The 140,170-nt window shown below is 45.6% G+C and overlaps 1 protein-coding gene across 1 annotated transcript; it reads left to right on the forward strand.

Annotated features, from left to right (window-relative positions):
• Positions 1 to 60,959: 60,959 nt before the first annotated feature.
• On the forward strand, positions 60,960 to 120,264 carry STEAP3 (STEAP3 metalloreductase). The gene is given in 6 exon segments (XM_064287285.1): positions 60,960 to 62,058; positions 91,121 to 91,620; positions 93,431 to 93,958; positions 103,502 to 103,666; positions 112,568 to 112,816; positions 112,818 to 120,264. Coding segments are annotated over 5 exon segments (1,542 nt in total). The 5' UTR covers positions 60,960 to 62,058; positions 91,121 to 91,128; the 3' UTR covers positions 112,926 to 120,264.
• Positions 120,265 to 140,170: the final 19,906 nt, after the last annotated feature.

Below are 140,170 nucleotides of genomic sequence, written 5' to 3' on the forward strand. Positions count from 1 at the left end.
CTCAGGCACCCACGAAGACAATGCTCAGCAAGGCTTTTGTTTTCAAAAACAAGCTTGGATCATAATATAGTTTGGGCTAGATTTTTGCAGAAGGAAACTTGGAAGGTTGAAACCTAGGGAAGGAAGAGGGTTTTAGGGTCTTCTTCAGGACCTAGAAAGTGAAATTTAGAGACTTGGGGATCTCTATATGGCAGGAGAAAGATGTGGCAGTCTGCTTCCATAGTGATTTACAGCCTCGGAAACCCTACGGGGTTGCTACGAATCGGAATCTCAACAGCAGTGGACTTGTTTTTTTTTTTTAGATGGCAGGAGGAGTTGCTGGGTGGTACAAATATTTAACATGCTCAGCTGCTAACCAAGAGGTTGGAGGTACAAGTTCACCCAGACACACCTGTGAAGGAAGGCCTGGTCACCTGCTTCCGAAAAATCAGCCACTGAAAACACTGTGGAGCACAGTTCTACTCTGACTCACATGGGGTTGCCTTGAGTTGTTGGGATTAATCAGTCAACAGCAACTGGAACTGGAAGATGGCAAAAATCTATAGCTCCAATCTAACAGTGGTAATAAATGGTATCAATTGTAATCAGGACTTCAAATATCATAGTATTAGGTGTCAATACACGGCATAAATAGAACACAAACCGTAACTAACAATGCAGAAACACAAGAAAAGACACTTGACAAGTAGGAGCTCCTAAAAATGAAACATTTATGTTCACTGAAAGACTTCACCAAAAGAATAAAAAGACAACCTACAGGCCGGGAAAAAAAATTGGCTATGACATATCCAACAAAGTTCTCATCTCTAAAATCTACAAAATACTTCAACACTTCAACAACAAAAATACAAATAATCTGATTAAAAAATGGGCAAAGCTGGAAGTCCTACCTAGAGCAATAAGGCAAGAAAAAGAAATAAAGGGTATCCAGATTGGTAAAGAAGAAGTTATATGGTCCCTATTTGCAGATGATATGATTCTATACATAGAAAACCCAAAAGGCTACACAAGACAACTACTGGAACGAATAGAAAAATTCAGCAGAGTAGCAGGATACAAGATAAACATAAAAAAAAATTAGTTGGATCCCTGTACACCAATAAAGAGAATGATGAAAAGGAAATCAGGAAAACAATACCATTTAATATAGTCCCTTAAAAAATAAAATACTTAAGAATAAGAAACCAAAATAGATCTACATACATGGAAAAACACCACACTCATGGATATGTAGACTCAGCATTGCAAAAATGACAATTCTACCCAAAGCAATTTACAAATACAAAGCAATCCTGATCCAAAAACCAACAACATTCTTTAAAGAGATGGAAAAAACTAGTCGTTAACCTTATATGGAAAAGTAAAGCACTATTGAAGAAGAAGAATAAAGTAGAAGGACTCGCACTACCTGACATCAGAACCTATTATACAGCTACAGTAGTCAAAACAGCCTGGTACTTACACGACAGATACATTGACCAATGGAACAGAATTGGGAACCGAGATGTAAATCCATCCACCTACTGTCACCTGATCTCCAACAAGGGCTCAAAATCCATCAAATGAGGAAAAGACAGTCTTTTTAACAAATGGTGCTGGCAAAGCTGGATGTCCCTCTGCAAAAAAATGAAACAGGACCCATACTTCACGACATATACAGAAACTAACTCAAAATGGATCAAAGACCTAACTATAAAGGCTAAAACCATAAAGTTCATAGAAGAAAAAAATAGAATCAATGCTAGAGGCCCTAATACATGGCATTAACAGGATACAAACCATAGCCAATAACACACAAACTCCAGAAGATAAGCTAGATAACTGGGATCTTCTAAAAATTAAATACTTGTGCTCGTCAGAAGACTTCACCAAAAGAATAAAAACAGAACATACAGGCTGGGAAAAAAATTTTGGCTATTACAAATCAGACAAAGATCTAATCTCTAAAATCTACAAAAAATCCAATAACTCTACAACAAAAAGACAAATAGTCCAATTAAAAAACGGGCAAAGGAAATGAACAGACACTTCACCAAAGAAGACATTCAAGTGGCTAACAGACACATGTGGAAATGTTCAGGATCACTAGCCATTACAGAAATGCAAATTAAATCACAATGAGATACCATCTAACCTGGCATTACTGGCAGGAATCAAAAAAACAGGAAATAACAAATGCTGGGGAGGCTTCGGAGAGATCAGAAGGTTTATGTACTGCTGGTGGGAATGCAAAATGGTGTAACGACCAGCCTGAGCAAAGAAGAACTAGATGGTGCCTGGCTGCCACCGTCGACTGCTCTGACAGGGATCACAACGGAGAGTCCTGGACAGGGTGGGAGAGAAATGTAGAATAAAATTCAAACTTACGAATAAAAGATCAGGCTTACTGGCCTGACAGAGACTGGAGGAACCCCTGAGGCTACGGCCCCTGGACACTCAGAACTAACTCAGAACCGAAACCACTCTCGAAGCTCACTTTTCAGGAAAAGATTAAACCGGCCTATAAAACAAGCAATAACACACATGAGGAACGTGCTTCTTAGCTCAATCAAATATGAGAATAAATGGGCAACTCCTGCCCAAAAGCAAGACAAGAAGGTAGGAAGGGACAGGAACTGGACAAATGGACGCAGGTAACCTGGGGTGGAAAGGGGGAGAGTGCTGTCACATTGTGGGGATCGCAACCAACTTCACAAATCAATATATGTATAAATTTTTCAATGAGTAACTTGAGCTGTAAACTGTCACCTAAAGCACAATAAAATAAAACAAAATAAAAAATCATAGTATTGTCATTGTTAGCTGCCCTCAAGTTGGCTCCCGAATCATGCCAACTGCACGCACAATGGCACCTTGACTGTTGTAATCCACGGGATTCTCACTGGCTGATTTTTCAGAAGTAGATTGCCATGCCTTTCTTCCTAGTCTGTCTAAGTCTGGAAGCCCCGCTGACACCTGTCCACATCACAGCAGCACACGGACCTCCGCTGACGCATGAGCTTCATTGACATATGGGTCTCTCCACAGAAGGGCGAGAATTCTCCCAGTGAACCACCACTGCCCCCATAGTATTGTTAGTTGTTTGCATTTCCGCATCCCCTCCCACTTTCTCCCCACCTCATTAAATCCTCCAAGCCTGTAAAACGGTGTCTAGCCCAGAGCAGGGGTTCATAAATATTGCATGGAGAAGGGGTGGATGGATGGAAGGAAGGAAGGAATGAACAAACGAATGAACGAACAGTGGATGGATGGACGGATGGATGGACCGATGGACTGACAGATGGAGCTACTGAACACGTGAAGAAATACTTGTCCCGGAGTGATCTGTTCAGGCAACTGCTGTTTCCTGTTGGCTGAGCAACGAACATGCCACAGGGCCAATCATCTATAAATGCACGGGAGCATGTGGACAGAGGAAGGCCCCTGCTGTCCTTCCTTCACCCTGACAGCCATCACCCAGGGGCTCACAGAAGCCCTCAAGCCCAATTCCGCCATTAGGAAGGAAAAGCCCTCACAAAACACTTTGCATTCAGAAAACTAACATTTATAACACAGCCAGAGAACTATGGAACTACTTCCCCAGCCAGGCACTGAACAATAGTGTGATAAATATCAGGGACGCTCCCTACTTCCCCCACATTGCAAATACTCCTACAAGGAACAAGTCTTCTCATTCTCAGGTGTGGCTTTTGACAGTGCACACTGATACAACTGCTACTGGAGACCAATTTGGCGACATCTAGGCCCCCTGGGTGGCGCAAATAGTTAGGTGCTTGTCTTAGTTATCTAGTGCTTGCTATAACAGAAATGCTACAAGCGGGTGGCTTTAACAAACAGAAACTTATTTTTCACAGTTTAGGAGGCTAGAAGTCTGACTTCAGGGTGCAGGCTCTAGGGGAAGGCTTTCTCTCTCTGTTAACTCCAGAGGAAGGTCCTTGTCTCTTCTGAGCTTCTGCTCCCTGGTGATATTCACGTGGCTTGGCACCTCTCTTCCCCTGTCTCAGCTCACTTGCTCGCTTGTTTAATCTCTTTTATATCTGGAAAGAGATTGATTCAAACTATGCCATAAACCCACCTCATTAACATAACAGACACAACCCATTCACAAATGGGATTATAACTACAGGCAGAGGTTAGGATTTACAATACATATTTTGGGGGGACACAATTCAACTCTTAACAGTGCTCAACTAACTGAAAGTTTGGCAGTTCAAACCCACTTGGAAGAACCTCAGAAGAAAAACCTGGTGATCTCCTTCTGAAAGGTCACAGTCGTGAAAACCCTACGAAGCACAGTTCTACTCTGACATACATGGGGTCGCCATGAGGCGAAATCAACTCCAGGGCAACTGGTTTCCTTTTTTTGGATCAATTTCCTAAATGTACATACCATTTGATCCAGACATTCTCCTCCTAGGAATTTATCCTGCAAATACAATCACATATGCGTACAAAGAACCAGGAACACCATCTGTAAAAGTGCAGCATAGAATCCATCTAAGTCTCCATCAGAAGGAAATAGGCTAAATAAATAAGAAATATTCTGCAGCATCATAGAGAATGAGAGCTCTACGTGTTCTGATAAGAAACAATCTCCAGGATATATTGTTAAGAGGAACAAAGCAAGGTGCAGATCATTATACAACTTTTGCTGCCGTTCATGATGGTCTTCCATAGCACAGGCCAGCTCTGGAAAGATCCATAAGAACAAGCTCCCAGAGTTGCCTTTGAGGGAAGGGATATGAGGACCAGGAGACAGGAGTGAACTACTTCTCATTTTGCATGTTTTGAATTTTGTACCATGTGCATGTATTACTTGTGCTAAATCAAATAAGTTTAATTCTATTAATTTAAAAAATAGTATCCCCACCCGGCCAGCCAGGTGCCATGGTACTTGGCATTCGGCCAGTGGAGAATCAGAAGGGCTTATATCATAGTTTGCTTCTCCTTGTATTCGTGCAACCTTGTTAGAGTGAACATAAGTATGATCTGTCTTATAAGGCTGATTCTCCTCTTTCAGGCATATGAGAAAAATTCAGTAAGCCTCTACTCCGTTCTAATGCCAGGGCTGACTTCACAGACCGCTGGACAGACAGCTGTGCAACAACAGACAGCCTGACACAGGGACGGGGCCGGACCTGCTCTTGGCAATTGAGGCAACTGTGGCAAGCGTGCGAATGAAAGGTCAGGTGAGAATTTTTAATTATCAGACCACTTGGGCTCCTTGCTGGAACATGGTCTTGGTGAGAGGGCTGATTCTGTCGGGGGGAGCTGGCCTTTTCCTTACTGATTTCCCTGCAAAAAAGAAAATATGTAGGCAGAGTTAGCAAACACACAACAAAGAACAATGCTGGGCTAGCCTCAGGAGAACAGCTAGGGACATGACCCAATCCTGCAAGTCTGGCTGAGGAGACAGCCATGAGCCCCATGAACCCAGTTGTCTCCCACCTACATGTCCCAGATCAGAGTTTCTGTGGATGTTTAGGGCTCACATTTTCCTGGCCTGTCCACACTACAACTTGCTCCCAGCCATCACGAGGGCTCACATGGCCCAACCTCCATCTCTCTGGATCCCTGGTATGGACATAGCACAGCTCCCTTCTCCTCAGCCCCCGAAACATGCTAATGACAAGGCTGTATTCAAGACAGACACTCACCAAAGTCTGGGAGCAACAGAGTTTGGTTGGCATATGCAGCTGGCAACAACTTCTAGTGGAATGTTCCAGATCATATTTTCTAAAAAGAAGCTACTAGATGCCACCCTATTTCTATCCTTCCTTCTTCCTGGCTCTCAGCACTGGGTCCCTCACTCCTCTCTCCCAGGTTGCCTGAAATTCAAAGTTCTTATTACAGGCAGTCACTGGTTACCAACAAGATCAGTTCCTAAGTGCGTGTCTTAATTTAGGCTCTCTAGAGAAGCAAAACTAGTAAAGGGTATACAAATATACAGGGAGAGAGATTTAAATCAAGGAAATGACTCACGTGGTTGTAGAGGCTGGAATGTCCAAGTCCATGGGTCAGGGTAGAGGTTTCTCCTGATTCATGTAGCCGCAGGGCCTGGCAAACCCAAGATTGGCAGGTCAGAGAGCAGGGCTGTTGCTCACAGGCTTCAAAGGTCTATGCATCCCAAGATCGGCAGGCAAGACCGCAGGTAATCTGCTAGTTTAAGTCCCAAGGACCAGAGGTCAGACAAACAGGAGCCAGCTGCAGGATCTAGCATGAGGAAAAAGCCCCCAAGCCTTGGCAGAATGTCTGCTTATAGTCATTGCAGGCTACACGTCCAAGGAAACACCTTTTCAACTGATTGGCTACTCACAGCAGATTCCGTCTTGGGGGTGATCACGTATCAAATCTCAACAGGGAAGTGATCACATTATACGACTGCCAAACCATGGAGAATCATGGCCCAGCCAAGTTGACACACAGTCCTAACCATCACAGCCCACCCCTTTGTCAACTTGGCACCTGTACACGTCTCCTTAAATCATACACAGTCTCTGAAAAAAGACAATTTTAAAGTCATACTTGCACCTAACATGATACAATAAACACATATACAACCAAAAATGCACTAGCCCTGTTTATATCTTATATTTTATAAGTGAAGAAAATGAAAATATTTGATGCACACATACAAAGCAGAAGAACTCGTAACAATTACAGTCTTTGTTTCTGTAACCGGTCATGTGGCTGTAACTGGTATTTAGAACTACTTCCCCCCCCCGCCCCATTCTGTATTCCCTTTGGCCTCAGCAAGCACCTCAGCTGGTCATGGTTCTTTGCCTGGTGGGGTGACCTAAAACTTCATTCCCAAAGTGTCTGGGCCATTAGTAGTCATGTCAGAATTGAGTTACTGTAGTTTTTCCATTGACTTTAATCACAGGGCATGGTAGTACTAACGGACACCCTAAGGGATCTCCTGCATTCCAGGCATACTCTTCTTTACCTCCATTATGTAATATCAATCCAATTTCCTCTGGGTAATCAGGATCAATCACACCAGCCAGTATGGTAACTCCCTTCTTTGCCTGTTGATCCAGAGGCATAAGGAGCCCAAAGTGGCCAGGTGGCATTCTTAGCTGGAATCAGTGATGTGTCTCCAGGTGGGAACATTCTTCCCTTTGGAACTAAGACTTCTAGACCTGCAGAGCATAAGGTCATCAGAACAGGAAACAAAAATCCCATGGGTGGGTCACTAGGGGTAATAATGAGTATCGTCACTCCCATTTCCACCCCTTGATTCCTGGACCCATGAATTCTGGCTATGGGAGAAACAGCACCATATATTGGATGCTGGTTTAGAGCCTATACAGCCTCCTGGAGAACATTTCTCCAAACCTGTGAGGTATTGTCACCTAGCCTGTACCGTATTTGTGTCTTTAGAATGCCATTCCATCATTCTATCAAGCTAGCTGCTTCAGGATGATGGGGAACATGGTAAAGCCGGTGAATCCCATGAGTGTGGGCCCACTGCCACACTTCACTTGTTGTGAAGTGGTCCCTTGATTTGAGATAATGCTGTGTGGGCTACCATGATGGCAGATAAGGCACTCTGCAAGTCCATGGATGGTAGTTTTGGCAGAAGCATTGCATGCAGGGAAGGCAAATCCATATCCAGAGTAAATGTCTATTCCAGTAAGAACAAAACACCGTCCTTTCCGTGATGGAAGTGGTTCAATGTAATCAACTTGCCATCAAGTTGCTGGCTGATCACCTTGAGGGATGGTGCCTTTTTGGAGACTCAGTGTTGGTTTCTGCTGCTGGCAGATTGGGCACTCAGCAGTCGCTGTAGCCAAGTTGGCCTTGGTAAGCAGAAGTCCATGTTGCTGGACACATGCATAACCTCCATCCCTGCCACCATTGCCACTTTGTTCACGAGCCCATTGAGCAATGATGGGAGTAGCTGGGGAAAGAGGATGAGTGGTTTCCAAAGAACATGTCATCCAATCCACTTAAATGTTAAAATCCTACTCTGCTGAGGTCACCCTTTGGTGAGCATTCACATGAGACACAAATATCTTCACTTCTTCGGCCCATTCAGAGAGGTCTATCCACATACTTCCCTCATAAATCCTTGTCTCCAATTTTCCAACCATGCTCCTTCCATGTCCCTGACCGTCCAGCCAAACCATTGGCCACAGCCTGTGAATCAGTATATCTCCGCACATCTGGCCATTTCTCCTTCCGAGCAAAGTGAACAACCAGGTGCACTGCTCAAAGTTCTGCCCATTGGGAGAATTTCCCTTCACCACCGCCCTTCAGGAAGCGCCCAGAAAGGGACTGTGGTGCTGCCGCTGTTTACTTTGGAGTAGTGCCTGCATATCACAGAGAACCATCGGTGAACCAGGAACGAGTGTTCTCTTTCCTAGTCAACTGATCTTAAGGAACTCCCCATGAAGCCATAGGTGCAGACAGGGAGAGGAAATGTAATGAGACATAAGTGGAGACCATGGGCATTTGGGCCACTTCCTCATGTAACTTATTTGTGACTTCAGGTCCTGCTCAGGCCCGATCTCATATATACCACTTCCATTTAATGACAGAGTTCTCCTGTGCACATCAAACTTTATGACTCTGTGGGTCAGACAACGCCCAGTTCATGATGGGCAGCTCAGGCTGCGTGGTGACTTGGTGTTCTGTGCTTAAGCGTTCAGTCTGTATTAAGGCCCAGTAACAAGCCAAAAGCTGTTCCTCAAAAGGAGAATAATTATGTGCAGAGGACAGCGGGGCTTTGCTCCAGAATCCTAAGGGTCTGCACTATAATTCACCAAGAGGGGCCTGCCAAAGCCTCCAAACAGCATGTCTATCTGCTGCTGACACTTCAAGCACTATTGGATCAGCCGGATCATATGGCCCAAGTGGCAGAGTGGCTTGCACAGCAGCCTGAACCTGTTGCAGAGCCTTCTCTTGTTCTGGGCCCCACTCAAAACTAGCAGCTTTTCAAGTCACTTGATATACAGGCTAGAGTAGCACACCCAAATGAGGAATATGTTCCCTCCAAAATCCAAAGAGGCCAACTAGGCATTGTGCCTCCTTTTTAGTTGTGGGAGCAGCCAGATGCAATAACTTGTCCTTCACTTTAGAAGGAATATCTCAATATGCCCCACATCACTGAACCCCCTAGAAATTTCACTGAGGTGGAAGATGCCTGAATTTCTCTGGGATTAATTTCCCACCCTCTAGCACACAAATGTTTTACCAATAAGTCCAGAGTCATTGGCACTTCTTCCTGACAAGGATCAATCAGCATAATGTCATCAATGTAATGGGCCAGTGTGACATCTTGTGGAAGGGAAAGGCGGTCAAGTTTCCTTCAGACTAAATTATGACATAGGGCTGGACAGTTGATGTAGCTCTAAGGTAGGCAAATGAAGGTGTATTGCTGGCCTTGCCAGCTAAAGACAAACTGCTTCTGAGGGTCCTTCAAAACAGGTATGGAGAAAAAGGCATCAGCCAGATCAGTAGCTGCATACCAGGTACCAGGAGGTGTATTAATTTGCTCAAGCAATAAAACTACATCTGGAACAGCAGCTGCAATTGGAGTCACTGCTTCATTAAGTTTTCAATAATCTACTGTCATTCTCCAAGATCCATCTGTTTTTTGCACAGGCCAAATAGGTAAGTTGAATGGGGATGTGGTGGGAATCAACACCCCTGCATCCTTCAAATCCTTGATGGTGGCAGTACTCTCTGCAATCCCTCCAGGAATACGGTATTGCTTTTGGTTTACTATCTTCCTAAGTAGAGGCAATGCTAATGATTTCCACCTGGCTTTTCCTACCATAATAGCCCTTACTCCAATTGTCAGGGATCCAATATGGGCGTTCTGCCAGTTGCTGAGTATATCTATTCCAATGATGTATTCTGGAGCTGAAGAAATCACTACAGGATGGGTTTGGGGACCCAATGGACCTAGTGTGAGACGGACATCAGCCAAGACTCCATTAATAACCTGACCTCCATATGCCTCCACTCTGACTGGTGGGCCACAGTGACATTTTGGGTCTTCCTGAATTAGTGTTAGTTCAGAGCCAGTATCCAGTAATCCCCCAAAAGTCTGATTATTTCCTTTTCCGCAATGTGCAGTCACTCTCATAAAAGGCCATAGATTCCTTAGGGCAAGGCTGGGAGAGAGATTAACAGTATAAATTTTTGGCAGTGTAATTGGAGTCCTTCCTCAAGGGGACCCGTCCTCCCCCTTCAATTAAAGAGTTGTGGGTCTTTAAACTAGCTCAAGTCTGGGAATTGATTGAAGGACGGTGACTCTTTATTCTGGCGATTTGAGTTAGACTGCTGTTCACCTGACCTAGAATTCATCCATTTGTACAGATCAAGTAAATATTTGGTAGATTTCCTATCTATTTCAGTCCTAGGTACACCACAACTAAGTAGCCAATGCCATAAGTCCATACAAGTCAGGTTATTCTGATTACTACTTTAACTCCACTGTCCATTATGGTAACCACGCCTGCCTTGTCTTTGTCAGTTTAGGGCTGCCAGTTGGCCCCTACTATCACAGGGTCCAATCAGCCCCATCATAGTTAGGTGTTTTAATTCAATTAGGGCAATTCCCATTGTCAATTTTGATTTACATAAAACAGCAACCACAGCAGTCTTCAAGGATGCTGGGGCTTCCTTCACAAGTTTGTTCCTCACGGTTGTGGTAAAGTGTGGGTCCCCTGGGCACTCCATGTGTGGGTCTATGGGCCTAATCTGATAAATCCACTCTAGTATGCCAATTTCCCTAAGCCTTTTGATACCTTCTTCTACAGTAACCAAGGTAGGTCTGGTATTTCAACTTGATTTAGTGTAGGCCACTGCATAATTCATGCTTCAGCAACACAACCAAATAAACTATTAGATCCTTTCCTAACTTCTTGAGCTGAAACATTGAATGAAGAATCTGTGCTAAGTGGACCCATATCAATAAACTCAGACTGATCCATCTTTATGTTCCTTGCACCATTATCCCACACCCTTAATAGCCATTCCCACACATAGTCCCCAGGTTTCTGTTTGTACATATTAGAAAAGTCAAGCAGTTCTTTTGGAGTGTAACGTACCTCCTCCTGGGTCACATTTTGTAATTCACCTTTTGAGGCTTGCCGGGACTAAACTCTAGTTATAGGTCTGTTGCTGTTGTTGTTTGGTGCCGTCAAATCAGTTACAACTCATACCAACCCTACGCACAACAGAATGAAACACTGCCCAGTCCTGCTCCATCCTCACAATCATTGTTATACTTGAGTCCATTGTTGCAGCCACTGTGTCAATCCATCATGCTGAGGGTCTTCCTCTTTTTCAATGATCCTCTACTTTACCAAGCATGGTGTCCTTCTCCAGGGACTGATCCCTCCTGATAACATGTCCAAAGTAAGTGAGACGCACCATCCTTACTTCTGAGGAGCATTCTGATTTGTACTTCTTCCAAGATAGATTTGTGCCTTCTTTTGGCAGTCCATGGTCTATTTAATATTCTTCACCAACACCACAATTCAAAGGCATCAATTTTTCAGTCTTGCTTATTCATTGTCCAGCTTTCAAATGTGTATGAAGCGATTGAAAACACCATGGCTTGGGTTAGGTGCACCTTAGTCCTCAAGGTGGCATCTTTGCTTTTCAACACTTTAAAGAGGTCTTCTGCAGCTGATTTGCCCAGTGCAAGGCATCTTTTGATTTCTTGACTGTTGCTTCCATGGGTATTGATTGTGGATCCAAGTAAAATGAAATCCTTGACAACCTCAATCTTTTCTCCATTTATCATGACGTGGCTTATTGGTCCAGCTGTGAGGATTTTTGTTTTCTTTATGTTGAGGTGTAATTCATACTGAAGGCTATGGTCTTTAATCCTCATCAGTAAGTACTTCAAGTCCTCTTCACTTTAAGCAAGCAAGGTTATGTCATCTGCATAATGCAGGTTGCTAATGACTCTTCCTCCAATCCTGATGCCCTATTCTTCTCCATAGAGTCCAGCTTCTTGGATTATTTGCTCAGCATACAGATTGAATAGGTATGGTGAAAGGATACAACTCTGATGCACACCTTTCCTGATTTTAAACCATGCAGTATCCCCTTTTTCTGTTCAAACAACTGCCTCTTCATCCATGTACAGATTTCTCATGAGCACAATTAATTGTTCTGGAATTCCCATTCTCACAACGTTACCCATAATTTGTTATACCCAGACAGTCAAATGTCTTAGCATAGTCAAAATAGCGCAGGTAAACATTTTTCTGGTATTCTCTGCTTTCAGCCAGGATCCATCTGACATTAGTAATGATATCTCCGGCTCCATGTCCTCTTCTAAATCTTGCTTGAATTTCTGGCAGCAGCTTTTGAATGATCTTCAGCAGAATTTTGCTTGCATGTGATATTAATGATATTGTATGATAATTTCTGCATTTAGTTGGATCACCTTTTTTTGGATTTGGCATAAATATGGATCTCTTCCAGTTGGTTGGCCAGGGAGCTGCCTTCCAATTTTCTTGGCATAGACAAGTGAGCACTTCCAGTGCTGCACCCATTTGTTAAAACATCTCAGTTGGTATTCCGCCAATTCCTGGAGCCTTGTTTTTTGCCGATACCTTCAGGGCAGGTTAGACTTCTTCCTTCAGTACCATTGGTTCATGATCATATGTTACCTTCTGAAATGGTTGAACACTAACCAATTCTTTTTGGTATAGTGACTCTGTGTATTCCTTCCATCTTCTTTTGATGCTTCTTGCATTGTTTAATATTTTCCCTGTAGAGTACTTCAATATTGCAACTCAAGGATTGAATTTTTTCTTGAGTTCGTTCAGCTTAAGAAATGCTGAGCATGTTCTTCCCTTTTGGTTTTCTACCTCCAGGTCTTTGCACATGTCATTATAATACTTTGTCTTTTCGAGCCACCCTTTGAAATCTTCCGTTCAGCTCTTTTACTTCATCGTTTTTTCCTTTTGCTTTAGCTACTCAACATTCAAGAGAAATTTTCAGAGTCTCTTCTGACATCCATTTAGGTCTTTTCTTTCTCTCCCCTGTTTTTAATGACCTCTTGCTTTCTTAATATATGATGTCTTTGATGTCATTTCACAATTCGTCTGGTCTTCGGTCATTAGTGTTCAATGAATCAAATCTATTCTTGAGATGGTCTCTAAATTCAGGTGGGATATACTCAAGGTCTTACTTCTAGGTCTAGAAGCCACAATTGGTAGTGGGGTTTTGAGGACATTCAGCATTGTCTTGTAGAGCATCTGCCTCAGGAGATGCCCCAGGCAATGACTCAGACAAGTGCTCTTTAGAGGCAGCTGAGCTAATCTCAGATGGGAGTGGAGGGGCTAATGGTTTTACTGGGCAGAGTAGTTTAGCAGACAAACGTGGAGTAATCTCTTCAGATGGGAGTGGCAGGGCTGGTTCTGTTGTTGGGAGTGATCCAATGGAATGTCTCCAACTTCCTGATTATCTGCCCATACGTCCCCATCACAAGTTTCAGGATCCCATTTCTTCCCAACCAGTGCCCTCACTTTAACTTCAGACACCTCTCAAGGCTGGCAGTTGAGTTATGTAATTCAGCTACTCTTACAGAAAGACTCTGAGTTCGGTTTTTGGCAATATCAGCTCTGTTACTACAAGAAATAAAGCTTTCCTTCAAAGCACCAGTGGAAATCTTGATGTCATTTATTTGGCACTTGAGCTTTTACTCTGAAGCCCTGCGCCCATCTCTTTCTTTCACTAGGTTGTCTTGAGAAAGTAGGACCAACCAACTAGCTTCCTTATACTTCTCATTCTGACAAAATTGTAGAAAGGTATCACACATGCAAACACCCAGGGTCTTACCTTTCACCAATACCAGATCTATTGGTGGTGATATTTTTCATATTTGTATTGCCACCTCATGCCATGGATTTGCAGTGCCTTCCTTACTACTGGAAGCGGAGTCATCAACATCTTTAAGAACAACCAGACTTGAGAGCCAGTTTATAAAACTCATTCTCACAATTTTGTTTCCCTAGAACCACTCTCTCTATCAAATGTCTTGGGGATTCTCTGGAGAAGCAAAACCAGTAAAGCATATAAATAAATATATACATAGAGAGAGAGATTTACATCAACAAAATGGCTCACACAGTTGTAGAGACTAGAATGTCCCAAGTTCATTGGTCAGGATAGAGACTTCTCCTGATTCATGTAGCTACAGGGGCTGCCAAACCCAAGATTGACAGGTCAGAGCGCAGGGCTCTTGCTCACAGGCTTCAAAGATTGATTAACCCCAAGATTGGCAGGCAAGACCACAGGTAAGCTGTTAGCTTACGTCTCAAGAACCAGCTGTCAGACAAAGGAGCCAGCTGTAGGATCCAGCATGAGCAAAAAGCCCCCAAGGATTGCCAGAATATCTGCTTATATTCGATGTAAGCCACACACCCAAGAAAATTCCCTTTCAGCTGATTGCCTACTCACAGCAGATCCCATTATGGAGTGATCTCAACAGGGAAGTGGTCACAACTGCCAAACCACGGAGAATCATGGCCCAGTCAAGCTGACACACAATCTTAATTGTCACAGTGTGTCTGTAAGTCGAATTTGTAGGTAAGTCGGAACAGGTGCATAGAGTTCTTATTTAGCCTTACTTAAAGGCTCAGAATCCTTTTCAATGATGTAAAATCTGCATGTGCAGCAAGCGAAGGTGATGGTGATAAAGAATTTGTTGCTGAGTAGGGGTAGATTGAATTGTTTCAAAGTGAAGGCAAATTTACAAAGCATTAAAGTTGTCTGTCCAAGTCAGAGGTTCCTAACCCGAGGACTTACTGTATTTTAAAATGCAGGACAATTTGTCCTCTGTGGATCCAGTCCCTCTGCCCCCAGATGTGAGGTGAGGGATTACAGGGGAGTTTTCCTTTAATGACTGAATGAGTCCATAAAGATGTTTTTCCAAAGAAGTGGTCCTCTCTCTCTCCCTCTTTGAGAGGGATTCTACCTTCCTCCCAGCCAAAATGGCTGTGTTTTAAGAATAATCTTTCACTTCTCATTAAAGAAACATCTGCATGTACCAATATGAAAGCCATGGACTCATCCACTAAGTGGTGCAGAGTGTCAAGGAGTGCAGCATGAGCAAGGTCTGAAGGCCGGGCTGCTGCTTACACTTGTGTAAGCCGTGGCTGAGGCCAGGCCTCGGCATCACTGTATTCTGGATGCTGACACCCTAGAGTTAGGGACATCCCAGCAAGGAGGGGCTAACAGGCAGTATGAAGACCTTTCCTCCTCAGCAACAAGGCTCCACATCTGCACGGTTTCCATGGCGTCCCCAGAGCTCCACCACTCCTGCCTATCCTATTCCCCACCCTGACCCTCTCCTTCCACACACCTCCTCCTTCCCCCCTCCCCACAGCCCCCCCAACCAACTCCCATGCCCTGCTGCCACCCCCACTCAGCCTCTGGTGGCTCTGGGCTGTAGCTACGCAAAGGCTAAGAATGGGAAAGGAGAGGGAAGCTTTAGTCAGAGTCCTCTAGAGAAACACAGCCAATGAGATATATGTATATGTAAAGAGAGAGATTTACTTCAAAGGATTGGCTCACATGATTAAGGGGGTTGGCACATCCAAAACCCTTAGGCCAGGTAGCAGGCTGGAGACTTCTGCAGGCCTGCATCCCAAAATCCATAGGTTAGGCAATCTACAAGTGTACAAAGTGCAGTGAGACAGGGAGCAAGTCTGGAGGCAGAATGCACCCTAAGGAAACTCCCCTTCTAACTAATTGATTGATTACATTATGGAAAGTGATTGCATTGCATTGCATTAGATTATATTTGGAATAGCTGCTAGTATAGTGTTTGGCCAAACCACTGGGAATCATAGCCTAGCCAAGCTGACACATAAAATTAACCATCACAGAAGTCAAGTTCAAGTTGGAACAATCCCAGAATGTTCAGGCTGGAAAAGCCCATGAAGGTTGTCTGTCACAGCCCTCTCAGCGCTCAAGTAAGGAACCTAGAACAGAGAGAGTGATGAAATCAGAGCTAATCCGACCTTGTAGGGAATCCTGGGTTGCTACGGGAAGAAGAGCAGATCCTCTGACCCTGGCCACACTCTCAGGGTACATGCTCAGAGGGTGGTGTGGCTGGGGTACCCTTCCATCTAAGTCTCCATGGGCTCCGGTTTACAGATCCCCATAGGGTACAACCTACCCATACAGTAATCTCGAGGCATAGCACGCAGACTCTGCAACAGTAAGGGTAAATGTTGTCTCATTAACACGTGCTTTCAGCTATAGATGTTATTGTTGTTGTTAGTTGCATCGAGTTGGCCCCCCACTCATGGCAACCCCAACAACAATGGAACAAAACATTGCCTGGTCCTGCGTCAACCCCATGATCAGTTGGGGAGTGAACTGTTGTGGTCCACAGGGTTTTCATTGACTGATTTTTGGAAGTAGATCACCAGGCCTTTCTTTCTAGTCCATCCTAGCCTGGAAGCTTGGCTGAAACCTGTTCAGAAGCCTCTGCTGACAGATGGGTGGTGGCTGCATGTGAGGTGCATTTGCCAGGAATCAAATCCAGGTCTCCCGCATGAAAGGCGAGACTTCTACCACGGAACCATCACTGCCTCTCAATTGTAGGTGCATTATATGTATTTGATTATGTGTATACTGGGTCAGGTTGGGCAACCAAGTGAAAAAGATTGAAAGCCATTGCCTTGCACCCATTTGACAAACAAACCACCCAACAAAAACTTTCAAATATGAATAGTTGCTAGTTGAAAAGAAAAACCATGAGCTGGAAGAAGCTCCCAGGTTCTTCCCAGGTTACATCTACCCACTAGAGCCCAGGGTGACCAGTACAGCTGAGCAGGTCCCGTGTCAGACAGAGGAAGGCCCAGGGTCTTCTGATCCCTCACTCCTGTGTACTGTTCTGCTGGCTCCTGTAGGATTTACACCCAGGAATTGAGACTTCTGCCTCAAGAAAGAATTGGAGAAGGCTCAGACAGCCTTTTTGGGTTGACTGGAGCATGTGGCCCTGTCTTCAGAATACCTGGCAGGTGGGAGGCCCTAGAAGTGAGAGGGCAGAGCCAAGGAGTAGGTCAGGGATGGCTTTCTGGACCTGGGCCTCAAGTAGGGACAATGTCTTGGGGTCACTGCCTCAAACATACTCCTTAGGAATTAATGCTGTCTGTGTGGGGCAGGCAGCTTGTTTTTCTCCTCTCTTTTTTTCCAGAGGACAGACAAGCCATGCCCATCTCAGGCCCAGCTCTCTGCTCCATACCACAGCCTTGAGTACCTGAGAGGATGCTCCTCTCCAAAGTGCATTTCAGAAGACTATGGTTAATTTTTCAGCAGCCACTCGCCTCCTTAATGGTCCTGGAAAGGGGACTGAGCCTCCATTCTGCCTAAGTGCTCAGCTGCCCCCACCTGTGCCCTGCTCGGGCAAGAAGCCCAGTGCTGCCGCCAAGCCTGGCTTACCACGCTGCCATCAGCTTCTACTTTCCCTCTGCCAAGGATGCTGCTCCATGGTGGGGGTGGGCATCTTATTTCACCCGTAACTGGACCTGGCCACTGTGTGACAATCCTGGAAAGTTTTGTTTCATTTCACTTGGCAATCCAAATTCCCAAATCAGTGTTGCCTAGGATCACTGTGCCCAAGGTCAACAGGAGGAGACTGGCCACTGGACCTGGAGACCCTGCAGTGCCACCGAGATTCTCCTGCCCCGGCCAGCTCTGGTCATTCCTTCTGTTGCCATGATACTGACCTCAGTGGGCACTATTCTGTCAGACTCTGCCTGGCCAGTCCCTGAGCCAGAGGCTAGGCTGGGGTGTGTGGGTCTCTGAGCCCCCTGGTCTGTGACCCGCAAAATTGTGTGCTCTCAGTTTTTAAACTTAAATCATTAGAACACAAGCTCTGACCATCATCCACCCAGAAATGTATTCCCTCCCAGAGTCCCTCTGCTCACCCACCCCCAAATCAAAACAATAAACACATTGCCATCGAATCAATTCCAACTTACCCCATGTGACACAGGCTAGAGCTACACTCCATAGGATTTTCTTGGCTGTGATCTTTACAGAAACAGATTAGCAGACCTTTCTTTTGCAGCACAGCTGGGTAAGTTTGAACAGCCAAACATTAGTTTAGTAATTGAGCACAAACTGTGTCACCTATTTCTGAGCATTTCCCAGAAAACTCTCCCCAAGGGCTCCCAGCTGAGCCCCCCTCCAGCCTCCTGGCCTGGCTACCACACTGATGCCAATGACCACATGAGATGGTCTGTCTGTGTGGGTACAGCTCTCTCCACTGGGGACCACTAGTGCCCCTACTTGCACTGGAGAGGGAATGGGGTCCCGGATTCCCCGCAGCACAACCAGACCCAAGCTGGTCAACAGAATCACTCTCAAAGCTTGGAGTGAAAAAAGCTTAGCACATTTAGCACACTTTTTGCTCTCGTAGACCTCAGCCTGAACTTAAACGCTATAATCAAAAACAAATCTTCGTACAATGAATTGCTTTTATATGGCCTTTCTAGCCATGGTCTTGTAACTCCCAAAAAAATGATTGGATGGGACTATGCAAATATGGTGTTTGTGGCCCACCAAAAGGAGATTGGATAACCTGTTAATCCAAATTAGATGCATGGAACCCTTGCTGGGGGACGTTGTTGTTGTCGTTTTTAGGTGCTATCAAGTCATAGTAACGGTATGTTAACAGAACAAAGCACTGTCTGGTCCTGCGCCATGCTCACGATCATTGTTATACTTGAGCCCATTGTTGCAGCCACTGTGTCAGTCCATCTCATTGAGGGTCTTCCTCTTTTTCACCAACTCTCTACTTTTTTTCTACTTTACCACCCCCACGTGTCTGTCAGTTTCTCGTACTGTGGGGGCTTGTGTGTTGCTGTGATGCTGAAAGCTATGCCACTGGTATTCAAATACCAGCAGGGTCACCCATGGAGGACAGGTTACAGCTGAGCTTCCAGACTAAGACAGACTAGGAAGAAGGACCCAGCAGTCTACTTCTGAAAAGCATTAGCCAGTGAAAACCTTATGAATAGCAGAAGAACATTGTCTGATATAGTGCTGGAAGATGAGTCCCCCAGGTTGGAAGGCACTCAAAAGATGACTAGGGAAGAGCTGCCTCCTCAAAGTAGAGTAAACCTTAATGACATGGATGGAGTAAAGCTTTTGGGACCTTCGTTTGCTGATGTGGCACGACTCAAAATGAGAAGAAACAGCTACAAACATCCATTAACAATTGGAACCTGGAATGTACAAAGTATGAATCTAGGAAAATTGGAAATCGTCAAAAATGAAATGGAATGCATAAACATCAATATCCTAGGCACTAGTGAGCTGAAAGGGACTGGTACTGGCCATTTTGAATTGGACAATCATATAGTCTATCATGCTGGGAATGACAACTCGAAGAGGAATAGTGTTGCATTCATCGTCAAAAAGAACGTTTCAAGATCTATCCTGAAGCACAACGCTGTCAGTGATAGGATAATATCCATACGCCTACAAGGAAGACAGACCAATTCATATGGCTATTATTCAAATTTATGCACAAACCGCTAGGGCCAAAGATGAAGAAACAGAAGATTTTTATCAGCTGCTGCAGTGTGAAATTGATCAAACATGCAATCAAGATGCATAGATAATTACTGGCTTTTGGAATGCAAAAGTTGGAAACAAAGAAGAAGGACCAGTAGTTGGAAAATATGGCCTTGGTGATAGAAACAATGCCGGAGATCGAATGATAGAATTTTGCAAGACCAATGACTTCTTCATTGCAAATACCTTCTTTCACCAACGTAAACGGCGACTATACACATGGACCTCGCCAGATGGAACACACAGAAATCAAATTGACTACGTCTGTGGAAAGAGATGATGGAAAAGCTCAATATCATCAGTCAGAACAAGGCCAGGGGCTGACTGTGGAACAGACCATCAATTACTCTACGCAAGTTCAAGTTGAAACTGAAGAAAATCAGAGCAAGTCCACGAGAGCCAAAATATGACCTTGAGTATATCCCACTTGAATTTAGAGACCATCTCAAGAATAGATTTGACGCATTGAACACTAGTGACCGACGACCAGACGAGTTGTGGAATGACATCAAAGACATCATCCATGAAGAAAGCAAGAGGTCCCTGAAAAGACAGGAAAGAAAGAAAAGACCTAAATGGATGTCAGAGGAGACTCTGAAACTTCCTCTTGAGCGTCGAGCAGCTAAAGCAAAAGGAAGAATTGATGAAGTAAAAGAACTGAAGATTTCAAAGGGTGGCTTGAGAAGACAAAGTAAAGTATTATAATGACATGTGCAAAGAGCTGGAGATGGAACACCAAAAGGAAAGAACACGCTCGGTGTTTCTCAAGATGAAAGAACTGAAGAAAAAATTTAAGCCTCGAGTTGTGATAGTGAAGGATTCCATGGGGAAAATATTAAACGATGCAGGAAGCATCAAAAGAAGATGGAAGGAACACACAGAGTCATTATATCAAAAAGAATTAGTTGATATTCAACCATTTCAAGAGATGGCATATGGCATATGATCAGTAACCGATGGTACTGAAGGAAGAAGTCCAAGCTGCTCTGAAGGCGTAGGTAAAAAACAAGGCTCCAGGAATTGATGGAATATCAATTGAGATGTTTCAACAAACAGATGCAGCACTGGAGATGCTCACTCGTCTATGCCAAGAAACATGAAAGACAGCGTCCTGGCCAACTGACTGGAAGAGATCCATATTTATGCCTATTTCCAAGAAAGGTGATCCAACTGAATTTGGAAATTATAGAACAATATCATTAATATGACACGCAAGCAAAATTTTGATGAAGATCATTCGAAAACGGCTGTAGCAGTATATCGACAGGGAACTGCCAGAAATTCAGGCAGGTTTCAGAAGAGGACATGGAACTGGGGATGTCATTGCTGATGTCAGATGGATCCTGGCTGAAAGCAGAGAATACCAGAAGGATGTTTACCTGTGTTTTACTGACTATGCAAAGGCATTCAACTGTGTGGATCATAACAAACTATGGATAACACCCCGCAGAATGGGAATTCCAGAACACCTAATTGAGCTCATGAGGAACCTTTACGTAGATCAAGAGGCAGTTGTTCAGACAGAACAAGGGGATACTGATTGGTTTAAAGTCAGGAAAGGTGTGCGTCAGGGTTGTATTCTTTCACCATAGCTATTTAATCTGCATGCTGAACAAATAATCCGAGAAGCTGGACTATATGAAGAAGAACAGGGCATCAGGATTGGAGGAAGACTCATTAACAACCTGCATTACGCAGGTGACACAACCTTGCTTGCTGAAAATGAAGAGGACTTGAAGCACTTCCTAATGAAGATCAAAGACCACAGCCTTCAGTATGGATTACACCTCAACATAAAAAAAAAAAAAAAAATTTTTTTTTTTTTTAGAAAACAAAAATCCTCACAACTGCACCAATGAGCAACATCATGATAAATGGAGAAAAGATTGAAGTTGTCAAGGATTTCATTCTACTTGGATCCACAGTCAACAGCCACGGAAGCAGCAGTCAAGAAATCAAAAGACGCATTGCATTGGGCAAATCTGCTGCAAAGGACCTCTTCAAAGTGTTGAAGAGCAAAGATGTCACCCTGAAGACTAAGGTGCGCCTGACCCAAGCCGTGGTATTTTCAATCACATCATATGCATGTGAAAGCTGGACAATGAATAAGGAAGACTGAAGAACAGTTGATGCCTTTGAATTGTGGTGTTGGTGAAGAATATTGAATATACTGTGGCCTGCCAAAAGAACGAACAAATCTGTCTTGGAAGAAGTGAGGCCTTAGAGGCAAGGATGGCAAGACCGGGTCTTATATATTTTGGACATGTTTTCAGGAGGGATCAGTCCCTGGAGAAGGACATCATGCTTGGCAGAGTACAGGGTCAGCGGAAAAGAGGAAGACCCTCAACGAGGTGGATTGACACAGTGGCTGCAACAATGAGCTCAAGCTAACAACGATTGTAAGGATGGCGCAGGACCGGGCAGTGTTTCGTTCTGTTGTGCATAGGGTTGCTATGAGTCGGAATTGACTTGACGGCACCTAACAACAACTACTTTATCAAGCATGATACCTTTTTCCAGTGACGGATCCCTCCTGATAACATGTCCAAAGTAAATGAGACAAAATCTTGTCATTCTCACTTCTAAGGAGTGTTCTGGCTGTACTTATTCCAAGGCAGATTTGTTTGTTCTGGCAGTGCATGGTATATTCAATGTTCTTTGCCAACACCGTAATTCAAATGCATCAATTCTTCTCCGGTCTTCCTTACTCATCATCTAGTTTTCACATGCACATATGACAATTTAAAAGACCGTAGCTGGGATCAGGCACACCTTAATCCTCAAAGTGTCACCTTTGCTTGCAAGGGTGGGATTATGCAAATAAGGTATATGGAACCCTTGTAGGGGATTGGTCAGTTTTGCCATTCCAGGAAGCTTAAAGGAGCCAATCTCAGAGGTTGCAGGGGACCTTACTACCATCAAGAAGAAGAGCTGGGAATAGAGGACATCCTTTGGACCCAGGGTCTCTGTGCTGAGATCCTCCTTGACCCAGGAGATGGAGAGAGCTGTAACACTGGATATGTTGCAAGACTGCGAGAAGCAGTGGCAAGCAAGGCTGAGAAACAGCTGTGGTAGAAGCAGGAGGCCAGCATAAGGTAGCATGGTTGGCTTTCCAGCCCATGGAACATGGTAGCTGCAGTGTGCTTGCCAACACTCAAAGCAAGAGAGCTGAGCACCGTCGTGCAGGAGGCTTCCTGGCAGAGTAGGGTATTTCCAGGCACTTCTCAGCTGAGCTAAAGAGCTTTGTAACACTTGCCCAAGTGGGGGCGATGTTGAGAGTGAGGGTCCAGCAGCAGCAACTAAAAAGAAGCTGCCCTGAGCAAAGAACTCTATCCTGAGTCATTCCTGTTACTTCCAAATTAATCTTGATCCTGAAATGTAACCCGTTACTTCCCTAATAAACCCCATAATTGTGAGTATTGTATGTGAGTTCTGTGTGGCCACTACAATGAATTATTGCACCCACCAGAGAAGTAGAGAGTGGTGTGGGAGGAACAGCTGGTGTGAAAATTGGTAAAAAGTTTGGAAGGTGAAGGTATATCTGACCTCCGCCTCATAGAAATCAGCTTTGGGCTGATGTTGATCTTGATTCTCCTTCACCCTTGTGAAGTTAGATGAGGAGGTCTGATGCCATGCCATTTTTATAAAATTAATAAGAAAATATATGGATATATAATTTTCCTTAATGCAAAAAGGGAGAATCCCTCCCAGTTTTTTTTTCTTATAGCATTTACTTTAGGAACCTTGCGATTGTAAATTTTTTCTTTGCCTCTTTTGAGAAATCCTCCCAAAAGGTTAAATAAGTTGTCTGTTTGACAACCCAGGAATGTTTCCTCAAGGACTTGGGAATCATTTCTTTAAAATGTAAGGAAGATAGCCCCCACCCAGTTGCTGTGAGAGGATAAGAGCCTAACTGAGGCAGGCTCCAAGCTATAAAACTATCTTGAGCCATAAATACAGGAGATGCTTATTTTTCCCTTAGATAAAGGCCAATTAAACACTGGCGGCAACCCCATAACCAGGTGAATTTAGGATAAACGATGTGTGACGAATGGTGTTGTCAAGTCCTCTTATTTGAGGACTGGTTTTACCTTGAGGACATGTATGAAACGGTTTGCTTCTGCTTGGCTAGTAAAGGGTGAGATCTCATCTGTCTTTGCAATCTCTTCAGCAGACTACTTGTGATGCATCACTTTCTGGTTTAATGCTTATTCAGTAAAAAAAACTGTTTTCATTCCCTTCTATCTTTGTGGAGAGGTTGTCAGTGTTAGGAGTTTTGTTTTTAGTTATTTTTCCCCAACAACCCTGACTCAATTTGTGCCTGTCTCCATGTGATGCCCTGGGACTGGAGGATGGAGTAGGGGATTAGGGTGGAAGGTAGGAGGGTCCATCTCAACCTCCACCAGCAAGAATATTTTGCAACCTCCATACTTGAGCATTCAGGCCAACTCTCCTCACACACAAAGAGGACATCCTTCCCCACGCCTAGGGCTTACCTTATGTCCCACCCCAAGACTACCTTCTTTCAGAGATGACTAGCTATGATACTATCTATTCCCTGCAGCAGAACCACACCCTCAGCTACCCGTAGAGTGTGGTCAGGCCTGGACAAGGCAGACTTAAAAAAAGGGCAACAATGACCTCCAGTAGCTGAAATAGACTTTAAGTACGTTAATGATGGGCTTTTGTGCATTAGTTCCTGTCATGGATTGAAATGAATTGTGTCCCCCCAAAAATATGCGTATCAATTTGGCTTGGCTGTGATTCCCAGTATTATGTGATTGTCCACCATTTTGTCATCTGATGTGATTTTCCTATGTGTTGTAAATCCTACCTCTGTGATGTTAATGAGGTGGGATAGGCAACAGTTATGTCGATGAGGCAGGACTCAATCTACAAGGTTGGATTGTGTCTTGAGCCAGTCTCTTTTGAGATATAAAAGAGAGAAGCCAGTGAGGGGGTGGGGGGGGCGGGGGGGGAGGACCTCATACCACCAGGAAAGCAGCGACGGGATCAGAGCGCGTCATTTGGATCTGGGGTTTCTGCACAAGGAAGCTCCTAGTCCAGGGCAAGACTGATGACAAGGACCTTCCCTCAGAACTGACAGAGAGAGAGGTTTCCCCTGGAACTGATGCCCTGAATTTGGACTTCTTGCCTACTGACTGTGAGAGAATAAACTTTTGTTTGTTAAAGCCATACACTTGTGGTATTTCTGTTACAGCAGCACTAGATGACTAAGACAATTCCTTCATTCAACAAGCATTTACTAAGCACCTACCAAGAGCCAGGCATCAGGTCCCTGAATGGAGAGGTGCCCCAGAACTACCATGTTAGATGTGCCTGGGCCCACTGCAGAGGTAGGAGGCTGTTAAAGAAGCTCTGGAGGCTTGAAGGATTCTGTCCCCCAATGTACACACACATACCTGGCTCTGGAGGCTTGAAGGACTCTGTCCCCCAATGTACACACACATATTTAAAAGACAGCATGGCATTGTAGGCAGCCGCCACAGTGAAGGGGCGTGTAGTCAGGGTCAGGAAGCCCTGGATTGAATTCCAGTTCTGCCACCTCCAGCTGGATGACAGGGAAATTCACCTCACCTCTGCAAGTCTCACTTCCCTTTTCTATCGAATGAGGACATTATCCTGAATCGGATGGTTTGTGCAAAGCCTACAGATGTGCCTGAAATCTTTCTAGAATCTTCCTCTCTGGTGTCATGATGCCTTCATGCATAGAGAGAGCTACCCACAGAGGTGCTCCATAGATACTTGTCTCCTGCTGAAGGCCCTTGAGAAGAGGGCTGTGTGGAGGTAAGGCAGTGGGCCTCTTGGCTAAAGTCCTCAGAGGCCTGATGGCAACAACAGAAGTAAAAAGGGGGCACCCCATACCCAGCCAGCTGCCATCCCAGGGCACCAGCCTAAGGCCGGCTTCATTTGCATGCTGTTTGCATCAATCTGCATAAGCACTGTATTCTGAGTGTATCTGGTAACCAACTATTTCTTTCAGGCAGCTCTGAGTTTCAGGAAAAGGCACAAGCAGAGAAGTGACCTCTTGGGCTTGGCATTAAGAGGGTGTCCAATGCCCCCTCCCACCCCTGCTTCAAGAGTTACTGTCCACAACCTTTGGCTGCTACCACCAGAACTCTGTTAACTGGGTCTTAGCACCTTCAATCCTCTCCCAATCATCAGCAGCCCTGATTCAACCAGATTAGAATCTTGAATGTGGAAGGACCTAGCCCACGGGCTTTCAACCTGATCCCAGCCACTAAACCAGGTAAAAACAGCCCTGCTCTGTACTCTCGCACTAAAGGCATCCTCACGAAACCCTTCAGGCTCCTCAGGCATCAGCAGGGGACCCTCAGGCTTCTCAGAACATTTAGAATCCCCCTCATTCTACACCTGGAGAAACTGACATCCAGGGAAGGGAAGGTCTTAGCCAAGGTCACAGTGAGTTGCAGCATTGCTGGAACCAGGACCCAGAGAAGGCCAGAGGCTGCAGGTGAGCTGGGCCACACAGAGCAGCTTCTGGAAACAGTCACCAGATGGACTTGGAGCAGAAAGAAGGAAAAGAGGCCTCCAGGGAAATGCAGCTGAGGGAAGAGAGGGACTTGCAGCAATGGACAGAGTCTACCGTGGTCCTTAGTATTCTCCTTCCACTCCTACGCTTCTGGAATCTAGGGACTTGAGTATGGGGGGAAGACTAGAGCTAAAGGAGTATGCGTGGGAAGAATTGGAGAAATTAACATCCATTCAAGACCCACATTGTACCATCTGCACTTTGTTTACTCTTCCTGGTATCATTATCCCCATTTTACAGATAAGAAAATTCAGACTTAGGATTCAAACCTAGCTCCTGTAATTTTAAAATCTTTATTCTTTTTCTCCAGATGTCAAAGTTAGTAGTTGGGGCATAGGTCCATAGACATCTCCCTTCCTGAACTTTGCAGGGAAGAACTATGGCCTTTTACCTGCAGGAAATGGACAAATTTCTAGAAACACACTACCTACACAAACTAACACAAACTGAAGTTGAAAATTTGAACAGATGCATAACAAGAGAAGAGATTGAAAAGGCAACAACAACAACAAAAATCCCAACAAAAAAAATACCCTGGCCCAGGTGGCTTCACTGGATAATTCTACCAAACATTCAAAGAAGGGCTTACCCCAGTACTACTCAAACTACCTCAGAACATAGAAATGGAAGGGATACTTCTGAATTCATTCTATGAAGCCAGCATAACCCTGATATGAAAACCAGGCAAAGACACCACCAAAAAAGGAAATTATAGACCAATATCTCTCATGAATGTAGATGCAAAAATTCTCAACAAAATTCTAGCCAATAGAATCCAGCATCATATCACAAAAAATAATACACCACAGCCAAGTGGGATTCATACCAGGTGTGCAAGGATGGTTCAACATCAGAAAATCTATCAATGTAATCCACCACATAAATAAAAGAATCACATGATCATCTCAATCGACACAGAAAAGGCATTTGACAAAGTCCAACACCTATTCCTGATAAAAACTCCTAATGAAATAGGCAGAGAAGGGAAATCCCTCAACATAATAAAGGGTATCTACACAAAACCAACAGCCAACATCATTTTTAATGGAAAGAGGCTGAAATCATTCCCCTTGAGAACAGAAAAAAGACAAGGATACTCTTTATCACCACTCCTACTTAACATTGTGTTGGAAGTCCTAGCTAGAGCATTATGGCAAGAAAAAGAAATAAAGGGCATCCATAATGGTAAGAAAGAAATAAAACTGTCCCTATTTGTGGAAGATATGATACTATACACAGAAAACCCAAGAGACTCCACAAGAAAACTGCTGGAACTAATAGAAAGATTCAGCAGAGGAGCACGATACAAGGTAAACACACAAAAGTCAGTTGGATTCCTATACACCAATAAAGAGAACTACAAAAAGGAAATCAGCTCTTAAAAGAGTAAAATACTTAGGAATAAATCTAACCAGGGATGTAAAAGGTCTATACAAAGAAAACTACTAAACACTACTGCAAAAAACCAAGAGACCCACATAAATGGAAAAACATACCATGATCATGGATAGGTAGAATCAACATTGTGAAATGTGACTTCTATCCAAAGCAATCTACAAATACAACACATTCCTGATCCAAATACCGATAGCATTCTTTAAAGAGATGAAAAAACTAATCATTAACTTTATATTGTTGTAGGGGAAAAAACATCAAAAAATTTAGTAAGGCAAAAAGAAAGTTTTATTCAGCATATATTCGAAAAGGCAGAAGTGGGAAGTGGACAAGCATGTTGTTAGAGCCATGTCTGCCCAAGTCCAATGAAATATTACAGAATAAGCAAGAACGGGAAAACAGACAGCCATGGTGCCACAGCCATGGTGCCACAGCCATGTCTGCCCAAGTCCAAGGAAACTACAGAACACGCAAGAATGGGAAAACAGACAAGCATGCTGTCACAGCCATGTCTGCCCGAGTCCAAGGAAATTACAGAGTCATCAGTACATATTAACATTACAAATGGGCAAAACCATTGAAAGTTTCACCTTCTCATAGAAACTGTGATCCTATGTTTCGCATCCTCTTTCTTAATGATCATTGGTACAGGTTTCAGTAATGACAGGAAGGTCTTCATTGGTCCAACAAATTTTCTATTCACTAAATGCTAATAAAAAAAGATAAGACTGGAAAGTCTTTTGTGTCTGGCTTAAGCGAAAGGTTCCCTAAAAGATATTTTCTAAGACTATCCTATTATATCTCAGGGTCCAGTTGATGTGTCCTTGTGAGTCCTTGTGAGCCCAGCTCCAGCTGGGTCACATTCTGTATGCTCAAGGACAGGGAATAAAGACTCCAATCCTCAGAACCTGTCATACAGCTTTGGTAGTCAAAACAGCCTGGTACAGGTACAAAGACAGATATATTGACCAATGGAACAGAATTGAGAACCCAGATGTAAATCCACCCATCTACGGTCACCTGATCTTTGACAAAGGGCCAAAGTTCATCAGATGGGAAAAAGATAATCTTTTTAACAAATGGTACTGGCAAAACTGGATGTCCATCTGCAAAAATATGAAATAGGACCCATATCTCGCTATATACAAGAACAAATTCAAAATCGATCAAAAACCTAAATATAAAACCAAAAACTATTAAGGTCATAGAAGAAAATATAGGGTCAATGCTAGAAGCCCTAATACATGGCATTAACAGGATACAAACCATAACTAACAATACACAAACATCAGAAGAGAAGCTAGATAATGGGGGTCTTCTAAAAGTTAAACAATTACGCTCATCAAAAGACTTCACCAAAAGAGTAAAAAGAGAACCTACAGACTGGGAAAAATTTTTTTGGCTATGACAAATTACACCAAGGCCTAATCTCTAAAAACTACAGGAAAATCCAACACCTCTACAACAAAGGATGAATAACCAATTAAAAAATGGGCAAAGGATATGAACAGACACTTCACCAAAGAAGACACTCAAGGGGCTAACAGACAGGTGAGGAAATGCGATCACCAGCCAGTAGAAAAATGCGAATCAAAACCACAAGGAGATGCCATCTCACCCTGGTATTACTGGCACGAATCAATACAATAGAAAATAATAAACGATGGAGAGGATTCAGGGACGAGACAGAGCCCCCACAGTGCTGTAATATTTACCTCGTTTCCTCCCCTACTGTGTTGTACTGAAAAATCATTTTCTTTGCTGGGCTTCCCCTACCCCACCCAGCTTTGCTTTTGAATCCTGCTTTTGCCTGAAGCTTATACGTAAACCCCATTGCGCCTGCGTAGCATATTTAAGAATGTTGCTGATGTAACTTGTATGAACTCCGTACTTGTAAACCCCTTTAGAAGTAAGTTGCCTGCCCACCCTTGGCAAGCAGTCTTAGCAGCAGCAGCTTTGACTGACTCCTTTCCTTGTACAATGAGATAAAGGTGCCTTTCCTATTCTCTCACCTCGGTCTCTCATTTATTTATTGGCCAATACAAGTCATGCCTAACACAAACCTGGGGTTTTCACCCTGCAACAGGGAGATTGGAACTCTTATGCACTGCTGGTGGGAATGCAAAATAATACAACCATTTTGGAAAATGATACGGTGCTTCCTTAAAAAGCAAGAAATAGAAATACCATATGATCCAACAATCCCACTCATAGGAATATATCCTAGAGAAAAAGGAGTCGCCACACAAATAGACGTATGCACACCCATGTTCACTGCAGCATTGTTCACAATAGCAAAAAGGTGGAAACAACCTAGGTGCCCATCAACAGACGAATGGATAAACAAACCGTGGTACATACACACAATGGAATACTATGCAACAATGAAGAACAATGATGAATCTGTGAAGCATCTCACAACATGGATGAATCTGGAGGGCATTATAAGTGAAATAAGTCCATCACAAAAGGTCAAATATTGTGTGAAAACCATGGCTATTGTTGCAGGGTAAAAAAACATCATAAAGGTTAATAATGCAAAAAGAAAGTTTTGTTCAGCATATGTTCAAAGAGGCAAAAGTAGGAAAGCAGACAAGCATGCTGCCAGAGCTAATGTTTTCCTGAATCCAAGCAAATTACAGAATAAGCGAGAAGGGGAAGGCGGACAAGCATGCTGCCACAGCGATGTCTGCCCAAGTCCAAAGAACATTACAGAGTCATCAGTACATATTAACGTTACAAAACGGGCAAAGCCATTGAAAGCTTCACCTTCTCACAGATTGGCTAGAAACTGTGATCCTACATTTTGAATTGCCTTTCTTAACTGTCATTGGTACAGGTTTCAGTAACAACAGTCAGGAGGGTCTTCATTGGTCCGACAAATTTTCCATTCACTAAATGCTAATAGAAAAAGATAACAGTGGAAACTCTTTTGTGTTCTTTTATTAGCTTGTATGGAAGGTTCCTAAAAGATGTTTTCTAAGATTGTCCTAGCTATTGCCTTTATATCTCAGGGCTCAGTTGATGTGTCCTTGTGAGTCTTTGTGGGTCCTTGTGAGTCCAGCTCCAGCTGGGTCACATTCTAGGACAAGGAATAACTGCTCCAATATTGTCTACTAAATATTTCCTCCTTTTGATCAATCAGAGATTGGAGATAACACATTAATGATCAATACCTGGACTTAGTCGAGCTCCTAGATGGTGACCGTGGCAGATTCTTTAAACTCACAGTGCTGGTTTCCTACTGGATACCATCTGGTTCTTCACCAGGATCATAAGTAAGAGCGATGGCCTCATCAATCGTATTGCCAAAATGATCAAACTCAGTGTACATCAACATTTTAGCCTGAGGCCTTCTTTTGCCCTTTAGGTGTGTAAGACAATAGAAAATAAGTTTTATTATGTCTGATACTATCAGGATGCAGACTAAGAATATTACTATTCCTTGCAATAGTGATCTAGCCCATGTACTTATTCCTGACAGTAACCAACCCAATAAATCTGGTGTTTGTAAGAGTGTTACAGTGTGTAACCAAGTAGCTTGCTGTCCAATTCTATGTATATCCTGTTCTTCTCCTGTGTTATTTACCCAAATGCAACAAGAGGTATTTGCTACAGCACAGACTACACTTTCCTGGGAAAATAAAAAATCTAACCCTATTCTGTTCTCATATCAGCTTGGTCTATAAGATCAGAGATCGCTGTTTTGTATCCACCCCTTTTAGCAACTTCTTTTGCTATTTGTCCCATAGTGATTGATAAATTTCTCAAAGACTTCTCCACTTCGACTGTACAATAAGTGGGAATTAAATCTACCAACAATACCCTAAGTGTTGGACCAATGAGGTTTCTTCTGACCTCAGTTTACAGTGGGTAACAAATTAACATTACCTTTCCAGTATTTACTAGCATCATTATTATGAATATATGAAGGGAATGCTAAAGGTCCCAAAGTGTATTGCCATGCATTCCTCAGGAATCTAAACAAGTGTTTGCCCAGGTAACTTCAGTGTCAGTTGAAAAGGGATCATCTGAATTAGTTTAGTTGGATCTACCACACAAAAACATATATCCCTAAAGAGCGCTCAAAGTTGTCTAGAGAAAACAGAAAGTATAGAAAAATTTACTTCTGACAAACAAGTTTCTGTTAGAGAACTCATGATTAGCAAGATAATACGGATGAACGTCTCCTGTTGGAGGTCTCCAGTTAATCTCTTTAAAAAACACTAAGTGTTCTCCCTGAGGGCAAGCTGCACCTCCTTGGTTTACGTATTACCAGTCATGGGTCACTTCCTCAGAAGCAGAAGTGGAACCTAAGACAGAATGGAGTCTGAGGCATGAGGTCATCTCTTCTTAGAACCTGGTTTAAGATACAAATTGTCTGTATAGCAAGAGGGTGAGAGTTGGATTACAAACATTAGACAGGTATTTCATACAACATTGTCTTGAAGATTGATTAAACTATTTACTGATTTATCCTAAATATAAATTTCAGTCCGATCTTTGGAGTCAGTTTAAAATGGACTGAATTCTTCAAAAAAAAAAAAAAAGTACAACACCAGAGCAAAATGGTCTTACTAGTCTATCTGGGCTGTTGTTTTGTTACCGATACCCAATTGACTCAAAGGGTCTTTGTCTTCCCCCGAGTCAGAATACACAAGGGAGACAGAGTTGGACAGAGTTGGTTGTAACTTTGGCAAGTTTATTTTACTTGTGACAAGTAAAAGACTGACGGGCCAGAGTCAGGGAGGTCACATTTCTTATAGTTTAAAAAAGAAAAAATTTAGGGTAGGATAATTGTGTCATCTTTATTCATGGGTTTTCTGGGAAAAGGCATGGTCTTCTAGGAAGGGGTGTAGTTTATTACAATGAAGTGCACACCGGTATTTCTTTCAAGATGGAGTCGCTTTGTCTTGTTCAGCATAGGCACTGCCATGGTCACTTTTGCACATGCCCAGTTGAGGTCCTTTTGTCAAGCTCGTAGTTCCATTCCCTGTGAGGGACTTTTGCTCACCCCTGTCTCTAGTGGAGGGTCATATAGCGGTCATCTCCTTCTTCACGGCGCATGCTCAGCGCCTGGTTGCTCAAGAAAAACAGACTTCCGGTTAAGTGAGCTATAAGCCCTGATTAATACTGCTAATGATAGGTTCTTTTCCAGGGTGTGATGTTCTGCTGTTTGCTGGAGGTTCATGATGTTCCTTCACGAAAATCCCTGCCTTTCCACCCTGGTCTCAGTTTGACTCAAAATTAGCTTTAGGAACCAGTTTTTTGCCTTTTCCAAAACTCAAGATTCAAAAGGACATCCAAAGGCAATGGCCTGGGTGGGTGGCCCCAACTTCCATGAAAGCCAGAAACCTGGATTCCAGGAGAATTACAACTCTTTCACCCTTTCCTCCTTTGGATCATGATCTTGCTACAGAATCTTCCATCAAAAATGCTCAATAAATGGTAACTGGGCATCATCTGGTTTTTAAGATCCCGGGCATCATACAGCAAACTAGGAAGTAGAATAGAAACACTAATATTAGGCCAATTGTCTCAAATAACCAATGAAACCACTCTAAGGTCTTCGAGCCAAGGGAACAAATCTCATGAAGTGTTTGTTTTATGAATAAGCAGCATCAGTAACTGCTTTTCACGGGCCTCGGCAGCAACTACACTCAGCAAAACCTCGCTTGTGTATTAATATAAACACAGCAACATTTATCTATTAAGGCACAAACTGTTCCAGTAGGAAATCCAATGCTTTCTATTCTGTAAAATCATAGCTCAAATTTCAGATACTTCTCTGGTTATGATGTTTACAGCTTTGCTAAGTTTACCAACAGGAACTTCTAGTTCAAGGTTTACAATATCTAAACCCATTAGTTAGATAATTTAGGAGAAAGGAAAATGGTTTCTCATATCCAGAAAGTAGGAGCTTAAAACATCAGCAATATTCCCACACAAAAACCCATAGTTTCCTTTAGTTCCCTCAGTCTTACGTAGCCAATTTCTGTTCCACGTGATTCTGGATCAGCCTCAGTCTGTGAACCCATCAGCTTCTGCATAGCAGTCCTGGAAATCTTGACTGAGTCTAGTCACAGTCTTTTCTACAAGTCTGATATAGTCCATCTTTTTGTTGAGATATTTTGGTCAAATGTTTTCAGAAAACCAGCAAAGTAAAAAGTTATTTGCACATGACCAAACTTAAGATGGCCATGATTAACCTATAAAAATACTCTTAATCGTGAAAGACCTGATAGAAATTAATTACAAGCATAATATAAAGGTCAAATAAAATCAGTTAAAAGAAACTTTAGGTAAAAATATTTCTAAGTATAACAATTAACCATATTTTTTTAAAATAATTTTTATTGTGCTTTAAGTGAAAGTTTACAAATCAAGTCAGCCTGTCACATATAAACTTATATACACCTTACTCCATACTCCCACTTACACTCCCCCTAATGAGTCAGCCCGCTCCCTTCTTCCAGTCTCTCCTTTCGTGACCGTTTTGCCAGTTTCTAACCCTCTCTACCCTCCTATCTCCCCTCCAGACAGGAGTTGCCAACACAGTCTCAAGTATCCACCAGATACAAGTAGCTCACTCTTCTTCAGCATCTCTCTCCAGCCCATTGTCCAGTCCCTTCCACATCTGATGAGTTGTCTTTGGGAATGGATCCTGTCCTGGGCCAACAGAAGGTTTGGGGACCATGACTGCCGGGATTCTCCTAGTCTCAGTCAGGCCATTAAGTCTGGTCTTTTTATGAGAATTTGGGGTCTGCATCCCACTGTTCTCCTGCTCCCTCAGGGGTTCTCTGTTGTGCTCCCTATCGGGGCAGTCATCGGTTGTGGCCGGGCACCATCTAGTTCTTCTGGTCTCAGGATGATGTAAGTCTCTGGTTCATGTGGCCCTTTCTGTCTCTTGGGCTCATAGTTATCGTGTGACCTCGGTGTTCTTCATTCTCCTTTGATCCAGATGAGTTGAGACCAATTGATGCATCTCAGATGGCCGCTTAACCATACTTTTAAAGAACTTCAAATATAATACATAATAATCCTGAGACATAATACCATATAGTCAGGATATACTTAAAATATACCAAGATTATCAAATCTCTAAATACCTGAAATGGTAACTAAAAAAAAAAAAATAGGTAAATGATGTGAATTGCCCGGTCAAACCATTGGCTCTGATGATGCTAGATACAAAAAAATTAAATTGTGACCAAGTTAACAATAAAGAAATACTAATAAAATTATGACATAATATTATGCATTTGCTGTCTGATATCAGGCAAAAACACAAGAGGAAATGTTAACATATATATTTTAACCCAACAAGAATCAGGCACTTCTCTTGATTTTAACAACACGTTCCATATAACTTATAGCATGTTAAATAAACCTTTTTAGCACTTTTCCTTTAAAAAAATTTTGTGGCTTTCCAAGAAGTTTCAAACTTGTCAGTTTATCATAAGTTACCGTGAAACAACATTTATTTAACCAAAGATCTTTCAAGTAAAAACCTGTTTTTTTTTTTTTTTCTAAAGCCATGCGTTCTGGTTTCCGACTCAGGAATCTTATTCTAATGAGAGGCCAAACCTTTGTCTTCAAGGCAGATTGCACAAAGAATAGATTAATTCTTCAACTCAGTAATCAAAGAAAATTTTGTTATTTTAAGTGCGAAAAACCCAGCTCTTTGTTTTATATGCTATTTAACATTAAAGCTTCTAAAACTCTCATAAATGAAACCATTAAATTTCAGACTGATAAAACTTTTGACCATTATCAAATAAATTTCTGTTAATAAACCTCTTAAATGTTGTCTTTGTCACATATCTCTTATAGTGCATCCCTTTAAAATGGCAAAAATGAACACACTCATTAACAGATTTAATACCCAGTGCCGTCGAGTCAATTCCGACTCATAACAACCCTATAGGACAGAGTAGAACTGCCCCATAGAGTTTCCAAAGATTTTATATATATATATATATTTTTTTTTTCTCTTGTGGTATAAAAAGCAAAACTCTATAAATTTAAATTATGATGAATATCTACTAACTCAAATTAATATCAGTAAGTTACCTAAAGGGTCTTGAGAAATTATGTTAAGCCTGCACACCATAAAACATAACTGTAATTGAAATAAAGTTTGTCTAAATATTCTAAATTTTCATTCAACTTTTACTATTTCTTATATTTTTCCTATCTAATCTGATTTAGGAAATAATATTGGAGTCATTCTTCCCTGTCCTTGAGCATAGAGAACATGACCCAGCTGAAGCTGGGCTCACAAGGACTCACAAGGACACATCCACTGGTCCTGGAGATAAAGACAATAGATAGGATAATCTTGGGAAATATCTTGTAGGGAAGCTTTCACATAAAACAGAATACAAAAGACTTTCCACTCTAATTTTTTTCTATTAACATTTAATGAAGAGAAATTTGTTGAACCGATGAAGACCCTCCTGTTACTGAAACCTGTACCAGTGATTGTTGAGAGGGACAATTTAAAATGTAGGATCATAGTTTCTAGCCAATCTGTGAGAAGATGAAGTTTTCAATGGTTTTCCCTGTTTTGTAATGTTAATATATACTGATGACTAATATCTTTTGGTAGACATGGCTCTAGCAGAGTGGTTGTCCATTTTCCCATTCTTGTTTATTCTATAATATTCTCTGGACTGGGGCAGACGTGACTGGGGCAGACGTGGCTGTAGCAGCATGCTTGTCCGATTCCCACTTTTGCCTTTTGGAATATATGCCAAATAAAACTTTCTTTTTGCTTTACTGAACTTTGTGGTATTTTTACCCTACAGCAAATTTTAGCTCTTAAAGATTTTATCAACTGGCTTTGGAAATGACAAAGTCTCTCCTGAACCAACAAATTCATTGGTATTGATATAACCTTAAGTTTCTGGCTAGGGTTGGAAACATTTTTCCAGGCCATTTCAGGTGTGTCTTATTGTGATTTTTTATTTTTTGGCTTCTTAAAAGTTCCCCTACAATAAAGAGAACTTGTTTACAGTTCTTTTACATTGGGATCCACCCAATTTCTGAGAACCATTGCAAAGCAGCAATTTCTCTTATCTTCTTTTTGTCTTAAAAGGGTCTCTACCCAGTTGGAAAGGGCCTTTCAAAATCTTCCCTAGAGCTATATGATGGTTAAGAGGGAGGGGAGGGTGGGGATCAAAAAACACTAACTAGGCAATAGATAAGTGGTAACTTTGGTGAAGGGTAGGACAGTACACAATACTGGGGAAGCCAGCACAGCTTGATGAAGGCAAGGTCATGGAAGCTCCACAGACACACCCAATCTCCCTGAGGGACCAAATCACTGGGCTGAGGGCTGTGGGGACCATGCTCTCAGGCAACATTTAGCTCAATTGGCATAACGTAGTTTACAGAGGAAATGTACTACATTCTACTTCGGCAAGTAGTGTCTGGGGTCTCAAAAAGCCTGTGAGGGGCCATCTAAGATACTCCGCTGGTCTTACCCCTTCGGGAACAAGGGAGAAAGAAGAAAACCAAAGACATGAGGGAAAGATTAGTCCAAAAGACTAATGGACCACAACTACCACAGCCTCTATCATACTGAGTCCAGAACAACTAGATGATATCTGGCTACCACCACTGATTGCTCGGACAGGGACCACAATAGAGGGTCCCGGGCAGAGCTGCAGAAAAATGTAGAACAAAATTCTAACTCGCAAAAAAAAAAAAAAGAAAGAAAGAAAAAAATCAGACTTACTGGTCTGACAGAGACTGAAGAAACCCTGAGAATATGGTCCCTGGACACCCTCTTAGCTCAGTAATGAAGTCACTTCTGAGGCTGACCCTTTAGCCAAGGATTAGACAGGCCCATAAAACAAAATAAGGCTAAATGAGCATACCAGCTCAGGGGCAAGGATGAAAAGGCAGGAGGGGACAGAAAAGCTGGTAAAGGGAAACCCATGTTGGAGAAGGGGAGAGTGTTGACATTGTCATGGAATTGGCAACTAATGTCACAAAACAATATGTGTATTAATTCTCTAACGAGAAACTTGCTCTATAAACCTTCATCTAAAGTACGATAAAAGAAAGAAAGAAAAAAGACAACTATGACCTTTTTGAAATTGAATTTCTGCAGCCATTTCACACTCACCAAGATGCTGAGGCAGGTCAGGGGGTTTGAATTCTGTGATGAATGTGAGGGGCTTCCGGGCACACAAGACTACCAAATCCCCTAAGCAGACTTCCAAATACAACTGGAGACTCTGCCTCATCCATTAAGCTCCTCCCAGCCTCCCATTTTCCTTTCCTCATCGGCCCTCACCACTGCTGCCAGAGGGGCTCTGCTGAAATGAATAACAGAATCAAGGCAAAAGAAATGGAGTGGTAGAGTTGGGCTCCAAATTAGACCTGTGGGTTTGAATCTTGGTTCTACCACTTTCTGAGCTGTGTGACACCAGGCAGTTGACTTAACATACCTGTGCCTTAGCTCCCTTATTTGAAAATGAGGAAAAGAATAATATTGTGAAAATTAAATGAGGTAATACAGTTAAAGCTTCTTAAGTGGTGCAAATGGTTTCCACTTGACTAATAACCTAAAGGTCGGTGGTTCAAACCCACCTAGTGGCACCTCGAACATGCCCAGTGGCGCATCAGAAGAAAGGCTTGGCAATACGTTTCTGTAAGTCCTACAGCCAAGAAAACCCCATGGTAAGTTCCATGAGTCAGAATCGACTTGATGGCAAGGGGTTTAATACAGTTAAAACGCTTAGGATACAGTTAGGACGGTGCCTAGTATGTAGTACCAAAAAAGCCCATCGCTGTCAAGTCAACGTAGGATGGAGTAGAACTGCCCATTGGGTTTCCAACAAGCAGCTGATGGATTTGAACTGCTGGGCTTTTGGTTACCAGCCGAGTTCTTAACCACTATGCAGCCAGGGCTCCTAGTATGTAGGCTTTCAAAAATATGTTGGCTATTATTATCATACATGCTCGCACCTCTTAAAATCTTCCTGGGCCCCTACTGCCAGCATGAGGAAGTCCAGCTTACCATGGAAGGCAAACCCAGCCTCTCTCACCACACTCCTGCCCTCCCTAGCCAGCTATTTCCTGTGGTGCCTTTCAGGGCCCCCGTCTCAAGCACAGGGCAGGGCCTGTTCTCAGCAACTCTCAAAGTCATGGTGGATGCCTCAAGCCCTAAGCTCTCAGACCCCTTGGGCTGGCAGGAGAGGGAGGCCCAGCCAGGAGAGAGGCAGGCCCTGAGCCTGATTCCTGATTCCCAGAACAGGGTGCCCTCCAAGCCCATTGGCCTGGGCCACCTAGCCATGGGGGCAGGGGGAGGCTGGAGGACTGCAAGCTCTCTGGGGGCTGCTCAGAGAAGGGGAGAGACAAAGAGGATCTCTTTCAGGGAGGAGGAGAGAGCCTGCCTGAAACTGGCTTTTCCTCCTCTCCCCGGGAGACCTTCCTTTTCCTGTCCCATTGTCTGACTGCACCATAATGAACACCTACTGAGTGCAGGTCCTTTCCTCTTTGTAGCTCACTTAATTCTCACAGCAACCTGAGGAAGTAATCACTCTCACTTTGCCGCAGAGCAAACCAAGCCTCTGTGGAGAGGCCAACTTTGAACCCATGTCCTTGACACCAAAGCCTGTGCATGTTCCTTTACCCGACAGACATCTGGCTCCCAGAGTCCTCCTTGCTAAAGGCCCAGGCCAGGCCCGAGGCCTTACCACATGTAGCAGGTCTTGGCCATTACTTCCCACACATGGTCTGGTCTGGAAGTCTTGTCCTGCAGGGACCTGGATTCCTGCACCCTACCAGTGACCAACTACCAGTGACCAACTAACATCTGAAGATGGCTCTGAGGAGGACGGTCCTCTTGTGTATGTGTCAGTGAAATCAGGCAGCCGCGATATGGGGACCAGGCCCTTGGCGACTTGCCTGCCATTCCATAGACCTGCTTCCAGGCTCAACAGATCTTGGGTAGAGTCGTCTCTCATGCCATGCTAGCCCCAGTCCTCAGCACTAAGGGGTAGCCAAAGGTGCGTAGACCACAACCCACTGCCACTGTGAGGTAGTGGGAAGATCTGGTTCAAATCACATTTCCTAACTGAGGGTCCTAAGCAATTCACTTTCCTCCTCTGAGAACTGGGGCTGCTCCTGCTCACCTCACAGGGCCTAAAAAAAAACCTGTTGCCGTCTAGTTGATTCCGACTCATAGCAACTCAATAGGACAGAGTAGAACTGCCCCACAGGGTTTCCAAGGAGTGGTTGATGGATTTGAACTGCTGACCTTTTGGGTTTTGGCCATAGCTCTTAACCACTGTGCCACCAAGGCTTCTCACAGGGCCTAGGTGGGGGTTAAAGGCAGGCGATCTAATTGAAGCATGGTGCCTGCCACAGGATGGGACTTCAGCAAATGTCCCTCCCCTTCCCTGACCTTCCCTGGAGCGAAAACCACTGAAACAGAGAATGCGGTGGGTTGAACACACATCCAGCCTAGATGGAGGGTTTATCTCCCCTGCTGAGGGCAGTGTGTTTGCAGATGGCCCTGAGGCCAATGACTGAGACACCTCCCTGTGCTGCCTGGGCTGTGACCTTCCCTCTGGGGTCTATGGGGCAGTTCTACCCTGTCCTATTGGGTTGCTGTGAGTCTGGAATCAACCAGACGGCGACAGGTTTTTCTTTTTTAGACACCTGTCATGCTGAGTGAGCTTCCACCACCCAGTATGAGGGGCTCAGAGGCAGAGGAAGTAGAGCTTGAAGAGATGGCAGCTGAAGCACCTGGTGGCCAGGACCCCTGTCCCAGTGTCCCTGTCCCGGGCTGTGGAGAGTCCCTTAACATGGAGGACAGTACCTCGCACCCCAAATTTGGTAAAATGGGTTCTGGTGGGTGGTTGAAGGGGGCGGAGGAGACAGAGGGAAGGGTACAATGTGAGCATTTGATCTTGATTACGTCCCAGTTGACCCCCGGCTGAGTTGGAATTGACTCAATGGCAACAGGTTTGGTTTGGGTTTTGGACCCCCATCTGGTTGCGTTTTCTCAGTAACTGCTGGAAGGAACTGTCCTTCTCCCCACTCCTGTCCTCTTCTCCAATATCCAGCAAAGACACCCTGTGATGCTGCTCTCACCACAAGAAGGTGACAGGAGTCAAGGGGAAAGGATTCCTCACGGTAGCATGCAGACCTTCCTACCTGTTGTTCAGTGTTGCTTACACAGTTGGCTCTTCCCAAAGGCAACTTGGGCAGCTTACAAAGAAAACTTAATAATGAGGCTATTAATCAACTGTCCCTGAGTGGTGCAAAGGGTTAGCATGCTCTGCTGCTAACTCAAAGACTGGAGGTTTGAGTCCACCCAGAAGTGCCTAGAAAGAAAGGCCTGGTAATCTACTGCAGAAAATCAGCCACTGAAAACGCTCTGATGCTCAGCTCTACTCTGACACACGTCATGTTGCCAGGAGCAGAGTCTACTCGATGGCAACTGGTTGAATAATGAACTAGACACAGAAAGTTATGGCCTGGGGGAAATAAAAAGATAAAATAAAATAGACCCAGTGCCGTCGAGTCGGTTCCTACTCATAGCAACTCTATAGGACAGAGTAGAACTGCTCCACAGAGCTTCCAAGGAGCGCTTGGTAGACTTGAACTGCCGACCTTTTGGTTAGCAGTCGTAGCACTTAACCACTACGCCACCAGGGTTTCGGGGGAAATAAAATAGAATTTAAATATGGTTAATAATGATAACATGGTCATGAATGTGAGTCTGAGTCTAGTCAATGTGGTAAAAAGGGAAATAGGATGAGTTATTGCAAACAGTTAAGTATACAAGTAAGGTCTTACATTTTTTTCTTGGAGCTTAATATAATAGGCATTGAGGGTTGTGAGGGACCGTCATTCACCCCTGTTGTAGAGGGAAAGCATCATAAAGTTTGGAAAGCAAAAAAGAAAGTTTGATTTGGTATATATTAAAAAAGACAGAACTGGGGAGTGAACAAGCATGCTGCCAGGGCTAACGTTTGCCCGAATCCAAGGCAATATTACAGAACAAGCAAGAATGGGAAAATGGACAAGCACGTTGCCACAGCCATGCATGCCCGAGTCCAAGAAAGGTTACAGAGTCATCAGTATATATTAACATTCCAAATGGGCAAAACCACTGAAAGCTTCACCTTTTCACAAATTGGCTAGAAACTCTGATCCTACATTTTGAATTGCCTTTCTTAACTATCATCGGTACAGGTTTTAGTAACGGCAGTTAGGAGGGTCTTCGGCAGTTAAGAGGGTCTTCGTTGGTCCAACAAATTTTCTATTCACTAAATGTTAATAGAAAATGATAGGAGTGGAAAGTCTTTTGTGTTCTGGCTTATGTGAAAGGTTCTCTAAAAGATATTTTCCAAGATTATTTTAGCTACAGTCTTCATACCTTAGGGCCCAGTTGAGGTGTCCTTGGGAGTCCTTGTGAGCCCAACTCCAGCTGGGTCACATTTTCTATGCTCAAGGACAGGGAATAATGACTCCAATATTATTTCCTAAATCACCCCATAGTTATAGAAATTCAGAAGTAGATTAAAGCAGCCTATTTGGCTCAGAAGGACTTTTTTTTTTTTTCTTGTACTTTAGATAATGAAGGTTTACAGAACAAACTATGTTCTCATTAAACAGTGAGAACACATATTGTTTTATGACACTGGTAAGCAACCCCGTGACATGTCAACACTCTCCCTTATCAACCTTGGGTTCCCTATTACCAGCTTTCCTGTTCCCTCCGGCCTTCTAGTCCTTGCCCCTGGGCTGGTGTGCCCCTTTAGTTCTGTTTTGTTTTATGTGCCTGTCCAATCTTTGGCTGAAGGGTGAACCTCAAGAGTGATTTCATTACTGAGCTGAAAGGGTATCCAGGGGCCATACTCTCAAGGTTTCTCCAGTCTCTGTCAGGCCAGCAAGTCTGATCTCTCTTTCTGAGTTTGAATTTTGTTCTGCATTTTTCTCCAGCTCTGTCTGGGACCCTCTATTGTGATCCCTGTCAGAGCAGTCAATGGTGGAACCCAGGCACCATCTAGTTGTTCTGAACTCAGTCTGGTGGAGGCCATGGTAGATGTGGTCCATTAGTCCTTTGGACTAATCTTTCCCTTGTAGCCTCAGTTTTCTCCTTCCTCTCTTGCTCCCACAGGGGTGAGACCAATGGAGTATCCTCGATGGCCTCAAAAGGTCTTTTGAGAAAGAGAAAAAAAAAAAAAGGCCCAGGAAACTCATTGTCCCCCAGTCAATTCTGACTCACAGTGATGCCCTGTGTTTCAGAGTACAACTGTGCTCCATAAGGTTGTCAAGACTGTGTGACCTTTCAGGAGAAGATCTCTGGGCCTGTCTTCTGAGGTGCCTCTGGGTGGGTTCCAGCTGCCAGCCTTCCAGCTAGCAGTCAAGTGCTTAACCTCTTGCACCACCCAGGGACTTAGGATGTTTAAGTGCAAACCTGTCAAGGTGGGTGTGGTTCAGTTGCAGATTTCTGAAGCTCTGCCTTGACCTCTTTTGTTCTCAAACTTTGATGTGCGTAGGAGTTTCCCAAGGGTCTTGTGAAAATGTGGTTCTGATTCAGGAGGTCTGGGCGGCCTTAGACACTGCAATCCTAAAACCTTCCTAGGCCAGATGGGTGCGCGCCACTTTTGGAGCAGCCAGCCTGGTGCTAAAGTTCAGACTTCTCTAGTTACACACCTTCTAATCTCCCTCAGCTGAAAAGGCCAAGCAATTTTATCACAGCCAAGAATGAGCGCATTCCTGGGCGCCATAAATACTTTCTAGAATGCCTGGTGGCATAGTGGTTAAGTGCTATGGCTGTTAATCAGCAGTTCGAATCCACCAGGCGCTCCTTGGAAACTCTACGGGGCAGTTCTACTCTGTCCTGTTGGGTCGCAATGAGTTGGAATCGACTCAACGGCAGTGGGTTTGGTTTGGTGGGAGTAGGCCTGGAGGAAACTATGGTGGCAGAGTGGTTAAGTGCTATGGCTGCTAACCAAAACGTCAGCAGCTTGAATCCAACAGGCGCTCCTTGGAAACTCTATGGGGCGGTTTTACTCTGTCCTATAGGGTTGCTATGAGTTGGAATTGACACGACAGCAATGGGTCTGATGTTTTAGTGTGCTTGTAAGGAGCCCTAGTGGCACTTAACACCGAAACGTAGGTGGTTCCAACCCACCAGCCACTCTGCGTCCCTGTCCAATAGGGTCTCAACGGCAACGGGTTGGGTTTTTTTCTGGTTAGTGTGCCTGGGCCAGGTTCTCTACGTGCTAAGTGACCATCTAGAGCCTAGGTCAGAAGCCAAAGCAGGATCGAACACTGAATCTGACACAAAGGCTTACAAAGTACCTACTACGTGCCAGGGAGAGCCCTTAGAAAAATTGTTGGTCCTGCCACCCACCCCGGTCCTTTATCTACCCTCTCCTTTCAGCACCTGCCTTTAGACTCTTCTCCACACTGGCCACAGTTAAACCTCCCTGATGATGTTCTCAGAGGTTCTCATTACAGTGAGCTCAGGGCTCTTCTCTAGAGAGCTTACGTCTAAGCAGACGGCATCTGGAAGGAGGATAACCGTCTGCCAGAGCAGAGTACCAGGCTCTGGGGCAGAGGGAGAGTTGGTGCAAGGGGAGGGCCTCATGCCCCATAAGCCACACCTCACAGTGCAATGTTGGCTCACAATAACATGCCTTGTGGAAAGAGGCTGTAGTTTAAATCCCAGGCCCCAAGGCCACTTTTGCCAGCTCGCCTCCCCAGCTAGTGCAGGCCCCCCTCTAGCGGACAACTCCCATGGCCGCCGGCACCTCAGCACTCTGGTGTGGCTGCCATGGCTTTCCTCACAGAACATTAGGATGGCAGAGATGATCCATGGTCCCCGCATTTGCCTTAGTCACCCCCAAGGCCCCCGCCCCGGATTCTAGCCTTGCTCCCCCCTTACCTAAAGGAGCAGCTCCCTGGAGTCCGGGAGCTTAGAAAAGTCCCACGCTCCTGGCCCAGTGCAGAGGACCCCATCAGCAAGAAGCAGCAGCTCCCTGGGCCCACAGCACCCCCTACCTCCCATCCCCCGTCCCTGGCCCATGCAGGCCAAGGTCAGGCGGCTGGCTCCTGGCCAGGGCTGTCACTGCATCAGGGTACCCAGCTTCTCATGGCCATCTCATTTTCATAGGCAACTAGGGTCTATTTTGTTCGGTGAAATGGGTGTGCTCTGTCCAAACCTATAAATGCTGGATTAAACAGCGAAGCTGAGCGTGAACAACTTCCCTCTCCTCTCTGGCCCAAGTAGGAGATGAATCTAGATTCTCTTTCTGGATACTCTTGTGCTTTTAGCCAAAGGACTAGCCTTGTCTCCAGGGAAAGGGGCAATCTCAGGAGGCTGACATCCATGGGCTCCATAAACAGACAATTCAGCAAGCCCAGACCCAGACGCTCATAAATGCACGTATCAAACACCTTGGCCACACGCAGCACCGTGCTAGCTCTGGGGCGTACAAAGGAAAGAAAAAACATGGGCCTGCTCTCAGAAGCTTATGAATATGTTGAAGAAACATAATGTGTAGACAGTGCCCAATAAAAATTCGCTAACTGAAGGCATGAGTTGGGAAGACAAGATATAAGTGGGAAAAATGACCGGTTCTGATTCAAGATGGCACATTGTCTGGGGCTAGGCTGTGAGGTGCTGGAGAAGACCAGCGGTGGGCAGGAGTCATGGGAGAAGCTTCCCAGAGATGCTGAAGGAGTGAAGGAGATGAGAATGGGGGTACATTCATTCAACAGATATTCGTTGAGAACCTACTATGTGCCAGGCTCTGCTCTAGGCACAAGGGATACAGAAGTGAATAAAACAGATGACACCCTGCCCTGGAAGAGTCCACGTTTTTTCTGTGGGAGAACACGGTTATTAAACAGCAAATACAATAAGTATATTTTATAGTGTGTTACAAAAAAAAAAAAAAAACACAAACCAAACTCACTGCCATCAATTCTGACTCATAGCAACTCTACAGGACAGAGCGGAAATGCCCCATAGGGTTTCCAAGGAGAGGCTGGTAGGTTTGATTATAGTGTGTTCCTAGAATCAAACCCATTGCCGTCGAGTGGTTAATTCCAACCCACAGTGACCCTATAGGCCAGAGTAGAGCTGCCCCATATGGTTTCCAAGGAGCGGCTGGTAGATTCAAACAGCCGATCTTTTGATTAGCAGCCATAGGTCTTAACCACTGCACCACATAGTGTATAAGGAAGTGATAAAACCAAAACCTTGTTACCATTGAGTTGATTTCGACTCATGGCGACCCCATGTGTTACAGAGTAGAACTGCTCCGTAGGGTTTTCTTGGATGTAATCTTTATAGAAGCAGATTGCCAGGACTTTCCTCTTGCAGTGCTGCTGAAAAAACCAAAAACCCATTGCCATCGAATCAATTCCAATTCATTGTGACCCCATAGGACAGAGTACAACTGCTCCACAGGGTTTCCAACAAGAGGCTGATGGATTTAAACTGCTGACATTTTGGTTAGCAGCCGTAGCTCTTGGTCACTTTAGTTAGCAGTCCAGTGCAAACCAGCACCACCCAGGGACCTTTAGGAGACGACAGGGCTGTGGCGGGGGCGGGGGGGGGGTTGCGGATGGCACAGGGTACATGCATGAGGGTTCAGTGATGATCAGGGTGGTTCTCACAGAAACAATGATATTTCAGCAAAGACCTGAGGGAGGGAGTGAGGGGCCCTGAAGACAGCTGGAGTAAGAGTGGTTATAGTAGACCCAAGAGCCAAGGCTGTGCTCTGTCTGAGGTCTTGGGACCATGCCTAATCTGTCAGAGAAAATCCTGTATGGCAGGATTGAGTTTGAGCAGAGAGACGGGAAAGGAGAGGAGGCCAGAAAGGGTCAGATCATGCTGGGCCCTGTCAGCTGCTGCAAGGACTTTGGCTTTTCCTCTGAGTGACATGGGGGGCCATTGGAGGGTTTGAGCAAAGGAGGAACACCACCTGTCAAATATATTGGAAAGAGTGGCTCCAACTTCCCCACCCTCGGCCTGGCTACAGATACCAGAGTCAGGCACATAGGAGGTGCTCAACCGCTCTTAGCCTGGACCTGGGAGAGACTTATCTGCTTCGGGGAGTTTGGTCCCCAAACTTACCCACACCACACCCTGTGCCAGGTGAGACAAACTCACACTCACGGTACTCCCAGTCCAGGGGACAAAGATGGGCAAGCATCGAAGGCCAAAGGCATGGGTGATGCCTGCCACCCAGGTCCCTGGGGCCTCGGCAGGGGGTTCCCCTACTTGCAGACGTTCACGCCCCCCAAGACATTCCTCTGTGGAACTCTGCCAGCCCAGCCCTCGGGTGCTTTCCAACTCTTACTGACCAAGGAGGCCCATGGGATCCCAAGGATGCTGGGAGACCTCTCAGAACTCCTACTTCTCAGGCTCCATCTCCTAGGGACACCTGTTGGAGTTGGAGGGAGGATGCCCAGAGGCCCGATCAGCCAGAGCAGATGTTTAAAGTTATTGTTGTTGTTGTTGTTAGGTGCCATTGAGTTGGTTCCAACTCCTATCGACCTTATGTACAACAGAACTAAACAGCGCCCAGTCTTGTGCCATCCTCGAATTGTTGCTATGTTTGAGCCCATTGTTGCAGCCACTGTCAATCCATCTTTTCAAGTGTTTAAAGAGCAGCCATGATGTGCAGGACACCATGGTAGGGCCACCAAAAGGGCTGAGAACTGGCTCCTGTCCTTCAGCAGTTTACGCCCACTGCAGACCAGGTCTGGCACCTGTGTCCCCAGCACCTGGAACACTGATTGGCACAGGTGGGGCTCTGCGAGAGCTGAATGGGTGAAGGATCTATGAGAAGGTGGGGCTCTGAGAGCTGAATGGGTGAAGGATCTATGACAACCTGCCACAGAGGTTCAGAGGGTGTTGCCCTGGAGCAAGGTGAAGCAGGAGGGTCTTTGAAGGAGGCAGGAGAGGAACTGGGCTTTGGGGCTAGGCCAGGCAGAGAGCTAGGGACAGAGGGTGTTTCAGGCAGGAGAAAACCTGTGGGATGCAGGAAAGTACAAGGTGCAGGTGGATGGGTCTCTGTGGGGCCCTCACAGGAGCATTCTCACCACTGCCTCTTCACTACCATGGTCTCCCTCCACCCACCACTCTCAGTGTTCAGATATTCCCTCCCTAGAGCTTATCTCCCCAACACAGGTTAGCTTCCTGGAAAGCAAGATTCTTAGACTTCCTAAGAAAAATTTGAGGTTCCTTGCTGGAGGCTGGAGCCCTGGTGGCACAGTGGTTAAGAGCTCAGCTGCTAGCCAAAAGGCCTGCAGCTCGAATCCACCAGCCGTTTCTTGGAAACTCTGTGGGGCAGTTCTACTCTGCCCTATAGGGTCGCTATGAGTCGGAATCGACCTGATGGCAACCGGCTTATTGGGGGCTGGTAGGATAAGCCCCCCCACCCAAGTTTATTCTAGAAAGAATGCCAGGCATTGGGAAGCCCGGGCTCGGCCTCCCAGAAGCTGAGTGACATTGGTCACCCACTTAACCATCAGCACCGTCATCTCCTCACCTGGAAAGAGAGGGGAGCAACTGTCCAGCAGAAAGTGAGGTCACAGGTGGAAAAGGACTTCAGATAAGTGCACCTACCTCTACAAAGGCACCCAAAAGGTAGTCTCACCTTAGCCTCACCTAACTGCCATTCTGTGAGGCCACTGATGCAGAGGAGGCGAGGGCAACAGGCAGGGAACTCAGGGCGGGAACTGCCTTTCGCAGGAACAGGTCAGAGTTTTGGACCCCAGAACAGACAGGGAGGTGAGCTCCAGTGTCCCCAGTAGCTCCTGGAGGGCAAGGGGGGCCCCAGCTCCCAGGCCTTGGAACCTGGGAGCTATTGGGAAGGGCCAAAGTCCTGCCCTAAGGGTGGGCAAGGAATAAAAGTGTGATAGGCCCAAGAATGCTGCTCCTGCCCTCACTTTCACGCAAGGGATACTATTCAATCTGGCCCCTAGCCTGTTACGCCTCATTTATCGTCGGTTATAAAATGGTCATGGATTTGAGACTCCCTTAAGAGTACAAAGAACTCCCCGGCGACACAGTGATAAGCAGCAGTAATTTGTAGGCAAGGCTCAAACAAACTATTCCTCAGATTAAGGGAGGGGCTAGGGTCATCCTGACTTCGACGCCCTCCTTGACCGCTCCCTTTAACCGTGCGTAGGGGCGCAGATCCAGAAGTGGTGGGGCCAGGGTCGGGGGTGGGGAGGGTTTCGCCAGTCCAGCCATTGACGAGTGGTCTGTGGCTCCCCGATTGCCTGCTGCACAGAGGGAGGTGGCACAGAGGGAGATGGCCGAGCCGGATAAGGCAACGACGGGCTGGCAGGGAGCCACTCCCTGGCTGGTCCGGCCCTAGCGGGTGGCCGGGCGGGGCGCGGGGAGGGGAGGAGCCTCGGGGCTGTGCCACAGCCTCCGCCGCGGACCTTCAGCCGTCGTCGCCACTCCGAGCGGGGGGCCAGAGAGGTGAGTGACCTCTCCCAGGTTGTCGCGCAGCTATGGGCTGAGCTCAGCTCCCCGGGACCTCCGTCCCGGCGGCCGCCCCATTGCACCCTGCGCCATCGGCGCGCGAAGACCCGGCGCCGCGACACGCCCGAAGCCGACCCGGGTGCCACAGGAGGAGCCAGCCACGTGCGTCCGGCAGCCGCGAACCCGGATCCGGGCCCCGTACCTCCCGCCCGCCTTCCTCCCCCGGGAGCGCAGCGGCATGCGCCGCGCGGGGTGGGCAGGCCGGGTGGCCCCTGCGTCGGGCGGGGCTGAGGGGAGCAGGCGTCCGGAGCCCGCGGGTGCACAAGGGCGCTCCCCTCCCGGGCTGGCCCTGCCCAGCGTTCTGGTCCAACGTGTCGTTCGACTGGCGCAGCTTCGGCCAGCCGGTCCCAGGGGAGGCGGGAGTGGCCCTCGGGATCTTCCTGGCCTCGCCGGGCCTCCTAACCCCTTCGCTGCCCGGACAGAACTGGCGGCAGGGGCTGGGGCGCCCGACCTTGAACCGAAGGAGGCCGGGCTGCTGGAGCGCCCGCCTTCACCCGGGGGGCTTTTACCTGGCAGAGCTTCTCCTCATGCTTGGAGGCGAAATTTGGAGGCGGGCGTCCCGGAGAGGTGTGGTTGAAACTTGGGTCGCTTTGGTCACTCTGGGTACATGAAGGGGAGGGTGCGCCAGGAAGTCGTATCCGCGGGGAAAATGCAGGCAGTTTCTGCTGAAACCCTGGCAGAGGGCACCGAGAGGCCCCCCCGGGTGGGTGTCCAGGGCCATCTCTGAGACAGGCGGAGAAGGGGGTTCTGTAAATACCCCAGGGGAGGTCTTTCTGTCCATCAGAGTGCAGCGATGTTATAGTTAATAGCAGACATTTATATGTGGGTTATATGTTTATAATGAGCAGGGCACCGTGATATGGCTTTGCACACAATATCCCAGTTAATCCTCACAACAGGAAGGCACTTTATCTCCCTGTTACAGATGGGGAAACTGAGCCTCAGAGAGCTTGGTTATTTTGGAAGGCTACACGAGTAGCACGTTGAAGAAGTAGCATTTATCTGACTTGGGAGTCCGCGGCAGGGGTGGGGGGTGGGGGGGGGAGGCCATGTCCTCAGAGGATGCTGGCAGCCCAAAGAAGGCACCACAGAGTGTCAGAATGTCCACCAGGCCAAAGGGCCTCACCTGGGTGTGCCCCTCAGTCACCTGTACGGTTTGTTAGAAACATTGATGGCCAGGTCCTACCTTTTGCTTACTGAATCCAAGTCTGCAAGGTGGACCACCTCGCACCAGCCATGAGCACCTGGAGGGCTGCGACTGCATATCTTCCTTCTCTCCCCTCCCTAGTGGCCTGCATGGGGGCTGACGTGGAGCAGGTGCTTCATACACGTCTGGCGAATGAATGGACTTAATGGGGCAGAGGGTGCCACTGGGTGGAGAATGGGAGCAAGAAGAAGGAGGCCTCGAATGGTGGACAGGTGGCTCCAGCAAGGCAACTAGGAAGTTGACTTGGATCAGTCACAAGTTCTGAGCAGCCTTGCCCGGTGACCCTGGCCTCGAGCTGGAAGGGAGCTCAGGCCCATCCTGCTGCTCGTCAGGTGGTTGAACAGCCTGCCCCTAGCCTGTGGAGTTCCCCAGAGCTTGCTCTGGTCATGCTGGGGCCACGAGTGTGCCCGTCCCATGCCAGAGATGCCCAAATAGCTGGATTCCTCTCTGGTTCATGCTTCGTGTCCTTGTCCTATGTGGCCCCTTTCCTCTCTGGCTTATCAGAGCCCAGAGTGCCAGAGTGCTAGGCAGGGCCTCGTGCAGTTAGAAAGTAAAACCTCTTAACGGAAGTCCAAAGCCACACACCTGAGCCCTTGGGGAGGAGCAGGGATGTCCAGGAGAGCGCACTGGCTTTGGAGTTTGAGTCTCAGCTCTGCTATGTGACTTGGTCCAAGTTGTTAGCTCTCAGACCCTTGGTTTCTTCATCTGTGAGGCCTTGTTAAGGGTGCACAATATCCCTCTGAAACAGTGACAATAATGCCTGCAAGGGGGGCTAATTGTGTAAAGTGCTAAGCATTGTTGTTAGGTGCCGTTAAGTCGGTTCCGACTGATAGCAACTCTACCAGTGAAGGAGAAACACTGCCCAGTCCTGTGCCATCCTCACAGTTGTTGCTATGTTTGAGCCCATTATTGAGGCCACTGTGTCAACCCATCTCGTTGAGGGTCTTCCTCTTTTTCACTGACCCTCTCCTCTTCCAAGCCCGCTGTTCTTCTCCAGGGACCGGAGATAACATGTTTAAAGTATGTGAGACAAAGTCTCACCATCCTCGCTTCTAAGGAGTATTTCTGGCTGTACTTCTTCCAAGACAGATTTGTTTGTTCTTCTGGCAGTCCATTCAGTATTCTTCGCCAACACCATAATTCAAACGTGTCAGTTCTTCCGTCTTCCTAATTCATTGTCCAGCTTTTGCATGCGTATGAGGTGATTGAAAACACCATGGCTTGGGTCAGCCACACCTTAGCCCTCAAAGTGACATCTTTGCTTTTTCACACCTGAAAGAGGTCTTTTGTAGCAGATTTGCACAATGCAATATGTCATTGGATTTCTTGACTGTTGCTTCCATGGGCATTAATTGTGGATCCAGGTAAAATGAAATCCTCGACAACTTCAATCTTTTCTCCGTTAATCATGATGTTGTTTTTTGGTCCAGTTGTGAGATTTTTGTTTTCTTTATGTTGAGGTGTAATCCATACTGAAGGCTGTGTGTAGGCTTTGGTTTTCATCAGTAAGTGCTTCAAGTCCTCTTCGCCTTCACCAAGCAAGGCTGTGTTACCTGCGTATCGCATTGTTACCATCACCCGTTGCCATCGAGTTGATTCCGACTCATAGCGACCCTATAGGACAGAGTAGAGCTGCCCCATAGAGTTGCCAAGCAGTGCCTGGTGGATTCGAACTGCCGACCTTTTGGTTAGCAGCTGAGCTCTTACCCGCTGTGCCACCAGGCCCCCTATTGCATTGTTAGAAGTGCAGTAAAAGTCACCCCCCTCTCCTTCCCTAGGGTTGAGTGTTAATCAGCTGGAGTCAGTTCTAGTCGCAACCCTCAGTTCACTAAAGAAGGTGACTGAAGCCCAGAGTGTGGCCTTCAGGGCTTCTCTGTGGCATGGAGCTTGGTGGCTGCTGCCTCCCAGCCTGACATATTCTGGCAGAAGCCTGCTGCCTGCCTCCTTCCTGTGCTGAGTCCAGCCTGCACGTGAAGCCCTCAGTGGGCTGAAGACGGTTTTTAGGCAGGTTGGTGCAGGACAGGGAAGCTGACTGGCCAGGGATGTCCGGGCTCTCTGGGCGTCTACCTGAGGCCGGATCTACCTCTTCTTGCCCTCCCCGCCATGCCTAGTGGCCAGGTCCTCCTGGGCTGGGCAGGCCTGAGCTGAGTAAGCCATGCACTCCATGAGATTGCTTTCTAACATCTGGACCAGGAACGGGCCTCTACTTAAAACGAGGAAGCTTGCCAGCTTAAGTGATTGTTAAAACCTAGGGCCGCGCTGACTCCTCTCCCACCTGGTGGGGGCTGGAGGAATGTGTGCCTTTTTTCCCACTCCTGCCCCACCCACCCCACCATCCCAATTTGGGAGGCCGTGGAGATGGAACCAGTTAGAGAGGAGAAGGCAAGAGGTGGGGACAGGGCAGTCCAGCTAGGGGGATTCAGATGTTTAACCCCAGAAGTCCCAGTTACTCCCATCTGCCCCCTGCAACTAGGCCCACCTGCCTGTCCAGCCTCCCACGTTCCCAGGCACCCGCGAGTCCTCTGTCAGCTGGGGCACCCCCTCCATTACACCTGAAATGACAGTCCTCACCATCACTGGATGGTCAGCTTCCTACATACCAGGCCCTGGGTGAGCACTCTGTGTGTGAATGCCTTCGAACCTCACGGACCTTGTAGGAGGGAGAGATGTTCTTCTCCCCACTTGTCCCGATGATGTGACTTTTCCCAAGGGCACGCAAGATTCCAATTCAATCTTTCCACCCCAAACTTGAGCCTCCTAACTGCTCATTAAATGCCTGCCCAAATTCTGCCTCATCATTTATTCATTCAACAAACATTTACTGAGCACTAACTTTGTGCCAGGCACTCTAAGACCTGGCTCAAGTCCCACTGGAGGCAGGAGGAGTATCAGCTGCCATTCATCACCACAAGTGCCCATGCCCGGTCGGCTTCACTTCTGAATACAAGTGAGGAAGCTCTCGTCTGTGAGGCCCGTGCAGCTAGTCCCAGTTAGGATTCACACCCGGAGGGGCCGTGACCCCAGCTGGAGGTGTTGACCATCGTGCCTGTGGGGGCGGATGCTGGTGGATCATAGAACTGCACCGTCACTCCACCCCAGGGGCAGGATGTCTCCCTTCTCCTCAGGTACGGCCAGCTCTCTAGCTAACTCTCTGTGAACACTGCTTGAAGGGGACCAGGGCTCAGTAGCTTCCATGAAGTAAGCACTGTCTCCAGAGAATTACCAGATGCCGAACTCTTCCCAGTCAGCTGGTCCTCAGAAATCATGTAAATCACCATAGTCACCTGGTGGAAACACAGCAAGTGAGCGGTGATGGCTCTGCCATCAGCCGGTAACTTACTCCTAGCCTCCTTCCGTTCAGTGAGAGCCAGGTGGCATCAGTCAATAGCCCATTTTCATCAGGTTTGGAGATGAAACTGTAAAAAAAAAAAATTGAAAAATTAAAAACGGCCCCAAGATTATAAATTGATCACAGGGAAATGTAAAGGAATTTGGAAGTTTGTGAGTGAAACAGCTCAGCTTTATGTGGAAGACTGGGGCAGTCTTGGTTCCTGTATAAAAAAACACCAGTTGCTTTCAAGTCAGTTCCAACTCATGGCAACCCGGTGTGTGTCAGAGTAGAACTGTGCTCCGTAGGGTTTTCGATGGCTGATTTTTCGGAAGTGGATCACCAGATCTTTCTTCCGAGGCTCTCTGGTGGACTTGAACCTCCAGCCTTTGAGTTATCAGTGAGCTGGTTATTAGTAACAAGGGAGTGAACCTGCAGGGAACCCAGCCAAGTGCGTTAACCCTTGGCACCAGTTGGCGGTAGGTTTCCCAAAGCAGGAGTGCTGGGGTTTCAATGTCAAGACTCTGTCTGCTTACTGTATGCATTTACCTCCTGTGGTGTGGACTTCAGGCTTCGGGGAAGTTGGGCTTGTGATTTTACTGGTAGGCTTAGGAGGGTGACAGCACCCCCGCAGTCGGGGTGAGGTTGTCTCCTGAAGGTGAATGCTCCCTCAGTGCACAGCTGGACCTCGTCCAGGAGGGAGCTTCTGGTGGCTATGAGGGGGGACCCTTTCTGCAAGATGGGGACATGACCACAGACAGGGCCAGCTGTGTCACCAGAGTGGACATTTTTGAATATGATGGGTTGTGCTAAAGCTTTCTGAGTGACCAGCCAGGCCTGTCAACCAGTCAGTGGTCACTGCCATCCAGGGAATTGGCCACAGCCTGGGTAGGAGGCCTCAGCAACTGTGGGAGGTGAGATCAGGCCCTTTGTGGCTGGTCCCTCGAGATGGCTCCAAACTGACCAGAAGTAAGGCGCTGCCAGGACGGAAGGAAACAAGACCACTTTGGGGCCTGCAGCGAAGGGTCGTTATAAGTGGAGGGGGGAGAGGAGTAAGTTCTCTCTGGGGAAGCCCTGCCCTCCTCCTGGATTGGAACACCAGAGGATGGAGACCTGACAATTGCTTTTTACATCCCTTAACCTTGGCTAAGGAAATCCTGGTGGTGTAGTGGTTAAGAGCTACGGCTGCTAACCAAAAGGTTGGCAGATCGAATCCACCAGGCACTCCTTGGAAACCTACACGGCAGTTCTACCCTATTTTACAAGGTCTCTATGAGTTGGAATTGACCAGACAGCAAAGGGTTTTTTTTTTTTAAACCTTGGCTAAAACTCTTCTGGAATATTCTGATCTGGCATGGCTGTGTGTAGACTGCTGAGGAAGGGGAGTTCCCAAGACTTGGGGGAGCCACAAGGTACAGCTAAGGTCTCAGTGAGAACCCCAGGGGAAGAGAGGTGCTCCTGCAGCCCCTCTCTGCTCAAGCCCTAGGGGGAGTGGGGTTTCCTTACAGGGCTTCTCCCAGGAGATCCGGAGACCGCCAAGGGTTTGGTAGGAATACAGAGTCCTAGCCCGCCTCACCTACTTGAAGCGGAAACTCTGGGGTGGGGCTACCTGGAAACTTGCAGCTTAAGCCCTGAGGTGATTCTGAGGTCGCTAAGACGTGAAGCTAGTGCCTAAGCCTCCTCACTCCTGCCGACCAAGACCTGTTAAGATTCCCTGACCCAGCGGGTACCTCTCAGGCCACCTCCCCAGTGAGCACAGCACAATGCTGGGGCAGTGTGGACACACATGGGCGTAGGGCTCTCGGAGACCTCAGCCTACATGGGAAGCCAAGCTGATAGCACAGCTTAGCACCACAAGGCGGCAGAGGGAGAGGTGTTCTGGACTGCGTGTTCACAGCAGAGCACAGGCAATGTGCTAAACAAGAGCACTTATAAGAATGAAGAAGTGTGTGTCACCTGCCTAGGCCACACCGTTATTAGCACATGGCTGAACCTGAATTCAAACCTAACTTTGTGTAACCAGTCTACCAACTAACACAGCCGCTCTCAGGATTCATAGTGGGGAGAGATGGCTGTACGGGCTATGAAGGGACGCGGGAGGCCTTCAGTGCCCAAGGGCTCAGGCTGGATCTCGAGTGAAGGGGGACATGAATGGGCCCAGAGAATGTCAAGACTTGAAGCTAGCCAAGGAGGCAGCATGGGGAGGGTCAACCAGTGGAAGGAAGGAGTAGTTCCACTCGCTGGAGAAGCCAAGTAGGGAAAAGTCAGTGTGCACACACTTGGGCAAGATTTACCTCGTCATCAGGACTGACGGGAGCCTCTGCCCACAGGAGATTTCACTCAAGTGGGAGGGGCAAGACACGGGTCACAGCAGTCAGACAACAAGGCAAAACCCTGCTCTGGTGTTGCTACCAGGTGCTACAGAGTCGACTCTTAGTCATGGCGAGGCGACCCCATGTGTTTCAGAGTAGAACTGTGCACCACAGTAGTCTCTCGGCATCCGTGGGGCATTAGTTCTAGTACCCCGACGGATACCAAAATCTGAGAATGCTCAGGTCCCTTATATAAAATGGCGTAGTATTTGCATATAACCTACACACATCCATCCTCCTGTATACTTTAAATCATCTCTAGATTACTTACACTACCTAATACAGTCATACCTTGTTTTATTGTACTTCACTTTATTGTGCTTTGCAGATACTGCATTTTTTACAAATCGAAGGCTTGTGGCAACCCTGCATTGAGCAAGTCTGTCAGCACCATTTTTCCAACAGCGTATGCTCACTTTGTGTCTCTGTGTCACATTTTGGGAATTCTCCAAGTATTTCAAACTTTTTCATTGTTATATCTATTATGGTGATCTATGATCAGTCATCTTTGATGTTACTATTGTAATTGTTTTGGGGTGCCATAAACCATGCCCACGTAAGACAGCAAACTTAATTGATGAATGTTGAATGTGTTCTGACTGCTCCATCGATGGGCTGTTCCCCAGTCTCTTTCCCTGTCCTCGGGCTTCCCTATTCCCTGAGACACAACAATATTGAAATTAGGCCAATTAATAACCCTACAGTGGCCTCTAAGTGTTCAAGTGAAAGGAAGAGTAGTTGCTCGTCTCTCACTTTAAATCAAAAGCTAGAAATGATTAAGCTTAGCGAGGACGGCATGCTGAAAGCTGAGATAGGCCCAAAGCTAGGCCTCTTATGCCAAACAGCCAAGTTGTGAATGCAAAGAAAAAGTTCTGGAAGGAAATTAGAAGTGCTCCTGCAGTGAACACAGGAATGATAAGAAAAGGGAACTGCCTTATTGCTGATACAGAGAAAGTTTTAGTGGTCTGGACAGAAGATCAAACCAGCCACAGCATTCCTTTAAGCCAAAGCCTAATCCAGAGCAAGGCCTTAACTCTCTTCAATTCTATGAAGACTGAGAGAGGTGAGAAAGCTACGGAAGAAAAGCTTGAAGCTACCAGAGGTTGGTTCATGATGTTTAAGGAAAGGAGTCATCTTCATAACAAAAGTGCAAGGTGAAGCAACAAGTGAGGATGTAGAAGCTGCTGCAAGTTATCCAGAAAAAAAAAAAAACAAACCAGAAGATCAAGCTAATTCACGAAGGTGGCTGTGCTGAACTACAGATTTTCAGTGTGGAGGAAATAGCCTTGTATTGGAAGAAGATGCCACCTAGGACTTTCATAGCCAAAGAGGAGAAGTCAATGCCTGGCTTCAAAGCTTCAAAGGACAGGCTGACTCTCTTGTTAGGGGCTAATGCAGCTGGTGACTTTAAGTTGAAGCCAGTGTTGATTTACCATTCTGAAAATCCTAGGGCCCTTAAGAATTATGCTAAGTCTACTCTGCCTGTGCACTGTAAATGGAACAACAAAGCCTGGATGACAGCACATCTGTTTACAAAATGGTTTACTGAATATTTTAAGCTCACTGTTGAGATCTACTGCTCAGAAAAAAAGATTCCTTTGAAAATATTACTGTTCATTGCCCATGCACCTGGTCACCCAAGAGCTCTGATGGAGATGTACAAGGAGATTAATGTTGTTTTCATGCTTGCTAACACAACACCCATTCTGCAGTCCACAGATCAAGGAGTAATTTCGACTTTCAAGTCTTACTATTTAAGAAATACATTTCATAAGGCTATCGCCACCATAGATAGCAATGCCTCTGATGAATCTAGACAAAGTAAATTGAAAACCTTCTGGAAAGGATTCGCCATTCTAGATGCCATTAGGAACATTCACGACTCATGGGAGGAGGTCAAAATATCAACATTAATAGGAGTTTGGAAGAAGTTGACTCCTCATGGATGATTCTGAGGGGTTCAAGACTTCAGTGGAGGAAGTAACTGCAAATGTGCAGGAGGGGAGATGTGACTGAATCGCTGTAATCTCGTGTTAAAACTTTAACAGACGAGGAGTTGCTTCTTATAGATAGGCAAAGGAAGTGGTTTCTTGATGGAATCTATTCCTGGTGAAGATCCTGTGAACATTGTTGAAATGACAACAAAGGATTGAAAATAATACATACGCTTAGTCGATAAAGCAGCGGCAGGGTCTGAGAGGATTGACTCCAATTTTGAAAAAAGTTCTACTGTGGGTATAATGATATCAGACAGCATCACACGCTACAGAGAAATCTTTCGTGAAAGGAAGAGTCAATCGATGTGGCACACTTCATTGTTGTCTTATTTGAAGAAACTTCCACAGCCACCCCAGCCTTCAGCAGCCATCACCCTGATCAGTCGGCAGCCATCAGCATTGAGGCAGGACCCTCTACCAGCAAAAAAATTAGGACTCACTGAAGGCTCAGATGATGGTTAGCATTTTTTAGCAATAAAGTATTTTTAATTAAGGTATGTACATTGTTTTTTTAGATGTAATGCTATTGCATACTAAGTAAACTACGGTATAGTGTAAACATAACTTGTATGCACTGGAAAATCAAAATTCGTGTGACTCACTTTATTGCAATATCCGCTTTATTGCGGTGGTCTGGAATCGAACCCACAAGGTCTCCGAGGTATGCCTAGTACAATGTAAGTGCTATGCAAATGTTGTCACACCGCAACTGAAGACTTGCTCTGGGAGGTAGCCTTTCTTTTCTATGAGTTCCTTTCCGTTTTTGAAATTTTATTGTGTTTTTAGGTGAATGTTTACAGTGCAAATTAGTTTCTCATTCAATATACAGATTCTTCTGTGAGATTGGTTGCAATCCCTGGAATGTGTCAGCACTCTCCCCCTTTCTACTCAGGGTTCCTCGTGTCCATTTGTCCAGTTTTCCTCTCGCTTCCTGCCTTCGCATCTTGCCTTTGGACAGGAATTATCCATTTGGTCTTGTATACTTGATCGAACTAAGAAACACAGTCCTCCCACGTGTTACTGTTTGTTTCACGGGCCTGTGCATTCTTTGGCTGAAAGGTGGACTTTGGGACTGGCTTTAGTTCTCAGCAGGGTGTCTGGGGGCCATAGTCTTGGGGATTCCTTCAGTTTCAGTCAGACCAGTAAGTCTGGACTTTTTTTATGAATTTGGATTTTGTTCTGCATTTATCTCCTGGTCTGATGAGGACCCTCTAGTGTGATCCATGTCAGAGTGGTTGGTGGTGGTAGCCAGGCACCATCTAGTTCTTCTGAGCTCAGGTGGGTGGACTCTGGGGTTCATGTGATCCTTTAGTCCTTTGGGCTAGTGTTTTCCTTGTGTCTTTGGTTTTGTTCGTTCTCCTTTGCTCCGGATGGGATGGGACCGATAGATGTATTTTATTTAGATGGCTGTTTGTAAGCTTTTAAGACCCCAGATGCTACTCATCAAAGTAGGATTTAGAACATTTTCTTTATGAACTATGTTATGCCAGTCGACCTAGATACCTCTCAAGACTGTGGCCCCCAGCCCTCAGCCCCACCAACGCAGTCCCTCAAGGTATTTGGACGTGTCTAGGAAACATCTATGACTTTGCCGTGGCCAGGTTGTGCTGACTTCCCCTATATTATGTGCTGTCTTTCCCTTCACCAAAGTTGACACTTGTCTACTACCTAGTTAGTGATTTCCTCTCCCCATTCTCCTCTCCCTAGTAACTATCAAAGAATGTTTGTTTCTGTGTGTAAACCTTTCCTTGAGTTCTTATAATAGTGGTCCCATTCAATATTTGTTCTTTTGTGACTGGCTTATTTCACTCAGCGTGCCTTCCAGATTCATCCATGTTACGAGATGTTTCAAGGATTCGTCATTGTCCTTTATCGTTGCGTAGTATTCCATTGTGTGTATGTACCATAATTTGTTTACCCATTTACCTGTCTATGGGCACCTAGATTATTGTCATCTTTTTGCTATTGTGGATAATGCTGCAGTGAACATGGGTGTGCATATGTCTATTCATGTGATGGCTCTTATTTATCTAGGATATATTCCTAGGAGTGGGATTACTGGATTGTCTGATATTTCTATTTCTAGCTTTTAGAGGAGGCAATGTATTGTTTTCCATAGTGGTTGTACTCTTTTACATTCCCACCAGCAGTATGTAAGAGTTCCAATCTCCCTGCAACCTCTGCAACGTTTGTTATTTCCTTTTTTAATTAGTGCCATTGTTGTTGAGGTGAGATGGTATCTCATTGTAGTTTTGATTTGCATTTCTCTAAAGGCTAATGATCTCTAGTCACCTGAGTGTCTTCTTTGGTGAAGTGTCTGTTCATATCCATGCCCATCTTTTAATTGGATTATTTGTCTTTTTGTTGTTGAGGTGTTGAAGTATTTTGTAGATTTTAGAGATTGGACCCTTGTCAGATATGTCATAGCCAAGAGTTTTTTCCCAGTGTGTAGGTTCTCCTTTCTATGAGTTTTTTGAGCTCTTCTGGGAATGCTGATGCTGCCTGGGCATCAGCTGATGCCAATTCGCCCGTGACCTTGATGTTCTTGAGGCTGGAGTGCTTTACAGAGCAGCCAGCCAGCCCTTACTAGCCTGACACCCCTTCTCGCTCTGCCGAACCCCCCTCACGTTGAGCCCGTGAGGGGGTGCTTTGACCGCTTCATTGCTTTTGAGGAGCCATTGTTTCACAGAAACAAAGGGTGCACACAATACAAGCAGTGAGTGAATGAGGCACAAGACAAACAACGTTCAAACAAGGAGTGCCGGAGAAAGACTGAGGCGGGTGAACTGGCGGAGGCTACAGCGGGGTATGCTTACACATCAGTTCATTCTCGGAGATTCAGCACGGTGCTCAGTGAGCGGGAAATGCAAGTTTTGCTCTTTGGAACACCCCCCCCCCCCCAATATTTTTGACCTGCGGTTGGTTGAATCTACAGATGCGGAACCCATAGACACAGAGGGCTGACTGGTTCATCTAATGCTGTAGGTTACTCAGGCTTCACACCAACCAACCAACCTGATTCCGACTCATAGCGACCCTATAGGACAGAGTAGAACTGCCCCATAGTTTCCAAGCAGTGCCTGGTGGATTCGAACTGCCGACCTTTTGGTTAGCAGCTGTAGTTCCTAACCACTACACCACTAGGGTTTCTCTCAGGCTTCAAAGAAGTTGGAAACAGTCACATACTTGTCCTTAAGATTGCACTTGCCATAATTTACTTCACTGGTATAGCAACCTCCAAACCTTTATCCTCTCTTTGGGCTGTCAGTGTGAGCTCCTGGGGTCAACTGGAAAAGCTAGCAGCAGGAAGCAGGCAGGCATGCACTGTCTTATTCAGCCATGCTTTGCCTTTGTGAGGCACTGTCTTCTGTCTGTGGGTCTCTGTCTCCCGGCTGTAGCCACTGACTAGCAAATACAGATGACAATGAAGCCTTTGCTGGCACAGAATGCTGAGAGAATTATCACTGAGCCAATGATAGCTGTGGTGATTGCAGTAAATTACTTCCACAGCAATTGACAAATTGCCACATTCGGCAGCCATTATGTTTGGGTTTGTATCCTGAAGAGTAAACGACTCTTTCTTTCTCTCTCTCTGTATCTCTCTCTCTCTCTCTCTCACACACACACACACACACACACACACACAGGCAGTGAGGCAGCCTACCCTGTGTTGAATGACATTTATGCCTTTTATGCATCCTGGGTTCTTGTGGCCGTCCTGCCTTAGTTCCTGTAGCAAAGAGACTTGAGTCTGAGCACTAATTATCACCAGTGAGGTTTCCTCCCAAACGGGAAGTATCAGCCCAGATCCACTCTCTGGCGGTGCACTCTCTAACCAAGCATTATTCACTGTGCCCGTCCAGCCCTTGTGGCCGTGAGCCGGAGTGCAAGCTGAGAAAGAGGGAGGCAGCTTGGGCCAGCTGAGCCCCCAGCAGGCCCCTCACCTTCGGAGGGTCAGCCTGAGTCAGCTGAGGAAGAAGGGGTGGCCCAGCTCCCTGGAGGGTTGTCAGGGCGCTGGAGCAAGCGCTCAGACCACTGCCCCGGCCGACTTCGCGCCAGCCTGTTGGTAAGTCTGGTTGGGGTACAGATCCCAGATGGCCTGGGCAGTACACAGCCCCACCAACCCCTAGCCTGTTCAGGCGGCCTGAGTGTGCCCCAACTTCTCAGGAGGAGTCTGAAGGGCTCCCCACACCTCCCGTGGACCGCCCAGCCCAGTTCAGGTACCACTGTTTGGAACCGGTGGCAGCCGAAATAATGTGAGAAAGTCAAGAGCCTTTTCAAATAAAGGGTCTAAGGATTGCTCGCACACAGTGCCTTCAGTTAATGAAAGCCATGGATGGCTCTGTGGGTTCCGGTGTGTTTAAAAAAAAAAAAAAAAATGTGTGTGATGCATTTCCATGGAGCGCAGGAATGGTTAAGTTTTACTTATTGGTAACCATTTCTGGGTTGGTGTATCGCAGAGCTTCTGCTGCAAGGAATCCAACTGGATTTTCCTAGAACAATTCTAAAATTTAGATTTTTGCCTGAAGCCCTATAAATTATTCATTCACTTTTATTTTTGCAAAACAGTGTGATGATAAACTTCTCGCTTCTGTAAGAGCAAACTTGTGTGTATGTGTGTTTGTGTGTGTGTGTTCTTGTGTGTGCATAGCCAAGCTTTTTGTATTCTCCTTTGTGGAGAATTTGCAGCCTTCCTTTTAAAAATATAATGATTTTTTATGATGTCTAAATAATGGTTCCGGGCAGTATTACAAGAAATATAACAGTAAAATGTTTGTAAGAGTCCATCAGAAAGGGAAAATGGCCACAGAGAAAACAGAAATGCACCAGTTCAGATGTGTGTGGATGTGGCCCAGCTTTTAAAGCCTGGTTTGAGGTGGGAGTCCTCTGCCCTCTCCTCCCTCAGGTCAGCTGGGGGAGGCTGGGGTAGGGGGAGAGGCATTTCAAAGCTGGGGGGTGGATGCAGAGGGAGTGCTTCGTTCTAGACTTCCTGGAGCCCTAAGCCCAGAGGAAGGGAGGGATGGGTAAGAACACCATCTGGGGACTAGCTTCCGGGGTTTGGGGTATAGACTAGAGGCAGCCCCAGGTTTGCAGAGACAACCTGAGAATGGGAGCCTGGAAAGTTAGTTAGGGCAGCTTAGCAGGAAGCAGGGAAGGCTGAGAGAAAGAGAACAGGCAGATGAGATCCATATGGAGTACCTGACCACTGTTGCTCACGCTCGTGGGACCTAGCCGTCCCTCTTCACCAGGTCCAAGGCCAACCCGAATGCAGGGCCTGGGACAGGCCTAGGGCGCAGTATACCCAGATCTGTCAAGAGCCAACTCTGGGATCTTGAGAAAGTCCCTTAAACTGTTTGGGTCTCAGTTTTGTCATCTGCAAAATGGGGATAATGATAGCCATCTGCACATCAAACCCCGTGCATACAAATCCACGTCATGATTACTCTGGGCCCCATGAGTCTGGCCTCACAGTGACTTCTCATTTGGCTTGTGATGATTGCAGGCATGCCCCATGCCAGGAACTTGCTGGGTGCTGGCCTGTGGCTGCCCAGGCACCACTGTTAGGCAAGGTGACCCTCACAGCCCTAGGGGAGGCCCGGAATTTCTACATGGCGAGACTTTAAGGACAGTCATGGATGAAAAGGGGGAACTAGGGGACTTTCCTGAAAACAGTTTCTATTTGCACAGCAGATGCCTTGTTTTTACTTAGATTGTGTATCACAGTTCCATAAAATTGGAATTCATTCATTATTTCTTTTCCCTAAGACTAGGAAAATGTGAGTCAGTCATTTCAATCTGTATTAGTTTTAATATTAACATTAGTGGGGGAGTGATGGAGATTCTGGGGGGCTAGAGCCCCCTACCCAGGTGAAAACACCTGGTGATCTGCTCCCATAAAGATTACCGCCTAGGAAACCCTGTAGGGCAGTTCTGCTCTGTCCTACAGGATCACTAGGAGTCAGAACCCACTCTACTGCCTACAACAACAGTGCCTGCACCACGTTCCACCCCTCAGACTGCCAAGGGGAAGGACCTACCTCCTATGCTAATTTGGCCCCCTTACCCGTGCTTTAGAGGGCCCAGGAGACCAGAAGGGGAGGGATTGATTCTGCCTCAAAGAGGAGGTAGGGTGAGGGCGTCACAGAGGTGGTAGTGTTCCTGCTGGACCTTGAATTTCGACAGATGGGCAGAAGAGACTTCCCAGGCAAGAAGATTAAGTCTCTGACCTGAGCAAGAAGCAGCATGAGCTTGAGGTCTGGTGATGGCCGAGTGGGGAGTGACCGAGATGGTGCTGTGGACCAGGCAGGCCCCATGGGAAGGGCACATCTGCCAGTGGCCACAGCCAGGCCACACCTGCCCTGGACACCCTCTTCTCCTGCCCAGTGGAGGCTGAGCTGACTCCTCTTAATGGTCCCTACCCCCTGCCCAGAAGCCCACCAGCCCTGGGGCCATTGATCTACATCCCTGAAACCTCTTTCCATGGGTACCCACATTTCAGGCTGCACCCGATGCACCTCCAATCTGGTGTTTATTTTCCCTGTTAATTGCATAATCGTATTTGTGTTTTTATGATGATTTGCAATGTTTAAGCTAATCTGTATGTACCTCCTTCTGTGTTATTTAGTTGAATAGTAAAATGCCCGGCTAGGTCTAACGATATAACTTGGCTGCTTAACGTAGTCAGCTGCCAACCAAAAGGTGGGAGGTTTGAGTCCACCCAGAGGCACCTCAGAAGAAAGGCCTGGTGATCTATTTCTAAAAAAATCAGCCATCGAAAACCCTATGGAGCACAGTTCTACTCTGAGTCACATGGGGTCGTCATGAGTCAGAGTCAACTCAATGGCACCTGGTTTTCAACCAGTTTATAGTAGGCATTAGGCATTCCTGGCATTATTATTTAACCGCCACTGGGTACAAGAGAGGAAACTCTAGTGGCATAATGGTTAAGAGCTTCGGCTGCTAACCAAAAGGTCGGCAGTCCGAATCCTTCAGGTGCTCTTTGGAAACTCTGGGGCAGTTCTACTCTGTCCTATAGGATCGCTAGGAGTCAGAATCGACTCGACAGCAACAGGCTTGGTTGGTTTTGGCTTGGGTACAAGACAAGGAGCCCTGGTGGCACAGTGGTTAGGTACTCGGCTGCTAACTGAAAGGTTGGTGGGAGACAGATATGGCAGTTGGCTTCTGTAAAGATTTATAGTCTCGGAGACCCTAGGGGCAGTTCTGCCCTGTCCTGTAGGGTCGCTGTGAGTCAGAATTGACTCTATGGCAGTGGGTTTGGTTTTGGGTTTGGGTACAAGAGGACCCTGAGCGAGGTTCTGGGGAATCACAAGCATACCCTGCCCTCAGGCACAGAAGTTGGTAGGTGCATCATTCAAGTCACCAGCATTTATTGAGCACTTACTGGATGCCTGCGTAGGCTAGATACTAGAGACACAGAAAGGAGTAAGAGGTGGCCCCCGGTCAGGTGGCTGACAGGCAAGCAAACCAGGTGTGCAGTCAGCAGTGATGCGACATAAGTGTGCCCAGTAACTTAAGAAAGCGTGGCCCCCTCTGTCCTAGGGGCTCAGGGGGAAAGCCAGGAGCTACTCGGGCTGCCTGGACCAGCCTTTTGAGCTCTTGGAGCTGTGCGTGGACCTTGACGGGCCTTTGAGACGTGCTTGGATGGCCCTCCCCAAGTGGAACAGTTGCAGAGTGGAGCCTGACTGTCAGTGCCCCTGGGAGTCCAGAGAAGAGGCCGCTCAGCGGCAGGGGAGGTGCCAGAGGTTTCCAGGAATAAGCAAGCCGGGGGGAAGTGTCTCCAAGCCCAGACATCAGGCCACATGAGCAGACCGAGCTCCCTCAACAGAGCTCCTGGAGCTGCCTTTGTGTGTCTTGGCTGCTTCAGCCTCTCTCCCCACGTCCATGCCTCCCCTCCTTGCCCAGAGCAGGACCTAGTAACCCGATCCCCAATTCTGCAAACCCTACAGCATCAAGCCTTACACCGTGGCGGGGGGGTGAGAGGCAGCCCTAGTACACAAGACCCACCTGGCCTGGCCTTGGCAGTGTCAAGTCTCCCAGGAAAACAAGAAACCTCTCAACCTCAGACACAGAGGCTGCAGGTTGAGCTGCTGCTGCCTGGTGTAGGATTAACCCGCCCACAGGGAGCCAGCAGCCCCTGCATGCCATAGCCCTGACCTCACAGGCAAAGTCAGGCAGCTCCTCCTTGGCTCTCACGGTGTCTGGATGTGTAGCCAGCCTTCTGCTGAGACCCCCTCCCAAGTGGGCAGGCCGTCTCCTGGCTACCTCCTTAGCCCCCATGCCCTGCCCTTGCTGGGCACACAGTTGGTACTCAAGGAATAATGAAGGAGGGACCTTAGAAGGACTGAATGAACTGCACACGCTGTGCAGTGCACAACTCCAGAGGGTGCTGTTTGCCTGGATTACAGTGGAAAGGGTGCCCATGTAGTCTCCAGCATGGTGGCCTGGGCCTTGAGCACGCCCCTTGCTTCCAGCCGCTAGCCTTAGTGCTGACCATGGGCCTTCTTCCTTCTCTTCGCCAGCCAGTACTGACGCCCTGCACCCTGTACCTCCTCTGCTATGGGAGTACTAACTGATCTGGTGAGCAGCTCTGCCAGCCAGCTGTGTGCTCACAGTGATGAGACAGCCCTGGAAGTACAGGCTGCTCGTCTGCATCCTTGGCCAGCCAGGAAACCTCAGGCCTCTGGGAGATCCACCGAGTTGGGTGTTAGGGGGCGTCCTGAGTACCCAGGATCTGTGTGGTCCCCAGTACTGCTCATCTCCTCCCCTATCCCACTGTGGGCCTGGTTACCCGCCTGGTAGATGGGTCATGGAGGCCATGGCAGCTGGTCCCTGTGGGGTTTGCCTCTCTGTCCCAGTTAATGACACCTCCATGGCCTTGACGAGCTTCTCCTCACCAGAAAGAGCCTGCCCCATGCAGCTCCATGGTGTGCAGGGATGGGCCACGTGCACCTGACACTCAGAGCGACAGAAGCTTAGGGAGAGAACACTGAGGAGGCCCCGAGGCAGGAAAGGCTCTGCGGAGAAGGTGGGCTGGGAGCTGCACCTGACTGCAAAAACCGGGAAGAGAGTCTTGCACGTGAGTGATCTGTGACTTCACGCACACCTTGCACAGAACGTTACTGAGCAGCCACTGCAGTGGTTCTCCAAGTGTGATCCCTGGAACAGCAGCATCAGAAACTACCCTTTTTTGTTGTTGTTGTCATACTTTCTGTATTTTTTTTAAAGCCTAAAGTATTTATTTAAAGAAACAAAACACAGAAAATCTGATTAGATTAATGGGGCCAAGAGTGGGTGGGTCGTAGTGCCTCTGGAACGGCCTTGAACACTTTTTTTTTTTTGCTTCCTTTCAACCCTTAGGTAGAAAATTGTTCTAAAAGGGCTATCACTTTCCTCTGTGGTTCTGTCCAGTGCCCGGAGCTGAGGTCTTACAGAGGGTCGGAATTCCAGACGTGAACGGGGATTCTATTGCCTTTGACTCCCATGGTGTTTGACCTGTGCCTCTCTAGGTCACTGATCACTCAAAAAAAAAAAAAAAAAAAAGTTTGAAAATGCTGTATAAGAGGCATGGCTAGATGGACAGATCTGTGATAAAGTGAGGGCAAAACAAGCTCGTTGCCGTAGAGTTGATTCTGACTCGTGGAGACCCCATGTGTTACAGAGTAGAACTGCTGCTTGGGGTTTTATTCTTTATTTATTTATTTATTGTGCTTTAAGTGAAAGTTTACAAATCAAGTCAGTCTCTCATACAAAAACTTATACACACCTTGCTATGCACTTCTAACTGCTCTCCCCCTGCTGAGACAGCACACTCCTCCTCTCCACCCTGTATTCCCCGCGTCCATTCAACCAGCTCCTGTTCCCCTCTGCCTCTCTGCTTTCTCACCTCCCCTCCAGACAGGAGCTGCCCACACAGTCTCATGTGTCTACTTGAACCAAGAAGCACACTTCTCACCAGTATCATTTTCTATCCTATAGTCCAGTCCAATCCCTGTCTGAAGAGTTGGCTTTGGGAATGGTTCCTGTCTTGGGCTAACAGAGGGTATGGGGACCATGACCTCCAGGGTCCTTCTAGTCTCAGTGAGACCATTAAGCCTGGTCTTTTTCACAGAATTTGGGGTCTGCATCCCACTGCTCCCTCAGGGGTTCTCTGTTGTGTTCCCTGTCAGGGCAGTCATCGGTTGGAGCCGGGCACCATCTAGTTCTTCTGGTCTCAGGCTGATGTAGTCCTTGGTTTACGTGGCCCCTGCCGTCTCTTGGGCTCATATGTACTTTGTGTCTTTGGTGTTCTTCATTCTCCTTTGCTCCAGGTGGGCTGAGACCAATTGATGCATCTTAGATGGCCGCTTGCTAGCCTTTAAGACTCCTTAAGGTTTTCTTGGCTATAATCTTTACAGAAGCAGCTTGCCAGGTTTTTTTTTTTCCACAGCACTGCCAAGTGGGCTTGAACTACCAACCTATAGGTTAGTTGTTGTGTGCTGTTGAGTCAATTCCAACTCACAGTGACCCTATAGGACGGAGTAGAACTGCCGTATAGGGTTTCCAAGGCTGTAATGTTCACAGGTGCAGATTGCCAGGTCTTTTCTTCTGCAGAGTGGCTAGTGGGTTCAAGCTGCTGACCTTTCAGTTAACAGCTGAGTGCTTAACAGGCATGGATAGCTTTACAGCATATGTACCTCCTGGGCTCCTTTTTAGGTTAGTGGTCAAGCTGGCTTCCAGCCTCTGGCCTTGGTGCTGATCGTGAGCCTTCCACCTTTGCCATTTTTACCGCCCAGGGCAACAGCAGCAGCATGTCAACGGCAACATCAAACAACCCATTCGGCTTAGAAATGTCTGAAAATTCAAACCATGCTGAAAATTTTTCAGAATAATGTGTTGGGAAGAAGGCCACAAACCCAAAACATGCCTTTTGCAGAAAAGCTGGGAAATCCGCTTTCTCTTTTCCACACTCTGACACATATCCACCTATGTTGTCTTTCTATTTATCTTATGGTTTTACGTGTTCTGTTTCAGCATTCCTGATTTTTAAGCATCGTTAGCTTGGGTGTATTTACAGGTTTCAGGTAGGAGATGGTTTCCAGGGGTTTTGGTGACAGATAATAGCAACCTTTTCCAATTAAAAAACTGCAAGTTGATTGACAGGAGGGATTTTTTCCTCATTAAAAAAAAAATTCATATTTTTTCCTTACAAAAATAATTCATCCCTGAAAAAAATTCAAACATTTAAGTAATATAAAATGTGTAAGTCTCTGTCGTCCCACCCCCCACTGTACATAATATACAAGAGGTTGTTGTCTTTTCCTCAGATTATATATAGTATATAATGCACATTACTTATAAATGTATATAAAAAATGTATTTTTAACAAAAACAAATTAATAGTTAATGTTTTTCAACTTGCTTTTTCAGTTGTTCCCATATTCACATAAACCCACCTTGTTCACTCTAATGTCTATATGGATGTAGGCTAATTTAAATTATAATTACAGGTTAAATAAATAATCATTATACTAGAGGGGTCCTTTTTAGGTTAGTAATCAAGTTTAGGAAACCCTCGTGGCATAGTGGTTAAGGCCTACATCTGCTAGCCAAAAGGTTGGCAGTTCAAATCCACCAGTCACTCCTTGGAAACCATGTGGGACAGTTCTGCTCTGTCCTGCAGGGTCGCTATGAGTCAGAATCTACTCGAGGGAAGTGAGTTTTTTTTTTTTTGGTTAGCCAAGTTTAAGTTTATAGCCTTCTTCCCACCATTTTATTCTGAAATCCCTCCAAACACGGTTTGAATCCTCAAACATTCAAGGCTGAAAGAATATGTCAGTGAACATCCGAGTAGTCACCACCCAGATGTCACCATCAACACTCTACTGCCGTGGCCTTAGGTTCCTGGGGGGTGCAAATGACCTTAGTGATGGTCGTTTGGGTTGTTTTCCAGTATGAATTTCAGAGGCCAGAAAATCGCTTTTCGGTTTGCTTGCTAAGGGAAATGGCTGTCACACAGCTCTTTGTAACTCTGCTTTTGTAGGGGGTTAAAGGCTTTTTGTACTGAAATCCCAGGGGTGCACAGTCTCAGCTTTGCCATTGTCATTAGCATGTGACACTTAGAGAGCACTGGGGCTGTGCTGGCTTGAGATCCCACCTGAGCCTGCCTGTTGGAGGCCACTCTCTTCCTGGCACTTCTGTTTCTGCCAATACATACAACCAGATTCCTGGGCTGGGGTTCAGACTGAGGTCAGTGGAGCAAGGGCTCCACGTTTATAACAGGGTCCTTTTATAGCAGGGGTCAGCAAGCTTTTCCTGTCGAGGCCCAGACGGTAAATATGTTAGGCTTATAGAACACAGGGCTGGTTGCACACCAAAAGCAGCTGCGGACAATACGTAAGCGAATGGGTGTGGCTGCATTGCAGTCAAACTTTATGGACCCTCAGATTTGAACTTCATATAATTTTCATGTGTCACAAAATAGTCTTCTTCTTTTGATTATTTTCTAATTATTGAAAAAATGTGAAAACCTCAGGGCTATACAGAAATAGAGGCTTTATTTGTCCCATAGGATGTAGTTTTCATACTTCTAATTTTGTAACGGAAACCCTGGTGGTGTGGTGGTTAAGACTTATGGCTGCTAACCAAAAGGTCAGCAGTTTAAATCTACCAGGCGCTCCTTGGAAATGGTATGGAGCAGTTCTACTCTGTCCTATAGTTCTACTCTGTCCTATAACATGACGACTTGAGTTCTTAATTTTGATTCAGCTGAGTTGGCTCATTCTATCATTAAGAAATTGTTTTTCCAGATGGCTCACAGTGGTATGAATTTTTCATATCCTCAGCTCCTAGCCCCCTGTCCTCATTGGTCTCTGCATGGCTCCCTTGTGTTTTTTTCCTTCTAAATTTATTGTTTTTGAGAATATACACAGCAAAACATACACCACTACGTGTACCATTTAGTGAAATTGATTATAATCATCGAGTTGTACAATGTTCTCACCTCGCTTTTCAGAGTTGTTCCTCCCTCAGTAACATAAACTCACTCTCCCCCAAGGTTCCCATTTAATCTTTTGAGTTGCTGTTGTCAACTTGATCCCATATAGATAGTTCTTAAAAAAACATAACGCTCAAGACAGACCTTTTTTACTAGTTAAGCTAAACTATTGTTCAGTTTTAAGATGACTTCAGGGGATATTTTTGGTTTAAGGTTTAAAGATTATCTTATGGCAATAGTTTCTGGGGTTCATCTACCCTCCATGACTCCAGAAAGTCTGCGGTCCATGATAATTTGAAATTCTGTTGTGTATTTTCTCCCTTTTGACCAGGATTCTCCTGTGGGATCTTTGATCAAAGTGTTCAGTCATGGTAGCCGGCCAGCATCCAGTTCTTCTGGTCTCATGGCAAAGGAGGCAGTTGTTCATGGAGGCAATTAGCCACCCATTCTATATCCCCCTCCTATTCCTGACTCTTCTTCTTCCTCTGTTGCTCCAGGTGAATAGAGACCAATTGTCGTGCCCTGGACGGTTGCTTGCAAGCTTTTAAGACCCAAGACACCATGCACAGAACTAGGAGGTAGAACAGAGGCAGAAAACACATTAGTAGGCCAATTAACCGGGGTGGCTCATGAAACCATGACCCTAAACTCCAAACCAAGCAACAAAATTCCATGAGGTGTTTGGTTGTACATACGCAGCCTCAGCATCTACACTTTTTTTTTTTTTGGCATTGTCGTAAATATATCTGTCATACAGCTTTTGCCAATTCAACTTTTTACAGTTGTACAACTTATTGACAGCAATTACAATAATTGGCTGTGCAACTGTACCCTTAATCAGTGTGATTTTTCCATCACTGTTAGCACCCCTTTTCTCCTTCCCTCCTGTCCTGGCAACCACCGATAAACTTTGGTCTCTACATTTGCCTTTTCTTGTCTTTTTATATAAGTGGGGTCCTACAATATTTGTCTTTTTGTAATTGGCTTATTTCGCTCAGCATAATGTCTTCAAGCTCAATCCATACTGCAGCATGTGTCAAGACTTCATTTCTCCTACTGGCTGAGTAGTATTCCATTGTATGTATGCACCACATTTTGTTTATCCATTCATCTGTTGATGGGCATTTAGGTTGTTTGCACCTTTCGGCAATTGTGAGTAGTGCTGCAATGAACATTGGTGTACAAGTCTCTTTTTGGGTCCCTGCTTTCAAGTCTTTATACACCGAGGAGTGCAATTGCTGGGTCATATGGTAGTTCAATTTTAGTTCTTTGAGGAACTGCCACATTGTTTTCCACAACAGCGGTACCATTTTGCATTCCCACCAGCAATGGATAAGGGTCCTAATTTCCCCACATCGTTGCCAACATTTGTTATTTTCTTTTTTAAAACTATTAGCCATCTTAGTGGGAATGAAATCGTATCTCATTGTGGTTTAGATTTGTATCTTCCAGATGGTTAATGATGCTGAGCATCCTCTCACGTGTTTAGTGGTCATTTCAATGTCCTGTTTGGTGAAGTGCCCATTCAGTTTATGTCCATTTTATGATTCGGTTATTTGTCTTTTTGTTAAGTTGTTGAAGTTTTATATATATTTTGGCTATTAGATTCTCGTTGGACATATAGTTTCCAAAGATATTCTTCCAGTTGGTAGCTTGTCTTTTCCCTTTTTTGATGAAGTCTTTTGATGAACAAAAGTTTTTTAATTTTTATGAAGTCCAGTTCATTTTTTTGTCTTTTGCTCTTTGTGCTTTTGTTATTCTACTAGATAATGCATTGTTGAAAACTAGGACTGACAGCCATTTCCCCTACTTATTCTTCTAAGAATTTTATGGTTTTAATTTGCACATTTAGATCCTTAATCCATTTGGAATTTGTTTTTGTGTATGGTATGAGGCATGGATACTGTTTCATTTTTCTGCATGTGGAAATACAATTTTCCCAGCAGCTTTTATTGAAGACACTTTTCTTTACCCATCAACTGGCCTTAGCACCCTCATCAAAACTCAGCTGACCATATATGTGTGGGTTTATTTCTGGACTGTCAATTCTATTCCATTGGTCTATGCGTCTATTGTTATACCAGTACCCGTCTGTTTTGACTGAGTCTTCGTACCTCGTTCTTCTCTTTCAACATTGTTTTAGTTATTAGAGGCCTCTTGCCATTCCATATAAAGTTGAAGGTTGGTTTTTCTATTTCTATAAAGAAGGCTGTTGGAATTTTGATTGGGATTGCATTGAATCTATGGATCGTTTGGGGTAATATTGACATCTTAACTATATTAAGCCTTGCAATCAATGAACACGGAATATCTTTCCATTTATTTAACTCTTCTTTGATCTCTTTCAGCAGTATTTTATAGTTTTCATTGTATAAGTCCTTCACATCCCTGGTAAAATTTATTCCTAGGTATTTTATTCTCTTAAATGCTATCGTAAATGGGATCGTTTCCCTAGTTTCCCTTTCAGATTTCTCATTGCTGGTATATAGAAACTCAACTGATTTTTGTTTTTTATGCTGCAACTTTGCTAAATTCCCCTATTAGCTCTACAAGTTTTCTTGTGAACTCCTTGGAATTTTCTATGTATAGGATCATATCATCTGAGAATAGAGATAATTGTACCTCTTTTCCAGCTTAGATACCTTTTGTTTCTTTTTCTTGTCTTATTGCTCTGGCTAAGAGAGCTACATTTTTTTTATTGCACTTTAGATTAAGGTTTACAGAACAAACTAGTTCCTCACTAAACAATTAATCCACATACTGTTTTGTGACATTGGTTGCCAACCCCATAACATGTCAACATTCTCCCCTTCTCAACTTTTGGTTCCCTGTTACCAGCTTTCCTATCCCCTCCTGCCTTCTTGTCCTCACCCCTGGGCTGATATACCCATTTAGTCTCATTTTGTTTTATGGGCCTGTCTAACCTTTGGCTGAAGGGTGAACCTCAGAAGTGACTTCAGTACTGAGTTATAAAGTTGTCTGGGGGCCATACTCTCAGGATTTCTCCAGTCTCTGTCAGACCAGTAGGTCTGGTCTTTTTGTTGTTGTTGTTGTTGTTAGTTAGAATTTTGTTCTACATATTTCTGCAGCTCTGTTTGGGACCCTGTATTGTGATCCCTGTCAGAGCAGTCAGTGGTGGTGGCCAGGGACTATCAAGCTGTACTGGACTCAGTCTGGTGGAGCCTGTGGTAGTTATGGTCCATTAGTCCTTTGGACTAATCTTTCCCTTGTGTCTTTGGTTTTATTCATTCTCCCTTGCTTCTGATGGGGTGAGACCAGTGGAATATCTTAGATAGCGGCTCGCAAACTTTTAAGACTCCAGATGCTACTCACCAAAATAGAATGTAGAACATTTTCTTTATGAACTGTGTTATGCCCATTGAGCTAGATGTTCCCTAAGACCATGGTCCACACAGTCCTGACAGCTACATTTTAACAAGTGCTCCAGGTGACTCTGCTGTGGCTCAAGTTTGAGAACCCCGGCCATAAGATGTGCTGGGCACCGGGCCAAGTGCTGAGGTTACAAAAGTGATTTTGACACAGTTCCAACCCTTAAGGAGCTTGGAGTCCGAGGAGGAGACAGATAGGAAAGAGAAACACTGTCCAGTGGAAGAGGGGTGGAGTGAGTCTGTGAGTGCTGCAGACACTTAACGAGCTCGCTGCTAACCAATAGGTTGATGGCTCATGGCCACCCAGAGGCACCTCAGTAGAAAGACCTGGTGATCTGCATCTGAAAAATCAGCCACTGAAAACTTTATGGAGCACAGCTCTACTCTGACACACATGACTGCACGGCAGGCAACTAGTTGGTTAGGAGAAAGTATGTAAGTGAGGGCTGTAGAGGCAGAGGGGAAGCTAGTGTGGGGGTTTGTGTTTGAACCTGGCAAGGAAGGGTGGCCTGGGGACCCCAGTGACAGAAGGACCATCTCTGACAGGTAGCCGAGTGTTGGGACTAGCAGCCAGACCCTAGAGGAGGAGAGAGGGAGGGAGCCCACTGCCCCAGTCCCACTCCACCTTGGCCTCTACTTCTGACCACTGGCTTCCCCACACTGTGCCCTACCACCCTCCTTTTCCCCCCACTGTGCTCCACCACCCTCCTCTTCCCCCCACTGTGCCCCACCACCCCCCTCTTCCCCCACTGTGCCCCACCTCCCTTCTCTTCCCCCACTATACCCCAGTGCCCTCCTCTTACCCCCACTGTACCCCATCACCCTCCTCTTCCCACACCGTACCCCACCACCCTTCTCTTCCCCTCACTCCCAGGATCCCAAACCAGAGCACCCCTCACTGTCTTGGTGATAAGTGTGTGTGTGCTCCGAGGTCATTATCTCAGAGCACATTATTAGAAAACGTTACAGAAGTTTTTCCATTCAGCAGGGAACACTGTGTGTTGATTTAGGTGCATCTAGTTCTGCTTTACACAGACAGGAGCGTTTTAAAATTTCTAAAGACAGAGAAAAAAAAAAAAACGAGTGAATTCAACCAGTTCAGAGCAGTGGCACTTACATAAACCTCATTACTTTGTAATAAAAAAATTTGCTGTCAAGTGGACCCTGAACCCTGATGGCCCCAAGTCATGGCAACCCCGTGTGTGTTAGACTCTAACTGTACTCCACGAGTTTTTTGGAAGCGTATCACCAAGCCTTTCTTATGAGGCACCTCTGGGTGGACTCGAACCTCCAGCCTCTTAGTTAGCAGCCCAACTCATTATCCTTTTGTACCACCCAGGGACTCCAACACATCACTCCCATTTTACAGATGAGGAAACTAGGTCTCAGAGGTAAAGTGGCTTGCTGGAGGACACCCAGCTAGTGAGTGGTGGGGCTGGGATGTGAACCCAGCTGCCTCCCAGGCTGTGCCGTGGCTACTCTACCTTGAGGTTTACAGATAGATAAACCCATAGTCTCCAGGTGTTTTCCTATGCCCACCTTCTGATGGTTGCATTGCAGAGGGCCACCGGCCTGGCCAGTCCAGCTCCCAGTGAACGGTTGCAGCTTCAGGGGGTTCTAAAGTCCCAGGGCTGATCCCCTGCCTAATCTGGGAAGGGTGAGGTTGAGGGGAGGAGGGGGAGCTTCTGGACCTAATGCCCCATCTAGCCAATTTGCAGCTGTGGGCTACTTTCCAGCTGCATATCCTTATGTAAACTCCCAGGAGCTGGCAGGGTGAGCCTCAGAGCGAGGTTCTTCTCTCTGCATGCACCCCACAGGGCCCTGGAATGGCCTGCTTGCTTGGGGCGCAGTGCAGAGAAATAGCTGCATGAGCAAAAGCTGCAGGGCCCACTCCAAGGCCAAGAGGACTGTTTAGCCTTGGCGCCATATCCCCTGGAGTCCCTGGGTGGAGCAAACCATTAACATGCATGGCTGCTAACCGAAAGATTGGCAGTTCAAGTCCACTCAGTGATGCCTTGGAAAAAAGGGCCTGATGATATACTTCCAAAAACTCAGCCATTGAAAACCCTATGGAGCATCGTTCTCCTCTGACATACACGGGGCCACCATGAGTCGGAGCCCACTTGACGGCAACTGGCACCATGTCCCTTACGACGACAACAGTGATTACGTAAGCCTCACTGATCGAGAGGTCATGGGCTTAGAAACCTCAACTTTGTGGAAAGTAAATGGGAAGTAACTTTAGAAGGTTTTAGAGCCACCAGCCTTGGTGTCACAAAACCCATGCGCTAAGTTCGTGAGAATGAATATGTTTGCTTTTGGTTTATACACACCAACATCAGGCTGTGGTACCTGGATTTCTTTTGTTTCCTTTTATTTTCTAACAACTTTACTGAGATATAATTCACATTCCATACAATTTACCCTATTAAAGTATGCAATTTAGTGGCTCTTACTATGCTCACAAAGTTGTTCAACCATCACTGTAACCAATTTTAAACCACGTCTGTCACCCCAGAAAGAAGCCCTGTACCCATTAGCAGTCACTCCCCATTCTTCCCCAAGCCCCCAGCCCTAGGCAGCCCTGATCTACTCTCTGGCCCTGTGAATTTGCCTATTCTGGATGTTTCTAAATGGGCTTATACAATATGTAGCCTTTTGTGTCTGGTTTCTTTCGCTTAGCTTGTTTCTGAGGTTTATCCATGTCGTAGCATGAATCAGTGCTTCATTCCTTTTTATTGCTGAACGATGACGTTCCAATCTATGGATATTCGACGCTTTGCTTCTTCATTCATTGGCTGATGGACATTTGAGGTCTTTGTGCTTTTTGGCAATACTAATAATGGTACTGTGAACATTGGTATACAAGTTTTTGTGTGGACATACATTTTCATTTCTCTTGGGTATACCTAGGAGTGGAGTTGCTGGGTCATATGATGACTCTGTGTTTAACCTTCTGAGGAAATGCCAGACTGCACCATTTTGTAATCCCTCCAGCAGTGTATGAGGGTACCCCTTTCTCCACATCCTCACCGGCTCCTATTATTATCTTTTTTGATTACAGTCATCCTAGTGGGTGTGCAATGGTATCTCATTGTGGTTTTGACTTCCATTTGCCTGGTGACTAATGATGTTGAGCATCTTTTCATGTGCTTATTAGCCATTTGTATATATTTTTTATTTTTATTATTTTTATTGTGCTGTAAGTGAAAGTTTAGAGATCAAGTCAGTCTCTCACACAAAAACTTAAATACACCTTGCTACATACTCCCAATTACTCTCCCCCTAATGAGACAGCCCACACTTTCCCTCCACTCTCTCTTTTTGTGTCCATTTTGCCAGCTTCTAACCCCCCTACCCTCTCATCTCCTCTCCAGGCAGGAGATGCCAGCATAGTCTCAAGTGTCCACCTGATCCAAGTAGCTCACTCCTCACCAGCATCCCTCTCCAACCCATTGTCCAGTCCAATCCACGTCTGAAGAGTTGGCTTCGGGAGTGGTTCCTGTCCTGGGGCAACAGGTCTGGAGACCATGACCACTGGGGTCCTTCCAGTCTCAGTCAGACCATTAAGTCTGGTCTTTTTATGAGAATTTGGGGTCTGCACCCCACTGCTCTCCTGCTCCCACAGGGGTTCTCTGTTGTGTTCCCTGTCAGGGCAGTCATCAGTTGTAGCCGGGCACCATCCAGTTCTTCTGGTCTCAGGATGATGTAGTCTCTGGTTCATGTGGCCCTTTCTGTCTCTTGGGCTCATAATTACCTTGTGTCCTTGGTGTTCTTCATTCTCCTTTGATCCAGGTGGGTTGAGACCCATTGATGCATCTTAGATGGCCTCTTGCTAGTGTTTAAGACCCCAGACGCCACCCTTCAAAGTGGGATGCAGAATGTTTTTGTAATAGATTTTATTATGCCAGTTGACTTAGATGTCCCCTGAAACCATGGTCCCCAAACACCTGCCCCTGCTACTCTGGCCTTTGAAGCATTCAGTTTATTCAGGAAACTTCTTTGCTTTTGGTTTAGTCCAATTGTGCTGACCTCCCCTGTATTGTGTGTTTCTTTCCCTTCACCTAAAGTAGTTCTTATCTACTATCTAATTAGTGAATGCCCCTCTCCCACCCTCCCTCCCTCCTCCCACCCTCCCTCCGTTACCCTCCCTCCCTCCCTCCCCCTTCTCGTAACCACAAAAGAATGTGTTCTTCTCAGTTTAAACTATTTCTCAAGTTCTTATAATAGTGGTCTTATACAATATTTGTCCTTTTGCAACTGACTAATTTCACTCAGCATAATGCCTTCCAGGTTCCTCCATGTTATGAAATGTTTCACAGATTCCTCACCGTTCTTTATCAATGCATAGTAATCCATTGTGTGAATATACTATAATTTATTTATCCATTCATCCATTGACGGACACCTTGGTCGCTTCCATCTTTTTGCTATTGCAAACAGTGCTGCAATAAACATGGGTGTGCATGTATCGGTTCCTGTAAAGGCTCTTATTTCTCTAGGACATGTTCCAAGGAGTCGGGTTGCTGGATCTTATGGTAGTTCTATTTCTAGCTTTTTAAGGAAGTGCCAAATCGATTTCCAAAGTGGTTGTACCATTTGACATTCCCACCAGCAGTGTATAAGTGTTCCAGTCTCTCTACAACCTCTCCAACATTTATTATTTTGTGTTTTTTGGATTAATGCCAGACTTGTTGAAATGAGATGGAATCTCATTGTGGTTTTGATTTGCATTTCTCTAATGGCTAATGATGGCGAGCATTTCCTTGTGTATCTGTTAGCTACCTGAATGTCTTCTTTAGTGAAGTGTGTGTTCATATCCTTTGCCCATTTTTTAACTGGGTTGCCTTTTTGTTGTTGAGTTTTTGCAGTGTCATGTAGATTTTAGAGATCAGACACTGATCGGAAATGTCATAGCTAAAAACTTCTTTCCAGTCTTTAGGTAATCTTTTTACTCTTTTGGTGGAGTCTTTGGATGAGCATAGGTGTTTGATTTTTAGGAGCTCCCAGCTATCTAGTTTTTCTTCTGCATTGTAGTGATGTTTTGTTTACTGTTTATGCCATGTATTAGGGCTCCTAGCATTGTCCCTATTTTTTCTTCCATGATCTATATCTTTCTAGATTTTATATTTAGGTCTTTGATCCATTCTGAATTAGTTTTTGTACATAGTGTAAGGTACAGGTCTTGTTTCATTTTTTTGCAGATGGATATCCAGTAATGTCAGCACCATTTGTTAAAGAGGCTCCTTTCCCATTTAACTGACTTGGGGCCTTTGTCAAATATCAGCAGCTCATATTTGGATGGGTTTATGTCTGGACTCTCAATTCTGTTCCATCGGTCTATGTATCTGTTGTTGTACCAGTACCAGGCTGTTTTGACTATTGTGGAGGTATAATGTGTTCTAAGATCAGGTAGAGTGAAGCCTCCCACTTTGTTCTTTTTCAGTAATGCTTTACTTCTCCAGGGTCTCTTTCTCTTCCATATGAAGTTGGTGATTTTTTTCTCCGTGTCATTAAAAAATGTCGTTGGAATTTGGATCAGAATTACATTGTATATATAGATGACTTTTGGTAGAACAGACATTTTAACAATGTTCAGTGTTCCTATCCATGAGCAAGGTATGTTTTTCCACTTATGTAGGCCTCTATTTTTGGGGGGTTTTGGTAGGCCTCTTTTAGTTTCTTTCAGTAGTGTCTTGTAGTTTTCTTTGTATAGGTCTTTTACATCTCTGGTTAGATTTATTCCCAAGTGTTTTATCTTCTTAGGGGCTTCTGTAAATGGTTTAGATTTGGTGATTTCCTCTTCTGCTGTTCTCTTTGTTGGTGTAGAGGAATCCAACTGATTTTTGTATGTTTATCTTGTATCGTGATACTCTGCTGAACTCTTCTATTAGTTTCAATAGTTTTCTGGAGGATTCCTTAGGGTTTTCTGTATATAAGATCATGTCATCTGCAAATGGAGATACTTTTACTTCTTTCTTGCCAATCTGGATGCCCTTTATTTCTTTATCTAGCCTAATTGCTCTGGCTAGGACCTCCAACACAATGTTGAATAAGAGTGGTGATAAAGGGCATCCTTGTCTGGTTCCTGATCTCAGAGGGAATGCTTTCAGACTCTCTCCATTTAGGGTGATGTTGGCTGTTGGCTTTGTATAAATGCCCTTTATTATGTTGAGGAATTTTCCTTCAATTCCTATTTTGCTGAGAGTTTTTATCACGAATGAGTGTTGAACTTGTCAAATGCCTTTCTGTATCAGTTGATAAAATTATGTGATTCTTGTCCTTTGTTTTATTTATGTGGTGGATTACATCAATTGTTTTTCTAATGTTGAACCATTCCTGCATACCTGGTATGAATCCCCCTTGGTCATGGTGAATTATTTTATTGATATGTTGTTGAATTCTATTGGCTAGAATTTTGTTGAGGATTTTTGCTTCTCAGTTCCTGAGGGATATAGGTCTGTAATTTTCTATTTTGTGGTATCTTTACCTGGTTTTGGTATCAGGGATTTGCTGGCTTCATAGAAGGAGTTTGGGAATATTCCATCCTTTTCTATGCTCTGAAATATCTGTAGTAGTAGTGGTGTTAACTCTTCTCTGAAAGTTTAGTAGAACTCTGCAGCGAAGCTGTTGGGCCAGGGCTTTTTTTTCTGTTGGGAGTTTTTTGATTAACTTTTCAATCTTTTCTTTTTTTATGGGTTTATTTCATTGTTATACCTCTGTATTAGTTTAGGTAGGTAGTGTGTTTCTAGAAATTCATCCATTTCTCAAATTTGTTAGAGTACAATTTTTCATAGTAGTCTGACATGATTCTTTTAATTTCAGTTAGGCCTGTTGTGATATCACCCATCTCATTTCTTATTCAAGTTATTTGCTTCCTCTCCTGTTTTTCTTTTGTCGTTTGGCCAACGGTTTATCAATTTTGTTAATTTTTTCAAAGAACCAGCTTTTGGTCTTGTTTACTCTTTGAATTGTTTTTCTGTTCTCTATTTCATTTAATTCTGCTCTAATTTTTATTATTTGCTTTCTTCTGGTGCCTGAGGGTTTCTTTTGTTGCTCTCTATTTGTTCAAGTTGTAGGGATAATTCTTTGATTTTGGCCCTTTCTTCTTTTTGTATGCATGTATTTATTGATATAAATTGATGCCTGAGCACTGCTTTAGCTGTGTCCCAAAGATTCTGATAGGAGGTGTTTTCATTCTCATTGGAGTCTGTGAATTTCTTTATTCCATCCTTAATGTCTTCTATGACCCAGTCATTTTTGAGCAGAGTATTGTTCAGTTTCAATGTGTTTAATTTCTTTTCCCTGCTTTTTCTGTTACTGCTTCCTACTTTTATGGCCTTATCGTCCGAGAAGATGCTTTGTAATATTTCAGTATTGTGGATTCTGTTAAGGCTTGCTTTATGATCTAATATGTGGTCTATTCTAGAGAATGTTCCATGTGCTCTGGAAAAGAAAGCATACTTGGCTTCTGTTGGGTGGAGTGTTGTGTATATGTCTATGAGGTCAAGTTGGTTGATTGTGGCATTTAAAGATCTTCCGTGTCTATTGAGCTTCTTTCTGTCCTTCACCAAAAGTGGAATGTTGAAGTCTCCTACTATTGTTGTGGAGCTGTACTTTTCAATGCTGTTAGAGTTTGTTTTATGTATCTTGAAGCACTGTCATTGGGTGCATAAATATTTAATATGGTTATATCCTCCTGGCATATTGTCCCTTTAATCATTATATAGTGTCCTTTCTTATCCTTCATGGTAGATTGAACTTTAAAGTCTATTTTGTCAGAAATTAATATTGCTGCTCTTGCTGTTTTTTTGATTGTTGTTTGCTTGATACATTTTTTTTTCATCCTTCGAGTTTTAGGTTGTTTGTGTCTCTAAGTCTATGATGTGTCTCTTGTAGGCAGCATATAGACGGATCATTTTTTTTTTTAATCCATTCTGCCACTCTCTGTCTCTTTATTGGTATATCTAGTCCATTTACATTCAGTGTAATTATGGATAGAGTTTAGTGCTGTCATTTTGATGTCTTTTTTTGTGTGTTGTTGAGTTTCTTTTTCCCGCTTAATGTTTTGTGCTAAGTAGTTTATCCTTATATATTGTCTTTTCCTCTTATTCGTTGTTTGTTTTTTTTTTTTCTGCTGAGTCCTCATTTTTTTTGTTATATTTTATTTTGATGAGTAGGATTGCTAGTCTCCATTGTGGTTACCTTAATATTTACCCTATTTTTCTAAGTATAAACCTAACTTTTATTTCTTTATATCACCTTGACTTTGTCTTCTTATGAAAGATCTATGACTACATTTTTTAGTCCCTCTTTATTGTTTTAATGTTGTCTTCTTTTACATAATGACATTGCTGTTTCCCCATTTTGAGCATTTTTTTATCTTGATTAATTTTTGTGATTTCCTTTATCTGAGTTGACATCTGGTTGCTCTGTCCTGTATTCTAGTCTTGGGTTCACATCTGATATTATTGATTTTCTAACCAGAGAACTCCCTTTAGTATTTCTTGTAGTTTTAGTTTGGTTTTTACAAATTCCCTAAACTTCTTTTTATCTGGAAATGTCCTAATTTTGCCATCATATTTGAGAGACAGTTTTGCTGGATATATGATTTTTGGCTGGCAATTTTTTTCCTTCAATACTTTATATAAGTCATCCCATTGCCTTCTGGCCTTCGTGGTTTCTGCCGAGTATTCCGAGCTTGTTCTTATCGACTCTCCTTTGCAGGTGACTTTTCGTTTATCCCCAGCCTCTCTTAAATGTCTCTCCTTGTCTTTGGTTTTGGCAACTTTGATTATTATATGTCTTGATGACTTTCTTTTGAGATCTATCTTTTGTGGAGTTCGATGAGCATCCTGGATAGATCTGTTCTCATCTTTACAATATCAGGGAAGTTTTCTGCCAGCAAATGTTCAAGAATTCTCTCTGTATTTTCTGTTACCCCTCCCTGTTCTAGTACTCCTGTTACTCATAGGTTATTTCTCTTTATAGAGTCCCACATGATTCTTGCAGTTTCTTCATTTTTTCAAATTCTCTTATCCGATTTTTCTTCGAATGTATTGGTGCCAAGTGTTTTATCTTCAGTCTCACTAATTCTGCCTTCCATTTCCTCAGTTCTGCTCCTCTGACTTTCTATTGAGTTGTCTAATTCTGAAATTTTATTGTTAATCTTTGGAATTTCTGATTGCTGTCTCTCTATGGATTCTTGCAGTATATTAAAGTTTTCATTATGTTCTTGAATAACCTTTTAAATTTCTTCAGCTGCTTTACTTGTGTGTTCCTTGGCTTGTTCTTTGTTCTGCCTGAACTCGTTTCTAATGTCTTAAAGAGCTCTGCCTATTAATCTTTTGTATTCTACATCTGGTAATTCCAGGAAAATACCTTCATCTGGAAGATTCCTTGATTCTTTGTTTTGAGAGCTTGCTGAAGCAATCATGGTCAGCTCCTTTATGTGATTTGATATAGACTTTTCTCTGAGCCATGTATAAGTTATTGTATTAATTTATTTTGTTTGCTTACCGTATCCTAGCTTCCTGCTTTGTTTTGTTTTGATATGCCCAAATAGGCTGCTTGAGTGAGCTAGCTTGATTATTTTTGCCTTTGAAGCTCTAACTTCCTGTCACCAGATGTCTAGAGCTGTTACCAGGAATACGAGCCTAGGAGTCAATTCACTTTTCTTGTATGGATTCAGCTCAGGTGTCCAGGTAGTTGGTCATCAAGTGTGTGGTATAGACACTGTCCTACAGTCTTAGAGGAGCAGAGCTGTGATTGGTGTAGGCGAAGGTCTCTGGTTGCAGCAGGGGGTCACTTTCTGAACAAGGCAGGGGGCTGACAACCATGCCCCGAGTGTCTCTGAGGAAATTGTGTCCCTGTTCCTTCGAGCTCACAGGTGGGTCAGTTCTGCAGCTGGATCATGGGCACCCAGTGCTTTTGGTTATAAGGTCTGGGTGGTACCACTTATCCTTTGACCCCTCTAAGGAGTGGCTAGGTGACATAGGTGGAGCCACCAGCCCTTAGGCCCCTGATGTGGGTAGGTGAGGACCCTGTTTAATAGCAAAACAGTGTCAAACAACAAAACCACTGCACAGTTGAAACAGTTACAGTTGAAACAGTTACCAACAAGGGCCTATTCCCCTGAAATGGCCCACACAGGTCCATGCAGGGGTGAAATGTATGCAAGTCTGCAGACTGTATGTGCCTGGATAGGAGCTGCTTCTGTTATGAGCTCCCTGCTTAGTGGAGCTGGCAGATTATCTTTTCCCCCAATTGTGAATTTATTTCTTCTCCCAGGCTGGGAAAATGGCTCAGGGTGCACAGCAGGGTCTATCTCAGACCCAGGGAAATTGATATCCACTGAAACCAGCTTGGAGGCTGGGGGCACGGTACAATAAACGCAAGTACTTAGCTTTAGCTGAGAGCGCCATTCTTCCCTGGTTCCAGAGGTGTGAGTAGGCTGTGCGGCTCGCTGTCTGTCCCTGAGGAAACTGCATCTGGACCATTCCACCAGCACCACCGCAGTTGCTCCAGGAATCGTGCCTGAGGGTTCCTGCTGAGTCAAGTCCGGCAACTCCTCACTGCTTCTGAACCGTCTGTCCCCCTGCCGCTTAGTCCATTTTCTGACTTTGCCTTTGATGTTCAGGGCCCCTAGGTTGTCATATGTAATTGTTTCACTTGTTTTTTCGGGTCCTTGTTGTAAGAGGGATCACTGGAAGCATCTGATTTCTCCACCGTCTTTGCCTCACCTCCGGGTTTGGTGTTTTTTATTTTTTTTTAAGCCCCTGGTGAAGACCCTAGGTGGTACAAACACTTTAAGTGCTTAGCAGCCAACCGCAAGGTTAGGTTTGAGTCCATTTACAGGTGCCTGGGAGGAAAGACCTGAAGATCTACCTCCAAAAAGTCAGCCGTTGAAAACCCTGTTGTTGTTAGTTGCCATCTTGTTGATTCCGACTCATGATGGCCGCATATGTTACAGAGTAGAACTACACCGTAGGGTTTTCTTGGCTGTAATATTAACGGAAGCAGATTGCCAGGCTTTTTCTTCTGCAGTATCACTGGGCGGTTTTGAACTGCCGACCTTTAGGTTAGCAGCCGAGTGTGTAACTGTTTGATCACTCTGCTCTGACACACATGGGTCACTATGAGTCAGAGTCAACGTGATGACAACTGGTACTGGTAAGCCCCTGGTCCAGGCGGTGGACCACTTTGCACCAGGGATGGAGCAGCTTGCCGGGGGTGGGGGTCCCTGTCCACTGTGTCACCTTGTCATCCCTAGGCCTTGACTCACACAAGCCCCTTTCTGGAATGTTCTTTCCTGGCTCCCCCTCACATCTTTCAAGGCTCAGCTCAGGCCTGCTTCCTGCAGGAAGCCTCCGGTGCCCCCCGCCAGCAGCGCCCTCCTTTCAGGAGACCTTGTGTGACTGCATGCTGTGGCCTTCTGGACAAGAGCTCTCCAGAATGGGTGCCGACCTGCCCAGGGCTTGCAAAGGATCACTCACTGCAGAGCCGGAAGAAAATGTAGCACTTCTATCTGTACTTAATTTTTAGCCTTATCCCTTTAATATTTGTATATGATTCATCTGTACATAAATAGTGTACCAGTGTACAAATATTCAACATTGTAAATGTATATAACATGAAGAAATGCATCAGTAATGGGAATAAAACCAAAATCAAAGCCAAACCCATTGCTGTCGAGTAGATTTCAGCTCCCCAAATTTTATTTTACTGATGGGGTAAAATTAAAAATATTAAAAAAAAAAAAAATTGAAGACAACTGTGGAGCTCTTTAAAACAAGAACTGTGCCGTACTCCTCTCTCAGTGCCCAAGGCCACCCCCAGACGATGTGTTTGCTCAGTCAGTCACCTTGTGGGAGGGGGTGGGAGGCACTCACCAGCTGCCCGCAGGCTGGTCCTCCTCCGTCCAGCTGCAAGTGTCCCAGCCAGCCTGATTCCCTGTGGCCCTGGCTGCCAGCCTGCGCCCCACCCCACAGGCACCCGTCTGTGGCCACGCAGCCTGCCTTGGCCACTCTGTGTCTGCAGAGTGGTCAGCTGCCTGCTTATAACAGTCTCTAGAGCTGTCTGCATCGTGACTTCTGCCACTAGTGGGAAAGAGCCAGCAGGAGCGGGGGGCAGGCCTGTGGGCCCAGTATGACTCCCAGCCACAAGCCCAGCCTGGATCTCGGCCCTGTCAGGTAGCCTTAGCACACTGGGAGCCTGGGCAGAAGGGGGCTGGGACCTGTTGCTCCCACACATCAGAAACTCAAAAGTCAGTGCCATTTTGTAGCTGTTGTGGGCAGCGTGGAAGGGGGAGGCAGGCAAACTTTGTGCAGACTGAGGCCTTGGCCCTACTGAGCCTGTAATTTGATCCCTTCCTCCTCCCTCACTCCTTTACCCCACATCTGTAAATAGAAGAACCAGGGAGCCAGGGCCCTGCCACTGCAGCAGGGGGCACCTGTCCTCCTCCCTCCCCACTGGCATAGGGAGGACAGTGACAATTCTAAGACGTGGCCACTGCCCATAGGAACTAGAGGGGACAGTGCATATACACAGGGCCATTTGGGGCCAGAGGTGGCACCAGACCCTGGTCCCCGAGTCCCTGCTGTGCACCTTCTTCTGCTGCAGATGCCTCCTCAGCTCCCGAAAATGAGCACATACCGAGCCAGGTTCTCGAGAGCCAGCCCCAAATAATCCCTTCCCACCTCGGGATTCTAGTCTGGGCAAACAGACAGGACTCAATCCAGCTCCAGTCACCTTTTTCCCCTTTTGGCTGGTTCAGTTTCTTTTTGAGGATGTAAACACCATCTGGGGTTCTTCAAGGACCATCAAACGCCATGTCTACCTTGAAGGCCCCTGGCTTCCCCATTGGCAATGGTATCTGCCCGTCCTGGGCCCCGTCCCTTGCTGCCCTGTGTTTGTTGAGTCGTTGACGGCCGCATCTTATCCACCTCCCCTGCCCACTGGACTGTAAATCATCCTAGCGTAGGGGCCACGTCCCCTTCATCTTTAAACTCTTACAGAGTGTTCAGCACATAGTATTACTCAGGAGATGGGAGGGGGAGAGAAGAGGCTTCTTTCCAGTAGGGATCTACTTGGGATAATTCAGATTGCTAGCAAATGTGGAAAAGACAATCTGGAGGTCTCAGTGGAGGGAGGTTACCCTCCCTGCCCATAAGGGTAAAACTTATGCTGGGTCTGCACTTATGCCTAGTGTGGTTGCAGCTGGGAAAGGCCTGGTGTATCTCACAGCCTTGACTGACCCCAAGGGGAGCCTTGATCCTCAGGCTTCAGACCACAGGGGTCACTGGGTCCCCAAGTTGGGATCTACATTCACCTGGAACACATCACCAGTTCCAGCCTGGGGAGCCCAGAGGTCACCTGCAGAGCCCCCCATCCCAAATCTCCTCCCGCTCAGCATTTTTAGCCCCACCCCCAGGGCCGACGTGGTGGTGGCAGGGTCTTCTGCACACCTTCCTTGGCCTCACCCCGCCTCTGGTACCCTGCTGTCCCTGCTGGCACCACTGAGTATTCACGTGGTAATACTGGACAGCACTCACTGAGCAAGTGCCTACTGTGTGCTGAGCACCGTTACGCATGTTTTACATCAATTTATTTACTCTACGGCATGCCCATAAGGAAGGTACTGTTACTGTCTCCATTTCATGGCTGGGGAAACTGAGGCACTGACTGGCCCGAGGTCATGCACACCAGCGAGTGGCAGGGTCAGGACTGAACCAGGCCGTCTGGTTCCAGAACAGCTTTAGAAAGGGTGCCTCACGTAGCCCCTCCCCACGCGGATGCCCGGCTCCCAGGCTGCACTCTGGGGGTGGGTCTGGCGGCTGCTTTCAGTAGCTCATCACCACCCAGGGGAAATGTAGAACCAGATGGAAGGTGCCCTCTTTGGTGGTGGTTGCGGGGGTGGCTATCCGAGCATGAGCGGCCTGGGATCCTGGCTGGTGTCTGACTGCAGGCGTGACCTCTGTGTCTGTGGACTCTGTGGTCCCCACAGAAATGGTCCCACAGCAGCCCAGCTCGGCCAGTCCCTGGTGTCCTGTGAGAGAGACAGAGAGATGTTTCCAGACCACTTTAAAAATGAGCAAGAGGTTAAGGGAATTGCTTGCAACATGTGAGGTGGGACAGGAACGTCCTTTGCACACGTTCTCAGGAGGGACCAGTCCCTAGAGAGGGACATCGTGCTTGGTAAGGTAAAGCGTCAGTGACAAAGAGGAAGAGCCTCAAAGAGACGGACTGACACAGTGCCTGCAACAATGGGCTCAACATAACGATTGTGAGGATGGTGCAGGACCAGGCAGTGTTTCGTTCTGTTGTACATAGGGTCACTATGAGTCGAAATTGACTCGACGGCACCCAACACTGACAAAAGCACGGGCGGCAGAGGCAGAAAGACCTGAGTTCTGCTCTCGCCTTTCCTCACTTCCTGTCTGTGCCGCCTTCAACAAGTTACCTCAACCTCTCTGAGCCTCCGTTTCCTCGCCATTGAATGGGGCGCAATAATAGTACCTACTTCCTAGGGTTCTTTTGAGGGTTAGATGACAACCACTCATGTTAAGGGCTGAGAGCAGTATCCAGCACAGAGTGTTGCTGTCAGCTGCTGTCAGTTGGCCCTCAACTCATGGTGTCCCCACACAGAGCAGAACAAAATGCTGCCTGGTCCTGCGCTCTCCCCTTGATAGGTTGCAGATAAGACTGTTATGATCCATAGGGTTTTCACTGGCTGATTTTCAGAAGTAGATCGCCAGGCCTTACTTCCTTATCTTAGCCTGGAGACTCACTGACACCTGTTCAACACCACAGCAACAAAGAAGCCTTCACTGACAGACGGGTGGTGGCTGCACATGAGGTGAGTTGGCCAGGAATGGAACCCAGGTCTCCCGCATGAAGGCGAGAACTTTACCACTGGACCACCCGTGCCTCAGCACCCTATAAATAGGAGCTGCTGCTGCCTTGTAAAATATCCATGGCAGAATTTTTTAAAACCCTTCGGGATTGCATTCCTGTCATCTCAGAGCACAGAACGTGATGTCCATTTTATAAAGGTGGGGACTCTGTTGGGACCCTGAGGCCCTGACAGGCGCGCTGACTTGTCCAAGGACGAACATCTGATGTGTGGCACAACCAGGCATGGCCTCCTGGTCTCCTCCCCTGTCCCTCACTGTCCCATATCAGCCGGTGTTGAGAGGGTCTGGAAGACTGCTGTGGAAAGTGGGAGAGGCAGACCCCATGTATGTTGTTAAAAGCCACCCTACTGCGGCACTTGTGAGGCAGCGGTCCTGAACCCCCGTGCTGAGGACCCCTGGGGACCCATAGGTTGGTGAGGCCTGTGGACTTCTCACAATGCTGCTCTTAAATGCATAAAACAAAATGACACAGGGTCACAGCAGAGAGCAGCTCTGTTGAAACACATTTCCTGTTTTTTTACAGATGTACCGTAGTAATGTGTGTGTACGTGAAATAACAAAATCTACCATCACTTTAAATTAGCGATGAGTTTAGATAATATTCGGAGAACTCTCTCAGAATGCAGTTTGTGGTTTGACATTGATCAGTATCGGCAACACACTCACAGGTCCTGCCAATACTGTTGTGTTTGTTGCGTACCGTCACACTTGAAGGAAATGGCAAATTTCAGACAGAGATTAGTGAAATTAAAATAGAGTTTTTCCCACCCAAGTTGACTGCAGACCCCTGGTCCCAAGACCAGAGTGCCCTCTGTGCCACTCACATCTCGGACTTAGCGAGGGAAAACCCAGGGTGCCCAGCCTGTCCCAGACACCTGTTCACTGGGCCGTCCCACCCCAGCTCTCCCCACAGAGAGAAAGGTTCATGCAGAATTTCAGTGTTCGTTCTGTCATTTAGCAAACGTTGAGCACCAGCTCGGTGCCAGGCCCCGTGCCAGTCAGTGAGATCCAAACTCCAATGAGATGAGGTCCCTGCCTTCCAGGTGCTTATCATGGTACTTAAGGGACAGCGCAGAGGTACCATTCTGGAAATGCAAACTGTAAACAAGAACAAGGAACCTGTCTGCCCTTCCTGGTAATCAAAGAATGCAAATTATAATAAACTTGCCTTTGTAGTCTGCCTTTTATAATGTATTACGAAAACCCAAACCCATTACCGTCCAGTCGATTCTGACCCATTGTGACCCCGTGTGTTACGGAGTAGAAATGCTTATAGGGTTTTCTTGGCTGTCATCTTTATGGAAGCAGATCCCCAGGCCTTTCTTCCGTGGTACGTCTGGGTGGGTTCAAACTGCCAACCTTTAGGTTAGTGCCACCCAGAGACCATTTATATTATATATTTTTAATGTTATGATGATACTTAGTAATGGTCAGGTTGGGGATACATGGTCACTCCTGGCTAGAACCGCTGTCCATCACATAACCGTTTGGAAAGAAGTATGGGCCTGCATAGCATTGATCACGGAAATGTCACACCCTTTTCTCAGTCCTCTCAGTTCTGGGAATTCATCCCCAGGAAGTAATTCAGCAGGAAGGACAAGGGTGGGAGACAGAGAAAGGTCCTTCTCCCTCCTCCTCCTGGGTCTGTGCACCCTTGTGGGGGGCTGGGTCCTGAGGGCTCAGTGTGTTCCTCTAGGGCTGGCCAATGGTAGGTACGCAGCGAAAGCCTGTTGGGTGAATATTTGACCATAGTTACTATGGATAAGAGGAGGGAGTGTGGGAGGGGAGTCTGGAGGCCTCTACTGACCAGGTTCCTGCCTTCTCTTCTAGCCCCTGTAATGTCAGGAGACATGGACAAGCCGCTGATCAGCCACCGCCTGATGGACAGTGATGGCAGCCTTGCTGAGGCTCCCACTGAGGCCCCCAAAGTGGGCATCCTGGGCAGCGGGGACTTTGCCCGCTCCTTGGCCATGCGCCTGGTGGCCTCCGGCTTCAGTGTGGTCGTGGGGAGCCGCAACCCCAAACGCACAGCCGGGCTGTTCCCCTCCACAGTCCAAGTGACTTTCCAGGCAGAGGCGGTGAGCTCCCCTGAGATCGTGTTCGTGGCTGTGTTCCGGGAGCATTACCCCTCGCTGTGTGTTCTCAGCGACCAGTTAGCTGGCAAGATCCTGGTGGATGTGAGCAACCCCACAGAGCAGGAGCACCTTCAGCATCGCCAGTCCAATGCCGAGTACCTGGCCTCCCTCTTCCCCACCTGCACAGTGGTCAAGGCCTTCAACGTCATCTCTGCCTGGAGCCTGCAGGCCGGTCCCAGGGATGGGAACAGACAGGTAGGTTCCGGGGAATGAGAACCCTGTCATAACAACAATAAATATAAACAGCTAACTTTCATTGCCTTCAGCGTGCTGGGCTCCTTGTGTTATTCTCACAACATTGCCCAGTTCCCTTTTAAAAAGGAGGAAATGGAGGCTTAGAGATGTTAATGAACTTACTCAAAGTCCCACAGCTGGTGAGCTGGGATCTGAACCCAGTCGATATCCCAAAGCCATGCTATGGTAACTGGGCTTCCTAGGGGGCAAGGAGGAAAAGGTTGATGGCTTTCCTGTTACTGTTTGGAGTCAAGAAGGAGAAGGATTTTGCTTTGAGAATTCGACTCAAAGAAGAAAGTAACACACTGTGTGCCAGGCCTTGAGGAAGGCAAGTGTGTTCCAAAGTTTATCTCATTTATTCCAAAGGCTTCCAGGAGCTGAGTGGATTTCTGAGAATAGTCAACCAAGGGTTTTTCTGAGGGTGGAAGGTGGCTTCCCAAGACCTCCCCAGAGCAGCTAGGACCACATGCATTTCTTGGCAGGAGGAGCTCTTACCAAGGCAAGGTGGTTTTTAATGCGAAGAGGCCACCTGAATTTTCCTGGAGGAAGACTGCCTGACCCCAGGTGTCTGTGAGAACCTCTGCCAAGGAGTCAAGCCAAAGTACCCTCCTCTCAGCCCAGCTCTGAGCCCAGGCTCAGTTGGAAGGTCCAAGAAGCCCAGTACCCCTGCGTGCAGGCAGTGTCACAGGACTGCCATGTGTGGACCAGCCAGAAAGCCGTTGGCGATGCTTTGGTAGCAGGGCCTAGAGGGAACAGTGAGCAGGCTGGCTGGAGAAGACTTTGTGGTGGGCCTTGAGTTGGGCCCACCTGATGTGGAGAGGCACAGGCAGGAGGGAGAGCATTCCAGGTTGAGGGGACCACCTGGCAAAGGCACAGATGTAAGAAACAAGGCTCCCAGACTTCACTTTCCTCATCTGAAAAATAAGGATAATAGTACGTACCTGGCAGGTGTGCTATGAGGCTGAAGGGTATGTGAAGCCTGGTACATAATAGGTGCTGGGTTAATTTTGGTAGACCAGACCGTCTAAGTAGTATCAACAAGGTCAGTGTTTGATGATCAGAGGACATCAGTAAGCCTGCAGTGCCCTATGAGGCTGGGAAGGCAGCTTGTGGAGGGCCTTGCGTGTTGGCTCAGGGCCCTAGGGGACTGAGGACGTTGCCGAAGGGAACCCTTCTGGACCAAGGGGTGGAACTGCAGCCCCAGCTGCACATTCTGGGGCATACGCAAAACCCTGTTGCTGGCCCTGACTTTGTTAGTGGTGGGGGAAGAATTTGGAAACGGATAGTGGTGACGGCTGCACAATGTGATGAACGTATTGAATGTCACTGAACTGTTCGTGTAAAAAATGTTGAATTGGCAAACGTTTCCTTACATACATTTTTACCACAATAAAAATAAAAAGCTCTACTGCTGAGTGACCCCCAGGACAGACCCCTGTCCTCTGAAGCACCTATGCCAAGGGCCCGTGGGGTCTGCCTAGATGGGCGCTTTGCTTGTGGCTGTTGATGTCCTCAGCCCTGATGGCTCTCCTTGAGCAGTGGGCATTTCAGGGCATGCCGGGCAGAGGCTGGGCGGCCACAGGGGGCTTGTCCTGGTGGCCTGACCCCTGGCCTGGGAGTCAGAGTCGCCTTCTACTCCCAGCGCCTCTGCCCCTCTGGGCCTTGCTCAGTGTCCTCAGCCGTGGACTACATGTGGTCTAGATGCTGAGGCCCTGCCCACTCCCGTGGCCTGTGACCTCGTCTGATCGACTTCCTGTCCCTGTTCCCGCAGGTGCCCATCTGCAGTAATCAGCGGGAAGCCAAGCGCACCGTCTCGGAGCTGGTGCAGGCCATGGGCTTCTCGCCAGTGGACATGGGGTCCCTGGTGTCGGCGCGGGAGGTGGAGGCCATGCCGCTGCGCCTCCTGCCGGGTTGGAAGGTCCCCGCCCTCCTGGCCCTGGGGCTCTTTGTCTGCTTCTATGCCTACAACTTCGTCCGGGATGTGTTGCATCCCTACCTGCATGAGGGCAAGAACACGTTCTACAGGCTCCCGGTGTCCGTGGTCAACATGACGCTGTCCTGCGTGGCCTACGTGCTGCTCTCGCTGGTGTACCTGCCCGGCGTGCTGGCGGCCGCCCTGCAGCTGCAGCGGGGCACCAAGTACTTCCGCTTCCCGGACTGGCTGGACCACTGGCTGCAGCACCGCAAGCAGATCGGCCTGATGAGCTTCTTCTGCGCCGCCCTGCACGCGCTCTACAGCTTCTGCCTACCGCTGCGCCGCTCCCACCGCTACGACCTCCTCAACCTCGCCGTCAAGCAGGTAACCGCGCGGCGCCCCTGCCCCCCGCGCCCCTGCGCCCGCCTTCATTCACCACATTCGGGTTAGCACTGACTCTGCCTGTAGGTCCAGTGGCTCCATTGCGCTGTGATTGGTCAGGGCCTGTGTCTTCCAGTTCAGACACAGGGCCCTACCCTTATGGGCACAGCCTACTCAGTGGAGACTTAGAGTAGGCGAATATAAGAAGTCCATTACAGAGGGTATTTAGAAAGTGTAAGTGCTAAGGGTAAAAGTAAAACGGGTGGGAAGGGGTGCAGGCCTAAAGGATAGCCAGGGAAGGCCTTGCTGAGTAGGTGATATCTGAGCAAAGATGTGAAGGAAGGGAGACTGAGCTGTGTGGCTAGCAGGAGGGGTGTTGCAGGCCAGAGGAACAGCAAGTGCAAAGGCCCTGGGGTGGGAGCGTGCCTGGCATGTCTGAGGAGCAGCAGAGACGCCTGTGTGGCTGGAGCAGAGTGAGCAGGGGGTTAGGTTGGGGTGGCAGGAGACAAAGCCTGAGAGGTGGAGGCCAAATCAGGAGTAGGCCTTGAAGGCCCAGGAAGGGCTTTGGCTTTGCCTCTGAGTGACATCCGGAGCCGGTGATGGGTTTCGAGCAAGGGAATGGTGGCCTGACTGACGTTTACCTGGCACCCTCTGGGTTTGGTTTTTTGGTTTGTCTATCCTAAACCCTTATCTTAGCCCTCCAAGCAGGTGCTGTACTGTCTTCATTTTCCACATGAGAAAGCAGGCACAGAGAGCTAAGTAACCTGACCAAAGTCACACAGCGGCAGAGCTGGCATTCAGGTCCAGCTGATCTGCTCAGATCCATCCTCATATCCACAAAACAGTTGAGGAAATTATCCCAGCACCTAAGTTATTCATTCATTCATTCCCTCACTGCACACCCACAGATTGGGCCCTTGCTTCAGCTGGCAGAGGGTGGCATGGAGGCCAGAGCCCTGGACTTTTGTCCTTGGCACCACATATTGAACAGAAGGACCTTGACCTTGAGCAGATCACAGCCCTGCTTTTGTCCTCAGGGCCCAGATGTGTGGATTAAGGTCTGTTCCTAGTGCTAATGCTTTTGATACTCTTTTGATGGTGTTTTCTTACCCATTTCTAAAGAGCCAGCCTGCTTAGCAGGAGGTTCTGTGGCTCCCCAGGGAACTGATGGGAGCAGGGTTTGCTGCCCAGGACCAGGCAGGTCTGGGCGGCACGGCTGGAGATCCAGGCATGGAAGCCCCTCTCCACTGACAGCTGAGCTGGGAAGAAGGCCACGTCCCCCTCCCTCCCAGAGAACAAAGCAAAGCCTGCTCCTGCCGTCCCTCACCACCCTCCCGCTGCCTGCCTCTAAATCCTCTGCCCTCCTGGATATTATGTTAACCCAATTTTGCCATGATGCAAATACCAAGGCACAGAGGGGTGCATATAAGCTAATTCTCCCTGAGTTCCAAAGACCTTCAGAGATCCAGGCCCTGGTGGGGTTGCCAGGCAACTGTCACTCCCGCAGGAGTGGATCACTGGCTACAGACACCAAAGTCGTGTCACGCCCAGGGGCTTAAACTTGTTCTGCGGAGTTCCAGGGGTAGAACCAGGGCTGGTGTGTGTGTGACGGGGTAGAGGGTGGTTAGAGGGAGGTGGGGGCTTAACACAGAGCAGCCCAGAAGTGGTGAGCTGCCCAAGCCTGGAGGTGTTTGAGCAGATGCTAGATAACCGCTTGCAGCCTTGTGTCTGAGGGTCACCGTGCCCTCAGGTTCCGAGACTTTGGGCATCTGAGGCTGTTGTGTGCCCAGTCCTGTAACAGCATCCCCTGTGGCGTCCTGTCTGATGTGCGACTTTCCCAGTCTGCTCTTGGCTGCCTCACCACACTGCCCTCTCCCTGGCCACTCACCTGGGCCTTTTGGGTAAACAGAGCTCATTAGTCTGGGCACAGGAAGTCCTTTCTCCAAGTTTCCTTAAACCCACTGAGCCAGCAGATTTGAGGGAAACTGTATCTCAGCTGCAGAGAAAACCCTTGAGACCATGTTTATTAACAGTATTATTGCCAACAACGACCAATATTTGTGTAGCACTTTTTCATTTCCTTGTGTGGTTCCCTGGAAATGTATTTCAACGTCAAAATCAAAGGCAAGGTTAAACCCACACTGTTTTCCTCTCCCCTAACCCAAATCTAATCTGCACACAGATGACAAAGAGAACTCTCTGAAGCTTGCATCTGTAATGATGTAGTTTGGCAGTTACGTAATGATATAATTTAGCAGTTACATAAAAAAAAAAAAGTTTTTTTTTTTTTTAATGATGTAGTCAGCCTCCATTTTGTGATCTGAGGTGGTCATTCTCCATTTTTTCATAATGCCAATTTTCACATAACAACTTGGTTTTTGGAACCTAACCATGTCGATGAGTGAGGAGTGGGTGTACAGAAGACAGTGAGGTGTGTGTGGGGAAACAGGAAGACAGGCAGTCCTGCCCGCTGTCCTCAGGATGAAAGAGCCTTCACAGTACAGCCATGCTTTCTCCAGCCACATCTCCCCTATGTCTCCTGTGACCTGTCAGACTTGAGTACCATTCTGTTCCCTGAACTGGCAGAGCTCTCTATCTAAGCTGTTCTGGGTCTGCAGTACCCACCCTGGGACACCCTGACAGCCTGGCAAACTCCTATTCCTCCTTCAAAACCCTGCCTCTGTTAAGCTTCCCCTGCCTGTCTTCCTCTTTCCCCACACCCACCTCATCATCTTCTGTACACCCACTCCTCACTCATCAACATGGTTAGGTTCCAAACACCAGGTCATTATGTGAAAATCAGCATTATGGGAAAATGGAGGATGACCACATCGGATCACAAAATGGAGGATGATTACATCATTATGTAACTGCTAAATTATATCATTACATAACTGCCGAACCACTAAAAATCATGGCCCAGCCAAGTTCACACATAATCTTAACCATCACAGCCAACGTTACTCTCGCCTTGTGTCTCCGCGTGTTACTGCCAGACGTATGTTGCTTAGGTGCAAAATAGTGGGATAGTAGATTTTTTACTGTTGTCATAAATGTAAAATGTCGGATAAGGAGATAGTCATAAGTGAGAAGTAGGTGTATTTTTTACATACTTCCATCATTTTTCTTCCACATCAATTCATAGTCACATATTTGCATGTTTCTCTCCTCTATCCCAGGCCATGTTCCGTGATGGCAGAGCTGGGTTTTACAAGCCTTGAGGACCCTGGTCCCCAACACAGATTCTCAGTGCATGTCCAATGAGTGAGTGATTATGAAATTAGCCCCCACGAAGCCAACACCAGGCACCTTTAAGAGGTGCACACTGAACAGCAGAGCGGACTGTTGCTCTCGGGGCAAGAGCCAGTCTAACTACTTCTCCACCCCCTGCCCAGCTGCCTCTAAGAACAACATCTGCAGCCATTTATTAAGCACCTGCTGTGTGCCAGTCAGGAGCCCTGGTGGTGTGGCGGTTAAAGCTTTCAGCTGCTAACCAAAAGGGTGGCACTTTGAAGCTACCAGCCATTCTGCAAGAGAAAGACGTGGCAGTCTGCTTCCATAAAGATTTACAGCCTTTGGAACCCTATGGGGCAGTTCTGCTCTGTCCTGTAGGGTCACTAATGGGTTTGGTGTGCCAGCCACAAGCTACTCATTTCCTGAACATCATCCCTTTTTCCTCATAACAACACAGCGAGAGAGAGACAGTAGTGTATTGGCTGGGGAGGGCCTGCCCAAGGTCTCATGACGGTCCCCCAGTGGTAGAATCAGCATCGGAACCCAGGCCTCTGGGGCCACAAAGCTGTTTCTCTACGCCTGCAGGCTGCCCCTTCTACGTCCTGCCTTCGCACTTCCCTGAGTTCTGCTGGCGATTGGTCCTGCCATCTTCCCAACCACCGCCTGCCCTGGGGGCACAGAGGGGCTGATGCTGGTCCTCCTGCCCTCGGGTCCTTCAGCATCTAGCCTGTAACCTCTACGTCTCACTGATGAGCGCTCTTGTCCTTCACAAGGTGGCCAACTTGACTAGCTCTACACTGGCGGTGTGGAGGAAGCCCGTGCCATCGAGATTCTGGTTAACCAGCACTGTGGAGCTGAGTCAGCACTGTTGTCCCAATACCAGTAAATATCCAGTTGCTGTTGAGACGACTCTGACTCCTGGCTAGCCCACGTGTGCCATCGAGCTGTTCTCCACAGGGTTTTCAGTGGCTGATTTTCAGAAGTAGATTGCCAGGCCTTTCTTCTGAGGTACCTCTGGGTGGACTCAAACTTCCGACCTTTCGATTAGTGGCCAAGCATGTTAACCACTTGTACCACCCAGAGACGCCATTCATTGTCCAGGACCCTAGGTAAGACTCTCACAGAAGGGGTTTGGGCCCCACATCCTCACACAAGTTCCTTGCCTGCTACTGCCGCCTTGCCCACCTCACTCCACCCTTCCCAGCCTCCCTCCAGAGGGGAGGTATTAGAGGAAAAAAACAAGACATTTTGCAAGTACATGTGGTTTATATGTGTAAGCATGTGAGCTCTGACTTACGACATTAACTGCCTGATCATACCAAAATACAGAAAGGAGTGACTAAGGAGATGTATTTGAAGAACAAATAACTTGCAACAAGGAGATGACTTATTTCGCAGGAGTTGTTAGCACTGAGAAGGTGTGAGTAAGAATTCTCTGGTCCCAGTTAGGGGGGCAACCTCTCTGCCCTTTGCAGAGGAATAGCAGCGATACACAGTTCTAGAACATAAGCAAAACCAGGGATTTTAGACGTGACCTCGTCCACCTCTCTTGGATGGAGAAACTGAGGCTCCAGAGACAGAGCTGCCCAGAGTTGTACGTGACTAATGGTCAGGACAAGAAGCTGGGTCCTCTGACTTCTGGTCCTTTTGTGGCTTAAAAAGAGAGCATGCCAGAGAGAGCCAGCCCACCTGAAAAGAGAACAGAGCCAATCTTTTTCTCCAGACTGCAGGAATAGTACCCAAAGGATGGCATTTTCTCAGTTTCTTTCACAAACTTTTAAACAATTATTGCTCAGCCCACTGGATTCATTTTGCTATTATATGTGGTATCTAGGCTTCTGTTATTTTTTGCCTGCTGAAAACTGGAATGAGTCATTCTGTTTTGTAAGGACGGACCTGCCACCTCAAGCACAACCATGTTTTCTAATGGAAATTCTGTACCTCATTTGGCTACTGGAATTAAAGGGCTAGTGTTTCACAGAGAACACCTTGGTTTCCAGGAACTCTGCTCTCTGGTCTTTTTGGGAAATGACACTGTCATGGACGGGTCTGGATGAAAGTCCTTCCCCGTGCATGTACGGTGAGTGTGTGAACCAGGCCCCGTGGAAGCTCAGCAGCAGGGACACTGCGGGGTGGGAGTGGGGAGGTAGTAAGGGGTTTGCGAGGGCTCCCCAATTTGTGCATTTCTGGAGCTCCGTGGGAGCCCAGAGTGGTGCAAACACCTAACCTGTTCTGCTGCTAACCCAAAGGTTGGAGATTCAAGCCCACAAAGAGACACCTCGGAAAAAATTCCTGGCAGCCTACTTCCAAAAAATCAGCCATTTAAAACCCTATAGAGAGCTCAGAGAATAAAATAACTAGGAATAAATTTACCCAGGGATGTGAAACACACAATGAAAATTACAAAACGCTTTTGAAAGAGATTAAAGAAGACTTAAATAAATGTAAAGATGTTCATGGATTGGACTTAATATTGTTAAGATGGCAGTACTACCCAAAGCAATCTATATATTCAGTACAATCCTGATCAAAATTCCAGCAGCCTTCTTAACAGAAATGGAAACACCAATCCTCAACTTTATATGAAATGGCAAGAGGCCTCGAATAGCTAAAGCGAAGAGAAAGAAGTAGGAGGACTCACACTTTCTGATTTTAAAACACATTACAGAGCTACAGTAATCAAAACAGCCTATTACTGATATGACAATAGACACATAGGCCAATGGAATAGAATTGAGAGACCAGAAATAAATCCACACACCTGTGGCCATCTGATTTCTGACAAAGGTGCTAAGTCTATTCAGTGAGGAAAGAAGACTCTCTTTCAATCAATGGTGTTGGGAAGATTGGATTTCCATGCACAGAAAAATGAATCAGGATCCATGCCTCATACCCCACACAAAAACAAATCCAAAATGGGTTAAAGGCCTAAATGTGGAAACTAAAACCATAAAATTCTTAAAAGAAAGTGCAGGGGCAATGCTGTTGGGCCTAGCTTTTACCAATGGATAATGTAATGTAATAACAAAGGCACAAACAGCAAAAGACAAAATAAATGGGACCTCATAAAAATGAAAAGTTTTGTTTATCAAACAACTTTACCAAAAAGATAAAAAGACAAGCCAACAACTGGGAGGATATCTTTGGAAGCCATATATCCAACAAGAATCTAATAACCAAAACAATTTTGACAACTTAACAACAAAAAGACAACCCAATCATAAAATGGGCAAAGGACCTGAATAGAGATTTCACTAAACGGGACATTCAAATGACCACCAGAGACATGAAAAGATGCTCAATATCATTAGCCGTCAGAAAGATGCCAATCAAAACCACGATGAGGTACCATTTTACTCCCATTAAGGATGGCTATGGAAACCCTGGTGGCATAATGGTTAAGAGCTTAGCAGTTTGAATCCACCAGGCACTTCTTGGAAACCGTATGGGGCAGTTCTACTCTGTTCTGTAGGGTCGCTATGAGTTGGAGTCAACTCAATGGCGATGGGTTTTTTTTTTTTTTCTGGTTTAAGATGGCTGTTAGTTGGAATCGACTCAACAGCAGTGTGTTTTGGTTTAGAATGGCTAAGATAAAAAACCCAGAGAATAGCAAGTGTTGGTGTGGATGTGGGGAAATTGGAACCCTTATCCATTGCTGGTGGGAATGCAAAATGGTACAACCATTATGGAAAACAGTGTGGCAGTTCTGCAAAATACTAAAAATAGAACTATAAAACCAAAAAACCAAACTGATTGCCATGGAGTTTATTCTGACTCATAGCGACCTGTAGGACAGAGTAGAACTGCCCTATAGGGTTACCAAGGAGTGGCTGGTAGATTCAAACCAACAACTTTTGGTTAGCTGCCAAATGCCCAACCACAACGCCACCAGGGTTCCAAGAGTGGCTGGTAGATTCAAACTAACCTTTTGGTTAGCTGCCAAATGCCCAACCACAACGCCACCAGGGTTCCAAGAACTACTATATGATCCAGCAATTCCACTCCTAGGAACATACCCAAAAATACTAGAATGCAGAGATTCAAACAGTTACTTGTACACCAGTGTTCTTTGCAGCACTACTCACAATAGCCAAAAGGTGGAAATAAACTAAATGACCATCAGCAGAGGAATGGATAAGCAAAATGTGGTGCATACATACACTGGAACACTACTCAGCCAGGAGGAGAAATGAAGTCTTGACATATGCTACAATATGGATGAGACTTGAAGATATTTTGCTGAGTGAAATGAGCCAATCACAAAAGGGCAAATATCGTATGACTCACTTATATAAAAAGACAAGAGCCGACAAATGTATAGAGATCAAAGTGGTTACCAGAGGCGGGAGAGAGGGGGAGGGGGTATGTTATTGCTTATAGAGTATGGATTTCCGGTTAATGGTGATGGAAAAGTCACGTTAAGTGTAGGGTTGCACAGCTGTTTATCCTAAGTGCTGTCAATAAGTTGTACACCTGTAAAATGTTGAATTAGCAAAAGCTGTATGAGAGATACATTTACAACAATGACTAAAAAAAAGAAATAGTAGCTGCCGAGGCTGCTTATGTACAACCAAACACCTCATGGGATTTGGTTCCTTGGTTTGTAGGTTTAGGATCATGGTTTTATGAGACACCCCAGTTAACTGGCCTCATAATCATGTTTCGTGTTTTTGTTCTAACTCCTCCTTCGTTGCAGAGTGCCTGGGGTCATAAAAGCTTGCAAGCTGCCATCCAAGGCACAACAATTGGTCTCTATCCAGCTGGAGCAACAGAGGAAGGAGAGTGAGGAATAGGAGGAGGATATGGGATGGGTGGCTAACTGCCTCCACGAACAACTACCTGCTTTGCCAAGAGACCAGAAGAACTGGATGCTGCCTGGCTACCATTACTGAACATTTCAATCAAAGATTCTATAGAAGAATCCTGATCAAAAGGGGAGAAATGTAGGACAGAATTTCAAGTTCTCATGGAATCCAGATTTACTGGAGCCATGGAGACTTCATAAACCCCTGAAACCATTGCCCTGTGATAACCTTTTAACCTCAAAACAAAAATATTCCCTGAAGTCTTCTTAAAAACAAACAATAGTTTAGCTTAACTAGTAAAGAATGTCTGACTTGAGGATTGTGCTCCTTTAAGATCTATCTATATGAGATCAAATGGACAACAGCAATTCTAGAGATTAGATAGGAATCCTAGGGGACAGTGAGTTTATGTTAATGGGGGAGGAAAAACTCAGAAATGGGTGAGAATGGTTGCACGACAAGAAGAATATAATATTATTGAATTGTACATGTAGGAGTTGTTGAATTGGTGTACTGCTGCATATATTTTCAACAACAAAAATAAAATACATTAGTAAAAAAAAAAACCTATTGAGTGTAGTTCTACTGTGACATCCATGGTGTTGCTATTAGTTAGTCAACATGTCAGCAACTGGATATTTCTGGTGCTCACTGGGGGTGCCAGAGCTCTATGGGGGCAGGCCTCCTTCCTCCCTGCAGACCAGTGCCCCTGAACACAGTAGGCACTTCATAAGTACTTAGTGAATGGATGTCAGTCCCTGTTGCCTGGCAACAATGAAGCCAAACCTGTACGCCTCAAAGGTGAATGCTTGGGCGGGGAGATGGGGAGTCCAGGGGCTTTGAGTTGGGATGTTGACGGGTTTGGTGGCTGTGTGTCCTGAGTGGGAGTCAGTGCTGTGGGGGGGCAGCTTGGACAGCAGGAGGACGAAGTGTCCAGAGCAACAGGCTGGAAGGGGAGGCACCCCGTGGAGACTCTAGCCCATCTGGCTAAGGGGATGCAGAGCCTGGATGGCCCTTTCTCCTTCCCTGGGACTCGGGGGCCAGGAAAGTGTGTGTGATAGTCATGTTTAAAGTGTCTGTTTCTTCGTTTCTCTGGCTCCTCACTCAGCTCAGGTAGTTGTGGTGTGCTGGCCCCTGGCCCCACAGGGGTTTCATAGCTGCCTGTGCAGGTCTGTGAAGGCTACAGAGGGGCCCATCGTTGGAGTCAGGATGCCTGGTTCTACTCCCAGGTCTGCCCTCTGTTAGCTGTGTGTGACTTAGGAAAGTTACCCGATCTCTCTGTGCCTTGTTTTTCTTGCTTGTAAAATGGGGATAACAGTGATCTCCATCTCATGGGATGCTGTGACGATTAAATGAGTTAGTATCTGTGAAGCACCTAGAATAGACACGGGCATGTGTTAGGTGGTGTGTAAGGCTAGTTGTCCTTTCTCTCGTCCTAAAGTGACCACCTGCCTCCCAGGGGCACAGATTTTGCCACAGCTGATGGTTTTCCTTCCGCCCCCATCAGGTCTTGGCCAACAAGAGTCCCCTCTGGGTCGAGGAGGATGTCTGGCGGTTGGAAATTTACCTCTCCATGGGAGTCCTGGCCCTCGGCACGCTGTCTCTGCTGGCTGTCACCTCGCTGCCATCCATCGCAAACTCACTCAACTGGAGGGAATTCAGCTTCGTTCAGGTAAAGCCGGGCTGGTCCTCGCTCGTGAGCAGCCAGCAAGGTCTGGGTCCTGCCTCCGGGGCACATGGCTGCCCCGAAGTGAACTGCCTCTGCTGTGCTGGTTTGTACAGCAGGGCAGTGCATCAAACACCAGGGCCTCTGGGCCGAGCTTCCTGATGGAGGAACAGGCTGGGACGCGTGCGTCCTCCTGATGCCTGGGGAAGCCTGATGTAGGCGTGCGAAACAATTAGAGAACAGAACCTGAACCCTGGATCAAGCATTCTCAGTATCTGCAGTTCTTGAGCTTCCCAAACAAAAATCTGTAGCGTGCAGCAGTCATTGGACATTTTGGTGGTCCAAGTGGGAGTCAGCGAGCTAGTGAGAGCCTAGCCTACCGCCAGCACGTCTCAGCTGTGCTCTGTGTTCCCTTTAGCCCCTTGAGTCACGCAGCATGGATGGGAGGTGCGCATTAGTTAGGATCATCAGTTTACAGGGCATGAAACTATATCCAATAGCACGCATTTCCCAAAGGACACCATTCCCATGGAAAACCCAGAGGTTTGTGGTCAGATATATTTGAGAAATGATTCGCCTCCCCCTAAGAGAGTCACAAGGAACCCTGGTGGTGCAGTGGTTAAAGCTAACTGAAAGGCCGACAGTTAGAAACGACCAGCGGCTCAGCGGGAGGAAGATGTGGCAGTCTGCCTCCATAGAGATTTACAGCCTCGGAAGCCCTGTGGGGTCGCTATGAGTCGGAGTGGACTCGATGGCAGCGGGTAGGAGATTCACAGAGTCCCCAGGTGTGCAAACAGTTAACGCACTTGGCTGCTAACCAAAAGGCTGGAGGTTCGAGTCTACCCAGAGACTCTACAGAAGAAAGGCCTGGAGGTCTATCACTAAAAGATCAGCCATTGAAAACCTCTTGGATCACAGTTTTACCCTGACACACATGAGCGTGCCATAAGTCGGTCAGTTCACATTCACGGTGCACTTTGGCTTGTCAGAGATCCTGATGAAGTCCACAGCTTACAAGCCTTGTTAGCCAGACTTATTTGAGCATTAACGCTCACCCCACCCCTCCTTTTTTTCCAGATGAAACGTATCAGCACCCCACAGAATCTGGGAAATGTTGCTGGTGGTGAAAGTTTCTTTATATGTTTGTTCATTCAGCAAACATTTATTGAGCACTTACTGCGTGCCAGGCACTGTGCTGGGCCTGAGATACCGTGGGAACAGGACAGACAGAGTCACGTTTCAGCTTATAAAACAACTGAGACAGGGATGTGTCTTGCATTTCTTTGGCAGTTACTCATCCCCTCCCGTGGACAGGAGCTGACTAATCCTGGGCTCTGCTGCCTCATTGCAACAGGGCAGAGAACAGCTATACCATCCGCCCCCGTCGTCACAGAAATCTGTTGAGAGCTTTCTCTGTGCAGTGAGGGCACTTACGGGGCACTCAGAGGGACAATGACGGTCATTATCCAAATACGTAACAACCACAGTCATTGTTTCTGATTGGTGACACATAACATGCCTTGGAACAGAAGTTTAGAGTTGTGGCTGTTTACAGAGTCTCTTTCTGAGACTGCCTGGCCCTGCTCATCTCGGAAGGCCCTTGGAGGAGTATGCAGGGCTGAAATGCACCAGCATAAGAGAGGGAGAAAGACAGCATATTATTTATCTGCTGCTAATCCTCACGTGGCTAACACCCGGATCTCGGATTTTCCTGTTTCCGCCTGGAGTATCTCGGCATGCATGGTTTATCCACAATTAAAACAGACCGCAGGCTGCTTTTCTCACCAGAAGGCTGTTCCCTTAAGCAGCCATAGATTACACGCCCCGGCTTTGGCTGCTGGAGAAAGCCGGAGGATTTGATTTTGTTAGCAAACACTGACTGGGACCTCAGCAGCCAGGTCTGCTTTACATATTGAAGAGTCACAGGACAACAAGTGTGAAGTCCTCCCTAAGAGCCAGGGTGGTTGTGGGGCCCAGAGAGGGGTGGAAAGGAACGGTTTTAGTTGTGGTAATCAAATGCCCACATTCTGTCCACGAAAACAAAGTGCTCTGTCTCCTGAACGTACCGGTCTGTCAGTGCCTGGGGTGCTCCAGCTCCAGCTGTGCTTCCCCAGGCCCCAGCTCCATGACCGGGGGCACTTCACATCACCCCTCGAGCCTCAGTGTGCACGCCTGCACAATGGAGCCAATGCTGTGCAGGGACGTTGTGAGTCACAGTGAGAGGTTGTGTGTGAAAGAAATATAAAAAGCCTTTTGCTATTATTACCACCTTTCCGGTATCCCTGAGTAAGCTACCCATTTCTGAGCCTGATAGGAGGCAATGAGATAGAAGCCAGAGATTCTAGCCCTGGGCATCAGAACAGTCAGTGTTTTCAGACTGGTTGAAACTCTTTCCAGAAAACCAAACTTGTTGCTCTTTAGTCTATTTCGACTTGTGGAGACCCTGTGTGTTACAGAGTAGAACTGCCCCATAGGGTTTCCAAGGTTGTAAATCTTTACGGACACAGACTGCCACATCTTTCCCGTGTGGAGTGGCTGGTGGGTTCAAACATCTGACCTTTTGGTTGGCAGCCAAGCACTTAACTACTGGGCCACCAGGGCCCCTAGAAACTCATTAGTGGGTTATGAGATCAATTTAGTGGGTCACGACGAACATTTTTTAAATGAAAGAGAATAGAACGCCCAAAAAAGATGACAGTGCTTTGCGTGTTTTAAGGACAGATTTTTTTTTGCAGTTGGTACATTGATTCAGTCATTGATACATACATATGTGGTGTACTGGGCAGTCACGTAAAATGGGATCCTTGCTGTCAGCCACCATCAAAAACTGTGAGGTCACAGAGCACCCTAGGATAGTGAAGATTCCCAGGCAGCCCCAGCCCTGCACACTCAGACTCTCTGAGGTGGCTTGGAAGCCTCTATTTTTGCCAGGTCCCTGAGTGACCTTTTTTTTTTTAATTGTCGTAAACATATATGTGACAAATTATTTGTCTTTTCAACATTATTTACATGTACGGCTCAGTGCCATTAATTATCATGTTGTACAATCATTGCCACTATCCATTTGCAGATTTTCCCATCACCCTTAACAGAAGCTCAGGGTCCCCTAAGCAGTGGGTCCTCCTTTTCCCCTTCCTCCCACCTGCCCCTGTAACCATGGATGAACTTTGCTCTCTGTTAATACCTGCCTGTCCTAGGTATCTCATGTAGGTAGCATCATACAGCGTCTGTTCCCTGGGCGGCCCTTAAGTGCACAGGCTGCAGTGTATGGATCCACAGAGCTGGGGTCCGTGCCAAGCCTACCACTCACCAGCCCTGAGCCGCGAGGCTGCTTAGCCTCTTGGGGCCCCACTTCCCCACCTGTGTCTGTGTCTCCCTCACATGCTCGCTGAGGTTGAGTACCTGTAAAAAAGCACAGCAAGAGTGCTCCTTGGAAACGAGGATGGTGAGACTTCTTCTCACATACTTGGGACATGTTATCAGGAGGGGCCGTTCCCTGGAGAAGAACATCATGTTTGGTAAAGTAGAGGATCAGCAAAAAAGAGGAAGACTCTCAACGAGATGGATTGATACAATGGCTGCAACAGTGGGCTCAGACATAGCAATGACAGTGAGGATGGCACAGGACTGGGCTGTGTTTCATTCTGTTGTCCGTAGGGTCACTATGCGTCGGAACCCACTGCAGGGCAACTAACAACAGCAACATATAAAATGCACAACGCATGTGCTCAGTAATGGGTTTGTGACTTTCGAGGTCAGCCGCAACGTCTGTGAAATGAGCACTGCCAGCAAGGAGCTAACCAGACCCCTTTTCCTTCCTCTGCCGCCCACAACCACAACAGGCCCCTGGGTATCCAAATGCCATAGGAAGGTGGGGACAGCCATTGTTTTCAATGGGCCTGGTCTGACCCCTGGGTCTTCAGTGACTTATTTAGCCAAAAGCCAGTGAAACAGTGAGTAGCTTCCATAAAGAGGTGATTTACCCTTTTTCCCCTAAGGGTGTTTTCTAAGTTTTTTTATATTGTTTTTGTTTGTTTGGGTGTTTTGTTTATTTTTAGCTCTGCTAAGTGCTCCTAATTAAGCTGAGTAAACATCCTTTGATTGCAAAACACCCAGGCTGGTGCGGCTGACTTGGACAGAGAAATCAGGGATGGCACCTAGCACCTAAGTTCCTGTCCCGAAGCTAGAGGAACTTCCTGTGACCTTGCCCACTCCAGCCACCTGCCTTAAATGATGACAGAGACCAGCGCCTGCCACGGCTTCATGAGTGATTGTCCACAGCCCCCTCACGCCATAGTAATTGGGCATCAGCAGGGGTCACCCATGACCTGGCTGTTTTCTCTGTTGCTAACAAGCATACCTATGATAAAAATGGCTCTGGCTTAGGGGGTCATTAATTATCCTATGACAATCCCTCCCCTCCATTTGGTCTCCTGTGGCTGTTCTAGGATCTTTAGATTGTTCCCTGGGAGAGAGTTTTAGGGAAACAGGCTAGCTGGAGTCACCCTGGCTTCTCACTGGGATTGAAGAGTCAACCCTCCCCGAAACCATGAACCTGAGGCCGGGGATCCCTGCCTGCTTTCACTGCAGGGTTTTGGATGGCAGAGAGACAGGGATGTGTGAATGGAGGACTTCACTGCCGCTGGTGGGCGCAGGAGCAGTATCCCCACACTGTCCCTGTGCAGAGTCCCGCCTGCCAGCACAATCCATCCTTCTCCAAGTTAGGGGCTGGGGGTGGTGGCCTAAAACGTGGGAGCTACAGGGCATGTCACCGAGGCCCCACAAACCTGGGTGGGCTCCTACTCCTGCAGGGCTGAGAAAGCCCCATGATACAGCAGTATGGGCGCACAGAGGCCCTCACAGGACTTTTGTCCAAGGAACAGATAGGTCTGGTCCCATCCCCAACCAAAGGCCTTGAGCATTGGGCCCCATGTGGACTTCTTAACTGAAGCTAGAAGGGCTTGGGTGATTTGAGGTCCCTAAGTTAGTGCTTCTTAGCCCTGGTTGTACATCAGAATCTCCTGCTGAATGGTTAAAGACAACAGATGCCTGTGCCCCACCCCAAACCAATTTCATCAGATTTTCTGGGGATTAGTCTTAATTATTTCCAAGCTTCGCAGGGGATTTTTAACATACAGCCAGTTTCAAAACCATAATGTCAGACTCATAGCTTTCCCAGCCATTCTTATGAGGCAAAGGAAAACTCCAGAAACTCCATGAGTAGGGGTTTGGGTGTCAGGGTATCCAGTTGGGGAACATCAGGATGACTGACAGGCTTGTTCAAGACTTATTCCAGATGGTCAGTGCTGGGACACTTTTTATCCCCAGTCTTCAATAACAATAAATCTGAACTTAGAAAAAGTTGGTATGGTTCAAAGGTTGGTGCTCGTGGATTTGGAATTGAGCCTTCCATTTGGGGGCCGGCCGTGCTGATATGACATGTGAATTAACTGTAGGTGATAGCCGAAAGCCAGCTGTGGCCTTTCCTGACTGGCTGGGTTGAGTCTCTAAATCCTTACGGATGGGATAAGATCTTTGAGGTGGTCACAAAGCCAAGAAGAACCAGAGATGCTCAGGAAGGCTGGAGACTGGGGATCTTTTGACAGCAAGTTCTTTTATTTGGGGTCAAAAATGTTGTACCTGAGGGCCTGTCTGTGAAATTAGAGTGCATTAAAAAAAAAGCCAAGCCAGTTGCCAAGGAGTCAGTTCCGACTTACGGCAAAGCCATGTGTGTCAGAGTAGAACTGTCCTCCGTAGGATTTTCAGGGGCTGATTTTTCAGACGTAGCTCACCAGACCTTTCTTCCAAGGTGTCTCTGAGTTAGTAGCTGAGTGCTTCCCATGAGTCAAAATCAGCACCATGGCAATTGGTCATAGGGCACAGCCATTGGAAAATTTTATTTTTTAATAAAAGTGTTAAAAGTAATTCTTCAGATCCATGTTCTTTCACTAAGTGAGTGTAGAAATGGCCTGGCAGGCGGTGCCTGACCTCCTCTAACTTTACAAGGGGGACGAGGATCAAGATCAACAGTCCAAGGCTGATTCCTACATGGCTGAGATCAGACATGCCATGCCTCACCTCATCCTTCTCCCCTTTTTACCAATTCTGACACCAGCCATCCCTCCCAGGACACTCCCTTCTTTTCTCCTTGGTTCGACAGTTCATTGCAATGGCCAGCCACACAGAACTCACAGACAATACTCACAATTGTGGGGCTTATTAGGGAAGTAACAGGTTACAGTCCAGGTACAGGAATGCTCAGGATACAGTTCTTCTATCAGGACAGCCTCTTCTCAGCAGTGCTCACAGGCAGGTCTCTCCCTGGCCCTCAGCCCCTCCACCTGGCCTCTGCCCTGCTCAGGCAAGTGTTACGAAGCTCTTTTAGTGCCGAGGCACCCACTCCCAGTAAGCCTCTTGCTGAAGGCGCTCAGCTTTCTCACTCTGTGGGCCAGGAAGCCCCATCACAACTGTCTCAAGTGGGTTTCCCAATTCCTGCTGCCTCAGGCCCCTGTCTTTCACTGTCTTCTGTGTTACAGCTCCTGTCTGTCTCCTGGATCTAGGAAGCTGTCAGTGCAGGGATCCAGGGTCCAAAGGATGCGCTCCACTCCTGGCCCTTCTTTCTTGATGGTGATGAGATCCTCTCTACCTGCCTCTGGGATGGCTCATTTTAAGCCTAGCAGGATGACAAAACTGACCAATCCCCTCCTTAGGGTTCCATATACCTTATTTGCATGTTCCACCCCTACAGGCGTGCCATGCACCTTATTTACGTTATCAGCAAGCTATCCAGTCCCCTTGGTGGGCCATAAGCACCTCATTTGTACAGTCCCGCCCAGGCATTTGGTGGGAATTACAAAAACTATGGCCGGAAGGCCATATTAAGTAATTACACTGCACCACACTGGGGCTCACCATATGGTGTTGGTACTGATATGGCTCCCCCATATCAGGCAGGAGCTGAAAGTGCTGCATGCTAGCAGAATCTGACCCACTTAGGAATGTGTTCTATGGGTGCTCAAACAAGCCACTGTCTCTTAGCCAGGCTCCCTGGATCAGTGCTGACAAGCTGGGCTCAAAGGAAATCCAGGAGGCCCAATTGCAGCTTCTCAGCAGAAGGCTCAAGTCCTGTGTAGAGAGAACATTGAGGTTATCAGCACACCACCACATTTAAATTCAACTTTTGCAATGTTTCCTTGGAGAAAATACATACATATTAATTGGTTGATGGGTCCCTGTTATTTTCATTTCTTAAGTAATAAACATATGGGGTCACCACGAGTTGGAATCTGAATCAAGTCGATGGCAGTTCATTTGGAGTGTTTTTTGGATATTGTTGTAGAATGGATTGTGTCCCCCAGGAAATGTGTGTCAGCTTGGCTGGTCCATGATTCCCAGTGTTGTGTGATTGTCCACCATTTTGTCATCTGGTGTGATTTTCCTATGTGTTGTAGATCGTACCTCTATGAAGTTAATAAGGTGGGATTTTTGACAGTTACGTTGATGAGGCAAGACTCAGTCTACAAGACTGGGTTGTGTCTTGGGTCAGTCTCCTTTGAGAAATGGGAGAGAGGTGAGCAGAGAGACATGGGGACCTCATACCACCAAGAAACAAGAGCCAGGAGAATAGCTCGTCATTTGGATCTGGGGCCCCTGCGCTGAGAAGATTCTTGGCTTGAGCAGGCGCCCTGAATTCAGACTTTAGCCTCCTAGACTGTGAGAGAATAAATTTCTCTTTGTTAAAGCCATCCACTTGTGGTATTTCTGTTATAGCAGCATTAGATAACTAAGACAGATATGTAATAAACATGGATCTCTCCTGACCCAAAGCTCCTCGTTGCTTACAGAATTCAGTCAAAACTGCCCCCATGCTCAACTCCCTGCCCCTATAAATAACCGCCAGTACCCTCCGCCCTTCCTCGTTGCCTGAGTCCCTGTAATGACCACCAGTGCCCTCTGCCCCTCCTCGTTGCTTGCAGGACTAGGGGATGCTGAGTCTACAGGTGCTGAAGTTTGTCCATGTGCTCCGTCACACGCTCCGGCTTTAGCTGTGGAATTACTTCTTTCTCACTGAGCTAGCTGAATGACTTGTCCAGGGTCACGGTCAGTCAATACTAGCACCACCAGCAGAATCTGGAATTCTTAATCTCTAGTCCATGAGAAACCTCACATTCAGGAGACTCACAAAGGCTGGAGATACAGAGCAGCACTTCCCAGCCATTCCCATGTCCCTGGGTTACACAAACGGTTACCACACTTGGCTGCTAACCAAATGGTTGGCAGTTCGAGTTGGTGGTTCAAGTACCCAGAGGTACCTCAGAAGAAAGGCCTGGTGATCTGCTTCTGAAAAATCAGCCATCAAAAACCCTATGGAGCCCAGTTCTACTCTGACACACATGGGGTCACCATGAGTTGGAGTAGCCTCAATGGCAAGTTTTTTTTTAATCTGGCCTCATCTTAGGCCAAATAATATCTAAAATTATTTTGATTTGTTGAAGTACACTTATTATTCTTATATTAAAATATACACAAAACTAGTGAAATGTTTTTAAACTTCTTTGCACTTAATTCCAGCTAAAGCCATCTGTTTGCACCCAGAGGTACGTATAACACGCTTTGGGAAAAAACATTTTATCTTATGGAGTGAATCCATCAGTCCTTACACACTGCCAGGGTAGACACATAATTCTCATTTTCTGTTGAGGAAACTGAGGCTCAGAGAGTTTAGGTAATAATAATAAGATGCTGAGTAAGAGGGCAGGGATTTGGGCCCAGAGCCCGGCCACAGACACCGCCCTGCTTCCTCTGCCAGGAAAGTGGATGAGCCATGGGCAGGGTCCTTGCGTCTCTCACCACCCTGGCCTTGCTTTCAGCCTGCAGCTGTGTCAAAGCCTTCCTTTCCTTCCACAGTCCACCTTGGGTTTCCTGGCCCTTGTGCTGAGCACGCTGCACACGCTCACCTGTGGCTGGGCCAGCGCCTTCAAGGAGAGCAGCTACAAGTTCTACCTGCCTCCCACCTTCACACTCACGCTGCTGGTGCCCTGCGTGGTCATCCTGGCCAGAGGCCTGTTCGTCCTGCCCTGCCTGAGCCGCAGACTTGCCAAGATCCGGAGGGGCTGGGAGAAGGCAGGAGCCACCCGGTTCCCACTGTGCGAGGACCACACCGTTGCCCAGAAGACAAGCCACGTGTGAGGTGCCTGCACCCTCTAGGAACCAGATGCAGGCGGGATGGTACCCCGAGCGTAGTGAGGGCTGCTTCTATTTATAACGCAGTTGGCGGTTGAAGGCCTGAGCTCTCGGGAAACAACTCGAGGCAGTAATATTCACACTACCATGCATATGTGTGTAATATATATGTACATATATTTCATACATGTAATGGGATTTGCAATTGTAATCGCTTAGCTAAAAAGTTTATTCCCTGAGATTTCAGCTGGTAGATTGAAAAGCAAGGGCCAGGTGTTAGGAGAAGAGCAGATTGCACTACTGTGGTGTTTGCAGATACACTTTTTGTACAAAAGACTCGAGTGGTTTGGCCCTTTGTTGATTTGATCCATTTGAGCTGCCCTCCACGCCCCTTTGGCTTCTTTTCCAAGACTCCTTCCTGCAGAGCTGGGCTCTATGATGGCACAGAAGACCCCGGTTCTGCCGCGCAGTCCCAGGTGCTCTGCAAGCCAGTGGGAGATCTGCCCTTTGCTGGCTAGGGTGGGGTGGGCTGGGGTGCTGGGCTGAAGCTGCTCCACCTCAGCCTGCCTGAGCTGGGAAGGTTTTTTTCCCCCGAAAGTCAGAAGTCGCCACATCAGCTGCAAATTGGTCCTCCTGTGGGGTGTGAAGTCACCTCTTTGCTGGAGTCTCTAATGAAGCCCGTCTTGAGAACAAGTGTCACCTCTTTCCTTCCTCTTAAGTTGGTGATGACCGCTCTTTAAACCACGGTGCCTTCTCACCTTTTAGATCGTTAGTGTGAATTTCTCTCAAGCAGACCTCACCCAGACCCCCCTAGAAATTAGCCCGGGAGGGCAACAAGGAAGAGCATTTTCAGCTTTGAGTGGAACCCTTTCTTGAGACCCTGCACGGGGTAGGGGAGGTAGGGGTGCTGAAGGACTGTCTTTATTAAATCGGTCCTGTGGAATAATCCTGGGAACCCCTTAAAATGTCCTCTGCTGCCACTGGGCACCCAGAAAATCACTTGACCCCATGTTTCTCCTAATGGAGTAGTTGGTACATTTCTACACAGCTGGGAGGGTCTTTTCCTGCCAAGCTGCCCTGCATGGGAACACTGCTGCCCCAGGGCACAGGAGCCCAGACCTTGGCCAGGGCACCTTATGCCGTCTCTCCCTGTTCATGCTTACGCTGTTTTTACTTCTGAGAAGCAGCTGTTCTCAGCTCAGCCCCCAGTCCCCAGCAGAACCAGGGGGTGATCTGTCTTCTCTACTTAAAAAAAAAAAAGGCCTGCTTGACCCCAAAGGGGAGTGAGCTCTTGCATACTGAACTCTATACTCTGAATGGAGATTCAGGCTCACGTTCATCTTGCTTAGGTTTCCCGGGCGGGCAGCATCTCATACTGTAACAGGGAGAGTGGGACCGTGAAAGGCTGGGCAGATGTGCTGTGAGATGGGGGTGCCACTGCTTCCCCAGGGAGGCCCCATGAGCTCATGTCTGCAGAGCACATTAGGGCCCTTTAGTGCAAGAATATCTCATTAGGCCAGTGACTGGTGGCCGGCAGCAGCGCAGGGGAAACGTCTGCTTCCTGCGGATGCCTTCCATCTGCTCTCCAAGGCCGCGTGGCAGAAGCCGGTCTCGTAAATTGGCCCTGATGGAGCATCGGCCGTGGCCTGCAAAGAGCCTCGCTGAGAAGGAAGCAGACAAAATAGAGATTGTAGCATTTGCTTGGGGAAACGAGCACCCGTCAGTTTCCAGCTAATGGTTACCTTCGACCCACTAAGGATCCTTGCCCCTTGTCAAGACCGACTTCCTTCCTTTTCCAGGCCTCCCTGAGCCCGGAGTTGCCGGTGTTCGTTGCCAAGGAGTCGATTCTGATGTGTTCAGAGTAGAACTGCTCCGTGGGGCTTTCAAGGCTGTGACCTTTTAGAAGCAGATCATCAGGGCTTTCTTCTGAAGTGCTTCTGGGTGGGTTTGAACCACCAACGTTTTGGCTAGTAGTTGAGCACTTAACTGTTCGCACCACCTAAGGACTCCCTAGCCCAGGGATTATGGTGGCTTATACTAAAGATGCTGACATCAAGCCCAGCATAGGTCCTTCCCTTCCTCAGCCACCTCCTGCTGACGGTGCCCATTAAGTGACTCCAGGTGAGTGGTAGGAGGGAGCGGGCATGGCAGAGGAACTGGCCACCCGTCGTCCACTGGACAGGCGGCTTCTGAAAGGCAGGTGGCCTGTGTACTTGGCCTTGATCTGTGTCTACGCGGCTCTTCCCTTCCTTATCAGGCAGCTGGCAACGGCGTCCCCAAGAGAGCGAGTCACTCTCTCCCAGCCTGGTGTCTCCTATGTACCTGTGGGTACAAAAGTGCCTGAACCACCGTGCTCCAGACATCCTAAATGCCAGTTGATGCTGACATTTAAAATCTATGTCCTTGAAATGGTCTGTGTTTCGTTTTTACCTTGTCGAGGCTGTCTAAGAAGCAGCGATATAAACACCTAACCTTCTGTGAATTCTGGGCTTTTATTTCTGTCCTGTCGATCATCGACCCTCTTGTTTATTATTATTTTTTAAAACTTCACAAAATTTACTAACTCAAAGAGTAAGTTTCAACATGATATTTAATTAATATTCTTCACATCTATATTCCTCTGAGTGGCAGAATATCCCAAACATATCTTTATTCATTTGTTAAAGAAAAGATTTGCTGTCCCAGAGTTTTACTGCGGGAGTGTTAAAATAACATGTTGTTAATAGCTGAGAATTTTGAAGAACTGCCTTTCACAGGTGTCCCACTGGATACATTGAGCAATGCTATCTATTCGGCTCCCTGGCTTAAATTCTTATTTACTCAAAAGGAAATTGTACACCAATACAGCTGGGTTAGTCTGTAAACTTTCGATAACAACACGTAGATATAATCTTCTCTTATGCTTATAGGAACCTTCTGGAGTATTCTTAAACAGTTTTTTTCCCCTTCTCAATTTTATTTGTTTTGTCGTTGTTGAGAATATGCACCGCAAAACATACACCAATTCAACAGTTTCTACATGTACCATTAAGGGACTTTGATTACATTCTTCGAGTTGTGCAGCCATTCTCATCCTCCTTTTCTGAGTCATTCCTCCCTCCTTAAGACAAACTCACTGCCCTCCTAAGGTTTCTATCTAATCTTTCACGTTGCTGTTGTCAATTTGATCCCAGATAGATAGTTCTGAAAAGAACATAATGCTCAAGGCAGACCTTTTTTAATAGTTAAGCTAAACTACTGTTTGGTTTTAAGGAGACTTAGGGGATATTTCCAGTTTAAGGTTTAAAGATTATCTCCGGGCACTAGTTTCAGGGATTCATACCCTCATTTATTTGTTCACTGACTTGATGAACCTTCTGATTGGAGGCTGCTCTGAGTCAGGCAACATGGAAGGTGGGGCTGCCCAGGTGAACACAGCATATGTGTCCAAGGAAGGACAGACATGCAGACCTCCCAGAACAGGCCAGTAAGGAGATGCCTGGGCTACAGGTGACAGTGCAGGGGGAGGGGGATGAAAGGGGTACCCAAAGCCAGGGGAGGGGCAGGGAGGGCCTCTTGGAGGGAGCAGTATCTGCACTGTGGTCTGAAGACTAAGTCCTTGAATGTAGGCTACAGTGGTGCTTCTCCAACTATAAAGGGCATATGAACCACATAGGGGTCTCATTCACATGCTGAGTCTGATTCATGGGTCTGGGGTGAGCACCAAGGCAGCTGTTCTAATACGCAGCCAGGTGACACTGATGTGTTGTTCCTTGGACACAGAGCAACAAGGGCTTCAATGGCTCTCTTTGTTTCTGCTGCACTGCCGTCTCTGGCCGTGCACATAAAGTCTCTCTGCCCCACAAGCCTTCCCCATGACCCTGGTTCCTCTGCATACCACCAGTGCTTCCGAGACCCCCTTGTTCTCCTAAAGGCAGAAAACACTCCATCCCTAGCGCTAGAGCACTGTACTTCATGTTTTGTGTCTGTGATGCTCCCTAGAGTTGTGTAAGACAATGATGCTGGGTCCATCAGGAAAACAAGAGCTTGCTTCAGCCACTATACACCTAACAGGCAGCCAGACCTTTCCACTGAAGCTTTCAGAACTGTCTTAACTGTTCAGGAGAAGAAAAGGGGTGGGGAACCTCATGTGCAAAAAAAAAAAAAAAAAAAAGACACAGCTAAATGGCTAAAAACCATTTTTGGGGAACAATAACCAAAAGATGCCCTGGCGATTTTGAGCCCATAGAAAGAACCATGTCTAGAAAACAACTTCACCACAGATAATTTTCAAGGGGCAAATAACTCTTGTCCTTGGAGGTTTGCTTTTTACTTTGTGTCCTCCCACACATAATGCTGGGGAAGGTAAGGTTAAAAAGAAGTAATACAATAGATGAAAAATCTCCGTTAGGCATCTGACGTAAGAACTAAGGAGCAATCAAAATAACCCTTATTAGTTAAAGAGACCAAGTTATTGTTTAGCTATTTCACAAGTTATGCCTTTTCCAAAAGCAATGAAGTTGGTCCTTGTAGGTGCAGAAGCTGTATAGCCCTGGACAGCTTCCGTGGTTGCTTTACAAACAGGGAGTCGGCCCCACTAGAGCAGAAATTCTCAACCCCATCAAAACAGCACTGACTTTTTCTAACAAATATTTGGAAATCCACCTTAACTAACCTGAGATGAAATTCGGTGGGGTATACCCACACATATAATTTTTTAAAATCAGTTTAAGGCCATAATTGAAATATACAGTAGAAATAAAGACAAAATAATTTACACTAAATTAAACTGCTAATATTTATGATACTTATTCTGAATAATTATTATTAAAAAAAATTTTTTTTTTACAATCTTAAGTAAGTTGGTTTTAAGAGAAATACAATGATAGTCAATTATGTTGATCCTCTTTATAACTGACATGTTTTGTCTAAAGTGACACATACCTAATTGTAACTCCTGGGAAGTATGCAAAGTGGATTTTTGTCCAATTAAATTGCATTTGCCCCACCAATTTCTGTAATAATTGCAGATAGTTTATCTTAATTCATTTTGATCTCTAACAGTTACTTAAAATACTTTGGCTTCCTTTTTGTTTTCTCTGCTCAGAAATGAACAATGACAAATATAACCTTTGATGTACTACACTACCAAAAAAGAACTTTCATTGCCAACTCTCCCATAAGGTGAAAAATCAGCCCCTTTTTTAATGAGTGGTGATTTCATTTATTGGACAAAGAACCTAGCTAATTTCTATAATCCCCATCAGAAGCAAAGCCTACTCTTGAAAATCACATTTTAGCCAACAGTTAAACCTTTTCCCTACATAGAGAATTTATTAGGGCTTTCATCTCCTGAATAGTCTTCCTACTACAAAACAACTAGATCCTGACAAAAGAGTATTCTTAATGAATTGCTGGACTCTCAGGAGGTAAGGAAAATCACCAGGGCAGAGAATAAGTGGAAACACAAAAAAAGCACTCCTTGGCTCCTAGAAGAAGCAAATTCAAGGCCTTTCTTGGGAAAAGCAACTTAAATTCTGACCAGTCAAACAGGAGATCAAAAAACCACAAGTGAGAATCACCAGAAACACAAATAACCCCACGGACTTCAAAGAATGGAATTATCAGTTACACAGAATGATATATTAGATATCCAAAAATAAAAGAGTCACAAAAATAAGTAAACAATAAGACACTATCATTATTTTAGATGGAAGGTGGGGCCATTGCCCAGATAGTCCCAGAGAACAGAGGATTGTTTTCTATTCTTGAGAGCTAATGAGATTTGCCCTGCTGGGTTTTGAACTTGACTGGTACACATGACCCCTCCTTTCCCTCCAGTTTCTCTCATTTGAAATGATAATGTCTACTTTATGCCTGGTTCACCATTGTATTATGGAAACAGATAATTTGTATTACAGATTTCAAAGGCCCACAGGTGGAAAGGAATTTTGCCCCAGGATGGAATATATCCAGTAAGTCTCACAGGTACTTGATTTACACGATCCAGAAGAGATTGTGGATTTAGAGTTGATGCTGGAATGGGTTAAGACCTTTGAGGATGATGTGATAGGGTAAATGTGTTTTGCACTTGGAAAAGACATGAATTTGGGGGGAGGGGCAAAGGGTGGAATGTATGGACTAAACTGTGTCCCCCCCAAAATCTGTATTGAAGTCTTGGCCCCATACCTATGGATGTAATCCTGTTCGAAGACAGCATTTTCGTTGTTAATTGAGTCATAATTGAGTAGGGTGGGTCCTAAGCCTAGCCACTTCTGAGTGATTAAAAGAGCAGAATAGACACAGAGACACACACAGGGAAAGAAAGATGCCAAGGAAACACCAAGAAACATCTGGGACTACCAATAAGGAAGGACCTTCACCTACAGCCATGCCCTAAATTTGGACTTCTAGCCTCCTGAACTGTGAGATAATAAACTTCTGTTCTTTAAAGCTGCCTACTTGTGATATCTGTGACAGCAGCAGTAGGTAACTAAGACACCAGGCATTTTGAATTTAAAATATACAGTCCTAATTAAGTCATCGACCAGAGAGGAAATAATAACGGACACTGTCTTAGTCATCTAGTGCTGCTATAACAAAAATACCACAAGTGGATGGCTTTAAGAAAGAGAAGTTTATTTCCTCACAGTAAAGTAGGCTAAAAGTCCAAATTGGCCTTCTTTCTCTTTCAGCCTTCTCAGCAATCTTCCCCCAGATAGGAGCTTCTCTATGCAGGGACCCTGGGTCCGAAGGATGCGATCTGCTCCTGGCACTGCTTTCTTGGTGGTATGAGGTCCCCCTGTCAATCTGATCACTTCTTTCTTTTTTATCTCTAGAGACTGCCTCAAGACAGAATCCAATCTTGTAGACTGAGTCCTGCCTCACTAACACAACTGCCATCCATTCTCCCTCATTGACGTCATAGAGGCGGGATTTACAACATACAGGAAAATCACACAATATGGGGAATCATGGTCCAGCCAAACTGGTACATACATTTTTGGGGGGACATAATTCAATCCATGACAGACACTTTTCCAAAATTTATACTGAATGGTAATTAAATATCACTATCAAAAATTTGGGGATGCAACAAAAATATTCTTAAAAGAAAGATATAATAAATGTTAGAGCAGATATTAAAGAAATAGAAAATAAAGATATAGAGAGAATAGACAGGGTCAAAAGTTGTTTTTTGATATGACTTGTCAAATCTTTGATGAGGCTGATCATGAGAAAAAGAAAAGCCTCAAATAATTTTAGGCATGAAAAAGGAGACACAATACAGATAAAACTAATTTAAAAGATAATAAGAATACTATACACAAGCTTAGGATATGCTAGTGGCACAGCAGATAAGAGCTACGGCTGCTAACCAAAAGGTCGGCAGTTTGAATCCACCAGGTACTCCTTGGAAACCTGTGGGGCTCTTCTACCCTGTCCTGTAGGGTCACTATGAGTTGGAATCGACTGCACGGCAGTGGGGTTATATATATGTTTATGCAAATAAATTCGAATATTTAGACAGAATGGACAAAAATATAACTTACCAAACTGACTCAAGAAGAAAACAGCATAAATGTCAATAATGGATAGAACAACTGGGCAAAAGATCAACAAGGAAACAGAATATGTAAACAACACTATAAACCAACCAGACCTAATAGACATTTATAGAACCAACAACAGCAGAATTCTTCTCAGGTAAACATGGAACATTCTCCAGGATAGGCTATATGTTAGGTCAAAAACCATACTCCATAAATTTAAAAAAGAAATTAAAAAATAACAAAAAATTTGGAAAGGAAACAACACTCCTAAATAACCACTGGGCCAAAGAATAAATAACTATGGGGACATTAGAAAATATTTTGAGATAATGAAAACACAACATACCAAAGCTTATGGAATACAGCTGAAGCAGTGCTTTAGAGGGAAATATATAGCTGTACATACCTATATTAAAAAAGAAGAAAAATCTCCAATCAGTAACCTAATCTTCCACCTTCTCATTAGAAAAACAAGAGCAAACAAAACCCAAAGAAAGCATAAGGAAGGAAATAATAAAGATTAGAGTGGAAATAAATGAATAGAAAAATAGAATCAACAAAACCAAAAGTTGGTTCTTTAAAAAGATCAACAAAATTGGCAAACCTTTGGCTAGGCTGACCAATTAAAAAAGAGAGAAGCCTCCAATTACTAAAACTAGGAACGAAAGAGGGACATTACTAGTAGCCTTACAGAAATAAAAAGTATTACAAAGGAATACTATGAACAATAATATGCCAACAAACAGGTTACCCTAGGCTAACTGAACAAATTCCTAAAAACACACAAACTACAGACATTGAGTCCAGAAGAAAAAGAATCTGAATAGACCTATACAGCAAGTAAAAAGATTGAATTAGTGATCCAAAAATTTTCCACAAAGAAAGAGAGCTACACTGGTGAATTCTACCAAACATTTATTGAAGAATTAACACCAATCTGCCACAAACTCTTCCAAAACGTAAAAAAGAAGGAAACACTTCTCAACTCATTCTGAGGCCAGTATCACTCTGAATCCAAAACCAGACATAGACATCACAAGAAAACTACAGACCAATATTCCTTAAGTACACAAAATTCTCAATAAAATATTAGCAAACTGAATCCTGCAACATATAAAAATGATTAAGCATCCTGGCCAAGTGAAGGACCAATCAGTGTAATACATCATATTAACAGAATAAATTAAAAGAAGCACATGGTCATCTCAATAGGCCCAGAAAAAACATCTGACAAAAGTCAATGCCCTTTCATGACAAAAGCACTCAACAAACTAAGAATAGAAGAGAACTTGCTCAACCTGATAAAGGACATCTTTGAAAAACCTGCAGCTCGTGGTGCAACAGTTGAGCACTCAGCTATTCATGGAAAGTTGGCGGTTTGAACCCACCCAGCTGCCCCACAGGAGAAAGCCCTGGCGATCTGGATTGGTAAAGATTACAGCTTAGAAAACCCTGTGGGGCAGTCCTACTTTGTCATATGGGGATGCTATGAGTCAAACTCTATGGCACCTAACAACAACAACATGATAATGATGAAAGACTGGATGCTCTCCCTAAATCAGGGACATAACAAAGATGTCTGCTCTCACCACTTCTCAACATTGTCCTGGAGGTTGTAACCAGGGCACTTGGGCTAGAGAAGAAATAAAAGGCACCCAGATTGGAAATGAGGAAGCAAAACTCTCTATTTGCACTATTAGTGGTAGTGTTTCACTTAAGCAAACCTATTATTTAAAAAAAGTCAACTTTGAAAGTCTGATTTAAATGACCAGAAAATGCCTTACTTTGTTGAAAGATTTGATAGAACTTCTTTCAAACAAATTATTTTATTCATTTTTGCATTCTTTAAGCAAAGTGCTGAATGCACAAATGTCCTGGAAGACAAACAAACAAAAAAAAGCATGTAAAAGAGGTAATAAATCAATTTTTAAAACGACAAACAACCCAATAAAAAACTGGGTAAAAGACATGAACAGGTAATTCACAGGTAAGGAAACATGTAGAGAAAATAAACATCTGAAAAGACGTTTGACCTCATTAGTAATCAGAAATATGTAAATGAAAAGAACCATTTCCATCCAACAGATTAGGAAGATTAATAACTCTGACAATACCAAGTATTAGAGCATAAATTGGTACAACCACTTTAGAAAACAATTTTGTTATGGTGAACCCTTGCATACCCTAAAAAAAAAAACAAAAAAAAAACGTTGCTGTGAAGTTGATTCCAACTCATAGTGACCCTACAGGACATAGTAGAACTGCCCCATAGAGTTTCCAAGGAGCTCCTGGTGGATTTGAACAGCCATAGCACTGAACCACTACACTACCAGGGTTTCTTGCATACCCTCGGACCATGTAATTTCTCTCCTGGGTATGTTTAGAAAAATTCTTTTATCTGTGCAGTAGTAAATGCATATAAAATACTCACGGGGATTTTGGTAAGACAACAAGGTTGGTGGTATAATTTTTTAATCTCTCCAGCTCTCCCCACAAAGACACACAGAACAACTAGGATTGCAAAACCAAAAACCCATGGACAACATCTACAGCAAATTAGATGACATGGTATCCCTATGAGCCCTACAATACCAATGAAAACCAAAACCAAACCTGTTGCCACCAAGTCGATTCCGACTCAGCGCCCCTTGGGACAGAGTAGAACTGCTCCACAGGGTTTCCAAGGAGCAGCTGGTGGATTCAAACTGCTGACATTTTGGTTAGCAGCCCAGCTAGCTACCAGGGCTCCAAAATACCAATGGGTGGAGACAAACCTACAAGACCTGCATGGCATAGCATCTGTGGAAGAGAAAGCAGAAGGAAGCTATGGAGCATCTCACAGACCTAAGAACTTCAAAACAGCCAACAGTTAGTCACTGTAAATCCCAGCTGACCAAAGTGAGAACAGCACTGGATGCCTAAGGTACAGCTGCAGAGCCCACCCACCTAAGTGCTTTAGGAATAGAAACACACCTTGCTCTTGGAAGATGGGGTAGCGTGTCTGGGGAGGGGAGCGTGCCAGGCTTATGGGGTCAGATTCTGTCTCCTTTTCAGGGGGGTGTTCAAAGGTGTTCACTTTTTATTTCATTAAGCTTTCATTTTGTTTCATGTTATAGGTAAAATTTTACTTGAACAACTAAAAAGTTGTTTAAAAGCTCAGAGCACCATTGTTCATAATTGTCCCCAAGCCAGAACCAACTCAAATTCTAATGACAGGAAATGAATAAATAAACTGCACTGTTCAGGTGATGGTCTTTATTCACTAATGAAAATAAATGACCTATTGCCCCAGTGGAAACCCTGGTGGCATAATGGTTACATGCTACAGCTTCTAACCAAAGGGTCAGCAGACCATGATTGCTTCTACAACTCCCCAAATCAAAGAATCAAAATCTTTCCCAAATGAAGATACAATCCTGGAATGGCCAGATGCAGAATATAAAAAACTAATATGCAGAATGCTTCAAGACATCAGGGATGACCTCAGAAATGAAATAAGGCAATCGACAGAAAAAGCCAAGGAACACACTGATAAAGCAGTTGAAGAAATAAAAAAGATTATTCAAGAACATAGTGGAAAAATTAATAAGCTGCAAGAATCCAGAAACAGCATTCAGAAATCCAAAAGATTAACAGTAAAATTACAGAATTAGACAACTCAATAGGAAGTCAAAGGAGAAGAATAGAGCAATTGGAATGCAGAGTGGGGGAGTTGGAGGATAAGGCAATTGACACCAATATAGTTGAAGAAAAATCAGATGAAAGAATTTAAAAAAATGAAGAAACCCTAAGAACCATGTGGAACTCTATCAAGAATAATAACTTGCATGTGATTGGAGTTCCAGAACAGGGAAGGGTAACAGAAAATACAGAGAATATTTGAAGATCTGTTGGCTAAAAACTTCCCTGGCATCATGAAAGCTGAAAGGATATCTATCCAAGATGCTCATCAAACCCCATATAAGATTGATCCAAAAAGAAAATCACCAAGGCATATTATCATCAAACTCGCCAAAACCAAAGATAAAGAGAAAATTTTAAAAGCAGCCAGGGATAAAAGAAAAGTCACCTATAAAGGAGAATCAATAAGAATAAGTTCAGAGTACTCAGCAGAAACCATGCAGGCAAGAAGGCAATGGGATGACATATATAGAGCACTGAAGGAGAAAAACTGCCAGCCAAGGATCATATATCCAGCAAAACTCTCTCTCAAATATGAAGGTGAAATTAAAACATTTACAGATAAGCACAAGCTTAGAGAATTTGCAAAAACCAAACCAAAGCTACAAGAATTACTAAAGGAAATTGTTTGGTCAGAAAATCAATAATGTCAGATACCAGCACAACACAAGGTCACAGAACAGAACATCCTGATATCAACTCAAATAGGGAAATCACAAAAACAAAATAAGATTAATTTTAAAAAGAAAAAAATGCTCAAAACAGGGAATCATTGAAGTTGTTATGTAAAAGATCACAATAATCAAAAAGGACTAAATACAGGAGGCATAGATCTTCCATATAGAGAGGAGAACAAGGCGATATAGGATGATATAAGTTAGGTTTTTACTTAGAAAAATAGGGGTAAATATTAAGGTAACCACAAAGAGGTCTAACAATTCCATAATTCAAAATAAAAAGCAAGGAAAACATAACAACTCAGCAAACATAAATTCAACTACTATGAAAATGAGGAACACACAATTTACAATGAAAACCGTCTCAGCACAAAAAAATAAATGGAAAAATGAAATTGTCAACACACACAAAAAGGCATCAAAATAACAGCACTAAACTCATCTATAATTACACTGGATGTAAATGGACTAAATGCACCAATAGAGAGAATCTCAGACTGGATAAAGAAACAAGATCCGTCTATATGCTGCCTACAAGAGACACACCTTAGACTTAGAGACACAAACAAAATTCAAAGGATGGGAAAAAAATATATCAAGCAAACAACAATCAAAAAAGCAGGAGTGGCAATATTAATTTCTGATGAAATAGACTTTAAAGTTAAATCCACCACAAAGAATAAAGAAGGACACTACATAATGATTAACGGGACAATTTACCAGGAAGATATAACCATATTAAATATTTATGCCCCCAATGACTGGGCTGCAAGTTACGTAAAACAAACTTTAACAGAACTGAAAAGTGGTCTGAGACTAGAGGAATCCTGGCGGTCATGGTCCCCAAACCTTCTGTTGGCCCAGGATAGGAACCATTCCCAAAGACAACTCATCAGACATGGATTGGACTGGACAATGGGTTGGAGAGAGATGCTGAGGAGGAGTGAGCTACTTGTATCAGGTACACACTTGAGACTGTGTTGGCATCTCCTGTCTAGAGGGGAGATGGGAGGGTAGAAAGGGTTAGAAACTGGCATAACGGTCACGAAAGGAGAGGCTGGAAAGAGGGAGCGGGCTGACTCATTAGGGGGAGAGTAAATGGGAGTATGTAGTAAGGTGTATGTAAGTTTATATGTGAGAGACTGACTTGATTTATAAACTTTCACTTAAAGCACAATAAAAATTATTAAAAAAGAAAAACTATGAAAAATCAAGAGAATGGTAAGCTGAAAATTCAGGGTAGTTTTTATCTCTAGGGAAGCAAGGAGGATAAGATAGGGGAGGTGGAAAGAAGTTTTGGTCTCTAGTTGAGTGGTATATTAACAGTATACATTTTATTATTGTGTCATAATTTACAAATGTGTCTTATATTAGGAGTATATCAGATCTGTACACAAAGGATAAAAAGGAATGGTTGAGATTTTAATCCTCCCTTTCATCAGCCATTCATTCAGTCACTCGACAAATAGTTATTGTGTGCCTACTATGTGCCAGGCACAGTGCTGGGTTCTAGAAGAGATGAATCTTGGGTTTAGTGAAGAAGAGGACTTACTACGCTGCTGGAGATGGTGCCAGTATGAAGTGGCTTTTTAAAAATCTGCAGAAAGTAAGGGCCAGAACAATCCATAAACAGAACAATCAGTTTCAGGACAACTGAAGTTACCTTCAAATCCCTTCTTGACATCACTTAAAGGAGTTAATTTTTTAAATAAGGTAACTAGGGGAGTCAGCAAGAGAGAGCAGACTGTCTCTCCAGGACAGGGGTTCCCAAACTCTGCCAACTTGGGTCCATGGAAGTTTTGTCTTATGATACACGCACATGCATAATACACACACACCCATTTGTACATGTACACACATTCACACATGCATACATGCATACATACATTCACATGTGCATACATACACGCATTCACACCCACACACACATTCACACATGTACACACATGCATGCACACATTCACAAACATATAGCCACCTACATACACACACACACTCAGACAGGTCATACCTACACACACATATTCACACAGGCATACATACACACACATTCACACAGGCATACATACACACATATTCACACATGCATGCACACATTCACACACTGATTATCCCGAGTTCCTGTCCTTCCTACATTTGTCTTAGGATCTCCTTTCATTTCTGCATTGATGATGATGACAGACAGTTGTTGGACTTTGCTACTGTTTAGGGAAGTGTCCTTTTGTTTTCAGCGGTCTTACTTGGTTAAATAAAGAGCTGGGAAGCTTGCATCAATCCCTGAGATTTCAGTTACTTACTATTTCAATCCCAAATCTGAGAATCATGGCCCGAGGGGCATGTTGGGCCCAACGCTTTTTTGAGAGAGAAGGTAGGAAAGCTGAGCTCACTTTTCAATACCAACTACCTGGCAGTATGGCCCTGGACCAGTCCTGTCTCGGGCCTATCTGGGGTTCGGCTTCCTCACGTATCGATGGGGATGATAACTACCCCATAGACTGTCATGAGCATTAAAGGAGATAATCCACACCAACTGTCTGGCTCATGCCTGGTACAGATAACAGTAAAAGCAGCTGTGCATGTATGTGTGTATATATACATGCATGTATGTGTATACAGGAAACCCTGGTGGCATAGTAGTTAAGTGCTATGGCTGCTAACAGAAGGGTAGGCAGTTCGAATCTGCCAGGCGCTCCTTGGAAACTCTGTGGGGCGGTTCTACTCTGTCCTATAGGGTCGCTATGAGTCGGAATCGACTCGACGGCGCTGGGCTGGGCTGGGATGTGTATACATGTAAATGTGTGTTTGTTCCAAATATGCCTACTCCTGCATGATAGCTCTTAGAGAATCAACCTGCAGGAAGTTTTATCAGAAGCTCCAGGCATCCTTTTGGGGGAGTGGGCTGTGTCCGAGGGTTATTAATCTGTTGCCGTCAAGTGGATTCCGATTCATAGCGACCCTATAGGACAGAATATAACTGCCCCATGGGGTTTCTAAGGCTGTAAATCTTTACGGAAGCAGACTGCCACATCTTTCTCCTGCGGAGCAGCTGGTGGGTTCAAGCTCCTGGCCTTTCGGTTAGCAGTCAAGCACTTAACCACTGAGCCACTGGGGCTGTAGGCTTGTTATTATGTTTTGAGAAATACGGGAGTTTCTATTTGCAAAGTGTTTAAAACAGAGCCTTGCCATATAAGTGCTGTATAAGAGCAAGTGCTAGATAAGTGTTTATTAAATAAGCATTTCCTACATAAATGCAAAGCTGGTATTACTTGCCATAAAATCTTAAAAACAAATAAATACCTTAAAATAAACTTTGAAAATGGTGTTATTAAATTATAGCTAGCTAGCTACCTGCTAACGTACTTAGTAGAGACCATTAAAAACAAATAAAAAACAGCAGTGGGATTATCAAAAAAAAAAAAAAAAAGACGTACCAACCCCAAAATGTGGTGTGCCCCCGACTGAAGCAGCAGAGCTGAAGATAACTGAATGAGTAACTTACCTGCCACACTAGCACCGGAATCACTCCCAGCCCCACCAGTGTGGTGTTCATGCTCTGCAAAGTTCTGAAAAGGCCATTAAGATGTAAAAAGTTTGGCAAGTGAGAGGTGTCACAAGTATCACATGGAAATGAAAAATGAAACCAGGCATCCCCCTGTAGCTCTATTTATCACAAACATCTCTGAGCTGAGAGTGAAATATCTCACACTGCCATGTCGGCTGGCGCCGGGGATGTTTTCACTTTGAATTGAAGGTTCATGTACGGGGAGCTGTCCCAGTGGGACTGTCACTCACCAAGCCTCCTCTCTGTCCTTGATCCTGGGGTGATTCAGCACTTCACAGCTAGGTGATTCCAGGTGACAGCCTACAGCCAGCCTCCCTTCCCCTTCCCTTTCACAGTCAGAGCTGGCTCTTCATTTTAATCTATTTACTGTATTCACCACCGGTGTGATCCGAGATGGATGGCTACGTGGGTGGGTAATAAATCCGGGATCTTGTTCCTCGAAACCTCCTGTTTCACGGGGTCCAGGTTACAGGACACTGTAGAATGTCAGTCTCCTCTGGCCCTGACGGACGGGGTGAGCGCTGTGTTACATCTTCTCTCCACAAGAGGATTAAGGGAGATGTCTGGAAAGCAGAGTTCCATCCCTGGAGGGAAGGTGCCACGGAGACGTCAACACACATTTCTGCATCATCAGGTCAACACCAGAACAGAAATGGGAAGGGAAGATTAAAAAATAATCCAAATTTCACAGCACTGAGGGGTGTGATGAAGTGGGGAAGAGGGTGAAAGCAGTAAGTCTAGAATCAAAAAACACCCTCAATTCACTCTTTTAAGCTCTCAAGGCTCAGGTGGGAAATATGCTTGCCCTGGGAAAACTTTAAGTCCTTCTCCAGTGTCCACTCCTGAGGTTCTCCTTGTGTCATGGATTGAATTGTGTCCCCCCAAAACATCTGTCAACTTAGCCGAGTCCCAGTATTGTGTGATTGTCCACCATTTTATGTGATTTCCCTATGTGTTGTAAATCCTTTCACTATGATGTGATAAAATGGATTAGCAGCTGTTATACTGACGAGGTCTACAAGATTAGATAGTGTCTTAAGTCAATCTCTTTTGAGATGTAAAAGAGGTGAGCAGAGAGACATGGGGACCTCATACCACCAAGAAAGCAATGCCAGGAGCAGTGCATGTCCTTTGGACCCGGGGCCCCTGCGTGGAGAAGCTCCTATCCAGGGGAAGATTGGTGAGAAGGCCGACAGAGAGAGAAAGCCTTCCCCTGGAGCAGATGCCCTGAATTTGGACTTGTAGCCTGCTAGACTATGAGAGAATAAATTTCTCTTTGTTATAACCATCCATTTGTATTTTTGTTACAGCAGCACTAGATAACCAAGACACCTTGTGATGAGCCCAGAAGCTGGGAAAGCCACATGATCTTAGGAGAGTGTCACAGATACTTGGCCCTCCTCCCAGCCCAGGGACGCTGTCTACAGGGCTTCTGAGAAATGCTGGTGACCATCTCTCCCCAGGCTTTGGGCTAGACATTGGTGGTGGCACCAAGGGCTGCTTGGTCAGGTGGGGGAGGGGAGGGGATGAGCCAGGGTCTAGCACTCAGCAATCTCCCAATCTTTTAGACATCAGATGTTTTCTCACCTCATGTAACATTCTTGGCACTCCAAGCTTCAAGTTTGCAGCCAGTGCAGCTGCCTCTGCTCCCAACATTCTGGGATGTCTCCACCCAGGGTCTGAACTTATCCCCCTTTCTCCTTCCTCCTCTTACACTCCTCCCTCCTGCTCCTTTTTCTTCCCTTTTCTGCCCCTGCTCCACTGAGTCCCATTCCTATTTTACAATGTTTAAAGGCTCAGACGAGAATTTTTCCACTTGTAGGTGCCATATAATCAAAGCCAAAAGTCAGAAATTGGGCTTTGATGATGGGGCTGAATCTTGGAAACTGGGCCTTCCCAGAACATCCGGAATACAACACAGTCTATTTGACTACACAATAAAGTGACCAGACATTTAAGAGCACAGCTAAAATGGCAATGTTAGCTTGTTGGTGGACTTGGTAGACTCTGGCTTTTCATCGTGCTCACTCATGCTATGACATGGTTCCAGGTGGCATGCTTACTCCTCTAAGCCGTGTCCTTTCCTCCCTCTGAACACTGGGGTTCCAGAAAGCCTTCCATGATTAACCAGCACCAACCTCAGTCTCTCTAGGTTCCCTCAACCTCCATGTTCAAGAGCCCGTGTCCCATAGAACTGATGTGAGGAGTATGGATCCCCATGAATAAAAGAGCTACCACTTGCTGAGCCTGGACTGTGGACAGGCACCAGGCTAAGTGCTTGATATGCACCCCATCATTTCATGCTGACAACACCCCATGAGGTAGGCACTATTAGTCTAATTTTACAGGTGAGGAAAATGGGGCTCCAAGTAAACTGCCCAGAGTCCTACACCTAATAAGGGGCAGAAGATGTTTCCACAGCCAGGTCTATGGGACCCCAAAGCCTACTCTTAACCACTGTGTTGCTGTGCCCACAGAGTCACAGAAGAGGCCCGGATGGGTCACCAATTTGATTTAGGTATATATTGTCAAATTGGAGCCCTAATAGTGCAGTGGTTAAGAGCTCAGCTGCTCGCCAAAAGATCGGCAGTTCTAATCCACCAGCTACTCCTTGGAAACCCTATGGGGCAGTTCTACTCTGTCCTATAGGGTTGGAATCAACTCGACAACAACAGGTTTGGTTTTTCTGGTTCGTCAGATGACCCCCACCATAAAAATACCATGCAGGGTTTCCTCAAGCGGTTCCTGTAGGCAATGCTGACGCGCATCAGCCCGTGTTCAGCCCACATTCATTTCATATACAGTCCATCTTTATTTATTTTGCAATCTAACAGCTAAAATATTTTTCGTGTTTAAAACTTAAATATGTATAGATGGATAAAAAAAAATACATAGGTTATTTGCCAACAGAATCTTATGATGAACACTTTTATAGAGAATTTAATCCGTAATTTCATGTGAATGAACTTAGATTTGCATATCTACAGGTCACATAGTATGAAAAAAACTCTGAAATCTGAATCCCTACTCTCAGATAGTGGCTGTAGAGACTTCAGGCAAATTACCCTCTCTGAGCTTCAGTTCTCTCATCTGTAAGAGGAAGATGTAACATCTATGTTTCAGGGTTGTGCTAAAGAACAGAGAAGGTCACTCGTACAAAAAGCCCACCATGATCTGAAGCAAACATTATTACTATTGTTATTTCCATCTCAAGTTTCCTTAAATGAGCAACACACAATACACATGTCTGCACGTTCTTAGTGAACTCTTAAAAAGCAACAATTCATCAAATATTGACTGCCTACATATATATCTGTATAATAAAGTTACCTACCATGCATAAAACCATTTGAAAGGAATGACACAATAACTATCAACTGACATTTTAGTTAGTGTGATATAGTGTTACAGCCTCAGTACAAAGGGACCTGACTGCTTCAAAATCCCTTATTTTTCCTGCAACAAATCCTAAGGTGAAGGGAGACCTTCGTCAGGGTCATGCAACTCAGAAGGGCTTCTTTGGGGATCACTACAGGCATCTGGAGGGACTCTGGCGGAAAGCCTTGGTAATTGGTTTTAGTGGTTCTTCTTTCCCATAGGACTTGCTCTGTCTCCCTTTTATGTGTCAGCTTCTCAATAGCTGGGATCATATGTTCTCTGTCTTTTGTATCCCAACACCTGGCCAACTCAAATCAACAAATAAACGTTAAACAGATAGCGCACAGCCAGCACTGCGTTAGGGCGTGGAGAGAATACATAATCAGCAGAAACTTGGGTCCTAGCTGCAAGGCACAGATAATCTCATCAGGCAATTTGGGCAGAAGCGGAGTTATCTGGATATTATTGCTGGTACCTGAATTTCCTCATGTAAGTTCCAGAAAGCCCAGGAACTTTTAGAAGAGAATATGATGCAATAAGGAGAGTGAATCCATTCGCCCATATATAAATAAATAGATCCATACCTTTATTAAATCCCAATATGTGCCAGGCATATTCTGATCTCCAGCCTTGGGAACAGCACCATCTTGTGGGGAAGATGAACATACAGAAACACCAGGCTGCAGCTTGTTATAGTCCTGTGTATGACAGAAGACCAGCCAGATGGTGGGGACACAAAGGAGAACACGGTCGATTCTACTGGCCAATGGGATGAGAGGGGTGGGGTAAAAAGATATTACAGAAGAGGTGATCCTGGATGGTGTCTCCCAAGATAATGCCCGTCTGGTGGACTGGGGAAAGAACATTCCAGAGGACAGAGCAAGAAAGCGGAAATATGTGGCAGTACAGTGTGTTCAGAGAGAATATGTGCTGGGGAAAGATTAGGGGGAGAGGTACAAATCACCCAACAAGAACAAAGGCTGATGAGGCTAGAAATTAAACCAAGGCCATCCCAACACCATGGTAGATGTGTACTGAAAGGGGGATCCATTAGATGGTTTTAAAGAGGAGTGACACAGTCAGAAGGACTGCTGGTGGTGCAACATTAAGGGCTCTGTTGCTAACCAAAAGGCTGGTAGTTCAAATCCACCCAGTGGCTCTGTGGGAGAAAGGCCTCATGATCTGCTCCTGTAAAGACTGCAGCCTAGAAAACCCTATGGGGCAGGTCTACTCTGTCACATGGGGTCACTGTGAGTTTGTAAAAATGGCTTGGTGAGGTGTCTGACCTCTTCTAACCTCACGAAGGGGAAGAAGAATCATTAACAGCACCAACAGCCCAAAGCTGACTGTGAGGCAGAGGTCAGAGGTGCCTCCACCCCCCAAACTTTTTACCAGTTCTGACACCAACCATCCCTCACACAGCACTCTCTACTTCTCTGCTTGGTTTGATAATTCTTTGCAATGGCAACACGGAACTCATAGACAATACTCATGATTATGGGGTTTATTAGGGAAGGGAAGTAACAGGTTATGGTGCAGGTTCAGGAATGCTCAGGATCCAGTTCTTCTATCAGGACAGCTTCTTCTCAGCCGTGCTCACAGGCTTTCTCGCTCCGTGGGCCAGGAAGTCCACCACACCAGCCCCTGCCAGCCTCCTGGTCTTGCTGCCTCTGCTGCCCCATTTCTCTGCCGCTGCTTCTTGCTGTCTCTGGTATTACAGCTCTCCCTCTCTGTCCTGGTTCAGCTGCCTCTCTCTGTTTTCCGTGTTACAGCTCCGCTGTCTCTCCCCATGTCTCCCTTTAAGCCTTGTGGGATGGCAAAACTGACCAATCCCCTCATTAGAGTTCTACACACCTTATTTGCATGGTTCTACCCCCACAAAGTGTATTACCTGTATTTTTAGTAAGCTGTCCAATTCCCTTGGTGGGCCACAAGCTCCTTATTTGCCTAGTCCTACCCAACCTTTTGGTGAGACTTAAAAGACCACAGCAAGAAAGCCCAGATAAAAGCAATCCATTGCACCACAGGATTGGAAATTGACTAGACATCACCCAACAACAACAACATAGTCAGAAAAAGGTTCCTAGGTCGTGCAAATGGTTTGTGCTTGACTACCAACCTAAAGGTTGGAGGTTCAAACCCACCAAGTATACCGCAGAAGAAAAGGCCTGGCAATCTGCTTCCTTTAAGATTACAGCCAAGAAAATCCTACAGTTCTACTCTGTAACACGTGGGGGACCATGAGTCAGAATCAACGGCAGCTAACAAAAACAACATAGACTTGCATTTTAAAAAGATTACTCTGGCAGCAAACTTGAAAGATGGACTTGATGAATGAGAGTCCAGAGGGAAGGAGAGTGGCACAATGGTCAAGATGAGAAATGACCAGGGCCTAGACCAGGGCAGCAGCAGTGAGAAGAGAAGGGGATGGCATCCTTGGAGATCTTAATTCCAGGAATTCCAAGACGACTCATCTTGAGGAGGCGTCAGAAAGTCATGCAAGGCAAAGAAGAACATCGCTCACACCTGCTAAACTAAAAATTATTTTCTTGTGCTCCCTGGTGAGTGTAAAGAACTTTCCTCTGCCCCTTATAGCCCCTCCTGCCTTCCGTACAAAGGCAATGTGGCCATTGGTTATGAGCAGGCTTTACCCTCAGCTTTATCACTTACTAGCTGCATAAACTGGCAGGTCACTTCACTTGCAGTGCCTCCCTGCTGCATCTGTAAACTGGAGATAGTGTATCATATTACCCATCTCACAGGGTGGTCGAAGCATTAAGTGAGTAAATACACGTAAATGCTTGAGTGAGGCCAGGCACCTGGTGAGCATGTAAATGTGAGCTGTTTTACTCCACGCTCACTCCACACTCACTCTCTCCTGATGGCCTTCACAGGTTGTTCTACTCTGACGTACATGGGATCACCATGAGTCAAAGTCTACTTGATCACAACTGGTTTAAAATGCAAAGATCTTAAGGGAGTTTTGACAGATGTGCAACCCATATCCTAATCAAGATGTGCAACTCAGACTTCCACCAACATGGCGCCATAGACAGAAGCACCATGCCGTCCCTCCACAGCAAAGGCCAAAAAAACTAAGCAAAACAGAGACAAACGTCAGTCTTGGAACCCGAAATATCAAATGAAGAGATAAATAACTCAGCCAAGCGCCGAATGGAGTAAGAAACTGACAGAGGACAGAGAGTGAGGAAAGATACATGCAGAGTCCCCTATCAGCTAATGTAGCATGGATTCACCATCTTGGACTCCTGTTAGATATTGGCAGACAGGGAGCAGAGGAAAGCAGCTTCATGGAGCTCCCAGCGAGAGAGCACCCAGTAACCAGCAATACATGCTTTCCCACCCCCCCACCCCATCCTCTCCCTGCTGCTCTACCTCTGTGCTTCCTGGCTGGCAGCAGTGACTTGGCCGGCTCCGCTTAGATTCACCCCACCCACACCGGAGATCGGCAGATAAGGAGTATGGGAAAGTGGCTTCACAAAGTTCCCAGCAGGAGACAATGCACCTGATAACCAGTGATATATATGCTTTCCTAACCCTCACGCTTCTTCCTCCCCCACCCAGCCTCCTCTGCTTTCCTCCAGCCATAGTCTCATGGCCTGGAGGCAACTGCTTTGGCTCTGGGTCGCCTGGGTTCACCCCACCCACACTGAGTGCCATTTGTCTGTTGCTGACATTGCTTTTTTCCATTTCTTTTGGTTTCTTCCGTGCCTCCCACCACCTCCCCCTCCTTTCTCTTGAACACCTGGCTCTGTATGCCATCTTTGCTTCCTCTTGAAAGTCTGTGAACCAAATGCTGGACTGTGGAACCATTCCCCCAGCTTGTGACACCATGTTGGTGGGATCCCAAAACTTTATTATTATCATTATTTTGCTTTGTTTTATTTTTCTTTTCACAGCTTTGGAGCCCCTGCTAGCTGGGCTGTGCTCCACGGCTTAGAAGCTACTCCCCCAATCTGTGCAGCCACATAGGTGGGATCCCTGTGGGCATTTCTTTTTTCTTCCTTTTTTTTTTCATTTGTTTCTTCATTTTTCAGTTCTTGTCTTTCTATACTTACCTTCTTTCCTGTCTACTGAATACCTGGTGCTGTGTGACATTTACACCCCCCCAGCCAGGCTATATTACTCAGCCTGGGAGCCACTTCTTCCGTTTTTGCAGCCACACTGGTGGGACCCTTGGGTGCTTTTCTTTTTTTCCTTCCAAATTTTTATCAAGTTTTTTTTTTTCTTTATCTCCCTTTTTTTTTTTCCCTCCATTTCTCAGTTTTTCATCTCTCCAGTCCAATGGCAGGCTTCTTTAGCACTCTTTTTTTGTTGTTTGTTTCTTTGTTCATTTTTGCCTCTTGTTTCTCTCTCCTCTTCCTCATACTCATATTAGGCCGCATATCACAATCTCTCCCCTCCTTCCTGCCTACCTGCACTATGCACTGAACATCACATCCCCGGAAGCACAAGCATGGCCTACTGGAACCTACCCAGCACTGATTCCTGGCCAGCCCTGTTGGTCCTAGTACATGCCACAAACAACACATCCCAGCCCCTCCCCTTCAGGTGGACCTGCTGTACTACTCCATAGCTGAGGGATTGGCCTTGCCCATTGAACAAGGAGGTGAAAAGTATCGTGACCACAGACAAGTAAACAACGAAGAACACACAGCCCGCCTGCTCAGACATAACCAAATAAAACAAAAAAAGCAGGACAAAATAAACAGGTCTACAATCAATAAACAAATAAGATAACTCCTGAATGTCCTGAAGACAGCACACAATATCAAAACATACAAAAAAAAAAAAAAAAAGGATGGTTCCAGTAGACATCCAAAATGAAACACCAGATGACATTCCAGTAAAGAAAAGGCACTAGAACTACCCAATAGGGAATTAAAATTTTTAGTATTCAGAGCTATCCAAGAAGCAAAAAGCAGACAAAATGAGGAAAAATTAGACAAATTCATGGAAAATACAGGCAAAAAAAAATAGCAGAATTCAGGAAAATAATACAGGAACAAAATGCCAAAACAAATTCACAACTAGAAATCATACAAAAACAAAAATTGGAAATCCAAAAGATAAACAAGATTTCAGAAATGGACAGTGTCATAGAAGGGCTGAGGGGCAGGTTTGAAATGATGGAAGACAGGATCAGCGAAATTGAAGACAAACACTTGGATACAACTCTGAGGAAAAATCAGAAAAAAGAATAAAGAAAAATGAAGAAACACTGAGGATTATGTGGAATACAATCAAAAGCAAACACTTGTGAGTGACTGAGTTCCAGAACAGGGGCAGAAAACGGAAAACAGATAGATGATCACTGAAGAATTGCTGACAGAAAACTTCCCTAATATCATGAAAGATGAACAGCTAACCACCCAAGAAGCTCAATGAACCTCATATAGGACAGACCCCAAAAGAAAATCACCAAAGTATATCATAATCACACTCACTAACACCAAAGACAAAGAAAAAATCCTGAGAGCAGCTCGAGGAAAACAAAAAGTCACATACAGAGGAGGAACAATAAGACTAGACTCTGATTATTTGGCAGAAAACATGCAGGCAAGAAGGCAATGGGATGACATATATAAAACCTTGAAAGAAAAAAGTTGCCAACCAAGAATAATATATCCCGCAAAACTCTCATTCAAATATGATGATGAAAGTAGGACACTTCCAGATAAACAGAAATTAAGGGAATATGTAAAAACCAAACCAAACTTACAAGAATTATTAAAGGGAGTCCTTCAGTCTGAGAACAAACAACATCAGACCACAGCCTGAATCTAGGATGCAAGATTGTACCAGCCAGATACCAACCTAGGAAATGGACTCTCAAGGACTATCCAAAACCAAAAGAATTACAACAGGGAACCAGAGATGTTAATCTGTAAACGACAACAATGTCAGAACAGTAAAACGGAATAAACGGTATAGGTAGACAACTTCCTAATAGAGAGGAAGGTAAGGCAATACCAAGCAATAATAGACTAGTTCAAACCTAAGAATATACGAATAAATTTCAAGGTAACCACAAAGAAAGTTAACAAACCTACTCATCAAAATAAGAAGAAAAACATAAAGTCTAAATGAAAACAAAATCTACAAAAACAAAAGAAATGAGAAAGAAATCCACAATCAAAAGGAATTCAGCACAGGAGAGTAAGAGGAACAAAGAAAATGTCAGCACCAAAAAAAAAAAAACCTACAAAATGACAGCAATAAACTCATACCTATCAATAATTACACTGAATGTAAAAGGCCTAAATGCACCCATAAAGAGACATAGAGTGACAGAATGGATTAAAAAAATAGGATCCATCAATATGCTGTCTACAAGAGACACACTTTAGAAGCAAAAATGTAAATTTATTAAAAATCAAAGGAAGAAAAAATATTTCAAGCAAATAACTACCAAAAAAGAGCAAAAGTGGCAATACTAATCTCAGATAATATAGACTTTAAAACAAAATCCACCATAAAAGACAAAGAAGGGTACTATATAATGATTAAAGGGATGATCCATCATTAAGACTTAACCATAATAAACATCTATGCACCCAATGACAAGGCTCTAAAACACATAAAACAAACTCTAACAGCACTGAAAAGAGAAATTGACAGTTCCACAAGGATAATGGGAGACTTCAACACACCACTCTTGGTAAAGGTCAGAACATCTAGAAAGAAACTCAACAAAGATACAGAAGAGCTGAAGGGCACAATCAGCCAACTTGACCTCACAGACATGTATAGAACACTCCACCCAACAGCTGCAAAGTACACTTTCTTTCCCAACACAATTTATAAATACAATGCAATACTGACCCAAACACCAACAACATTCTTTAAAGAGATGGAAAAACTTATCATTAACTTTGTATGGAAAGGGAAGAAGCCCCAGATAAGTAAAGCACTACTGAAGAAGAAGAATAAGGTAGGAGGACTTCCAATACCTGACCTCAGAACCAGTACAACTACAGTAGTCAAAACAGCTTGGTACTGGTACGACGACAAATATATTGACCAATGGAACAGAATTGAGAACCCAGATGTAAATCCATCCACCTAGAGTCACCTGATCTTCGACAAGGACTCAAAGTCCATCAAATGAGGAAAAGATAGTCTTTTAACAAATGGTGTTGGCAAAAGTGGATGTCCATCTGCAAAACAAAGAAACAGGACCCATACTTCACACCATAGAAAAAACTAACTCAAAATGGATCAAAGACCTAAATATAAAGCCAAAAACTATGAACTGTATAGAAGAAAAGATAGGATCAATGCCAGAGTCTCTAATACACAGCATTAACAGGATACAAATCACAAACAACAACACAAGCTCCAAAGGATAAGCTGGAAAACTGGGATCTTCTAAAAATTAAACACTTATGCTCATCAAAAGACTTCACCAAAAGAGTAGAAAGAGAACCTACAGACTGGGAAAAAAAATTGGCTATTACAAATCAGACAAAGGTCTAATCTCTAAAATCTATGAGAAAATCCAACACCTCTACAACAAAGAGACAAATAATCCAATTAAAAAATGGGCAAAGAAAATAAACAGACACTTCACCAAAGAAGATATTCAAGCGGCCAACCGACACATGAGGAATGCTGACAATCTCTAGCCATCAGAGAAATGCAAATCAAAACCATGAGATACCATCTCACCCCGGCATTCCTGGCACAAATCAATAAAACTGAATGCAAAATGATGCTGCCATTTTGGAAAACGATATGGTGCTCCCTTAGAAAGATAGACATAGAAATACCATATGATCCAGCAATCGCACTCCTAGGAATATGTCCTAGAGAAATAAGAGTCATCACATCAATAGATATATGTACACCCATGTTTACTGCAGCATTGCTCACAATAGCAAAAAGATGGAAACAGCCTAGATGCCCATCAACAGATGAATGGATAAACAAACTATGGTACATACACGCAGTGGAGTATTACACAACACTAAAGAACAACGATGAATCTGTGAAGCATCTCATAACATGGATGCATCTGGAGGACGTTATGCTGAGTGAAATAAGTCAGTCACAAAAAGGACAAATATTATATGAGACCACTACGGTAAAAACTCATGAAAAGGTTTACATACAAAAAGAAATAATATTTGATGGTTACAAGGGAGGGGAGGGTGGGGCTGGAAAAACACTTAATAGACAATAGATAAGCGGTAATTTTGGTGATGGGTAAGACAGTACACCACACTGGGGAAGCCAGCACAATATGTACAAGGCAAGGCCATGTAGCTCCATAGACACATCCAAACTTCCCCAAGGGACTGAACTGCTGGGCTGAGGGCTGCAGGGAACATGGTCTCAGGGAACACCTAGCTCAACTGGCGTAACATAGTTTATAAAGAAAATGTTTTCCATTCTACTTTGGTGAGTAGTGTCCGGGGTCTTAGAAGCCTGTGAGCAGCCATCTAGGATACTCCACTGGTCTCACCCCTTCAGG

The sequence above is a fragment of the Loxodonta africana genome, chromosome 6, assembly GCF_030014295.1.
Source record: "Loxodonta africana isolate mLoxAfr1 chromosome 6, mLoxAfr1.hap2, whole genome shotgun sequence".
Taxonomy (NCBI): Eukaryota; Metazoa; Chordata; class Mammalia; order Proboscidea; family Elephantidae; genus Loxodonta; species Loxodonta africana.